The 144,179-nt window shown below is 45.2% G+C and overlaps 2 protein-coding genes and 1 pseudogene across 2 annotated transcripts; 1 reads left to right on the top strand and 2 right to left on the bottom strand.

Annotated features, from left to right (window-relative positions):
* Positions 1-27,016: 27,016 nt before the first annotated feature.
* LOC119939503 (C-type lectin domain family 2 member L-like) lies at positions 27,017-46,446 on the bottom strand. The gene is made up of 5 exons (XM_038759563.1): positions 46,301-46,446; positions 33,865-33,948; positions 31,512-31,678; positions 30,304-30,398; positions 27,017-27,413 (listed from the first exon to the last, which is right to left on the bottom strand). The coding sequence occupies exons 1-5, from the start codon at positions 46,398-46,400 to the stop codon at positions 27,299-27,301; spliced, it is 561 nt and encodes a 186-aa protein (XP_038615491.1). The 5' UTR covers positions 46,401-46,446; the 3' UTR covers positions 27,017-27,298.
* A 20,705-nt stretch (positions 46,447-67,151) lies between these two features.
* On the bottom strand, positions 67,152-97,694 carry LOC119939042 (C-type lectin domain family 2 member B-like). The gene is made up of 6 exons (XM_038758814.1): positions 97,449-97,694; positions 97,197-97,272; positions 80,037-80,117; positions 73,752-73,918; positions 71,582-71,676; positions 67,152-67,266 (listed from the first exon to the last, which is right to left on the bottom strand). The coding sequence occupies exons 1-6, from the start codon at positions 97,692-97,694 to the stop codon at positions 67,152-67,154; spliced, it is 780 nt and encodes a 259-aa protein (XP_038614742.1).
* Positions 97,695-106,571: 8,877 nt separating this feature from the next.
* Positions 106,572-128,225, top strand: LOC119939701 (annotated as a pseudogene).
* Positions 128,226-144,179: the final 15,954 nt, after the last annotated feature.

Raw genomic sequence — 144,179 nt, 5'->3', positions numbered from 1 at the left:
ATGCTCTTCAGCCCCATTCCCTCCCATCTTATAAAAACTCTTGCCCCTTCCCTCCTCCCCTCCTTAACTTCCATCTTCAATGGCTCAGTCTCCAACACCTTCTTCCCCTCTGCCTTAAACATGCCCACATCTCTCCCATCCTAAAAAAGCCCTCCCTTGACCCCATTGCTCCCTCCAGTTATCGCCCCATCTCCCTCCTACCCTTCCTTTTGAAACTCCTGGAATGAGTCATTTACATTCACTGCCTCAAATTCCTCTCCTCCAACTCTCTCCGGGACCCCTTCCAATCTGGCTTCCATCCTCTCCACTGCACTGAAACCGCCCTCTCAAAGGTCACCAGTGACCTTCTTCTTGCTAAATCCAAGGGCTCCTACTCTATTCTAATCCTCCTTGACCTCTCAGCTGCCTTTGACACTGTGGACCACCCCCTTCTCCTCAACACACTATCAAACCTTGGCTTCACAGACTCCATCCTCTCCTGGTTCTCCTCTTATCTCTCCGGCCATTCATTCACAGATTCCAGGTTCCTCTTCCCCCTCCCATACCTTGGCTGCAGGGGGTTCCTCAAGGGTCAGTTCTTGGTCCCCTTCTGTTCTTCATCTATACTCACTCCCTTAGTGAACTCATTCACTCCCACGGCTTCAACTATCATCACTGCGCGGATGATACCCAAATCTACATCTCCTCCCCATTCTCTCTCCCTCCTTCCAGGCTCACATCTCCTCCTGCCTTCAGGACGTCTCTATTTGGGTGTCCTCCCACCACTTAAAACTCAACATGTCCAAGATGTCCAAGACTGATCTCCTTGTCTTTCCTACCAAACCCTGTCCTCTCCCGGACTTTACCATTACTGTGGACGGCATTACCATCCTTCCCGTCTCACAAGCCTGTAACCTTGGATTCATCCTTGACTCCGATCTCTCATTCACCCCACATATCCAATCTGTCATCAAAACCTGCCAGTTTCACCTTCAAAACACCGCCAAGATCCACCCTTTCCTCTCCATCCAAACCGCTACCACATTAGTACAAGCACTCAGCATATCCCGACTGGATAACTGCATCAGCATCCTTTCTGAACTCCCAACCTCCTGTCTCTCCCAACTTCAGTCTATACTGTCTATACTTCACTCAGCTGTCCGGATTATCTTTCTACAGAAATGTTCTGGGCATGTCACACCCCTCCTCAAAAATATCCAGTGGTTGCCTATCAATCTCCATATCAAGCAAAAACTCCTCTCCATCACCTTCCCCCTTCTTACCTCACCTCTCTTCTCTCCTACATCTCAACCCACCCACTCTGCTCCTCTGGCGCTGACCTTCTCACTGTGCCTCATTCTTGCCAGTCCTGCTGTTGACACCTGGCCCACATCCTACCTCTAGCCTGTAATGCCCTCCCTCCTCAAATCCACCAAACTAGCACACTCCCCCCCTTCAAAGCCCTGCTGAAAGCTCACCTCCTCCAGGTGGCCTTCCCAGACTACACCCCTCTTTTCCTCCACTCTCCCTCCCCTCACCATCATCCTGACTCACTCTCTTTGCTTTACTCCCCTCCCTGCCCCACAGCACTTGTGTATATATGTGCATATTTATAATTATAATTCTATTAATTTTTATTAATGATGCGTATATATCTATAATTCTTTTTATTTGTAATGATGCTACTGATGCCTGTTTACTTGTTTTAAAGTATGTCTCCCCCCTTCTAGACTGTGAGCCCATTGTGGGCAGAGATTGCCTATTTGTTGCTGAATTGTACTTTCCAAGTGCTTAGTACGGTGCTCTGTATACAGTAAGCACTTAGTAAATACGATTGAATGGATGAATGAATTAGCTTTACCATCCAGCCTCCCTTCCTGCTGGTTTCCAGAAATGGCCTCTCTGCAGGCATCCTGAAGTGATCCAGCACTTAGAACAGCATTTGACAAATAGTAAATGCTTAAAAAATACCATTGTTATTATTATTCTGGCTCAGAGAACCATTCAGCACCCAGCCAGTGCTGAGGGTTTGACAGCTGTGGGAGGATAGATATTTCCCAGGCCAGTGGAAATTGCAAGGATTGCATGATTGGAATTCCCTTTCTCTCCTTAACACTACCCTAGACTGTAAACTTGTTATGGGTAGGGGATATGTCTGTTATATTGCTACATTATGCTCCCTAGTCTCCAACCCCTGAATCCACCATTGCTTGGCATACCACCATCAAAATGATGCCTCCTAAAACCTAGCTGCTCTAAGAGATACCCAGTGAAGCTGAGAAGAATCAAGAAAAGTCCCAGAGGGTCACAGGCCTGAATACAGCCCGTGTGCATCACAAAGCATGGGAAGCAGCATGGCATAATAATTAGAGCAAGGGCCTGGGAACCAGAAGGCTATGGGTTCTAATCCTGGCTTCACGATTTGTTTGCTGTGTGGCCTTGGGCAAGTCACTTCATTTCTCTGTGCCTCAGTTACCACATCTGTAAAATGGGGATTAAGACTGTGAACCCTCTGCAGGACAGGAACTGTGTTCAACCCAATTTGCTTGTGTGGGGAGATGCCCCCCAAGTCAGCTGGGGTCGCTGACTAGAGGGCGGCTCTGGGTTCTTTAGGTTGGGTGACGATGAGCCAAAGACCAGACACCGAGCCAGAGGGATCAGTTCTGCCTCTTTGTTGGGCGTGCTCACATAGCTGTAGCACAGCAAGCAAGCGAAAGAGTGGGTCTGAGCCCTATTCAGCAGGGCAGGTTCTGCAGGGCTTGGTCTAAATTCCTACAGTTCCTGATGATTGCAGCAATGCCTCTTATATATCCTACTTATCATGCGTTTGTGTACGAAACCCCCTCCTACCGGTTAGCCCTCCCCGTGCTCCCGGGATGTCTATCTGATTGGGACAGTTCCCATTCCGCAACCTTGTAGCGTAGCAGTTCCGTGTCCTTGCTGTATGTTGTTCAAACGGAGGGAGGGGGTGAATTCACTGATAGAGCACTCTTCCCACAGCTTGCATCCACCCCAGTGTTTCATTCATTTATTCATTCAATCATATTTACTGAGCACTGACTGTGTGAAGAGCACTGTACTAAGCACTTGGGAAGTACAAGTCGGCAACATATAGAGATGGTCCCTACCCAACAACGGGCTCATTATTATAGTGCTTGGCACTTAACAGATACCACAGTTATTATCATAATTACCACAGGAAATGCAGTCTTTGTCAGGAAGTGTCAAAAGTGTGGAGGGGCAGAAGATTTTACCTTGTCACTTGGCTTTTCATGTACTTGGATCCTATGCCATGTCATAGAAAATTAGGGCTGTGGGTGGTGTCAAAATCAAAATAAAAGTCACCAACATAGGGATGGCTCTTCTTTTCCCTTTTTCTCTTTCTTTCTTTGGCACCTCTCTCTGGCACCCCTAGAGTAGGGAATATTGAAGCCATGAATCAAAGTCTGAAGTTTGGTAGGGTTGTGCTTTGCAAAAAGCATGCAGTAGTCTTTCCCATGAGGGTCTCTGAGTCTAGTAATAATAATAATAATAATGGTGTTTGTTAAGTGCCTATTATGTGCCAAGCACTCTTCTAAGCACTGTGGTAGATACAAGGTAATCAAGTTGTCCCACGTGGGGCTCACAGTCTTAATCCTTATTTTCCAGATGAGGTAACTGAGGCACAGAGAAGTAGTTTGCCCAAGGTCACCTAGCGGACAAGTGGTGGATCCGGAATTAGAACCCACGTCCTCTAGCTCCCAAACCCAGGCTCTGTCCACTAAGCCACACTGCTCTCTGTGTGGTGGATCCGGGATCCCCAAACATAAGGCTTTTTTGTTCTCTGGCTTCTTTCTCTCTGGAAATTTCCCAAAACATGATGACACTTTTGTTATTAAAGTCAGAAAATTAAATACAGAAAATACCACTCAAGTTAAAAAGTCTAAGTCAGAATCAAGGGTCAGGAACTCATTGGCTCTGTGATGAGAATGAATTTTGTTTTCAGTGTACACCAAGAGGGTAGTGTGGAATGTGCTACTGACCAAAGCTAAGGCATTAATTGGGCAAAAATCTCTCATGGTCACCAATCCATTAACTTTCATGTGGTAAAAGAGCAGTAGATACACTGTGCCAAGGGTGCACTGAAGATTGAGTGGCCAAAATCAGCAAAGGAGTGCAGCAGTGTGGCCTAGTGGAAAGGGCACAGCCTAAGAGGCAGAGAAGCTGAGTTCTCATCCCCGCTCAGTCACTTTTCTATTACGGAGAAGCTGAGTTCTCATCCCCACTCAGTCACTTTTCTGCTATATGATCTTGGGCAAGTCACTTAACTTCTCTGGGCCTCAATTACTTCATCTGTAAAATAGGGATTAAGACTGTGGACCCCATGTGGGGCATGGACTGAGTCCAACCTGATTAGCTTGTATCTACCCTAGTGTTTAGTACAGTGCCTGGCATATAGTAAGTGCTCAACAAATACCATTAAAAAAAAAAGAGGGAAGTTAGGGCTGGTTCTCTCTACAGCTTTCATCCCTGAAAGACTCCAAACTCCAGGACCTACTTTTTCCCCCATCTATTTCTTTTACAAATACTGCCAGAGGTTTCCCACAGTGACTCATCTATTTGCATCTGATAATCACTGGGAAAAACAGTTTGGTGTGTACTATGTCAACTCACAGTTTCTCACAGATTGTTTAAGCAGGTGTTGGCTCCAGGCCAGTATTCTCCAGGTTTCGGCATTTGTTGTTAATGAAATGACTCTTTTAAATGCATCAGGCTCAGAAAAGTTCTAGCCAGTTTTTTTTTTCAACTCAGGGCCCAACTCTGTCAAAAATCACCCTCCTCGCTGCCCCCTTCTTAGGTCCAGCACCCTCCCCCCTACCCCACACTGAAAAAGAGTTTCTCTATTTAGGAGTTAAAGAGCAAACAGGATTTAAATTAGCCGTTAAAAGACAGATGGTAAAAACAGATGGTAATGATGTTGAGGCAGCCGTTAAATGGTAGGTTTTTATTTCATCATAGCAACCGAATTTACTGCAATTGTAAAGTATCATTATTATGCATTTATTATCTTCCTTTCATGTTTCAGTACCAGTTCATCCCGTGATTTTACACGTGATGAACATATTTCATATACATCTAGAACCATCTTCTGAAACTTTCAGGATATTCTAGAATGCCTGAGAAATTCATGACAAAGGAGCCTATCCTTTTCACTTTTTTATGGCATTTATTAAGTGCTTACTATGTGCAAAGCACTGTTCTAAGCACTGGGGAGGTTCCAAGGTGATCAGGTTGTCCCACGGGGGGCTCACAGTCTTAATCCCCATTTTACAGATGAGGTAACTGAGGCACAGAGAAGTTAAGTGACTGGCCCAAAGTTACACAGCTGACAATTGGTGGAGCTGGGATTTGAACCCATGACCTCTGACTCCAAAGCCCATGCTCTTTCCACTGATCAGATGGATCAGATAATAATAATAATAATTGTGGTATTTGTTAATTACTACATGCCAGGCACTGTACTAAGCACTGGGGTGGATATGAGTAAATCAGGTTGGACACAATTCCTGTTCCACATAGGGCTCACAATTTCAATCTACATTACAGATGAGATAACTGAGTCACAGAGGAGTGAAGTGACTTGCCCAAGGTCACACAGCAGACAAGTGTCAGAGCTGAGATTAGAATCCATGACCTTTTGAATCCCAGGCCCATGCTCAATCCACTATGCCATGCTGCCTGCTTTTTCTGAATTAGAATAACACACTCTTTTTATAATTCACTTTCATTATTCGTTCTCCTCTCCTTACAAAGATTACAAACAAGTGATTAGTACCCTGCTTTGCACACCATAAGTGCTCAATAAATACGATTGAATGTATTTGTTTTCTTTCATTCAGTCGTATTTATTGAGCACTTACTGTTGATATTTTCCACAGGGGTTTATAGATGTCACTATGAATGATCCAAGTGGTAAGTGAGCAGGACGCTTAGCGTAGTAACAGTATTTATTAAGCATGTGCTATTTGCAGAGCTCTGTAGTAAGTTTTGGGAAAGAGTACCCAGGGAGAAATGGACATGTTCACAATCTGAAAAATGAGAGGAATAGGGGATTTGTTATAGATATCACTCCTCAGAGGAGCATAGTGCAGACAACAGCGAGCGACTCATTCCGAGTGATTTTGTTCTTTCTCCTTCTGGGCAGGTCTGAACACATAATAGAGAAGCATTCATTCATTCAATCATATTTATTGAGTGCTTACTGTGTGCAGAGCACTGTACTAAGTGCTTGGGAAGTACAAATTGGCAACATATAGAGACAATGGGCTTAGAGTCTAGAAGGGGGAGACAGACAACAAAACAAAACACGGACAGGTGTCATCAAAATAAATAGAAATAAAGCATGGCTTAGTAGATAGAGTGCATGCCTTGGAATCAGAAGAACCTGGGTTCTAATCCTGGCTCTGCCACATGTTTGCTGGGTGACCTTGGGCAAGTCATTTCACCTCTCTGGACTTCGGTTACCTCATTGTAAAATGGGGATTAAGGGTGTAAGATCCATGTGGAGCAAGAACTGTGCCCAACCCACTTAATTTGTATCTATCCCAGGGCTTAGAACAGTGTTTGTCACATAGTAAGTGCTTAACAAGTATCATATCCGCAGGTTCAGGTGTTGAGCATGTGTTACCTACAAATCTGGCCTTTTATAGTTTCAATCCCTTCTTCGGGCAGTCATGCCAGCACAAGTCCTGTGTGGCCTTCCACTGGTCACTGGGCCATCAATCCATTCCTGCAGCCAATCAATGGTTGCCTCCATCAGAGTTTGCTCCTCTTGGTGGGGCATATGGGACCTGCCATCTTGGGTTTCCTTCTACCACGTGGCCAGGGTCCAGGGCTTGAGTTCTGGGTTACGACAAGAAGTGTGTGAGCTGGGGTGAAGTGGGAGAAGAGCGAGGATAAGTGGCAGGGAGGGAGCTGATTGAGTGCTTTGAAGCTGATGAGCCTGAGGTGAAGAAAAGCAAACATCCCTTTTGGAGGGTTTTGAGCAATGGGGATATGTGTACATATCTAAAACTATATTTTAGATAAATGATGTGGGTGGCCTAGGGAAGTGTGGACTGGAGAGACTAGAGGCAGGGGAATCTGTGAGGAGGCTGATGCACCAGTTCACTTTGGAATTTGCTTCATTTTTTCTCATTACAGAGACAATTTTTCTTCTGGGGGTTTAAAAATATCCCAGGCCAGATAATAAGTAGGTTCCACTGTCATGGTACTATGGGAAGCAGTGTCTAGTGGATACAGCACAGGCCTGGGAGTCAGCAGGACCTGCGTTCTAATCCCGGCTCCTCCATTTGTCTTCTGTGTGACCGTGGGCAAGTCACTCAACTTCTCAGTTCCCTCATCTGTAAAATGGGTATTAAGACTGTGAGCCCCATTTAGGACAGGGACTCTGTCCAACCTGATTAGACTTCATCTACCCCCAATGCTTAGAACAGTGTTTCACATATATTAAACCTTAACAAATACCATCATTATTCATTCATTCATTCAATTGTATTTATTGAGCGCTTACTGTGTGCAGAGCACTGTACTTGGCGCTTGGGAAGTACAAGTCGGCAACATATAGAGATGGTCCCTACCTAACAACAGGCTCACAGTCTAGAAGGGGGAGACAGACACCAAAACAAAACATGTCAAAATTGTCAGAACAAACAGAATTATAGCTATATACACATCAACAAAATAAATGGAATAGTAAATATATAGAAGTAAAATAAATAGAGTAATAAATCTGTACAACTATATACAAGTGCTGTGGGGAGGGGAAGAAGGTGGGGCGGGGGGGAATGGGGAAGAGGAGAGGGAAAAGGGGGCTCAGTCTGGGAAGGCCTGGAGGAGGTGAGCTCTCAGTAGGGCTTTGAAGGGATGAAGAGAGCTAGCTTGGCGGATGTTGGGAGGGAGGGCATTCCAGGCCAGGGGGATGACGTGCGCTGGGGGTCGATGGCGGGACAGGTGAGAAAGAGGCATGATGAGGAAATTAACGGCAGAGGAGTGGAGGGTGCGGGCTGGGCTGTAGAAGGAGAGAAGGGAGGTGAGGTAGGAGGGGAAGAGGTGATGGGAGAGCCTTGAAGCCGAGAGTGAGGAGTTTTTGCTTAATCATTATGACACCTGGTCTGCTTTTTATCAACTGCTAATAACTGTTGGGTAGGGAATGGGTTCTCACCTGTTTTGTTTAACTGATATGCATTGATCCTGGGCAGAGTCCAGGTTGTGGGAGCAATAACAAAGGGAACTTTGAGATGGTAACAATAATAATAGCAGTATTTGTTAGGCACATATTATGTGCCAAACACTGTTCTAGGTGCTGGGAAAGTTACAAGGTAATCAGGTCGGACACAGTCTCTGACCCACACAGGGCTCACAATCTAAGTAGGAGGGGGAACTGGTATTGAATCCCCATTTCACAGATGAGGTAATTTAGGCACAGAGAAAGGAAGTGACTAGCCCAAGGTCACACAGCAGATGCAATGCAGAGAGAGGATTAGAATCCAGGTCCTCTGACTCCCAGGCCCGTGCTCTTTCCACAAGGCCAGGCTGCTTCTTGGCAATTGAGGGTAGTTACAAGTTAATCAGGTTGGACACAGTGTCTACCTCACCTCCCTTCTCTCCTTCTACAGCCCAGCCCGCACCCTTCGCTCCTCTGCCGCTAATCTCCTCACTGTGCCTCATTCTCGCCTGTCCGGCCATCGGCCCCCGGCCCACGTCCTCCCCCTGGCCTGGAATGCCCTCCCTCCGCACATCCACCAAGCAAGCTCTCTTCCTCCCTTCAAAGCCCTACTGAGAGTTCACCTCCTCCAGGAGGCCTTCCCAGACTGAGCCCTTCCCAGACTCCTCCCTTTCCCCCTCATCCCCCTCCCCACCCCCCTGCCTTACCTCCTTCCCCTCCCCACAGCACCTCTATATATGTATATATGTTTGTACATATTTATTACTCTATTTTACTTGTACATATTTATTCTATATATTTTATTTGGTTTATATGTTTTGTTTTGTTGTCTGTCTCCCGCTTCTAGACTGTGAGCCCGCTGATGGGTAGGGACCGTTTCTATATGTTGCAAACTTGTACTTCCCAAGCGCTTAGTACAGTGCTCTGCACACAGTAAGTGCTCAATAAGTGCGATTGAATGAATGAATGAGGGACAAAGAGTGTGGTCAGAACTGGCCCACTAAGAGACAATTACTCTCCCCCCATTCAAAGCCTTATTGAAGGCACATCTCCTCCAAGAGGCTTTCCCTGACTAAGCCCCCCTTTCCTCTTCTCCCACTCCCAGCCCCACAGCACTTATGTACATATCTGTAACTTTATTTATATTAATGTATTTCTCTCCCACCCCTCTAGACTGTAAGCTCTTTGTGGGCATGGAATGTGTCTATTTATTGTTATATTGTACTCTCCCAAATGCTTAGTACAGGACTTAATACAGTAAGCACTCAATAAATCCTATTGAATGAATGAATGAATGTCCCTTTATAGAACTACAGTCTACACCCAAGCTGTGAGTCAAAGGCTATCTACTTGAAAAGGCAGGGAAGTCTGGCACCTCTGATAACATAAAGGCAGGAAGAGAGGGAGTGGAAAGCAGCACTGGGGTTGTGTTTCAATTCACAGTCATAGAAGGAGGAAAAAGCCCCTAAATTAAGGAAAAGACAGGAGGGGGATTTTTTAAGATTTGCCCTGCTACTGTTGCAGAAAAAAACTAGTCGAAAGTCCTCCCCCCCCCCCCCGCCCCCAGTAGATAAACAGTCTATGGGACCTGTACTATTGTAAAATGCTCCCTCCATCCATCCTTACCCCATCGCTTCTTAAGATTCACATGTATGGACTAAGCATTCCCAGGGGCCGGAGCACTGAGCAATTCAAAGAATAAACATGCTGTTCACAGAAAACTTGCTCTCTCAGAGGGGAGCTTTGTTCTGTGGCCACCTCTTTTTTAGCTCTGAGACAACTGAAAGCTGAGAAGCTGTTACAAGCCATAGGAGCAGGGGCAGGAGGTGTTCAGAGTTTGTTCCTTCTGCTCTGAAATAGGAGTCAGTTACCAAAGGTAGACCAGTATGGCATGCCATTATCAAGAAAGAAGTGCCTCTTGTAGAACAAACGCTTTGGAACTAGAAACAAGGAATCAAAAGACAAAAAATGGTGCCGAGTCCCGGAAATATTAAGCATGACATCACAACAAAGGACAGCCTGTTTGGGTGTACAATGTGGCTAGAACAATGGGTTTTGCATTGGACCTTTCAACCAGAAATTAATTCAGAGAAGCAGCGTGGCTCAAGGGAAAGAGCACGGGCTTGGGAGTCAGAGGTCATGGGTTCTAATCCCAGCTCTGCCACTTGTCAGCTGTGTGACTTTGGGCAAGTCACTTAACTTCTCTGTGCCTCAGTTTCCTCATCTGTAAAATGGGGATGAAGACTGTGAACCCCATGTGGGACAACCTGATTACCTTGTATCTTCCCCAGTGCCTGGAACAGTGCTTGGCACATAGTAAGAGCTTAACAAATACCATCATCATTATTATTATCATTGATTATTATTCATTCATAAGTGATCTTCACCTTCAGAGGTGTCTTCAAATATCAATCAGTCAACCAATGACACTTACTGAGTGACACTTATTGAGTGTACCGAGCACAGTATTAAGTGCTTAGGAAAGTACAATACAATACAATGGAGGTGGTAGTTATGATCCCTGTCCACAAGCACCTGACAGTCTACAAGGGGAGACAGATATTTAAACCATCAGGTAGGATCTCCTTAAAATATCCTCTTCACTTCCCATCCACTCTCTCATGCCTCCCAGCTATCTCTCAAGGCAATCTCCCCCTTCCTTCTGAAATCTTCCCCCTCCTTCTGCACCTATGAGCCCAACCCTCAGCACCTTGATAAAATCCTTGCCCCTTCAATTTTTCCCTCCCTTAACGCCATCTTCAACTGCTCACTCTCCACTGGCTCCTTCCCCACCACTTTCAAACATCTCTTAGCCTAAAAAAAAGAAAAAGGAAAAAAGGAAAAGCACTTCTTCAAACCCACTACACTCTCCACCTTTTGTCTCATCTCTCTCCTACCATTTCTCTCCAAATACCTTAAATGAATTGTTTATTCCTGCTTCCTAAACTTCTGCTCCCCCAACTCTCTCCTTGACCCCTTGCAATCCAGTTTCTGCACTTTCCATTCCACTGAAACCTATTTCTTTAACATCACTAATGACCTCCTTGACAAGTTCAAAAGATTCTATTAAGAGACCTCTCAACAGCTACTGACTCTGTCAGAAAGGCTGAGCCCTGTAAGATCCCCCTTGGTGAATTGAACTTCCCTTTCAGGAGGAATCCAATTATTTAGTTACTAGCACAGGGCGAAGCACTTAGTTCTCTCCCCATGAACTCTTCCCATGTGGGAGGAATACACTTATGCAGTCAGCATGGTCCCCAACTTCTAGAAGCTGGCAAACAGGGAAGGAGACATGGGTTGTGTGTGAAGGGGTTACCTTTCAAATCACCCAGCCATCAAGTCTCCAGGACTACTTTTCAAATCACTCCAGCATGGGCTACCTTTCAATTCACCGGCATGCTCCCTCCCCGAGGGAATACTCACTTCTCTTTGCTCCAGCAAGGAGATCCAACAGGTCACTGGGCACCACTCAGGGTCCAACAGAGTGGGCATCCCCAACTCCAAGTGTGACAGAGTTCCAATCTATTACAAAAAAGTCGTGGAGACTCCTCCCCAGGGATATCCTGATACTTCTCAATCCTCTTGGCTTCTGTGACCATTTTTGGGGGTAGTAGGGATCGTATAACAAGTCTAATTCAAATCTTCTTGCTGCCACCGCCCCTTCGGGGGTCAGTGACTTTGAGGGCCTTCAGAATTAAGGAATCCACTTCTTTCAGGTTGATGCCGGGAGGTATGTAGTGTGTTTATTCAGACCAAACACTTTCTGAGATAAAGACCATTCTGACCAGGGGCTGACTGAGGTCACACCCTCCTTCTGAATATACTATCTATCCTTGGTTTCTCTGACACTTTTTGCTCCAGGCTCATCTCTTCCCTCTCTGGCCATTCCTTCTCCATCCCTTTCTCCAACTCCTCCTTCCTACTCCCTAACTATTTTTTTGGGGGTTACCTCAAGGTTCAGTTCTGGGCCCACTTTGATTCTCCATTTACACCCACTCCCTTAGGGGGACTCATCCTCTCCTATGGTTTCAATTTCCATCTCTATGCAGATGACTCCCAAGTCTACTTCTTCTGCCTTGCCCTTTCTTTTTCTGCAATCGTGCATTTCCCCTTGACTTCAGGACATCTCCACTTGGATAAGCCTCTTCTGGGACAGGGATTATGTCTAATTTGATTACTGTGTATCTACCCCAGTGCTTAGGATAATGCTTGGCACATAATAAGGGCTTAAATATCACTATTATTGCTATTTCCAATTGACACCTCAAATTTAAAATATCTGAAACAGAACACCTCACATTCCCTCCCAAACCCTCTCCTTCCCTTGACTTTCCCCTCGTAGATAAGATCAATCAATCAATCAATCATATTTATTGAGTGCTTACTGTGTGCAGAGCACTGTACTAAGCCCTTGGGAAGTACAAGTTGGCAACATATAGAGACGGTCCCTACCCAACAGTGGGCTCACAGTCTAGAAGGGGGAGACAGAGAACAAAACAAAACACATTAACAAAATAAAATAAATAGAATAGATATGTACAAGTAAAATAAATAAATAAATAGAGTAATAAATACGTACAAACATATACATATATACAGGTGCTGTGGGGAAGGGAAGGAAGTAAGACGGGGGGATGGAGAGTGGGAGGAGGGGGAGAGGAAGGAGGGGGCTCAGTCTGGGAAGGCCTCCTGGAGGAGGATCACCATCTTGCCTGTCTCACAAGCCATCAACCTTGGCATTATCCTTGACTCATATCTCTCTTTCAGCCCTAATATTGAGTCAGTCCACAAATCCTGATTCTATTGTCATCAGTTCTATCTTCACAACATATCCAGAATCTAAATCCCAATACAATCCAGCACATACACTTTACTCTTTTAATACTGACCTATTCGAAGTGTCTCAGTAATGTCATGAATATTATATTTAATTACAGTGGTATACACTGATCACCCAGTGGGTGCAGTGCACTTACTAAGCACTTCAGAAAGAAGAGAAGTTTGAGAAGTTCCCATTCTCACAAGGAGTTGACACTAAAATAGAATAAGGGAAACAAATTAGAATATTTACAAATAAGCATATATTTATATATAGTTATGGGGGCCCCCACCATGCACCATGGAAAGGTTGCAGATATTGTTTGAATGTACATGGTCCTGTTGCCATATTTGGTGTGGGCCTTAGACCCTGCAGCCCACTGGCTGGGTCCAGGAACCAAACCAAATAAGGAGATAGACTTCACCCAGCTCTGTACCAAATCTGCACCAATCCAGTCCCCACTGTTTTCAAATCTACCAATCACTGTGATCAGCAATAGCAGTATATAAGCCCATTGTATCAGGCACTCGGGGCCTTTTCCCTTAAGGAAATGACCCCGTCGGGTGCGTTACCCCCTATTCGGTCTTCGGCCTTACCAATAAAACTTTATTAAAACTTTTGGCAGTCACATGCTGTCTGACTAATTCTTTAGTAACCCAGCGACTTGGTGGCCATCTGGAACAACCACCACCGTCACATGTATATTTAATTTTTACATGGACAGAGATGTGGCACACATAAATACTGGATGTTACATACAAATACTACATAGTAACTAGAACTGTCTTGGGAAATTAGGAGTTAGGGAGAGCATATGGGAGGAAGTGGTATTTTAGGAGGATTTTGAACATGGAGGGAACTGAGGCCTGTTAGATTTCAGAGTGGAGGGAATTCCAAGCTGGGGGAGCAGTTTGAGTGAGGAAATGGAGATAGAGTCAAGAGGGGTCCAGATAGATGATAAACTTGGGAGGAACGAAGGGAGGCAAGCTGAGGAATAGCTAGTGGAAAGCAGCTTGGTCTAGTGGAAAGAGGATGGGTCTGTGAGTCTGAGGACCTGAGTTCTTCATTCATTCATTCAATCATATTTATGAATGCTTTCTGTGTGCAGAGCACTGTACTAAGCACTTAGAAAGTACAATTCAGCAATAAAGAGAGACAATCCTTGTCCAAATGGGGCTTACAGTTTAGAAGTGCTGTGGGGTGGGGAGAAGTGGATAGAGCAAAGGGAGCAAGTCAGGGTGACGCAGAGAAGAGGGGGAGCTGAGGAAAAGGGGGACTTAGTCTGGAAAGGCCTTTTGGAGGAGGTGAGCCTTCAGTAGGGCTTTGAAGGGGGAAAGTGTGATTGGTGGTTTGAAGAGGGAGGGCGTTCCAGGTCAGAGGTAGGACGAAGGCCAGGGGACAGGCAAGAACGGGGTACAGTGAGAAGGTTACTGCCAGGGGAGTGGAGTGTGTGGGCTGGGCTGTAGAAGGCGAGAAGGGAGTTGAGGTAGGAGAGGAAAAGGTGATGGAGAGCTTTGAAGCCAATAGTGAGGAGTTTTTGCTTGATACGGAGGTTGATAGGCAACCATTGGAGATTTTTGAAGGGGGTGACATGCCCAGAACATTTCTGTAGAAAGAGAATCCGGGCAGCTGAGTGAAATGTGGACTGAAGTGGGGAGAGACAGGAGGTTGGAAGGTTAGAAAGGAGGCTGATGCAGTAATCCAGTCAGGACAGGATGAGTGATTGTTCTAATGTGGCAGTGGTTTGGATGGAGAAGAAAAGGCGCATCTTGGTGATATTGTGAAGGTGAGACCAGCAGGCTTGGTGATGGATTGGATATGTGGGGTGAATGAAAGAGTAGAGTCAAGGATGACATCAAGGTTGTGGGTTTGTGAGACGGGAAGGATGGTGGTGCCATCTACAGTGAAGGGAAAGTCCGGGAGAGGACAGGGTTTGGACATGTTGAGTTTGAGGTGGCAGGAGGACCTGCAGGTGGAGATGTCCTGAAGGCAGAAGGAGATGTGAGCCTGGAGGGAGAGAGAACAGGGGAGGAGATATAACTTTGGGTGCCATCTGCATAGAGATGATAGTTGAAGCAGGGGAAGCGAATGAGTTCACCAAGGGAGTAAGTGTAGATGGAGAATAGAAGGGCACCAAGAACTGACCCTTGAGGAACCCTTACAGTTAGGGGATGGGAGGGAAAGGAGGAGCCCGCAGAGGAGACTGAAAATGAACAGCCAGAGTGATAAGAGGAGAACCAGGAGATGACGGAGTCAGTGAAGCCAAGGTTGGATAATGTGTTGAGGAGAAGGGGATGATCCACAGTGTCAAAGGCAGCTGAGAGGTCGAGGAGGATTAGGATGGAGCAGGAGCCATTTGATTTGGTAAGAAGGAGGTCACTGGTGACCTTTGAGAGGGCGGATTCAGTGGAGTGGAGGAGGCAGAAGCCAGATTGGAAGGGGTCCAGGAGAAAGTTGGAGGAGAGGAATTCGAGGCAGTGAGTGAAGACAACTTGCTCCAGGAGTTTGGAAAGGACGGCTTCTAGTTCTGGCTCCACTAGAGCTCATAGTCTAGAGAGGGGGAGACAAACATATAAACTGACATCCATAGCAAACAAAAACTTCTCACCATTGGCTTTAAAGCACTCCATCACCTTGCCCTCTCCTACCTCACCCTCACCTCTCTCCTTCTACAACCCTGCCCACATACTTCACTACTCTGGTGCTAACCTTCTCACTGTGCCTCAGTCTCACCTGTCTCCCTGCCAACCCCTGGCCCATGTCCTACCTCTGGCCTGGAATGCCCTCCTTCCTCAAATCTGCCAGACAATTACTCTCCACCCCGCCTTCAAAACCTTACTGAAGGCACATCTTCTCCAAGAGTCCTTCCTAGACTACGCCCACTTTTCCTCATCTCCCACTCCCTTCTGCATCACCCTGACTAGCTCCCTTTGCTCTTTCCCCTCTCCCAGCCCCACAGACCTTATGTATATATCTGTAATTTTATTTATTTGTATTGATGTCTGTTTATATGTTTGTCTCCCCCTCTCTAGACTATGAGCTTGTTGTGGGCAGGGATCATCAATCTTTATTCTTGTATTGTACTTTCCCAAGCCCTAGTAAAGTGCTCTGCACACAGTAAGTGCTTTATAAATACAATTGAATGAATGAATGAATGAATGATCTTGTACAATGCTTGGAACATAATAAGCACTTAAATAGCATTATTATTATTGTTTTTAGGAAGAACCAGCAGGATTTGGCTGTAGAGAGAATATACCTGAGAGAATATGGGAATTTGAGAAAAGGTTGTATTAAGAAACACAACCAAAAGCACCAGTGAATGGAGGGACCATATGGAACAGGAACTGGAGATAAAAATAGAGGCAGGGGAGTCTTTCTTTTTCAAAGTTATTTGTTAAGTGCTTACTATGTGCCAGCCACTGTACTAAGTGTTGGAAGTGATATAACTTGACACAGTCCCTGTTCCACATAGAGCTCTCAGTCTTAATTCCCATTTTACAGATGAGGGAACTGAGGCACAGAGAAGTTAAGTGATTTGCCTAAGGGTCACCTAAGGCAAAGGTCACGCAGCAGACAAGTGGCAGAGCCAGAATTAGAACCCAGGTCCTCTGATTCTCAGGCCCGTCTTCTTTCCCCTTGGCCAAACTCTCTTTCTGGATCTTATGTGACTTTACATGGGCTCCCCAACCCCAGGGGCTTCTTATGCTGTCAATTCCAATTAATCAATCAATCAATGATATTTATTGTGTCCAACATGATAATCTTTTATCTACCTCAGTTTTTAGAACAGTGCTTGACACATAATAAGTGCTTAACAAATACTCTAAATACCATAATTAAGGCTCTTCACCAATCTTCCTCACCTTACATATAGACCCTCTTCATTTACTACTCTCCAACTTTCTCTTTTTGTTCCTCTCAGGTCAACCTTCTAGCGATACTTCACTTTTGATCAATGGTATTTATTGAGCAGTTTCTGGGTGCAGATCACTGTACTAAGAAGCACTTGGGAGAGTAAAATACAACAGAGTTGGTAGATACATTCCCTGCTCACAATGCGTTTGAAGTCTAGAGGAAAGGACAAAGGATAGAAAATAAAGCTGATTTCAAAGAAATCCTTCCTTCTCAAGAAGCATATTTCTCTTTTAGACTGGTGACCCTACATAGTTTTGTGTTTAGGCATAGATTACCATTCTTCAAATGCCTTCTACCAAATGATCAGACTAGCCACTTGGCCCACTGGAGCCATTGTAAAATCCCAGTGTGATTGCCCCTTTGAAAAGGAAGTACACACATTTTCAGAAATACTCTACTCAGGTAAATTGAAAAGATGCCACTAAATGAATAACTTCGGGAGCTCTGTCTGAGGAAATTCATTTGCATACTCTTAACTGACTTCACATCTGTGGATTCAGGTCTCAAACACATCCTGTCACTTTAACACTGTTTAAAACAGTTTCAAAATCTCTGTTCAGTACTGTTACTTTTGTATGATATTTGTTAAGCTCTTACCATATGCCAGGCACTGTACTAAGTGTTGGGGTAGATTGAGCTAATCAGGTCGTACACAGTCCAAGAACCACATGGGACTCACAGTCTTTAATCCCCATTTTACGGATAAGGTAATGGAGGCACTGAGAAGTTAAGTGACTTGCCCAGGGTCACACAAGAGACAAGCGGCAGACTCAGGATTAGAACCTAGGTCCGCTGACTCCCAGGCCCATGCTCTTTCCAATCACAATGATCTGCTACTGAAAAATAGAATGTCCTGATATGAACACTCACTCCCAGAATCACGGAATAGCTTCAGATCATAGTGTAGCAAGTGGACGTGATCTTTGCCTTCTGTCAGGTACAGAAGCCTGGCTTGGAGCCACACCAAAACCTCTCTGTGGTTTCCATAGTCCATTCGATAGCATCAGGAGGCAATGATTCTGGGAGCAGCTTAGCAAATTTGACTGTCTTGAAATATTTGTTAAGAGTCGGAGGTCATTTCAAGATGGCAAGGCCGGGTAGGGTGGAGCCAGGGATGCTCTTTCTGATCCACCTCATTTTCAATGGGGCAAAGCTGGGATGCAGAGTGGGCTAGATTGTAAGCTCATTGTGGACAAGGAACATACTCTCCAAAGTGCTTAGTACAGTGCTCTGTACACAGTAGGCACTCACTAAAAAACACTGATTGATTGATTATTCCACACAGCCTTGCTGGAAGATGCAGAGAGACCCTGTAGCAGTTGTTACAATATAATACTGCTCCTCAGGGCAGTTCTTCCAACTCACCAGCCCACTCCACTCCAAAGTCATAGAGGCAGTCACTGAAGAATGATTGTATTAAGATGACTGCAACCTAGAAGAAAACATAAGAAGACATGACGATTAACCTCTTTGATGAATCTGCCAGGCACCAGGTAAACTATTCACACATCTCAAAATTTGTTTTGGCAACACTAAATTGAATAACATCATTGTGTTCTGTTATCAAGACAGCCTGCTGATTGCTGATGTAACAATAGACACGGGTGTAGAAAATGGAATCACTAAAGTCAGTCATTTGGGAAGCTGTCAAATGGAATGTTGAAGGCAAAAAACATTAGGGTCTAGGCTGAATGAAATATCTACAGACCTGGGAGGGCTGTCCAACCTTCTTAATGGTGGTGAGACCTGGACTCTCACAATTCTATCACTGTCATCTAGGGGCTTCCCTCAACATCAATTTGCAAGGAGGGCTTGCAAACACTGATATCCTAGAGTGGAGTCAGTCTCTCCTAGTTCCACTCATTTCAACATAGCTCAGATTCTAGGTAGAATCTGAGAGAAGAGTGCAAGATAGGACCAGAGAGGAGAATGGGAGGAAGGATTCTAGAGAAGAAGAGACCATTTATTCATTCAATCGTATTTATTGAGCGCTTACTGTGTGCAGAGCACTGTCTAAGTGCTTGGGAAGTACAAATCGGTAGACCTAAACAACTGCCGTAGAGTGAGCTCTAGCTGGAAAACCACAGCAAGGGGGACAGAGGAAATGTTTTAAGGACAGAATAGTACAAAACCTCAGCCAATGCTTAAAACTGGGGGTCAACTGCTGCTGATAGATCAGCATGGCACACTATAATGAAGAAAGCAGCTGTTCTTTTCACAGTGTGTTCAGAACTGTGGATCGCACATTTGGTTTATCGGCCTCATCCACACCCCGTGGGTGAATTTCATCAATAGTGGTGTTTTCTTTGAATATGAAGGATATAAGCATAAAAAATGATCAAAGGAAATGCTTTTTAATTCTTCACTTGTCACTGAAAAACCTGTGATCACTTAATTTTGCTTTGTTATTGCTATTGTGCTATTGTTGTCTGATTTTACTCCTTTTATCTATTAAGAGCGATGTAGTGATCAGTGTCCTTGCTATCCCCTGGATTTGTTCTGTGACCACAGAAGGGGAGCACACTGGCAGCTGCAGAGACAGCTGTGATCCCCTCAGTGAAGATGGTTAAGGTCTAAGTTTGACACTCTTGTATGATTTTGGGAAGGTTGTGCACCACTTAGTCTCAGGATATTGGGGGCAGTGGCTAAGTCACCTCTAGATTTCTGAATCTGTGACTTCCTGTCCCCCCTTAGCTTGGTGAAGCCCCATTTGCTGACCTGATGGGCAGGAGAACCCATCTTTTTCAACTATTATTTCGCTGATGCTAAGATTCAGCTCTCCTTCCTGCTGCTGCAGGTTTTCAGTGTCTGATGTTTTTTCAGCTAGTCCCTGAGATGAGTTCACACCCAGGAAACATCTTATGCTCAGGCCCCATGCTGAAAGGGAGGCGGAAAACCAACATTTCATGGGCCAGGGGTGTTAAAAAGAGCGGAACTGGCTGCCGCTACTCTAGAGGCTGCTGCTGTATAGGCTGCTGTTGTAGAGACTGCTGCTGCAGCTTTGGCAGCAGCTCCTGGAGGCTAAAGAACAGAGACAGCCCCACCACAACTAGGGTGAATCCTAAGGACCGAGGATCCTCACCTCCACCGCCGTTGCTCTACAGTTCTAAGTAAGTTTCTGGACAGTGAAGCTCAGCTTTGTAGCTATTTAAAAATTTGACTTTAAAAGCTGAAGGGAGGCCTTACGCTTGGTTCCTGTGATTACAAAGTACAAGTTTCCTAGCTGGAGTGATGACCCTGAGGACAGTCTTTCCGGGGTTAAAGTGGAGCTGTTGGTCCCCCATCTGCTGGGGGAAGGGAGCAGCGGGTGGGAAGGATCCCTCCATCCCTCAGGGCCCCTGCACCCAGAACCGCATGGCTCTGGCCAATGCAGGCTGCCTGGGCTGACCCCAGCTGGGCCACCTCAGTCTGCAAATGGCCAGTGCTCTGGGGGTGTGCCCCTGGACTTGGCAGGAGACTAACAGAAGGAGCAGGGAGAGAGCCTGGGGAGTGGGTGGGCGCCAGGACCACTTGGCACCAAGACTTTTACCATGCCAGGCTGCTCTATTGGTCCTGGGCTGCTGCCAAGACTGATCTGATTGTGCCACGTCCTGCTCTCTGGGCCCCTCCCCTCCTCCATGTTCTCTCTAGCACCTCTTCATCCCCCAACCCTCTGCTTCATGTTCTCTTCCAATCAATCAATGTAGGATGCAGCGCTTACTGTGTGCAGAGCCCTGGGTAAGGGCTTGCGAGAGTACAGTGGGATCCCTGCCCTCACGGAGCTCTCCTCCCTCTCCCTTGCCTGCCGGGAAAGGCCAGAAAGTGGGACAGCAGGGCTCTTTGACAATGGACTCTTGCTAGGTAGTCTGGTGAGCAGAGGATACCAGGGGCAGGGAGTGAATACTTTTCTAGCTTGCCTCCTGCCTGGACCAGCTCCAGGTGTGGCTAGGTTGGTGAGGGGAAGGGCGTTAGGCAGGTCTGAACTGTAGGGATTGTAGAGTTTGGTGGAGGGGCAGGGTGGGTCTTGGGCTAGAGATGGCTGTTCCCTGTCCTCCCTCCCCACTGCCCTCCCCACCCAGCTGAGGTCTTCCCCAAGGACTTGGAGTAGTTGGGACCCCCATGCAGGGCTCCTTGCTAGGCCAGAGGTCATGCCTACCTAGCTTCTCTGATGCACACCTGCCCTCACCCAACAGTGTCAGCTGTCCATCCTGAGCCCTGGATGGTTTTGTTTAAATAGGAAAAACATCCACATTCAAACTCGACGTGAAATTATAAACCACCCCTTCAATGAGAAAAAGGCAAATAATAAAACAACACAAAAAAGGAAGTAGGAAATGAGTGCCATATGGTAGAAATCTCCAGAACCAGTGTCTTTGATAACATGATAATTTTTTATGGTTCAGCGTTTACTTTGTGTCAAGCATTTTTCTAAGCACTGGGGTGTATACAAGTTAATCAGGTCAAACACAGTCCTTGTTCTACATGGGACTCACAGTCTATGTAGGAAGGAGTAGGATTTATTCCTCATTTTACAGATTAGGAAACTGATGCACAGGGAAGTTGACTTGCCCATTGTCACGAAGCAGGGAAGTGGAGGAGCTGGGATTAGAACCTAGTCTTCTGACTCCCAGGCCCGTGCTCTTTCCACTAGGCCATACTGCTTCCCTCTCTCCCTCCAGGACTCCTAAATCATCACTCCCTCCCACTCGCTATTTCCTACCCACCCACCCATCTCTCTCCCTCCAAACCTCTCCACAACTGCTCGATCAACCAGTGGTATTTACTGAGAACTTACAGTGTGCAGAGCACTGTACATAGCACGTGGGAAAGTACAATTCAACAGAGATGGTAGATGCAACTCCTGCCCAAAAGGAGCTTACACTGCTCTCCTTCTTCCTACTCATTCTCTACTGAGATCTTTCCTTTTATTCCTACTTCTTGCTAAGTTGTTTCCTCTGGATTCTTTTCCTCTTTTCCTTTCAATTTTCCTTGTCCAATTATCTTGCTCCTTGTTCTGTTTTGCGGGTTTCCTCCTTTCTATTGCCTTTCTCTATGTATTGTTTCCTCCCGCAATGCACCATTTGCATTTTGCTCCTTTTCACTTTCCTGTCTTCTCTATCCTGTCTTTCTTTGTTTCCCTTGCTAATTCTTGAGGGTCCTTTCCCCTCTCTGTCCTGTTTTCTTCCTTCTCCTTCCTTGGTCACTAGAATCAGTCCTGCAGCCACCTGGCACTTCTACAGCAGGAGTAGGTCCTGAGGAGAGGGACAGAGGAAGGAAAAAGAGAAAGAGTACAGAAACACAGAAATGAGAAAGTTTCCCTGGACCTCTGGACCTCAGGCTCACATGGAACTTCCTTGTTGATTTCCTAGCCAGTGGTGCCAACTGACCCAAGAATATAGGTGATGTGGGGACGTGCTTGTGGAGCCTGGCTTGTGTTAGCGGGGCACAGCCCTGACTGCTGTGCTGCTTTATTGGGGTCTGGGAGGAGAGAGGACTGCCTAAGCAAAGTCAATTTGAGAATGGAAGAATTTGGAACTGGAAGTGGGGAGAACCATCATGATAACAACTTACTCTGCTTTTGGGTTATTTGCCTCCTGAAAAAAAACCCAACTCCTGTGGCCAATAGTTGGTCGGGCCTGTCCTGAGCTCCTGAGAAAACTGTAACTCCCAGCCCAAATTATTTCCGCTTCTGGCCTAACTCACAAATGGTATCTCATGAATGGCTAAATAGAGAGTGTCAAGCATGGCTAAACATAGATCCTTGGGGATCCTGGGAAAATCTGAACAGGCCACTTTGGGCCTTTCCGAAATGACTCTGAGGTCAGAGTCACTTGTGAGAGAGTGGTTGAAGAGACTCTTCCCAAGGCATGAGCTCAGTAAATCCTATTGAGTGTGTGTGTATGTATGTGTGTATGTATGTATGTGTGTATGTATGTCCTTCATCCCTGAGAAAAATTCCACTGGCAGTGAAATTCACCTATGGCCAGTGTGGGGCCCTCAGTCCTGCCAGCCTTGTGCACACCTCAAAATTGCCTCTATGGTGCTGACATGGTTATTGATAACAAGTCTGGCACTCTTTCCTCTTTTGCCTCCTCATCCCACACTCAATAAGAAGTGTCTGCTCAAACAGAGCCGTTTCTTCCTTAATAGCAGTGCGCCAAGCTGGGCAGACTGCAGCACTGTCTGTGGCCTTGTCTTATTCTATAATTGAAACCTTTCTTCGTCTTTCTTGGTTTTGATTTCTGGTTTTCCAATTATCTTACAGCAGCTGGTTGGGCATTCTTCTGGGGCCCTGTGGCTGACCTAGTGATTAGAGCTCTTGTTGGAAGACAGGCCTGCTTTCAATGCAGTGAGGGTGAGCTTCAAGTATAACAGAGAAGAATAACAGTAATCTTTGTTAAGAGCTTACTGTCTGCACAGCTCTGCACTAAGCATTGGGTAGATAAAATACAATCTGATCAGACAAAGTCCCTCTCCAACATAAAGCTCACAGTATAAGGGAAAGGGAGAACTGATGATGAAACTGAATCACATAAAAGTTAAATGACTTGCCCAAAATCACACAGCAGGCAAGTTGAGGAGTTAGGATTAGAACCCAGTCATCCTCTCATTCCCATAGGCCACACTGCTTCTCTCTGGATGATGGTCCAGCCAGAATTCTGCTCCACACATGGCCGCTATGATCTGTACATTTTTGAGAATGCTTTGCTTCATTATGGTAGAGTCAGTTAAATGCCACTTTAGATATTGGACATGCTTTCTTTTTGTTTGGCAGGCAGAAGAAGGTGCTTGGTGCATTATCTCAGGAGACCATCACTGATGAGCTGGCCAATCCCTTGTGGTCCCAATGGGTGGACTTTATCACCCAATGGGTGATAAAATTGTCCATCATAATTAGCTTATCCAATTTTGATACCCTTGTTACTGTACTCACTCATCTGTCTTACTGCCAAACCCTTGCCCCTGTCTTCCCTCTGGCTGGAACTCCCTCCCACTTCATATCCAACCCTCTCCACATTAATAATAATAATAATAATAAATAATAATTATGGCATTTGTTAAGCGCTTACTATGTGCCAAGCACCATTGTATGCACTGAGGTAAATACAAGCTAATCAGGTTGTCCAACGTGGGGTTCACAGTCTTAATTCTCATTTTATAGATGAGGGAACTGAGGCTTAGAGAAATTAAGTGGCTTGCCCAAGGTCACACAACAGACAAGTGGCGGAGGCGGGATTAGAACCCACGTCCTCTGACTCCCAAGCCCGTGCTCTTTCTACTAAGCCACACTGCTCCTCCACATCTTCAAAGCCCTACTAAAATCACATTTTCTCCAAGAGGCCTTCCCTGACAAACTCCATACTTCCTCACCTTATTCACCTTTCCTTCTATGTTGCCTACGCACTTGGGTCCTTTGATACGCACTCACTCCTAGCCTCACAGCACTGACATACCTAGCCTTATAGTCTACCATTTCCCCTATCTTTTTTTGTGGTATTTGTTAAGCGCTCACTATGTGTCAAATGTGAGAAGCAGCATGGCATAATGGACAGAAAGAACAAAGGCCTGGGAGTCAGAAGGTCATGGGTTCTAATCCTGCCCTCGTTTGTCTGCTACATGACCTTGGGTTAATTCACTTCACTACTCTGTGCCTCAGTTATCTCATCTGTAAAATGGGGATTAAGACTGAGAGCCCCACGTGGAACAGGGACTGTCTCCAAACTGAATTGCTTGTATCCACCCCAGAGATGAGTACAGTGCCTTGCAGCACTTAGCAAGTGCTTAACAAATGCCATTATTATTAAACCTTAAGTACTGGGGTAGGTACAAATTAATTTGGTCAGACACAGTCCCTGTCCTGCATGAGGCTACAATCTGCTGTACAGATACCATTTTACAGTTTACAGTTGAGAAAACTGAGTCATAGAGAAGTTTAGTGACTTGCCCAAAGTCACATAGCAAGGAATTGGCAGAACCAGGATTAAAACCCAGATCCTTCTGACTCCCAGGTGACAGCTGTTTCCACTAGGCCAAGCTGCTTCAAGGGCTTGGAAGTCAGAGGACTTGGGTTCTAATCCCAGCTCTGTGACCTATCTGCTGCAAGACCTTGGGCAAGTCACTTAGTTTCTCTGTGTCTCAGTTCCCTCATCTGCAAAATGGGGATTCAATACCTGTTTTCCCTCCTATTGAGACTGTGAGCCCTATGAGGGACTTGATTATTTTACATCTACCCCAGCACTTAGTAGAATGCTTGTCCCATAGTAAGTGTTTACCAAATATCACAATTATTAATAGAAGCATAGGCACCGAAATAAGAAAGTCTCCCTCCACGCAAGGGTCCCTGAGGATGTTCTTGGCATCTACCCTGTGAATGTGGCACTGAGCTGGGGTCAGGTGGCAAGCTGGTTTAGCTGCTGTTGGTGAGGTAACTGCCAGATGTTTGAGGAGTGGAGGAGGAAGTGGAGGAGGGGCTCCATTATGTGTGTGTAGCTCCCATCCTGTGACAACACCAGCACCCAGGCTTTACCACCACAGGATGGTCACAGCAGGCTCCTATCCCTTTGGACCATTCCCCAGTCCCTAGCCTCGGGGGACTTCCATGGTCAGCCCTTGCAGGCCATAAACCCGGCCATAGCAGGTGGTCAGTCACAGGAATTTGGTCTCCTTGTTAGTAAAGTTGTGTGTGCCACATAGAGCCTATGAGCAGAGTATAACCTGGGCGTGTTTGGATCCGGGGCCTTGTGGTCTGAGGCCTTTGTCAAGGGAGTCCATCCTGGTGTCCCTAGGACTATCCAGGTCTCCCCTGGCCAGAAGTCCCTGTCTTGCCCCCCTTCCCACGATCTAATTACTCTGGATCTTTCCCCTTGAGCTCACTGCATCAAGTGGACATCAGCTGTTGCCTGGCCAGCTCTACAAAGGCCTTCTCCCATCTATCTGAACATCCTCCAGTCCATCCCTGGGCTCTGATGGTCTTCGGGTACCAGAGTTCCCAGCAGGTGCTCCCTTCATCCACGAGGACCCCAGCTGTTTCCTCTTATAATCCCAGATGCTGTCTTCAGCTTCCATGAGACCCTCCCCTGACCTGGACTCCGTTTATCTCTCTTTTGCCAATCCGCTGACCTGTGACTGCTTCCCCAGGGTCTGATTCCTTGTACCCTTCCAGCACTGGATACAGACCAGAGCCCTTCTGGTGGCCTCTGGGGAGCTCAGAAGTAGCCTCATCTTTCTCATTCCTGTGACAGGCTGCACAGCCCAAACCATGGTGGTGCCGCCCTCACACACACATCAACCCCCCAGAAGGGCTGACCGAACCCCACTTTATCAATATTCCCATTTCTCCACCAGTCAACAGGGCCTTCCACATTTGATTTCGGTTCTGTTCTGAGTGTTCTGCCACCGTGGTTCCCCCTGGGACTGGCCACTGTGGAAACTCATCCCAGCTTGATGTGCACAGAGCCTCACTCCCTCCACCTGCCCCGGGCCCAGATCCCATTTCATTCTCCTCCTTCCACCTGCTTTCAGGCTCCTTGTGGTTGATGGCCCAGTTCATTCATTCATTCAATTACATTTACTGAGTACTTACCATGTGTAGAGCACTGTATTAAGTCCTGTTAGAGCCATCTTGGAATGGAGGGTCATTCCAATGTCCCTCCCCCAATGGAGGCTCCCCCGCTCCTTGTAAGAGCACACTAACCTCCAGGCTAGAAGAAAACACTGAGGTATGTCACCTCCTTTGTTTCACCTCCTCTCAGAGTTGGTGTCCCTTTCTCCATCTCCTCTGGTGCAGCCTTCAGTGCCATTTCCTGTTGGGGTAGCAGCTGCTCTGCTCGGTGCTTCTCCATTACCTCCTCCAGTCCCTCAGTGGCCTCCAAAGATGCTTCTCTCTTCACAGTTACTGCCTGTCATGGGTCACCAGGGCCATATCTTTGAGGCCCAATGGTTCTATAGCTGGATACCCACCAGCTTAGGCCCTGGGTGGTCATCACCCCACAGATCGCAGCTCCAAATCTGTCACCAAGCTTTGTGAGACAGCCCCTGAAGGGACAGGACCTGGTAACAGCAGATCAAAGCTCCCCTGCTAGCCAGCGCAGACACCTCACATAGCTGTACACAAACACAAGAGGCCTTTATTTACACTCCATACCATAACCACAACTCTGGACTCACTGCTACCAGTCAGTCAGTGGTATGTATTGAGCTGTTATCATGTACAGCGCACCACTCCAAGTGAGTGGGAGAGAAGAATAAAGTTGGAAGACACAATCTTTGCCCACAAGAAGCTTACACAGTCTAGTGAAGGAGCTAACAAACCCAGTCGCGCTGAGCAGAGAGCTCCTGACCTTCCTCCTCCTCGTTTATAGGCTTCCAGCTGGTCCCACCTCTACTCTCTTCCTCCCTCACGTCACAGTCAGGTTCATGCTGCAAAGAGACGGCTTAGTTATGTCACAGCCGTTTGTAGCAATCTTACTTGTAGAAATGTAAGCACAGTCTCCAGGATCGGTGACTTGAAACCTGAATTGAGAAAGAGGACATGAGCTATGTTAGAACTAAGCCAGTTTTCCCAGATCTCCCCATGGGCCTAGGCTGAGAATGGGGGTGTCTTGGGAGAGGAAGCCCCCATTAGGCTGTGACTCTATGGTCCAAGCTTAAGCCCATGGATGAGATAGGTGACACTACAGTGGAGATGAGATAATTTGTCTTTTGTAAAAGCTGGAAAGAATAGATGCACAGGTAGGAGATTGAAAAATCTTCATCTCATACCCATTTAACAAATATTGGAATGGTGAAGAGTCAGGAATGAAGGTGATCTAGGCTTAGTCTACTGCTTATCAACCAATCAATTGTACTTATTGAGCATTCACTGTGTGCAGAGCACTGTGTTAAGTGCTTGGAAGAATACAATATAACAGAGTTGGTAGACGTTCCCTGCCCACAGTGAGCTTACAGTCTAGACGGGGGAGACAAACATTAAAATAATTTGCAGATATGTAGAGAAGTGCTGTAGGGCTGAACGTGGGGTGAATGAAGGGAACAAATCCAAGTGCAAGGGTAGGCAGTGAAAGTTTAGTCGAGGAAGGACTCTTAATGGGAGATGTAATTTTAATAGAGAAGCAGCATGGCTTAGTGGCCTAGTGGATAAAGCATGTGCCTGGGAGTCAGAAGGACCTTGGTTCTAATCCTGGCTCTGCCATTTTCCTGTTGTGTGACCTTGGACAAATCGCTTCACTTCTCTGTGCTTCAGTTATTTCATCTGTAAAATGGGGATTAAGACTGAGCCGTATGTGGGACATGGACTGTGCCCAACCTGATTACTCTGTACCTACCCCAGCATTTAGACTGTGCCTGTCACATGGTAAACACTTAACAAATACTATTTGTTAAGAAGCAGCGTGGCTCAGTGGAAAGAGCCCGGGCTTTGGAGTCAGAGGTCATGGGTTCAAATCCCGGCTCTGCCAATTGTCAGCTGTGTGACTTTGGGCGAGTCACTTCACTTCTCTGTGCCTCAGTTACCTCATCTGGAAAATGGGGATGAAGACTGTGAGCCCCACGAGGGACAACCTGATCACCTTGTAACCTCCCCAGCGCTTAGAACAGTGCTTTGCACATAGTAAGTGCTTAATAAATACCATTATTATTATTATTATTATTTTAAAAATTAGGCTTTGTAATAATAATAATTATTATTATTATGGTATTTGATAAGTGCTTACTATGTGCCAAGTACCATTCTAAGTGCTAGGGTAGATACAAGGGGATCAAGTTGTCCTACGTGGGGCTCACAGTCTCAATTCCCATTTTGCAGATGAGGTAACTGAAGCCTAGAGAAATGAAATGATTTGCCCAAGGTCACACAGCAGACAAGTGGTGGAGCTGGAATCAGAACCCACAACCTCTGATTCCCAAGTCCCTCTCTTGCCACTAGGCCATGCTCCTTGCTGCTTTGTAGGTGGGGAGAGTGATTGTCAGATATGAATGGAGAGAGAGTTCCAGGTGGGAGGCAGGACATGGATGAGGAGTCAGAGCAAGATAGATGAGATCAAGGTACGGTGAATACGTTGGTATTGTAGAAGTGCAGTGAGCAGGTGGGGTTGTTAGGTAGAAAGGTTAAGATAGGAGGGGGCAAGGTGACTGAGTGTTTTAAAGCCGATGGTAAGGAGTTTCTGTTTAATCGATGGGCAACCACTGGAGGTTCTTGAGTAATGGGGAGACATGGACTGAACAAACTTTGGAAAAATGATCTGGGCAGCAGAATGAAGTATGGACTGGGAGAGGAGAGAAACAGGAGGCAGGGAGGTCAGTGAGGAGGTTGACGGAGTAATCCAGGTGGGATAGGATGAATGATTGGATTCATGTACTAGCAGTTCGGATGGAGAGGAGAGGGTAAATTTTATCAATGTTGTAAAGGTTGAACCAATACAATTTGATGTCCAAAACTTTCCATTCTCTAAAACCAATTTGACCATGTGGTGGAGGGAAACTTTGTACATTCGGGATATGAAGTTCAACCTTCACAGCACTATTAAAATCTGCCCTTACCTCTCCATCCAAACTACTATCACTTTAACCCAAGCACTTTTCCTACCCTGTCATGATTACTGTAACAGTCTCCTTGCTGACCTCCCTACCTCCTCTCTCTTCCCACTCCAGTACACACTAAACTCTGCTGCCCATATCATTTTCTACAAAAACATTCAGGTCATGTTTCCCCACTCCACAAGAACCTCCAGTGGTTGCCCAACCATCTTCACATCAAACAGAAACTCCTTACTATGGGTTTAAAGCACTCAATCACCTTGCCCCCTCCTACCTCACCTCCCTACTCTCCTACTATAACCCAGCCCGCACACTTTGCTCCTGTTATGCCAACCTACTCATTGTACCATGATCTCGTCTATCTTGCTGCTGACCCCTCACCCACTTTTTGACATCTGGCCTGGAAGGCCCTCCCTCTTCATATCCAACAGATGACTCTCCCTGCCTTCAAAGCCTTATTGAAGGCACATCTCCACATTTCTTCCCTGACTATGTCCTCCTTTCCTCTTCTTCCACTCCCTTCTGTGTCGCCCTGACTTGCTCCCTTCAATCACCCCCCTTCCCAGTCCCACAGCACTCATGTACATATCCATAATTCATGTATTCAAATTAATGCCTGTCTCTCCTTCTAGACTGTAAGCTCATTGGAGGCAGAGAATGTGTCTGTTATTATTGTTATATTGTACTCTCCCAAGTGTTTAGTACAGTGCTCTGCACACAGTATAAATGATCAATAAATATGATTGTTTGATTCAGAGCACACACAGTAAATGATCAATAAATATGATTGATTGATTCAGAGCACAATTTTATTTTAAATTTTCTGCTTCCCTTAGGCCATCAGATAGAAGAGTTAAAGGGAACTTACAGACTCTTATTCAGTTGGGCTCCATTCACCCAGCAGAGTTCTCCATTTACCCTGTAGAGACCAATCCAGTAACCCTGGAATTTCTGAACAAATGACTGCATCGGAAAGAAGGAGAAATCCTGCAATTAGACCTTTTTCCAGAGACTCGACTGTTCTCTCTGATGGGAATTCTTCCAGAAGAGTCCTAGGATGTTTGGGGCTCCTTTCTCCAAAGAGATGGGTGGAAAGATTAACACAGATGTGGAAGGCCTCTCAGCTACGGAGATGCACCCCTAATTATCGTCCTTGCCTCAGGTTAGTTTGTCGGGCTGGAATCATGGCATTGTGTCCCCTCAGCTAATGGCCCAGACAGAAAGAGATTCGGCCAAGTAGATCGTTGGGAAGCCCTCTGAATAGAGGCATGGGCCTGGGGGTCAGAGCAGTCAGGGAGTCCCTTAAACTAGCGAGGTTGTTCTCGAACAGATCAGGGTTGACAATCTCAGTGGAAGGATACACTATCAAGGAGTCAGCACATCTCCTCCAGGAAACTGCATTCTTCCACCCTTCCACCCTAACAGCCACCACTCACAGTTATATACATATCAATCTAGATGCCTGATATAGGCACTGAGAATTTAAGTGACATGCCAAGCTCACACAAAAGTCAAGTGGGAGAGTTGGGAATAGAACCACGGTCCTCTGATTCCCTGGCTTGTGCTCTAACCACTGAGTCTCAGTGGAACTATGTCCTGCAATTAAGCCTAGTAGGAAGATGATGGGCTGTAAGTCAGATGACCTGGGTTTAGTCTCCACTCTGCCACTGACTGCCTATGTGACAATGTGACCTTCACCTTTCTGGGCTTAGCTGTACAATGAGGAGTAACAATATTTACTTCAGTGCCAAGGATATAAAATTGATTAGGAATAATGATAAAAAAGTAATTATGGTATTTATTATGCACATATTATGTGCCAAGCACTGCACTAAATGCTGCATTAAGATACACAAAATAAGCAGATAGGAGATAGTCCCTGTCCCACATGGGGCTCAGAGTCTATGGGGGAGGGAGAACAGGTACTGAAGCCATTCCCTACTACGTGTTGTGCATTTGGGATTCATTTATCCAACTTTAGGGACATCTGCAAGGTGAGACGCACCAGATTTAGATCATGGAAGTTACTTCCAAGAAGGCAACTTTTTTTCACACTTTCCATCCTGGCACACTCACCAGCTCCTGATGGCTTTCAATCACAATTAGATGAGCATCTAGGGATTCACATAATTCCTTGCTCTTGGTCCAGTTACTTCTTCTATCATTATATAAGTAGCACTTCTCTCTGAGCTGCAGCCAACCATCTGGACAAGTTTCTCCACATTTAGGACAGGTCTTACTTGCTGTGGAATAAAAGAACAGGATAGTCAGTGCTCTCAGGTGGGTGTCCAAGTATGTGCTCGCTGGAACTAGTGGTTCCTTAACCAGAATCCCTCTCAATAATAAGAGTCCTAAAACCTTCAATATACAGAGCACTTCTATTTTCCATAATACTGTCACACAATTTTGACCTCTCAAGAACATGGTGAGGTATGGAAGGTGACAGAAAATCACCCTATTTTACAGATGGGGAGTCCAGAGAGGTTAAGTGGTTTTTCCAATATCTCAAAGCAGATGATTTTTCTTCTGCCCTCATTGTTTTCCAATTCCCAATTTCAGCTCTCCATCCAGTAGCTGATTGGGTCTCCTGCCATTGCTCATTCACCTCATTCACCTCACATTACCCACCCAGCATAGCTGTGCTGGGAATCAGAGGACCTGCATTTGAATCCCAGCTCTACCACCTGTCTCTGTGTCACCTTAGGCAAATCATTTAACTTCTCTGTGCCTCAGTTTCCTCAACCGTAAAATGGGAGTTAAGGCTGTGAGCCCCATGTGAAGCAGGGACTATGTTCAATCCAATTATCTTGTATCTATCCCAGCACTTAGGAGAATGCATGGCACAAAGTAAGTGCTTAACAAATACCACAGTTATCATTATTATTATCATCATCAATGGTATTTGTTAAACACTTACTGTATGCAGAGCACTATACTAAGCACTTGGGAGTATACAACAGAGTTGGTATAAACGTTTCCTGCCCACAATGAGCTTACAGTCTAGAGGGCGAGACAGACATTCATACAAATAATTTATAACATACTATTTATAGCTATGTACATGAGTGCTGTGGGGCTGAGGGTGGGACAAATGTCAAATGTTCAAAGGTCACAGATTCAACTGCACAGATGTCATAGAAGGGAAAGAGAGCTGGGGGAAAGGGGACTTAATTGGGGTAGACCTCTTGGAGTAGATGTGCGCTTTGAAGGTGGAGAGAGTGGAGGTTTGGTACATATGGAATGGGAGAGAGTTCTAGGCTAGAGAGAGGATGTGGGAAATGGGTCAGTGATGAGACAGATGAGACTGGGACACAGTGGGCAATTCGGCACTAGAAGAGTGGAGTGTGTGGGCTGGGCTGTAGTAGGAGATCAGAGAAGTAGATTAAGATTGTAAACCCCCCATGGGATTAAGACTGTGAGGCCCCATGAGGCAACCTGATCACCTTATAATCTCCCCAGCGCTTAAAACAGTGCTTTGCACATAGTAAATGCCATAAAAAAAAATAAGGTAGGAGGGGCAAGCCAGAAGGAGATTCTGATATCTGATGCAAATTTATCTTCCTTCTGTCTCTCATGGAAATGAATTTATCTGGGTGAAGAAGTCAAAGTAAATGAGCTCTTTTCCCACACACTAGGACATCAGATTTAGGAAGACTTTAACATAATATTTTTTTATCAAGTTTGAGAATCTTACCTTCCACAGTGCTGGATATGTATGGGAAAATGGTTTTAACAGCATCCTTTTAATTCCTGTTTTTCTATCAATCATTGTTTCAGGGTCAAAACCAGATTTATGATTACCCTTAATCAATGTCTCTCATACTTCCCAGAGAACTCTTAATTTCAGTTCCCTAGCTTTATAGCTTTATTCACCTGCTCCACAATAAAATAATTTGGACATGATCTGCCACTTGCACAACAGGAGCAGGATAGGAATTTCCCTTTTGAAGTGTAATCTCCAAAATGAAGGATGTGTGTGTGTGTGTGTGTGTGTGTAGGAAGATCCTGGGTGCTGTTGGCAATAACTCTTACAATCACCAAGGCCATGTCACACTCCAGTCTCAGTGTTGCATGAACAAAGTTTAATCCAGGACTAGATGTGACCATGGGATTAAAGGCGTGGAATAAAATGGATCCACATGCTTGAGGAGCTGTCAATCACTAGTCTTCCTGTTGACTTCTTCCCTCAAGCAGAGCTCAGCAGGATTGCGGATCCAGAACCAAACTGGAAAGAACTTGAAAATGTTGGAATAGCTGGAATCCAATAACCAGTCATCCCCAGAAGCTACTGTGGAAGCAGCCAGAAGACCACAGGTGTAAATCTAGTTTTATCCGTTACCCTCCCAGCCTATGCCTCATACTAAGGCATCTCCCGGCTTTGGTTAAAGCTTGGTCTGAAAACACAGTGAAAGTTCATCCAAACACTCACCTATAGCAATGAGCACCACTATTAGGATAATCCCTGTGGTGCTCAGAATGAGGATTGTGTACCATTTAAGTTCAATGGTCCCATCTGAAAAACAGAGAAGATCATTCTGAATTTATCTTGCAGAATAGGAAGCAAGAGCACTTTTCTGGCCAGTCAATAAACATTCAGGCTTTTTTGTGCACAGCACTGTACTAGACAGCATGCAGATGCCCAATTCTCATTTTGAGTGCACAGGTGAAAAGCAGGCAGGGATTTTACAGGCAAGAAAATGGAATGGGAATTTGGGAGGGATTGACCTTAAAGAGCTGAAAGGCCAAGAAGCCATTATTTGGGGACTTTCCGATCTTGTTCAGAGGCTCTCAAGTCTAATCAGAGATCAGGCATAAACAAGGCTATGAGTTCAGTTCAAAACCCTTTTGCAGGCATTGTGTTTCCATGACTCCATGGAGTTGACATTTAGGTTTAATACCCAGGGGACTTCTGAAAGACTATTATATTCATTCAATCATATTTACTGAGAGCTTATTGTGTGCAGAGCACCGTACTAAGCTCTTGGGAGAGTACAGTACAACAATTAACTGATACATTCCCTGCCCAAAATGAGTTTACAGTCCGGGGGTGGCAGAAAGATATTAATATAAATAAATTACAGTATATATACAAAAGTGCTGTGGAGCTGGGAGGGGAGATGAACAAAGGGAGCAAGTCAGGGGGATGCAAAAGGGAGTTGAAGAAGAAAGAGGAGGCTAAACAGATTTTCCTTCAATAAGACTTTGAAGAGGGGGATGGTAATTTGGATTTGAGGAGGGAGGGCATTCCAGGCAGGATGTGGGTGAGGGGTCGGCGGTGAAATAGATGAGACTGAGGTACAGCGAGAAGGTTAGCATTAGAGGAGTGAAGTGTACAGGCTGGGCTGCAATAGGAGGGTAGCAAGGTGAGATAGGAGCGGGCAAGGTAATTGAGTGCTTTAAAGCCAATGGTGAGGAGTTTATGTTTGATGTAGAGGTGGATGGACAACCACTGGAGTTTCTTGAGGAGAGAGGAGACATGTTCTGAACGTTTTTGTAGAAAAATTGTCTGGGCAGCAGAGTGAAGTATAGACTGGAGTGGGGAGAGATAGGAGACTGGGAGGTCAGCAAGGAGGCTGGAAGGTCAGCAAGGAGGCTGATGCAGTAATTCCAGCAGGACGGGATGAGTGATTTTATTAAAGTGGTAGCAGTTTAGGTGGAGAGAAAAGGACGGATTGTAGCAATTTTGTGAAAGTGGGACCAATAGTATTCAGTTATGGATTGAATATGTGGGTTGAATGAGAGGGAGGAGTCAAGGATAATGCCACCATTACAGGATTTTGAGACAGGAAGGGAAGGACAGGGTTTCAGTGGGAAGATAAGGAGTTCTGTTTTGGACATGGTAAGCTTGAGGTGATGGGAGGACAAGAGATGTTGTGAAGCCAGGAGGAAAAGCATGACTGCAGAGAGGGAGACAGATTAGGGCTGGAGATGTAGATTTGGGTTTCATCCACATAGAGGTGATAGTTGGAGCCATGGGAGCGAATGAGTTCGTGTCAACAAGAAGCTCATGATCTAATGATGGAAGACAGACAAATAAAGGACTAAATTCAACAAGTAAATGTTTACTCTGTGGGAGGAACATGAGAAGCAGCATGGCCCAGTGGAAAGAGCATGGTCCTGGGTTCTAATCCTGGATCTACCACTTGACTGCTGTGTGACTTCGGGCAGGTCACTTAAATTCTTTGTGCCTCAGTTACCTGATCTGTAAAATGGGGATTAAGACTGGAAACCCCATATGGGACATGGACTACATTCAAACTGATTGTCTTGTATCTACCCCAATGCTCAGTATGGTGCCTGGTACACAGTAAGCATTTAACAAATACCAGCAAAAAAAAAATAGCAGCGATCATGAGGCATAGTTATCTATATTATACATAAACTGTCCCTAGTGGTTTGCAAAATAGAATACTCCTCAAAAAGGATTTGACAATGGGAAAACAGGGCTCAATAGGAAGGTTATAAATAACATAAAATAGATGCAATAGCCAACTGATATAGATAGATGTGTGCATGCATATACACACACACATGCACACACACCTCTCTAGGAGGAGCCGATTCACCCCACTGCATCATGCAGAGACAGGTCAGGATAATTGTAGTCACAGATTTTCTGCTTACTGTTTTGGGAAATTTATGGTATGGTATTCTCAGTTGTCCTATCAGCATGCTGTGAAGCTCTGAGAGCTGGCTAAAGCTCACAGTCATTTGCACAAGGACCATGATGACACCACTTCAGCAGTGATCCAGCAGAATGAGGGTTGTAATCTTCTCAAATGCTGGCCAGAGGATAGCTGGTCTTTCTGACTTTCAGAAGGTTGGGAAGCCTGTGACTGACGGTGGCTACAACCTCCCCCAGCCCTGCAGGATGCCAGGCACTGGAAGCCCCAGTTGCTCTGCAATGGTGGGTGGGCAGGGATTGGGTCACGGGTGGCTCACAACCATCATAAAATGCCAATCCATGTCTGGATCAATCTTCCCTATTGCCTACAATCCTCAATCATGAGAAGCAGCATGGCTTAGTGGTTAGGGCATGGGCCTAGGAGTCAGAAGGACCTGGGTTTCAATCCTGGCTCCATCACATGTTTACTGTGTGACTGTGGGCAAGTCACTTCCACTTCTCTGGGCCACAGTTACCTCATCTGTAAAACGGGGATTAAGAGTGTGAGCCCAAAATGGGAGAGGGACTACGTCCAACCCGATTAATTTGTATCCACCCCAGTGCTTGGGACAGTGGTTGGCACAAAGTAAGTGCTTAACAAGCACCATAATAATAACAATAATATTATTATTATCAATCAATCAATATTTTTTGAGCACTTGCTCTGTGCAGAGCACTGTACTGAGTGTTTGGGAGAGTACATTAGAGTTGGATGTTTTACAGACTTTTAATTCCCTTCCCAAACCCCTGCCTCCCTCAGTCACCCCATTCCTCTTGCCCTTGATAACTCTGCCAAGTATTTCATCGATAAATTGTAACCATTGTGTGAACCCCCTAAAATCTCCCCAATATCTCCCCAGCTCCTCTCCAGTGCCACACTCCCCAAGTCCCTCTTCGACTATCAATCAGTTGATCAACTGTATTTATTGAGTGCTTACTGTGTCCAGAGCACTGTTATAAGCTCTTGGCAGAGTACAGCATTACAGAGTTGGTAGACGTTCCCTGTGACAAGGAGCTTACTGTCTAGATGGGGAGACAGATATTAAAATGAATTAGGAATATGTACAATGTCTGGCACACAATAAGCACTTAACAAATCTTGTCTTACGCTGTTGAGTCGTCTCCGACCCATAGCGATGTCATGGACACATCTCTCCCAGAGCCCCCCACCATATCTGTAATCATTCTGGTAGTGTATCCATAGTGTTTTCTTGGTAAAAATACAGAAGTGGTTTACCATTGCTTTCCGTGCTGTAAACTTTAGTCTCCACCCTCAACTCTCTAACATGCCGCTGCTGCCCAGCACGGGTGAGTTTTGACTTGTAGCGGACTGCCTTCCACTCACTAGCCACTGTCCAAGCTAGGAATGGAATGGATATAATAATAATAATAATAATAATAATAATAATAATAATATTGGTATTTGTTAAGTGCTCACTATGTGCCAAGCACTGTTCTAAGCGCTGGGGTAGATACAAGGTGATCAGGTTGTCCCACGTGCGGTTCACAGTCTTCAATCCCATTTTACAGATGAGGGAACTGAGGCCCAGAGAAGTGAGGTGACTTGCCCAAAGTCACACGGCTGACAAACAGCAGAGCTGGGATTAGAACCCATGACCTCTGACTCCCAAGCCCGGGCTCTTTGTATTGAGCCACGCTGCTTCTCATGCCTCTGCTTGACTCTCTTTCCAATAGTCGAGACTGGTAGAGAACTGGAAACTCTCCAGGTGAGACCCTAAGAGGGCTTAAAAAATTCCAGAATTATTATTATTATTATGAGTGATATGAAGCTAAGGGTGGGGTGAATAAAGTGAGTATTGCCCCGGGGCGGGGCTCCCAGAAGGGCCCAGAGGTCAGGGCACAGAGACTCAGCTTCGGCCCAGCTTCTGGCTTCAGCTCTCTAGATTTTGGGGTTCAATCCTTGCAGGATGGAGTCTTGGGGGAGCAGAAGCCACAGGGGCAATAGCATTAGAGTTTGGAGCTGGCCTTCTCAGCAGGCCTGGCCCGGGAACACTTCCTCCAGTTGCTGTTGCTGCTGCTTCTTCTGCTGACGTAGCATCATCCAAGGGGAAGCAGCATCCGTCTCTCTGTCTTCTCAGTGTTTCTCTGTAACTTGGCCTCTCCTAGGTCTTTCTGAATTGTTGCCTCTGCTGTGTCTCTCACTACCTAACAAGTTTATTAAACGCTTACTCTTTGCTGAGCACTGGGGTGGTAACAAGGTCGTCAGCTTGGACACATTCCCTGTCCCACACAGGGCTCACATGGCATAGTGCATACAGTATGGGCCCGGGAGTTAGAAGGCCATGGGTTCTCATCCTGGCTCTGCCATTTGTCTGCTGTGTGACCCTGGGCAAGTCACTTCACTTCTCTGGGACTCAGTTACCCCTTCCGTAAAATGGGGATTGAGACTGTGAGCCCGATGTGGGACAGGGACTATGTCCAACACAATTTGCTTGTATCTACCCCAGCGCTTAGTACAGTGCCAGGCACAGAGTAAGTGCTTAACAAACACCACAATTATTATTATTACTCATTAATAATATGGGGTACAACCTAAGACCCCTCACAGGTTTGCACCTGGAGATTTTCCTGTACTTTAACAGTCTCAACTATGGGAGGGAGAGTCAAGCAGAGGCATATCCATTCCAGTCCTAGCTTGGGCAGTGGCTAGCAAGTGGAAGGCAATTTGCTACAAGTCATAATAATAGTAATGATGGTATTTGATGCCAAGCACTGTTCTAAGCTCTGGGGTAGGTACAAGGTTATCAGGTTGTCCCACGTGGGGCTCTCACAGTCTTAATCCCCATTTTCAGTTGAGGTAACTGAGGCACAGAGAAGTGACTTGCCCAAAGTCACACAGCTGACAAGTGGCAGAGCCGGGATTAGAATCCATGACCTCTGACTGCCAAGCCCATGCTTTTTCCACTAAGCCATGCTGCTCTTAAGCAATCCTGATCTGCCCTAGACTTCTCACACAGACTGGAGGTACTCGGCTGCCTGCTTCATATACTTTTCAGGAGTTTCCTCACAGTAAGCCAGAAAAGTCCTTGGTGATAGTTTAAGAAAAACTTCAGACTCTTAAAGATTACTAATGTAGTAGTATTTACTAAACTCTTACTATGTGCCAGCACTAAGTTAAGCAGTAGGGTAGATACAAAATAAATCTGACACAGTCCCTGTTCCACACAGCAGTCATTCACTCATTCATTCATTCATTCAATCGTATTTATTCATTCATTCATTCATTTGTATTCATTGAGCGCTTACTGTGTGAAGAACACTGTACTAAGAGCTTGGGAAGTACAAGTCAGCAACATATAGAGACAGTCCCTACCCAACAACGGGCTCACAGTCTAGAAGGGGGAGACAGACAACAAAACAAAACATGGAGACAGGTGTCAAAATCATCACAACAAATAGAATTAAAGCTCTATGCACATTATTAACAAAATAAATAGAACAGTATGTACAAGTAGAATAAATAGAGTAATAAATCCGTACAAATATATACAAGTGCTGTGGGAAGGGGAAGGAGGTAGGGCAGGGGGGATGGGGAGGAGGAGACACACAATCACAATCTATCCCTATTTCACAGGAGACATTGAGGCCCAGCAAGTTTAAGTGATTTACCCAAGGTCACACAACGGGCCAGTGGCAGAGGGAACCTACAACCCCTCCCCCCACCATGTTTCTCATCTCCTAATCCCCAAATCTTTCTACTAGGCCATATTAGCTTGGAACATTCCCATTATCCTCATGGATCTCCTTTACTGTACTTCATCTCAAGCTTCACTTAACAAAAAATTTGCCTCCCATCTTTCATCCCAGAAAGAGAAACTCATGAGAATAGTGTTTGGCACATAGTATGTACCTAACAAGAACCATAACTCACCTGCGCTGGAAAGCAGAGGTACAGGAGAGGGTCGAGGGTGGAAACTCAAATTTACTGTGTGGAAGGTGGCAATTGTAAGCCACTTCCATATTTTTACCAAGAAAACTCTATGGATACACTACCAGAACGATTGCAGGTGGAGGTGGGGCATTCTGGGAGAGATGTGTCCATGGCATCACTATGGAAGACTCGACAGCATAAGACAAGAAAAGTCAGATCCAAGGGCAAGGGCGATGCAGAAGGGAGTGGGAGGAGAGGATGTGAGGATTTAGTTGGGGAAGGCCTCTTTGAGATGTGATTTTAACAAGGCTTTGAAGGTGAGGAGTGTGATTTTCTTTCTTATAAGAAGAGGAAAGGAGATCCAGGCCAGAGGAAAGAGGTAGGTGAAAGCTAGGTGGTGAGATAGATGAGATCAAGGAACAGTGAGTAGGTTGGCATTAGAAGAGTGAAGTGAGAGTGCTGGGTGGTAGTAAGAAATCAGTGAGATAATTAATCAATCAATTGTATTTGGTGACTGAGTGCTTTATAACCAATGAATGGTACGGAATTTCTGTTTGATGTGGAGGTGGATGGGCAACCACTGGAGGTTCTTGAGGAGTGGGGAAACATGGACTGAACAGTTTCTCAGGAAAATAATCTGGGCAGCAGAATGAACTATGGACTGGAGTTGGGAGAGACAGGAGGCAGAGAGGTCAGCAAAGAGGCTGGTGCAGCAGTCTGGGCAGGACAGGACCAGCAAGGTAGCAGTTAGGATGGAGTGGAAAGGGTGGATTTTAGCAATGTTGTGACAGAAAGGATATGATGGTTGAAGGAGAGAGATGAGTCAAGGACAATGCCAAGGCTCCAGGCTCATGGCACAGAGAGAGGATGGTGGTGCTGGCTACAGTGATGGGAAAGTCGAAAGAGGACAGGGTTTTAAGGGGAAGACGAGAGGTTCTGTTTTAGACATGTTTAGTTTGAGGTGTCATCAGGATACTCAAACTTAACATGTCCTTCTCCCATCCTTCCCAGCAGTATCTCAAGAGATCTCCTGCCTCCCATTATACAGTACCTCCCCAACCTGTGCTTTTGACCCCATCCCTTCTCACCATATCACCGTGCGGCCTTGCTGCTCCCGGAAAGATCCTCTCCTCAGAGCGTGCCGCCATAGACGCCCGAGACTCCGTTCCCGAGAGGCCCGCCCGCCATTACACCTAGCGGCCTTGCTGCTCCCAGAAGGACCCTCTCCTCAGAGCGCCATAGAGGCCCGCCATAGATGCCCGGGACTCCGTTCCCGAGAGGCCCGCCCGCCTGCCTGCCATCACACCGCGTTGCCCCCGCTGTTCCCGGAAGGCTCTTCTCCTCAGGGCACCCCCATAGACGCCCCCTGCTTCCACCCACCCCACCTCATTTAAGCGACCTTCCTTAAAGGGCCCCCCATCCCTCCCTTCCCGGTCCGGTCCTGACTGACTCTCTCCCCCCCCCCTCCCCCCCCGAAAAAGGCCCTTGTTATCACCAAGTTACATTAACGACAACCTCATTGGCACCTACTCAGCCCTCCCATGTTGGCTGTTCACTCCTCTCCCCAGGTATCTCTGCTCCCTGACCCCCTTAACAGGTCCACCCTACTCCAGCACATAATAGTTTGTATCTGCTCTTTGTGAAATCATTATCTGCCAATTTTATTATTGCCATAGCATGTTAATTGTTTACCCCCTGTGATGCCATTGCCTACTTATATCATTGCTACTGTTTTATCGCTTCTGCATCTCAACTGTTAACCCCCGCTGTACTGTCACTCGCCCTGCTGACCTCACCATGAACTTTCAATTCCCTTGCTCCCAACTGCCATTCCCATTCCTCACCTTCCCTTTCCCCTCTCCCACCCAGCTTTTTCCCTCCCTCTCCCCCACCAAGACCACTCCTCCTCACCCCCTACCAAGGATCCCTCTGTACCAGCGCCAGTCCTCCACTCCTCCCTCCCAGCCCCCTCCTACCCCACCTCCCTTCTCTCCTTCTCCAGCCGAGCCCGTACCCTCCGCTCCTCTGCCGCTAATCTCCTCACCGTGCCTTGTTCTCGCCTGTCCCGCCATCGACCCCCGGCCCACGTCATCCCCCGGGCCTGGAATGCCCTCCCTCTGCCCATCCGCCAAGCTAGCTCTCTTCCTCCCTTCAAGGCCCTACTGAGAGCTCACCTCCTCCAGGAGGGCTTCCCAGACTGAGCCCCTTCCTTCCTCTCCCCCTTGTCCCCCTCTCCATCCCCCTCATCTTACCTCCTTCCCTTCCCCACAGCACCTGTATATATGTATATATGTTTGTACATATTTATTACTCTATTTATTTATTTATTTTACTTGTACATATCTATTCTATTTATTTTATTTTGTTAGTATGTTCGGTTTTGTTCTCTGTCTCCCCGTTTTAGACTGTGAGCCCACTGTTGGGTAGGGACTGTCTCTATATGTTGCCAACTTGTACTTCCCAAGCGCTTAGTACAGTGCTCTGCACACAGTAAGCGCTCAATAAATACGACTGATTGATTGATTGATATCAAAACATTTGCCCCCTCCCTTCTTCCTTCCCTGACTGCCATCTTCAACTACTCATTTTCCAATGGCTCCTTCTCCACGGCTGTCAAACATGCCAAAGCACCTCCTATCCTAAAAAGACCCTCCCTTGACCCCATGGCTCCTTTCAGCTATCACCCCATTTCTCTCCTACCATTCCTCTCCAAACTTCTTAAGAAAATTGTTTACACCCGCTAACTCCAATTTCCTCCAACTATCACCTCAACCCCCAGTACTCTGCTTCATCCCCCCTTCACACAATGGATACGGCCCTTTCTAATGTCACCAATGACCTCCTGCTGGCCAAATTCATTGGCTGCTACCTCATCGTACTCTTCCTCGATGTTTCTGCTGCCTCAGACAGTGTGGATCATCTCCTTCTGAGAACATTATCTAATCTTGACTTCACTGGCACTGTCCTTTCCGTTTCTGTCTCTTTCCCATGCTCCTCCTCTGCTTCCCACCTCTAACTGTGGAAATCTTTCAAAGCTCAATTCTGGGTCTTCTTCTATTCTTTAACTGAACCTACTCCTTTGGAGAACTCATTCGCTCCCGTGGGTTCAACTACCATCTGTTCATGGATGACTCCCAGGTCTACATCTCCAGCGTTGATCTCTCATCTTCTCTGCAGTCATATCCTGCCTTAACTATGAATCAGCCTCTTTGCTGACCCCCTGCCTTCTGTCTCTCCCAAATGCAGTCCTTACTTCACCTTACTGCCCACATCATTTCTCCAAAAATCCATTCAGTCCATGTCTTTTCACTTTTCAAGAACCTCCAGTGGTTGCCCATCCCCTCCACAGAAAAAGAAACTTCCTACCATCTAGCACTGCCTTTAAAGCATGCAGTCAGATTAGCTCTCCTCCTTCTCCCTTACCTCACAGATCTCCAACTACAGCCCAGTCTGCACATTTCTCTCCCCTAGCACCATCTTACTTTGCCCTATCTCGTCTATCTCATCATCGACCACTTTCACACTTCCTCCTTCTGGCCTGGAATTCCCTCCCCCTCTGTATACATCAGACCATTATTCTCCCACTTTAAAAGCCTTATTAAGGTCACACCTCCTATTAGAGACCTTCCCTGATTTAAAGCCTCTTTTCCTTCTGTGTTTCTCTCCCTTCTATGTACTTGGATCTATATACCCTTTGGGCATGTGGTATTCATCCCCACCCCCTTCAGACCCACAAAGTTACATATCTGTAACTTTTATTTATAGTCATATCTGTCTCCTCCTCTAGAAGGTAAGCTCATTTGGGGCAGGGAAGGTGTTTACGATCTCTCCCAAGTGCTTAGTACAATGCTCTGCACTAAATAAATACCATCAATTGATGTGTATGAAAATATTTTTCCATAAGAAGAATAGTTAGGTTAAGTGGAATAAGGACATTTTGGAAGTGATTGGTTTGGTAGGTGGGTAGTTCTGCAGCTCTACCCCTTCTGGTATGCACAAGAGTCCCGGAGGCCTGTCTGGTTGAAGGACTCTTCCAGGCCTCTTCTCTAATCTCTCCTCTTCTCAGTGTGCTCACCCCATGAAGAAGAGAAACCTCCAGCTCTGGAGTCACTCTTTCTGCCAATTCATATTCCTTCATCCTATGAGTACAGTGATCTGCACATAAGAGGTGCTCAATAAATATAATTGATCCATTTAATGGTATTTGTTAAGAGCTTACTATGTGCCAGGAACTGTAGTAAGTGATGGGAGAGATACAAGATAATCAGGTTGGAAACAGTCTATGTCCCATATGAGGCTAACAGTCTTAATCTCCATTTTGCACACAGTAACTGAGATACAGAGAAGTGACATGCCTAAGATCTGCCCATAGTAGATAAGTGGCGGAAACAGATTAGAATGAAGTTCTCTTAATAAATATGTCTACCAACGCTATTATACTGTATTCTCCCAAGCACTTAATATAGTGTGCTGCACAGAGTAAGCATTCAATAAATACCATGGATTGATTAATTGTTGGCCTCTGTACTTTTTTTTAAACTTTCGATATACAAATCTATAAAATAGTGTTTGTCCTTGTGCATAACTTGAGAATTCTTGCTATACTCAGACATCATTATTGCTTTCACTACTACTATCACTATTACTACTTCTTTTACCACTAAAACACTCACTTCGAAGTATAAAAATAGTACGTATGTATGGCATATATTTTGGATAAATAATCAGAGTGGCAGCATGATCTAGTGGAATGACCACAGGCCTGGGAATCAGGAGAGCAAGGTTTTAATTTAAGCTCCACCATCTGTCTGCTGTGAGACCTTGGGCAAGCCACTTAATTTCTCTGTGCCTCAGTTTCCTCACTGACAAATTTTGGAGGCAACATCTGCTCTGTTTCCTGCTTACACTGTAAAAGGGTCAGGGACTGTGTCTTAACTTATCTTGTAATGACCCCAGAGGCTTAGCACAGTGTTTGGCACATAGTAAGCACCTAACAAATGCTACAATTATTATAATTCCACTTGTGTGAACCAGGCAAGGTTTGTTTGACCAGACCATTACTCCAACAATTTCTGACTGTGGGAAGATTTTGTTTATAGGAACCACTGGATATAAGCTGTGTGATCCTTTAACTACAGGACATTCTGAATATTGCCTTTTTGTCATCTGGAAGGTTAGTACCACGGCTTTAATACCTGTGATAATATGTCTATGCATCCATTATTATTATTATTTTTGTTTTCCACTGCTCTATATCCCTTGTAACGATTGACATTTTCACTTACATCACAGGTATAGCCACATGGGAAATAACACATTTCTTTCCTTGTAGGTATAATACGTGGGTTTATATTTTTATTCACTTATTATTCCCGTTGCCCACTGCTATCATATCCATCCATATCCATATCATATCCACATAGTTACTGACATTAAAGTGGTCATCACTAGGCCTACCACCTGCTGGATTTGGTGCTTTCCTTCAGCACCCAAAGATCGGTACAGGAACAGCTGCTAACTGTCAGCCAGTTAAAGGTATTTAGTGAGTGCTCATTGTATTCAGAGCACTGTACTAAGCGCTTGGGAGAGGACGATAGAACTGACACATTTCCTGCCCATAACCAGTTTACAGTCTAGGGGGGCAGACAGACATGAATATAATAAAGGCGGGGCTCAGGCACTGGTCAGTTTCTGTTCCCACTGCAGGGCCTCTCTGGGTTGGATCTGATCCGTTTCTCCTACTCCCAGGCCATAAGGGCAGTGGCCGTGGGGGTGGGTCATCATGGCCGGGCAGGATTTCTGGGCTTGCCCGATTTAATTCCCCGGGGAATGGCATTCCGGCCAGGAAAGCCCAGCCTCGGGCCCGGTCTCCGGGGAGCAGAAGATCCGGACACCCGGGACGGGACCGCGGCCTTCACATCGCCCAGCATCGGACCCTGCCGGACATAATAACCTGTGTGATCCTTTAACTGGATTCTGAATATTGCCTTATTGTCATCCGAAAGGTCAGGATCACAGCTATAATATCAGTGAGACTATCTCTATGCATTCACTGTTATTGTTTCCGTTGTCTACTGCCCACCGGACCCTGTGGGCTGACCAGTACCGGACGCTGCAGACCGACCAGCCCCCTCGTATATGTCCGTCTCCCCCTCTAGACTGTTGTGAGCGCCTGTTGCATTGTTGTAATGTACTCTCCCAAGCGCTTAGTCTAGTGCTGTGCACAGAGTAAGCGCTCAATAAATAGGCCGTGAGGGGTGTGGGAGGAGCGCGGAGCGGGCGTCGGGCCCGGGCCCCCGAGTCTCTTACCCCTCCAGCAGCGCTTTCCTCCCGGACTCCGCTCCGGCCCTGGACGTTGGCTGGACAGCGCGCTGCCCTCGTCCCCCTGGTCCCCGCCCTGGTCCACCATACCCCCCGTGCCCAGCGGCCCCCCTGCCTTCTCCGCTCCTGCCAAATCCGAGGGGGGCGGGACCGGGGTGGGGAGGAATTTTCTGGGAAGAGAGGGGATTGGGGTTGGAACAAACCCAGCGGAACTCGGAAGTGTGGGCTCTCCGCCTGTTCCTCCGCCCCTTCCCTCCACGAAATGAAAAATAAAGCCCTCGGGCCACGTCTCCCTTTCCCGCAGGTTTCCCTGGAAAAAAAAAAAGATTTAATTTGTTAAGCGCTATATGTAAAGCACTGTTCTAAGCTCTGCGGCGGATACAAGGTGATCAGGTTGTCCCACGTGGGGCTCGCAGTCTTAATCCCCATTTTACAGATGAGGTAACTGAGGTCCAGAGAAGTTAAGTGACTTGCCCAAGGTCACACAGCAGACATGTGGCGGAGTCGGGATTAGAACCCATGACCTCTGGCTCCCAAGTCCGGGCTCTTGCCACTGAGCCACGCTGATCCCACCGCCACTCCATCTATGGCCCCTCTTCCCGCCCCCATTCCTGTCCGCGCTTGTTGGGACCAGGTGTTAGCCTTAGGAGGCTCTCACCCCTCACCCTATTTTCCCTCCCTGCTGCATCACATAATAATAATAATAATAATAATAATAATAATAATAATAATAATAATAATAATATTTGTTAAGCACTTACTATGTGCCAAGCACTGTTCTAAGCGCTTGGGTAGATGCAAGGCGATCAGGTTGTCCCACGTGGGGCTCTCACAGTCTTAATCCCCATTTCACGGATGAGGTAACTGAGGCACAGAGAAGCTGATTCGCCCAAAGTCACACAGCAGATAAGTGGCGGAGCAGGGATTAGATCCCATGACCTCTGACTCCCAAGCCCACACTCTTTCCACTAAACCATGCTGCTTCTCCAGCTGCTTAATCCCACTTCCAAAGAACTCCATCCCGACTCCTACAGGAGTTATGTACATCTCTTTATACTTGAAAATTCCCCTGCCTGGAATTTAATCATCATCATCATCATAATAATAATAGCTTCTGTTAAATGCTTACTATATGCTGAGCACTGTACTAAGCACTGGAGTGAAAACAAGCAAACTGGGTTAGACATAGTCCCTTGTCCTACGTGGGGCTCACAGTCTCAATCCCCATTTTACAGATGAGGTAACAGGCACAGAGAAGTGATGTGATTTGCCCAAGGTCACACAGCAGACCAGGCAATTACATATCCTACCCCTCCTTGATTACTATCACAACCTCCTTGCTGGCCTCCAGCCTCCTGTTTCTCCGCACTCTAGTTCCTACTTCACTCTGCTGCCCAGATCATTTTTATACAAAAACATTCAGGCCATGTTTCTCCACTCCTCCAGAACCTCCAGTGGTTGCCCATTCCCCTTTGCATGACACAGAAACCCCTTACCATCAGCTTTAAAGCATTCAATCACCTTGCCCTCACCTACCTCACCTCATCACTCTCCTAGCCTGCATGCTTTGCTCCTCTAATGGTAACTGTTTCACTGTACCTCGATCTCATCTATTTCACTGCTTATCTCTCACCTACATCCTGGAATGCCCTCCTTCACATTCAACAGACGATTACTATCCCCACCTTCAATGCCTTATTGAAAGCACATCTCCTCCAAGAGGCCTTCTCTACCTAAGCCCTCTTTTCCTTTTCTTCCACTCCCTTCTATGTTGTCCTGACTTGCTCACTTTATTCATCCCCCCTCCCAGCCCCTCAGCACTTATGTATATACCTGTAATTTTATTTATATTAATGTCTGTCTGCCCCTCTAGACTGTAAGCTCTGTGTGGGTAGGGAATGTGTCTGCTGTACTGTTATATTGTATTCTTCCAAATGCTTATCACAGTGCTCTGCACACAGTAAGCACTCACTAAATATGATTAACTGACTGACTCACCCCAAACACTTTCTCTCAGAAAATTCATCCACTTATACTGTTTCAGGTACCATTTCTGTGATAATGAATCCCCAAGCTACCTCGTCAGCCCCAACCTCTCATCTGCCTTAAAATTTCATATTCTTCCTGTCTCCAGCACATCACTACTTGGATAATGACATCACTATTTGGATAACCCTCTGCCTCAAACTCATTAGGTCTGAAATTGAACTCATCTTCCCTCCTAAATCTTTTATTCCCCCCATTCAAGATTTCTCATCACTTGTGACACCATCCCTATCCTCCTTGTTCCAGAAGCTTGCAATCTTGATGCCATATTGATTTGTCCCTGTCTTCCAACTTAGATTTTCAAAAATTCCAATTTTTCCCATCTCTTCCATTGGAAGCAAATTAATCCTACACTGCTGCCTGTCCCTTTGGTAGGGCTAGCACAACTGCACAAGATTTAAGCAACTAGGGTACAAGAAAGGTCAGTGGTCCCATGTGGGCATCTAAACGTGTGCTTTCATTGACCTCAAACTAGCATTGAAGGTCAGAGAGGGGAAGGAATCATTCTGCTTGTGATTGTTAAATAACGAGGTCTATGCGGGGATGAAGGGGTTTAAATGGAATAACCATGAATGTTGGGCATTTAAATTTAAGATTCACCCTTAAATCCTGCCTACAGCCAGTTGCAAATTTTCCTCTGCCCACTCCCTCCTTTTAGCTTGATTGATACTGGTGGTAAAGCCTTCAGATTCATTTGAATCTGGGTCATAACTCAATCCTACAAACCTGTCATTATTCTTGCCTTCTTCCTTGCTTTCCACTCCTATATTCTATCTGTCACCAAATCCCATCAGCATTTCCTCCACAATATTTTCAAGGCCAATCCCTTCTTCTTCATCATCAAAGCTGCCACCATGCTGGTCTGAGCACTTATATTGCAACTTGACTACTGCATCAGCTTCTTCACTGACTTGTTTGCCTCCAGATTTTCTCCCCTCCGTCCATATTTCTCTTTTTTGTTCAGAAATTCTTTTTAAAACATTATCTTTGCTTCTATTTCTATGCCTCAAAAATCTCAAAAATCTCTACTGCACTGTTTCAAATACAGTGAAAACTGGAAATAGTACCCCAGAAGTATAACACATAGAGACCCTTACATTAATTAGTGTAAAAGCATAGCCTAACGGAAAGAACACAGGCCTGGAAGTCAGGAGACCTGGGTTCTAATTCTGGCTCTGCTCCTTGCCTGCTGAATGGCCTTGGACAAGTGACTTCATTTCTCAATGCCATAGTTTCCTCAACTATAAAATAGCAGCTCCCCCACCCACTTTGACTTTGAGCTCTTTGTAGGATGACTGTGTCCAATCTGCTTATATTGTATCTACCCTAGCTAGAATTTGCCAGCAATTAATAGAGATTCCCTTGACAGTTTCTATACTCTATTCTCCCCTTGTCATCTTGAAGATGGTATAATAGTAGCCTCCTAGAAATCCTGGGTTACTTCTGTACTGTTCCTGAAGTTATTTAGGGCTGTGAAGTCTGTCGGCAGTGACTCATGGCCTGTAGAGTGGCAAGATCAGAAATAGAGACCTCCGAAGGAGGAGTTTGGGCTGGGGTCCACCCCACCATGTGGCACAGGAACAGTGAGTTCAGGCTGACATTCTGCCCTGGCTCCACTGCAGGAAGGACGCAGCCACCCAGCTGTCCCCCAAACCCACTCCAATGGGCTTGTCAGATCTGAAGAGGGGGTTTCCTGCCTCAGCCCAGAGAGGGGACAAGGATGAGACCAGTGGCTGGCTGCTAGGAAAGTTATCTCACTTTCCAAGATGGCCAACCCCAAAGCCTGTTTCCTCGTTCTCCTCAGGAGTCAAAGACCAGAAAATCGCTGACCTCTGCAAACTGCAAACTTCTTGAGGAATAGGAGGGTTGATGAGCTAAGATTTAGGCAAGTGAATACCAGAAGAATAGAAACTCCTGACCCAAGGGATTTATACTCCATGATAAAGGAGTTAGGCAAGGAGAATGTGAGAACAGCAGATGCTTCTAAGCAAAGTATGGCAAAAAAAGAACAAAGAATAAAACAAGCAGCTAACAGAGCTTTGATTTAAGACACAAAATAACTATTGGTCAACAATAGACCTCCCCTGCTATTTCATAGCTTAACAAGTAATTTAAGTGAGTTCTTCATAGACAATGCTGGGTATTTTTCTAGTGTGTAAATCATTGATAGCTCCCTGTTTTCCTCATTAAGTAGTGAGCTCTTTTAGGGTGGGGTTCTTGTCTTTTTCTTCTGGTGCCCCATACAATGCTCTGCTCATCGTCCATAAAATAAATACCATTGGAATATTGATTTACTGATAAATCTCCTGGGGGAGAGTAATGATCTCATTCCTATTAATTGAAGACAGAGCTGTTGGGTCCATTCTTTTTGGGGTGAAATTTTGACTTCAAAGCCCATGTGAGCTCTTATTTTATTACTGGATGGAATGTGTGCTAGTTTAGCTAAAGGCCTTTAGCTCAGAGTATGTCTGCACAGTGCCACTCTGCCATATGAAAGACTTTTATATTATTTTTTGTCACTTTAACACCTGTAACAACTGCTTTCATTACTACTACTTTTGCACATGGAAATAATCTCTTTTGGTTATTGAAAGTTTTGTGTAGTGATCACTGTGCTTATCTCCTGGACTAAATAGTAATAATAATAATGATGGTATTTGTTAAGGGCATACTATGTTCCAAGTACTGTTTTAAGCACTGGGGTAGATACAAGGTTATCAGGTTGTCCCACATGGGGCTCACAGTCTTAATCCCCATTTTACAGATGAATTAGAGTCCAGTCAGTTCTCCTTTAGCAAGGTGGTTGCCTTCTTAATGGACACCATGTTAAAGAAAACTTGGGTTTTAGTTACTACCCCATGTCCAATACCGTGCATGCACACAACCATTGATTCTGACCATGTTTTACCCTAGTATTGAGAAGCAGCACGGCCTGGCAGAACGAGCACAGACCTGAGAGTCAGGGGATCCGGGTTCTAATTCCAGCTCTGTCTCTTATCTGCTTTATGACTGTGGTCCAGTCACTTAACTTCTCTGTTCCTCAGTTCCCTCATTGGCAAAATCAGTCAATTAATCGATCAATCAATTGTATTTATTGAGCACTTACTGAGTGCGGAGCACTGTACTAAGCACTTGGGAGATTAAAATGCGACAAGCTCACAGTCTAGAGTGGGAGACAAACATTAATATAAATAAATAAATTAGATATATGTACATAAGTGCTATGGGCCTGAGGGCAGGGTGAATAAAGGGAACAAATCAGGGTGATGCAGAGGCAGGTGAGAAAAGAGGAAATGAAAGCTTAGTCACAGAAGAACCCCTGGAGGAAAGGTGCCTTAATAAGACTTTGAGGTGGGGAGAGTAAGTTTTTGTTAGACATGAAGAGGGGGGGCATTTTAGGCCAGAGGTAGGATGTGAGCAAGAAGTCGGCGGCAAGATAGACGAGGTCAAGTTACAGTGAGTATGTTGGCATTAGAAGAATGAAATGTACAGGCTGGGTTTGTAGTTGGACAGCAAAGAGGTGTGATAGGAGGCTGCAAGGTGATTAAGTGCTTTAAAGGCTATGGTAAGGAGTTTTGTTTCATGCAGAGGTAGATGGGCAACCATTGGAGGTTCTTGAGGAGTGGGGAAACCTGGACTGAAAATTTTTCTAGAAAAATGATCAGGGCAGCAGAGTGATATATAGACTGGAGTGGGGAGAGACAGAGTTTAAAATAGTGATTCAGTATCTGTTCTCCCACCTACTCAGACTGTGAGCTCAATTTAGGACCTGATTATCTTATATCTACCCAAGTGCTTAAATAAGGTGCTTGGCATATAGTAAGCCCTTAACAAATATGATAATTATTATTATTATTGTTATGAACATTCACCTCCAGGCTGGTCTAGAATCCAGTCTTTCCCCACTTCAAATGACACTACCAGCCGCTGCACAGATCATCTTCCTGAACCATCACTTGCTCCACCTCTCTCCTCTCCTTGAAACCAAAAACTCTCTCCCCTTGTAATAATAATAGTGGTATTTGTTAAATGCTTACTATGTACCAAGCACTGTACTAAGCACTGTGAAAGATACAAAATAATGAGGTCAGACACAGTCCCTGTGACCCAAGGGGGTCTAAGCGGGTGAGAGAACAGTAATTGAATCTCCACACTACAAATGAGGCACAAATAGGTTAAATGACTTGGCCAAGTTCATACAGCAAATGAGTGGTAGAGCCAGGAGTAGAAACCGGGGCCAAGGATTCCCAGGACCGTACTCTTTCCATTAGGTCACACTGCTTTCCAGGTTCAAACCAACACCCTCCACCATCAATTCCAAGGCTATCTATCTGCTATCTTCACCTGCTATTTCCCATCTCTCTGTCTTCAGATCTCCCAGGCCAACCTTCTAACTCTACTTCACTGTCAACTCTCCTGCCCCCAATCTTATTCATGTTGTTCCCTGGATATATCAGATAGACCATAGCTCTACCCACGGTAAGAGCCCCTCCCACCTCCTCCAACAAACTCTCCCCAATTAATTTCCCAGCCCCCTGACCATTTTATCCCTTCAGCCACCTCTAGCATTTATGGACCTACTTTTGCCCTCCTTTAGCACTCATGGGTACATAAAAACAATTTTGGTATACTTTAAGTATTTACTCTGTGCCAAGCACTGCACTAAGCCCTGAGGTAGATACATGACAAACAGGTCCCACATGAGGCTCAAGGTCTCAGTAGGAGGGAGAATAGGTATTGTAACCCCATTTTGCAGATGAGGGAACAGAGGCACAGAGAAGCGAAGTGATTTGCCCAACATTCCACAGCAGGTAAGTGGCAGAACTGGGTTTAGATCCCAGGGCCTATGATTACCAGACCCATTCTCTTTCCAGTAGACCACATTGCTTCACTAGTCTATGCTACTGAATTTATTTATTTTGTCCAGTCGAGTTGTAAATTTATGTTTTTCTCCCCCATGAGAGCTCCTTATAGGCAGGAACCGTATCACTTTATTATTCTGTACTTTCCCGGCACCTAGGACAAGGCACTACGTCAAGGGGGGCTCTCAGTAAATGTTTTTTACCACCACCACCACCACAAAAACAACTACAACAGCAGCAACAACTACTACTACTACTAACAAGAACAACATGCATTCTCGGAAGAATTCAACCATTCAACCTTTGTGTTCTCTCCTAAATGTGTCAGATATTCCAAAAGAACTTTCAGAATTTCTTTCTGTGGGTGTTGAGAGGTGACTTATCCACAGAAAAAATGCTTACATTCAGGCCTGGTGTTGAATGTTAGGTTTAGGGATGTCTCATGGATTCGGGGGTGAGGGCGAGTTATAAAACATAAACCCCCTATCACTACAGGTCCCCTCTTTATTAGTGCTTCCTTTTTCTCTAAAACAACCGCAGGGGCCCCTTCCTCTCCACCACAGTCTGAGAAGGAAACAGTTGGATTAGCAGTTATTTTCTATTTCTGCTTTTTCACTACCCTCTTTCCCCTCCCCCATCCTCCAACCCTGGACCCTGAAAATCCCCAACCACCCCAAGCAGGTCCCAGAGACAGAGATGGGGGACACAGGTGAAAGGGAGAGAGGGACCAGATCAGGAGAGTGTACCAATCGAAGAGGAACATTTGCTTCCAGGTCCAGAATTCAGCCTGATTCCCATTCCTCATGTAACAAACTGATGGGAGCTGAGCAGCCCCTTCTGCCAAGATAGAAATGTGATCAAATAGCAGAAGGCATCAAAGGTCCCAGCCCTGTCAGAATGACCCACCCAACACCACTCTGCCCACCTTCCCTCCCCTATCTCTCCCCATTTAGCTCCTCCATCAGTCTATTCATATTGCCTGCCATTTCTCTATCTGTCATATATTTCAATGTCTCTGTTCTAATAACTCTTTTACAAATGATCACCTTTTACTAGGATTATCTATGCCCAACACCTTTTTTTTCAAAATCAACAGTTACTTTTAAAAAGCAACAAAGTTACTTTTGACACATAATGAGCACGTAACCAATACCATAAAAACCCTTCATATGCTGCTATAAAGGAGTATTTGCTTTAGGAAACCTTGTACATTTGAGTTTTCTAAACATGCCCTTGGAGTATTAAATGGAGTATTAAATGAAAGAATTTTTACACAGATAGAATTATCAGTTCTTTTTACTTAGTTTATATGGGAATAATGAGTTATTTGTGTCTTTCAAATAAACTAAGGCTTTCACTGGATGAAAGCATGGAACAACTATGTTCAGTTTTGTTGAGAAAACAGTGGGTTTTAATGAATCCTCCAGACTGTGAGCTCATTTTGGACAGGGAATATGTCTACCAACTCTGAGGTATTATACTCTCCCAAGTACTCTGCACATAGAGTACTTGCACACAGTAAATCTTCAGTCAAAACCACTGATTGATTGATGTTGTGCCTGTTAATCATCCTATTAGTAGTATTAATTGAGGACCTACTGTGTGTGACACACTGAACTTAGCCCTTGAGAGAAAACAAAAGAAGCAAGACACACATTCCCTGTCTTCTAGGAGCTCACAGTCTAATGGAGGAGAAAGAGAGACCAGAATGATTCATACATATTGTGAAACAACAGAAAGAGGGATAAGGAAGAACCCAAATATAAATTATTACTCAGAACATTTCTGCATGGGTGAACCCTGTCTGATACTGGGGGCAGTGAGGGCCATATATCTGAGATGTGCTGGTTCCTCCCCCTCCCATCCCCTTACTGTAGGGGTTCCTCAAGGGTCAGTTCTCAGTCCCCTTCTGTTCTCTATCTACACTCACTCCCTTGGTAAACTCATTCACTCCCACGGCTTCAACTATCATCTCTATGCTGATGACACCCAAATCTACGTCTCTGCCCCTGCTCTCTCTCCAGGCTTGTATCTCCACCTGCCTTCAGGACATCTCCATCTGGATGTCTGTCCGCCATCTAAAACTCAACATGTCCAAGACTGAACTCCTTATCTTCCCTCCCAAACCCTGCCCTCACCCTGACTTTTCCATCACTGTTGATGGCACTACCATCCTTCCCGTCTCACAAGCCTGCAACCTTGGTGTCATCCTCGACTCTGCTCTCTCGTTCACCCTTCACATCCAATCCATCACCAAATCCTGCTGGTCTCACCTCCGCAACATCACCAAGATCCACCCTTTCCTCTCCATCCAAACCACTACCATACTCGTTCAATCTCTCATCCTATCCCGACTGGATTACTGCATCAGCCTCCTCTCCGATCTTCTATCCTCCTGTCTCTCCCCGCTTCAATCCATACTTCACGCCGCTGCCCGGATTGTCTTTGTCCAGAAATGCTCTGGGCATGTTACTCCCCTCCTCAAAACTCTCCAGTGACTACCAGTCAACCTATGCATCAGGCAAAAACTCCTCACCCTTGGCTTCAAGGCTCTCCATCACCTCGCCCCCTCCTACCTCACCTCCCTTCTCTCCTTCTACAGCCCAGCCTGCACCCTCCGCTCCTCTGCCACTAACCTCCTCACTGTGCCTCGTTCTCACCTGTCCCACTGTCGACCCCCGGCCCACGTCCTCCCCCTGGCCTGGAATGCCCTCCCTCCATACATCCTCCAAGCTAGCTCTCTTCTTCCCTTCAAAGCCCTACTGAGAACTCACCTCCTCCAGGAGGCCTTCCCAGACTGAGCCCCCTCCTTCCTCTCCCCCTACTCCCCCTTCCCATCCCCCCACCTTACCTCCTTCCCCTCCCCACAACACCTGTATATATGTATAAATGGTTGTACATATTTATTACTCTATTTATTTATTGATTTTACTTGTACATATTTATTCTATTTATTTTATTTGGTTTATATGTTTTGCTTTGTTGTCTGTCTCCCCCTTATAGACTGTGAGCCTGCTGTTGGGTGGGGACCATCTCTATATGTTGCAAACGTGTACTTCCCAAGTGCTTAGTACAATGCTCTGCACACAGTAAGCGCTCAATAAATACGATTGAATGAATGAATGAATAAATGATTGTGCTGCCAGGTAGATCCCAGAATCCTGGCTGGAAGTGTATCCGCGGTGGCTGGGGGAGGGGGAGAGGGGGACGAGTGGGGAGTTTTATCTTCCCTGAGATGTGGATGAGTGGGAAGCAGCATGACCTAATGGATAGAGCATGCGCCTGGGAGCCAGAAGGACCTGGGTTTTAATCCCGTTTCCACCACTAGTCTGCTGTGGGAACCTGGGCAAATCACCAGGAGAAGCAGCATGGCTCAAAGGAAAAAGCACAGGCTTGGGAGTCCTGGCTCTGCCAATTGTCAGCTGTGTGACCTTGGGCAAGTCACTTAACTTCCCTGTGCCTCAGTTACCTCATCTGTAAAATGGGAATTAAGACTGTGAGCCCCATGTGGGACAACCTGATCACCTTGTATCCTCCCCAGCACTTAGAACAGTGCTTTGCACATAGTAAGCACTTAACAAATGCCATCATTACTACTTGCTTCTCTGTGTCTCAGTTATCTTATCTGTAAAATGAGGATTAAGACTGTGAGCCCCATGTGGGACAAGGAATGTGTCCAACCTGATGATGCAAGTGACTCCTTTCTCTCATTCAACCCACATATTCCATCCATCACTAAATCCTGGTGGTTCAACCTTCACAACATTGCTAAAATTTGCCTTTTCCTCTCCATCCAACTGCTATAATGTTAATCCAAGCATTTATCCTATCCCTCCTTGATTACTGTATCAGCCTCCTTGCTGATCTCCCTGCCTCCTGTCTCTCCCCTCTCCTGTACATAGTTCACTCTGCTGCCTGGATCATTTTTCTACAGAAACATTCAGGCCATGTCTCCCCATTCCTCAAGGACCTCCAATGGTAGCCAATCCACTTCTGCATTAAAGAGAAACTACTTACCATTGGCTTATCTATGGTATTAAAGCACTCAATCACATCACACCCTCCTACCCCACACATTTTGTTTTTCTAATGCTAACCTTCTCACTGTACCTCAAAATCCTCTATCTCACCACTGACCTCTCACCCACATCCTGCTTCTGGCCTGGCATATCCTTCCTCTTCATATCCAACAGATAATTTCTCTCCCAACCTTCAGAGCCTTATCAAAGGCACCTCTCTTCTAAGAGAGGTGATTAAGTCCCTGATTAAATCTTCCTTTCCTCTTCTCCCACTCCATTCTGTATCACTCAGTATTAAAGAGAAATATGCTTCTTCAGTAGGAAGGTTTTCTTTGAAATCAGCTTTATCTTCTGTCCTTTGTCCTTTCCTCTAGACTGTAAGTTCATTGTGGGCAGGGATTGTGTTTACCAACTCTATTGTACTATACTCTCGGTCAGTCAATCAATCATATTTCTTGAGCAGTGTGCAGAGCACTGTACTAAGCACTTGGGAAAGTACAATATAACAATAAACAGAAACATTCCCTGCCGACAAAGAGATTACATTCTAAAGTGGGAGACAAACATTAATATAAATAAATAAATTACAGATATGTACATAAGCGCTGTGATCCTGGGAGGGCGGATGAATAAAGGGAGCAAATTAGGGTGACAGAAGGGAGTGGAAGGATAGGAAAGGAGGGCTTAGTCAGAGAAGGCCTCTTGGAGATGTGCTTTCAATAAGGCTTTGAAGAGGGGGAGAGTCTGTAGGATATGAGGAGAGAGGACATTTTAGGCCAGAGGCAGGACATGGGTGATAGATCGATGGTGAAGAAGATGAGATTGAAGTACAGGGAGAAGGTTAACATCAGAGTAGCGACGTTTTAGGGCTGGGATGTAGAAGGAGAGTATTCATGGAGTGCTTACTGGGTGCAGAGCATTGTACTAACCACTTGGGAGAGTAATAATAAAATAATAATAATAATAATAATAATAATAATAATAATGATATTTGTTAAGTGCTTACTATTTGCCAAGCACTGTTGTAAGCACTGGGTAGATACAAGGTAATCAGGTTGTCCTATGTGGGGATCACAGTCTCAATCCCCATTTTACAGATGAGGTAACTGAGGCACAGAGAAGTTAAGTGATTTGCCCAAAGTCACACATGTGATAAGTAGCAGAGCCAGGAATAGAGCCCATGACCTCTGACTCCCGAGCCCTTTCCATTAAGCCCTGCTGCTTCTCTACAATACAATAGAACAGAGTTGGTAGAAACATTCCCTGTCCAAACAGTCTAGAGGAAAGGACAAAGCAAAGAAGACAAAGCTGATTTCAAAGATAATCTTCTTCCTCAAGAAGCATATTTCTCCTTTAGATTCATTCATTCATTCAATCATATTTATTGAGCGCTTACTGTGTGCAGAGCACTGTACTAAGTGCTTGGGAAGTACAAGTTGGCAACATATAGAGATGGTCCCTACCCAACAGCGGGCTCACAGTCTAGAATGGGGGACCCTAAATAGTTTTGTGTCTAGGGATAGATTATCATCTTCAAATTCTTTCCCCCCCAAAAGCAGACTGGCCACTTGGTCCACTGGAGCCATTGTTAAATCTCAGTGTGATTGATCCTCTGAAAAGGAAGTGCACACACCTTTGAAAATGCTCCACTCAGATTAATTGAAAAGAAGCCACAATTACAGTTTATCTTTATAGTCCAGTAGGATAAATGAAAATGAATGACTCTGGGAGCTCTGTCTGAGGAATTTCATTTGCACATTGTAAACTGACTTCACATCTGTGGATCAAGGAGGTCTCAAAGGTATTCTCTCATTTAACCACTGCTTAAAATGGTTTCAAAATCTCTGTTCTTATTGTTACTTTTAATCATATTTGTAAAGAACTTGCTAAGTGACAGGCACTGTACTAACAATTGGGGTAGATCGAGCTCATCAGGTTGTACACAGTCCATGTCCCACGTGGGGCTCACAGTTTTAATCCCCATTATACAGATGAGGCAACTGAGGCACTTGAGAAGTTAAGTGACTTGGCTAAAGTCACACCGCAGGCAAGTGGTGGATCAGCATTAGAACCCAGGTCCTCTGATTCCTAGGCCCATGCTCTTTCCACTAGGTCATGCTGTTTCTCAATCAATGGTATTAATTGAATGCTTACTCCATCCAGAATCCTGCACTTAGCACTTGGCAGAGTATAATACAACAGATTTGGTAAACATATTAAAAGCTGGCAAGAAGCTTACAGCCGACAAGGGAGTTCATTCATTCAGTCGTATTTATTGTGTGCTTACTGTGTGAAGAGCACTCTACTAAGCACTTGGAAAGTACACTTCAGCAACAGATAGAGCCAAACCCTACCCAACAATGTGCTCACAGTCTAGATGGGGAGACAGACATTAAACTACATTCCTCTAGACCATAAACTCATTGTGGGCAAGGAATGGATCTGCCAACTCTTATTGTACTGTTCTCTCCCAAGTTGTTAGTAATAACAATAATAATAATAATGGCATTTATTAAGTGCTTACTTTGTGCAAAGCACTGTTCTAAACGCTGGGGAGGTTACAAGGTGATCAGGTTGTCCCACAGGGGGCTCACAATCTTAATCCCCATTTTACAGATGAGGTAACTGAGGCACAGAGAAGTTAAATGACTTGCCCAAAGTCACACAGCTGACAACTGGCAGAGCTAGGATTCAAACCCATGAACTCTGACTCCAAAGCCCATGCTCTTTCCACTGAGCCACACTGCTTCCCCTGTACAGTATACATAGTATACATAGTACAGAGAAGCAGTGTGGTCTAGTGGATAGAGCACAGCCCTGTGAGAAGGACTTGAGCTCTAATCCCAGCTCTGCCACTTGTCAGCTGTGTGACCTTGGGCAAGTCACTTCAATTCTCTGGGCCTCAGTTCCCTCATCTGTAAAATAGAGATTAAGACTAAGCCCCATGTGGGACATGGACTGTGTCCAACCCAATTTGCTTGTATCCACCCCAGTGCTTAGTGCAGTGCCTGGCACATAGTAAATGCTTAACAAACAAATACTACTGTTCATTCAACTGTATTTATTGAGTGCTTACTGTGTGCAGAGCACTATACTAAACACTTGGAAAGTACAATTTGGCAACAGATAGAGACAATCCCTACCCAACAATGGGCTCATGTTACTATCTCACAGTAAGCATTTGATGAATACCAGAGATGTCATAAGTGCTGTGGTGCTGAGTGTCACAAAGAATGCTCAGTTACTAATCATCATCCCTAACAATCAATAGAATGAATTGAACACTTACATTTTGAGGAGCACTGTACTACACATAAGTAAGAGTACAACAGAGCTAGTAGATGCAATCTCTGTCCTCAAGGAGCTCACAGTTTTGTCAGGGAGACAGACAGTGATATAACAGTTGCTGAGATATGCGCTGTAAAAGCTACAGGGGTGGGACAGGGGATAAGCACTCAAGTGCTTAAGTGAGGCAGAAGTGCTGATGAGGCAGGTGTTGGGAAACTAGGGTGAGAGATTCATCAAAGAAGGCCTCCTGGAAGAGATTTGATTCTAGCAGGGCTTTGAAGATGGGGGATGTGAAGGGGTGGGGGAGAGTCCCAGGTAGGTGGGAGGGTGTGAGCAAGGGAACGAAGGTGAGAGACAGGAATGAGACACACTAAGTCAGCTTGAAAAGAACAGAGTATACAAGGGGGGCAGTAGTGGGAGAGGAGCGAGGATAAGCAGAGAAAGAGCCGATTCAATGCCTAAAAGCCAAGCATCATGAGTCTCTGCTTGATGAAGAAAGGAATGGGCAACCACTGAAGGATTTTGAAGAGTGGAGAGAAATGCACAAAACAATATTTTAGAAAAATGATTTGGGTAGCAGAGTAAAGTACGGACTGGACTGGTTGCAGAGAAGTTCTTCATGGGGGCTGATGCAGTAATCGAGTCAGGATATTCATTCATTCCATTGTATGTATTGAGCTCTTACTGTGTGCAGAGCACTGTACTAAACACTTGGGAAAATACAACAATAAACAGACTCATTCCCTGCCCACAACAAGCTTACAGTCTAGACTGAGGGAGATAGACATTAATATGAATAAATAAATTACAGATATGTACATAAATGCTGTGGGGCTAGGAGGGGGGGGGGATGATAAAAGGGAGCAAGTCAGTGCCACATAGAAAGGAGTGAGAGAAGAGGAAAAGGGGTACTTAGGGAAGGCGTCTTGGAGGAGATGAGTCTTCATTAAGGCTTTGAAAGTGGGGAGAGTCATTGTCTGTTGGATTTGAGGAAGGAGGGCATTCCAGGTCAGAGTAAGTCATGGGCAAGGGGTCAGCGGTGAGGTAGACAAGATTGAGGCATAGTGAGAAGGTTAGCATTAGAGGACCGAAGTGTGTGGGGAGGATTGTAGTAGGAGAGTAGTGAGTTGAGAAAGGAGGGGGCAAGGTAATTTAGTGCTTTAAAGCCAATGGTGAGGAGTTTTTGTTTGATATAGAGGTGGATAGGCAACCACCGGAGTTTTTTGCGGAGTGGGGAAATATGTCCTGAACGTTTTTTCAGAAAAATGATCCGGGCAGCACAGTGAAGTATGGAATCGAGTGGAGCCTAGGAGGTCAGCAAGGAGACTGATGCAGTAATCCGGGGGGATAGGATGAGTGATGAGGAAACTTGATTTATAGAGATGTGAAGTGACTCACCCAAGATCACACAGCCGGCAGGTGGAGCACCTGGAATTAGAACCCAGCGATTCTGACTCTCAGTCCTGTGTTCTGAGTGCGGTCTGTGGTTGTGGACCAGCATATCTATGTGCACATCCTGTAGCATGAGGCCTGAATGGTCTCCTCACTGAGGCTGAGGGAGTAACTCACATCCACTCTAACAATCTCTGAGGTCTTCATGGGAGGACCAGGTATCATCTGTGGTTCTGAAGCTTCATATTTCTGTCCCCCTCATCCTGCGCTCTGATTGCTGACATTGAGAGAAGCACTCCCATCTGCTGTACCAATCAGTGGGGGCTTCACTGGGAAGTCAGGTGTGGCCCATGGTGGTGGAACAGAATATTTCTGTCTGCCTTTAAGCACTTTGATAGTCACCCTACCCCACCCCCACAGCATTTATGTACATCTCCTTGTACTCTGATGCTTCCCCTAGCTGTAATTTGTTTTAATATCTGTCTTCCCCACATTGAGGGCAGGAATCATGTACACCACCTCTGGTGCATTGTCCTCTCTCAAGCATTTAGTACAGTGCTCTGCACATAGTAACTGCTCAATAAATATGATTGATTGATTGATTACCCTCTCGGTAGCAGACAATGCTGTCATAGCAAGGACTTGTAGTTAAAATCCATCTATAGCGCCAAAGACCTCAGAGGTAAAGAGTTCTGGTACAGTGCCAACAATTAATTAATACTTGTGTAACTGCTATCTGGAATCTCAGTGATGGAGGAAGGATGGATAGATGGATGGATGCTGGAAAGATGATTGAGACTCCTGCAGGAATGGGTACTGTGGGCTATTACCACCCAATGTTCAATAAGTGGGGATGAAATTTTACTGATTTCATCAAATTCCTAATGGTCTCACTCATCTCACTGCCAAGAGCTACCAGCAGCTTGTCTCCATGAATTCCCAGAATGCCTCTCTCCCACGTCCCCCGGACAACCCCACTCCACCATACCTCACTTTCTCTAAACTCACCCTCTGTGATGCACTGGTCACTGTCAGCTCTAAATCAGTCAGTTCCCGGTGGGAGAACAGAGAGGCCTGCTAGGGTCCTAAAGCCTTTTGATTCTTTCCTTCCAAGATGAACAGGATTAGGGCCCACTGCTTATAATACTAATACTAATAATACTAATAATAATACTAATAATAATTATGGTATTTGCTAAGCATTTATGCTAGAGACTGTACTAAGCACTGGGGTGGATACAAGGTAATCAGGTTGGACACATGTCCCAGTTCCACGTGGGGCTCAGAGTCTCTATCCCCACTTTACAGATGAGGTAACTGAGGAACAGAGCAGTTAAGTGACTTTCCCAAGGTCACACAGCAGATAAGCGGTGGAGCCGGGATTAGAACCCATGACCTCCAGACTCCCAGGTCCGTGCTCTATCCCCTATACCATGCTGCTTCTATACACTTTCTATACTCTTCTGTACACTTTAAGCACTTAGTACTTACCCCACCCTCAGCCCCACAGCATTAATGTATTTTATTTCACTGTAATTTATTTTCATGTTATGGGCAGGTTATGGGTCTACCATCTTTGTCATCGTGTACCATCCAAGGCTCTTACAATACGCACTCAATAAATACCATTGATTGACCTTAGGGAGGGCAACTACTATGGAGTGAAAGGTAGCAGAGGCCAGATTGGAGGAGGCTAACGAAAAACTTGAAGGACAGAAAGTGGAGGCAGCAGGTGTAGACAGCAGGTGAGTTTGGAAAGGAATGGTAGGAGGGAGTGGGATGATAACTAGAGGGACCTGTGAGGATGGAGGGTTTTTTTAGCGTAGGGGATGCAGAAGTATATTTGAAAGTAGTGGGGAAGAAACCACTAGAGAGTGAACCATTAGAGAAGGTGGCCAGGGAGGGAAGAAGGTTCAAAGGGATAAGGTCTGAGGCATAGATGGAAGAGGAGTGGGGAGTAACTGCATAGCCTAGTGGATACAGCATAGGCCTGGGAATCAGAAGGACCTGGGTTCTAATCTCAGCTCTGCCACTTGTCTGCTGTGGGAACTTGGGCAGGTGGCTTAGTTTTTCTACCCACTAAGCCATGCTGCTTCTCACTTCTGTGTTGCCTATGCACTTGGGTACTTTGATATGCACCCAACCCCAGCCCCACAGCACATATAAACATATTCTACCGTTTCCGCTATCTTTTAGTGGTATTTGTTCAGCACTTACTATGTCTCAAACCCTAAGCACTGAGGCAGGAACAAATTAATTAGGTCATATACAGTCCATGTCCCACCTGGGGCTACAGTCTAATTAGGAGGGATAATAGGCATTCCCATTTTACAGTTGAGGAAACTGAGCCACAGAGAAGTTTAGTGACTTACCCAAGCTCACACAGCAAGCAATTGGCAGAGCCAAGATTAGAACCCAGGTCCCATTGACTCCAGACCTGTGCTCCTTCCACTAGGCCACACTGCTTCAAGGGCCTAGAAGTCAGAGGACCTGGGTTCTAATCCCAGCTCTGTGGTATGTCTGCTGTGTGACACTGGACAAGTCACAACTTCTCTGGGACTCAGTTCTCTCATCTGCAAAATGGGGATTCGTTACCGTTTATCCCTTTTACTTCGACTGTAAGCCCCGTGTGGGTCCTGATGATCTTATGCCTACCCCAGCACTTAGTAGAGTGCTTGACACATCGTAAGTGCTTAACAAATACCACAACTATTATAGTAGTAGAGGCACAGAAATAAGGAAGTCTCCCTCCCTGGATCCCTGAGGACCATCCTGGCATCTACCCTGTGAATGTGGCACTGAGCTGGGGTTTGATGGCAAGCTGGTTTGGCAGCTGTTGGTGAGGCAGCCATCAGAAGTTTGAGGAGTGGAGAAGGAGGAGGAGCTCCACCACACCACTGTAGTGTCCAGTCTAGTGCTCCCACCCTGTGACAACACTGGCAGCCAGGCTTGACCACTGCAGGATGGGCATGGACCTTTTGGACCGTTCCCCTGTCTTGAGCCATGGGGCACTTCCCTGGTCGGCCCTCACAGGCCATAAACCCAGCCATAGCAGGCGATCGGTCACAGAAACTTGGTCTTCTTGTCAGAAAGTTGTGTGTGGCACATAGAGCCTGCAGGCACAGTATGGCCCAGTTGTGTCTGGATCTGGGGCCCTATGGTCTGAGGTCTTTGTCACAGGGAGCTCATCTTGGTGTCCCCATGGCTGTCCAGGCCTTCCTTGGCCAGACGTCCCTGTCCTGCCCCCCTGCCCACGATCTGATTGCTCTAGATCCCTCCCCTTGAGCTCACTGCACCGAGTGGCCATCAGCTGTTGCCTGGCCAGCTCTACAAAGGCCCCTTCCCCTCTGTTCCTGAACACCCTCCAACCCATCTCTAGCTAATGGTATTGAGACACCAGAGTTCCTAACATGTGCTCCTCTCATCCATGAGGACCCCAGCTGTTTCCTCTTGTATTCCCAGCTGCTGTCTTCAGCTTCCAGGAGACCTTCCCCTGACCTGGACACCATTTATCTATCTCCCTCCAATCCTCTGGCCCCGGTGTCTACTTCCTCAGTGTCTGGTTTCTCACACCCCTCCAGCCCTGGACACAGGCCTGAGCCCTCCCGGTGGCCACCTGGGGAGCTCAGGGGAAAGTAGCCTCATCTCTCTAATTCCTGTGACAGGCTGAACTGCCCAAACCATGTTGGTGTATGTGCCCCCCCCATCCCCCCACCCCCTAACCCCCAAAAGGGGCTGGTCAAACCCCACTCTGTCAATATCCTTATTTATCCACCAGTCAACAGGATCTTCCACATTTGATTTTAGTTCTGCTCTGAGTGGCTATTGTGGTTCCCCTGGGGACTGGCCATTCTGGAAACTCATCCAAGCTCTATGTGTGCACAGTGTCTCTCCCAGTGGGGGTTAGTGATGTGATCATTGAATCCACACATTCCTTGTGACTCTCAGTCCACCTGCCCTGGGCTGAGACCCCTCTCCATTCTCCTTCCACCCCTCTCCGTGCCCCCATGGCTAATGGTCCTGTTAGGGCCATCGTGGAATGGAGGGCCATCCCCTGTCCTTCCCCCAATGTCAGCTCCATTCTCCTTGTCATTCAGCACTAGCCTCCTCACTGAGGGTATAGCTTTTTCTCAGTTTCTGGGAGAAACTCACCCCCTCCTACCTCACCTCCCTTCTCTCCTTCTACAGCCCAGCCCGCACCCTCCGCTCCTCTGCTGCTAACCTCCTCATTGTTCCTCGTTCTTGCCTGTTCTGCCGTCGACCCCCAGCCCATGTCCTCCTCCTGGCCTGGAATGCCCTCCCTCTGCACATCCACCTAGATAGCTCCCTTCCTCCCTTCCAAGCCCTACTAAGAGCTCACCTCCCCCAGGAGGCCTTCTCAGATTGAGCCCCTTTTTTCCTCTCCTCCTTCCCATCCCCCCCACCCTACCTCCTTCCCCTCCCCACAGCACCTGTATATATGTTTGCACAGATTTATTACTCTATTTAACTTGTACATATTTACTATTCTGTTAATGATGTGCATCTATCTTTATTTCTATTTATTCTGATGACTTGACACCTGTCCACATGTTTTGTTTTGTTGTCTGTCTCCCCCTTCTAAACTGTGAGCCCATTGTTGGGTAGGGACCATCTCTATATGTTGCCAACTTATACTTCTCAAGAACTTAGTACAATGCTCTGCACACAGTAAGCGCTCAATAAATATGATTCAGTGAATGAATGAACGAATGAGAGAGGGATGGGTAGGGTAGAACCACCCTCCCATGCTCTCTGTGTTCTGTTTTCCACCCCATATTTTTCCACTGAGGTGAGTCACCTCATCTCAGAGATGGTGTCCCTTTCTTCAGCCCCCTCGGTGCAACTTTCAGCGCCATTTCCTGGGGTGGTTCACCTTCATCCCTGGCTGTTTGGGCAGGGACAGGACCAGGTAAGGGCAGATCAGAGTGCTCCTGCTGGCCAGTGCAGACACCACACATGGCATACACAAACACACAAGGCCTTTATTCCCCCTCCACACCATATGCATGCATCTGGTCTCACTGCACCATTCTAAGTGATTGGGAGAAAAGAATACAGTTGGTAAACACAGTCTCTGCCCATAAGAAGCTTACAGTCTAGTGAGGAGAGAGAGAGCTAACAACCCCAGCCTCCCTGAACACCGAGGACTCATGACTTTCCTCCTCCTCCTTGCTTATAATTTTCCTGCACATCCCATCTCCACTCCCTCCCTCATGTCACATTCAGATGCATGCTGCAAACAGATGATTTGTTTGTGGAACAGCCATTTGTAGCAATTTTATCTGCAGAAATGTAAGCACAGTCTCCAGGATCACTGACTTGAAACCTGAGTTGAGAAAGGAGAAATGAGCCATATTAGGAATAAGCCAGTTTTCCCAGATCTTCCCGCGGGCCTAGGCTGAGAACAGGGGGTTTCTTGGGAGAAGAAGCTCCCATTGTGCAGTGACTCCGTGGCCAAACCTTAGGTCCATGGAGAAGATAGGAGACAATTTTCTAGGCACCAAGTTGCCAGGCAGGATAGTTCACCCTTTCTAAAAGCTGGAGAGAGGCACGGGAAAGAGAATGAGAAATCAACATCTCATGCCCATTTAACAAATATTGGAATGGTGAAGGGCAGGAAATGAAGGTGCTCTAGGCTTAATCTGCTGCTTCTCAATCAATCAATCAATCAATCTTACTTATTGAGTAATAATAATAATGTTGGTATTTGTTAAGCGCTTATGATGTGCCAAGCACTGTTGTAGATGCAAGGTTATCAGGTTGTCCCATGTGGGGTTCACAGTCTTAATCCCCATTTTACAGATGAGGTAACTGAGGCACAGAGAAGTTGAGTGACTTGCCCAAAGTCACACAGCTGTCAATGGCGGAGCCGGGACTAGAACCCGTGACCTCTGACTCCCAAGCCTGTGCTCTTTCCACTAAGCCACGCTGTACTCAGTGTGTACACAGCACTGTGTTGGAAGAGTACAATGTAATAGAGTTGGTAGACATGTTCCCTTCCCACAGTGACCCTAAAGTCTAGAGGGGATGACAGACATTCAAACAAATTGCAGATATGTAAATAGATGTTGTAGGGCTGAGGGTGGGGTGAATGAAAGGTACAAATCCAAGTGCAAGGCTGACACAGAAGGGAGAGGGAGTAGGGGAAATGAAGGATTACTCAGGGGAGGACTCTTGGAGGAGATGAAATTTTAAGAGAGAAGCAGCATGACCTAGTGGTCTAGTGGATAGAGCACGGTCCCGGGAGTCAGAAGGATTCACTTCTCTGTGCCTCAGTTACCTCATCTATAAAGTGGGGATTTAAGACTCTGAGCTCTTGTGGGACTTGGACTTCTGCCCAACTTGATTACTTTGTATCTACCTCAGCACTTAGTACAGTTTCTGACACTTAACAAATACCATTTAAAAATAATTAGGCTTTGAAGGTAGGGAGAGTCATGGTCTGTTGGATAGGAAGGGAGGGTTGTAGGAGAAAAGGTAAGATAGGAAGGGGCTAGGTGATTGAGTGCTTTAAAGTCGATGACAAGGAGTTTCTTTTTGATGCAGAGCTAGATGGGCAACCACTGGAGGTTCTTGAGAACTGGGGCGTCATGGATGGAACTTTTTTTAAAAAAATGATCTGGGCAGCACAGTGAAGAATGGACTAGAGAGGGGAGAGATAGGAGGCAAAGAGGTCAGTGAGGAGGCTGATGCAGTAATCAAGGTGGGATAGATACGTGCTTGGATCAATGTGGTAACAGTTTGGATGGAGAGTAAAGGGCAGATTTTAGCAGTGATGTTAAGGTTGAACCAATAAATAATTATGATACTTGTTAAGCACTTACTGTATGCCAAGCACTGTTCTAAGCACTGGAGAGATATAAGTTAATCAGGTTGGACACAGTCCCTGTCCCACATTCTTAATCCCCATTTTATAGATGAGGTAACTAAGGCCCAATGAAGTTAAGTGATTTGCCCAAGGTCACACAGCAGACATGTGGCAGAGCAAGGATTAGAACCCAGTTCCTGCTGACTCCCAAGCCCATGCTCTATCCACTAAGTCATGCTGCTGACTTGGGATTCCATTCTCTGAAACCTATATGACAGGTGTGGAGAGAAACTTCAAACATTCAGAGTGAATGGCACTTTCATCCTTCCCCTCTCACAAGCCCACAATCTTGGTGTCACCCTTAACCCCGCTCTCTCATTCACCCCACATATCCAATCCGTCACCAAAACCTGTCAGTCTCACCTTCACAACATTGCCAAGATCTGCCCTTTCCTCTCCATCCAAACTGCTGCCATGTTAGTACAATCACTCATCATATCCCGTCTGGATTACTGCATCAGCATCCTTTCTGATTTCCCAACCTCCTGTCTCACTTCACTGTATACTTCGCTCTGCTTCCCAGATTATCTTTCTACAGAAACGTTCTGGGCACGTCACCCCCCTCCTCAAAAATCTCCAGTGGTTGCCTATCAACCTCCACATCAAGCAAAAACTCCTCAATATTGGCTTCAAAGCTCTCCATCACTTTGTCCTGTCTTACTTCACCTTCCTTCTCTCCTTCTACAGCCCAGCCCGCACACTCCGCTTCTCTGGTGCTAACCTTCTCACTGTGCCTCGTTCTCGCCTGTCCCGCCGTCGACCCCTGGCCCACATCCTACCTCTGGCCTGGAATGCTCTCCCTCCTCAAATCCGCCAAACTAGCACACTTCCCCCCTTCAAAGCCCTACTGAAAGCTCACCTCTTCCAGGAGGCCTTCCCAGACTAAATCTCCCTTTTCTTCTGCTTCCTCTCCCATCCCCATCACCCCGACTTGCTCCCTTTGCTCTACCACCCTCCCTGCCCCACAGCACTTGTACATATGTAAATACTTATAATTCTGTTTATTTTTATTAATGAGGTATATATATCTATAATACTGTTTATATTAATGCTATTGATGCCTGTTTACTTGTTTTGATGTCTATCACATCCCTTCTAGACTGTGAGCCTGTTGTGGGCAGGGATTGTCTCTATTTATTGCTGAATTGTGTTTTCCAAGTGCTTAGTACAGTGCTCTGCACAGAGTAAGTGCTCAATAAATACAATTGAATGAATGAATAATAATAATAATAATGGCATTTATTAAGTGCTTACTATCTGCAAAGCACTGTTCTAAGCACTGGGGAGGCTACAGGGTGATCAGGTTGTCCCACGGGGGGCTCACAGTCTTAATCTCCATTTTACAGATGAATGACACACAAATTCGTGATGCGTTCCATAGTTTTCCTCCGCACATCCGCCAAGCTAGCTCTCTTCCTCCCTTCAAAGCCCTACTGAGAGCTCACCTCCTCTAGGAGGCCTTCCCAAACTGAGCCCCCTCCTTCCTCTCCCCTTCCTCCCCCTCCCCATCCCCCCCCACCTTACCTCCTTCCCCTTCCCACAGCACCTGTATATATGTTTGTACATATTTATTACTCTACTTTACTTGTACATATTTACTATTCTATTTATTTTATTTTGTTAATATGTTTTGTTTTGTTGTCTGTCTACCCTTTCCAGACTGTGAGCCCGCTGTTGGGTAGGGACCGTCTCTATACGTTGCCAACTTGTACTTCCCAAGCGCTTAGTACAGTGCTCTGCACACAGTAAGCGCTCAATAAATACAATTGAATGAATGAATGAAAGTAACTGAGGCACAGGGAAGGTAAGTGACTTGCCCAAAGTCACACAGCTGACAAGTGGTTGAGCTGGGATTTGAACCCATGACCTCTGACTCCAAAGCCCATGCTCTTTCCACTGAGCCATGCTGCTTCTCAACCTTCACAACACTGCTAAAATCTGCCCTTTTTGCTCCATCCAACTACTACCAAGTTTATTTCAAACAATTGTCCTATCCCATCTTGATTACTGTATCACCCTCCTTGCTGATCTCCCCGCCTCCCATCTCTCTCCACTCCAGTCATTCTAAAATCTGCAGCCTGATCATTTTTCTACAGAAATGTTTGTCATATTTCTCCACTCCTCTAGAACCTCCAGCGGTTGCCCATCTACCTCTGCATAAAACAGAAAATCCTTACCATCAGTTTTAAAGCATTCAATAACCTTGCCCCTTCCCACCTCACTTGGCTACTCTCCTACTACAACCCACCCTTCACACTTTGCTCCTCTAATGCCAGTCTACTCACTGTACCTCAATCTCACCTATCTCGCCTCTGACCTCTTGCCCTCACCCTGACCCTGGCCTGGAATGCCCTCCCTCCTAATATCTGACAGACGATTACTCTCTCCTCCTTAAAAGTCTCACTGAAGGCACATCTCTTCTGAGGCCTTCCCTTATGAAGCCTTCTTTTCCTTTTCTTCCACTCCCTTCTGTATCTCCCTCACTTGCTCCTCTTTCCAGCCCCACAGAACCTATGTGCATATCTGTGATTTATTTATTCATATTAGTATCTGTCCTCCCCTCTAGACTGTAAGCTAACTGTGGGAAGAGAATGTGTCTGTTATGTTGTTATATTGTACGCTGCCAAGTGCTTAGAAAAGTAGGTGCTCAATATATATGATTGGTTGATTGTCAGTCAATCATACTGATTGATTGATTGATTCAGAGTATATTATTATTTTAAAACCTCTTGCTTCTTTAGGCTATCAGACAGAAGACTTAAAGGGAACTTACAGAGTTTCATTAAATAGTGCTCCATTCACCCAGAAGAGTTTTGCATTTATCCTATGGAGACCAATCCAGGAACCCTGGAATTTCTGAACCAATGCCTAAACCAAGAAGAAGGAGAAATACTGCAATTAGACCCTTTCCAGAGATATGGCTGTTCTCTCATAGGAATTCTTCCAGAATGGTCCCAGGATGCTCTGATTTCCTTTCTCCAGAGACCAGCAGGAAGTCTAGCACAGACACAGATGGCCTTTCTGCTATGGAGATCCACCTTTCATTGTTGTCCACTCCTAATGTCAGTTTGTCAGGCACTGTATCCCAACAGTTAATGTCCCAGACAGACATAACACTGGCCAAGCAGATTGTCTGGAAGCCCTCCGCATAGAGGCATGTGCCTGAGTGTCAGTGCAATCAGTGCATTCCTTCAAGCTATGATGGTTGAAGAGAGACCGTGGTTGACAATCTCAGCAGAAAGGCACACTATCAGGAATCAGTACACCTCCTCCTGGAAACTTTCCCTGACTGCATTCCTCCACCATAACAACCACCATTCACCTTTACATTTGTATCAGTCTAGCTGTACCATTTACTTAGGTGTTTAATCATTTTCACTGCTTTTGCTACTATTGGGACTACATATGGTTTCTCTCCCTGCTTCTTTTATTTGTCTATATGTTGGGTCTCCTTGTCTCCACCATTAGATTGTCAGCATCTTGAGCTCAAGAACTGTCTTTTTTTTCTGTTGTAGGTTTCCAAGAACCCAGTGCAGTGTTCCCAAGCAGTAGACATTTAGGAAGAACTACTGATCATTAGCACTGTCAGGGAAATTGTCCTCTGCATCTCGATTATGGGCTTGGGCCCAAAGGGGTCTGGGAGGGCCACCAAACAAATGTCTTGGTGTCCAAGAGATATCCTCCTCCAGAGACTGCCAGCAAGCTGTTTAACTCCTCAACATATGCTGTTGTCCAGGCCTGGGATTAGGAAGCCCTTGAGATCAGGGCAGTATCAGCTATTAGGGAACACAGCTTCTTATTCACAGGGAAGAAGGGCTCCTACCCTGTCCCTTGTGCATCCCTAAAACTCTAGGTGAAAAAGCAAATTAGACCAAAGACAGTCATAGCCTGGGGTGGAAACATGGACAGAGTAATAACAATGATAGTAATAATAATAATAATAATAATAATAATAATAATAATAATAATAATAATGATAATTGTGTTATTTGTTAGGCTCTTACTGCATGTACTAAGCTCTGTGGTAGACAAATTATGAGAAGATCAGACATAGTCCATGTCCCACACAGAATTCACAACATAAAAGGGAGAGAGAACAGGTATTTTATTCCCACTATACAGATGAACTAACTGAAGTTTAGAGGCTTTAAATGACTTACCAAGCAAGTACAAGCCAAGAATAGGCAAGCGTCAGAGTTGGGATTGGAATCCAGGTCCTCTGAATTCCAGGCCTGTGGTCTATCCACCAGGCTTGGTTGGAACTACAATCCACAATGAAGTCTAGTAGGAAGATGATGAGCAGGGAGTCAGGTGACCTGGTTTTAGTCCCCACTCTGCCATTGACTGCTTGTGTGACCTTGTGACTTTCACCTTTCAGGGCTCAGCTGTACAATGGGGAGTAACAATATTTACTTCTCTCTAGCTCAAAGGATTATTGTGAAGCAAAAATAATAATAACTGACATAAAAATGCTTTGGAAAAATAATAATAATAGTAATTATGGCATTTATTAAGCACTTATTATGTGCCAAGCACTGTACTAAATGCTGGGATAAGATACTCAAGTTAAAAAGGCCAGATACGGTCCCCATCCCACATGGGGCTCACAGTCTATGGGGGAAGGAGAACAGGTATTGAATACTCATTTAATAGATAGGGGAAAAGCATCTTCCCCAAGGTCACACAGCAGACAATTGGCAGAGCCACTCAGGACCATCGTTCTTTCCACTAGACCAGGCTGCTTCACATTTGCACGGATGCAAAGTGTTATAAAGTGTATTATTATTGTAAGCTCACATCAGGCCATTCCCACTGTTGTGCACTTGGTATTCATTTTTCCAACTCAAGGGTCATCTGCAGGTCCAAGCACACCAGATTTAAAACATGAGAGTTAGTTCCAAGAAGGAAAATTAGACCCAAACATCCCATTTTGACACACTCACCAGTTCCTGATGGTTTTCAATCACAACTAGATTAGCATTTTGCTTTTTGCAGAATTCCTGGCTCTTGTTCCAATTTTTTTCCTCAGTATCATAAAAGTAGCACTTATTTCTGAGCTGCAACCAGTCACTTCGACAAGTTTCTCTACACTCAGGACAAGTCCTCTTTGCTGTGGGATATAAGAACAGAACAGTCAGTGCTCTGAGGTGGGCATCCTAGTAAGTGCTTATTTAGGGGAGTAGTTCCTTATCCAGAATCCCTCTCAATAATACGAGTCATAATAGCTTTAATTTACAGAACACTTATGTTTTCCATAAAACTTACACACAATTTTGACCTCTCAAGAGCATCATGAGGCAGGGAAGGTCAGAGAAGATCATTCCATTTTACAGATGGGGAATCCAGAGAGGTTAAGTGATTTTACCAATATCTCAAAGCAGATGATCGACAGAGAATTGGAGGACTTAATTCCCAGAGTTGTAGGTTCTCCACTTGTCCTTGTGCCCCAACAACATGAGAAACAGTTTCTTTAGAAGCTCTAAGAGGGCAGGGATGGTGTCACTACCCATTCTGCAGTGTGGTACTCCTGCAACTAGCAGATGACCAGTAAACACTTGTGAGCAAGCTTGTGCATTTTATAGGTCTGGTTCTAAATGTCAATCACCTGCGAGCTCACCAAAATTTCCTCAAGGTTAATAATAATAATAAGGAATTTTTAAGCACTTACTATGTGCCAGGCACTGTATTAAGTGCTGGGATAGATACAAGCAAATCAGGTTGAACAAAGTCCCTGCCTCATGTGGGGCTCACTGTCTCAATCCCCATTTTACAGGTGAGGTAACTGAGGCCCAGAGAAGTGTAGTGGCTTGCCCAAGGTCACACAGTAGGCAAGTGGTGGAGCTGGGATTAGGTTAGTTAGTGTTTCCAAGAGAAGGGAGTGGTCCACAGTGTTAAAGGCTTCCAGGACAATGAGCAGGATTAGGATGGAGTGTAATCTGTTAGATTTGGTAAGAAGGCCGTTCTAGACTTCAGAAAAAGTGTTCTTTGTGGAGTGAAGAGGGTGAAAACTAGATGGTACAGGGTGAAGAAGAGAGTTACAGGATAGGAAATGGGGGAAGAAAGTGGACAGAACTCATTTGAGAGGTTTGGAAAGGAATGGAAGGAGGGAGATGCAGTGATAGAGGGTGCAGTGATCCAGGCTTCATAGCCACAAAGAAATAATGTAGCCTATTGGATACAGCACAGGTCTGGGAATAAGAAGGACCTAGATTCTAATTCTGGCTCTTCCACTTGTCTGCTATGTGAATTTGGGCAAGTCACTTCACTTGCTACCTTTCTTCTTCCCCATTCCCAGTGCCACAGCACTTACATATATACCCCCCTTCCCCCAACCCATCTAGACTGCAAGCTCATTCTGGGCAGGGAATGTGTCCGTTTATTGTTGTACTGTACTCTCCCAAGTGCTTAGTTCAGTTCTCTGCACATAGTAACTGCTCAATAAATACAGTTGAATGAATAAATGAATGAATGAATAAAATGGGGATTGAGACTTTAAGTACTATGTGGGATAAGGACTATGTTCAACCTGAGTAACTTGTATCTACCCCAGCGCTTAGTACAGTGTCTGGGACATGGTAAACATTTAACAAACGCCATTGAAAAGGCATATAAATGTCCCATCTCCCTGCAGCCTGGCCTGATCTTGATACTATTTGGAAACCACCCTGTCAGTCTCCCAAAGGACACACGCTGTTCTACCATGATGTTTGACTCTCAGTTTTCAGCAGGAATGTAATGATGACTGAGACTTGCAGATACCTTAAAATTTTTCTCTGCCCTTTTTTTCCTATTCCCAATTTCCATTCTCCAACCAAGAGCTCCTTTGGTCTCCTGCTGTTGCTCATTCTCCTTATATTACCCACCCAGCAAAACTGGATTAAGGGGGTCATAGCTCTGATGCTAGGTGACTGACTGCATTCCAGAACATCATTGTTTATGACTTTTTCTTACCATTTGTTATTGAGTATGTCCTTTAAATGATGCTGATGGAACTGCTCCAAGAGCCAGATTTGGAGCCTGGGTGGGGCCCATGTCTCACAGCCATACACAAGGTTGTTCAACACTAGCTTTGTTGTCCATGAGGTTGGACTGGAGGCTGATATCACCCTATGACCATACTCTGACAATCTCCCAAAAGATGTGCTGATCATCTTCATTTGTTTTTTACTTCCTAGTCTATTGTGCTGCCTATGTAACAAAATTATGTGAGAAGTTTTAGCCCTGTGTTCATTCATTTAATTGTATGTATTGAGTTCATGCATTCAATCGTATTTATTGAGCATTTACTGTGTGCAGAGCACTGTACTAAGTGCTTACTGTGTGCAAAGCACTGTACTAAGAACTTGGTTGATCAATAGATCAATCAATCAATGGTATTTATAGAATGCTTACTGTGTGCAGAGCAATTTTTTAAATGGTATTTATTAAGCACTTACTATGTGCCAGGCGCTGTACTAAGCACTGGGGAAGATACAAGCAAATCGGATTGGACACGGTCTACAGTCTCAATCCCCATTTTACAGATGAGGGAACTGAGGCACAGATAAGTGAAATGACTTGCCCAAGGTCACACAGCAGACAAGTGGTGAAGCTGGGATAAGAACCCATGTCCTCATGATTCCCAAGCCCAGACTCTAGCCACTACACCATGCTGCCTCTCAATTTTTGGTTGTGTGCATGTCTTCCTTGGTGCCAACTGATGTATCACTTCAGCTGTCTTTGGACTTCTCATAAACCTACAATACCACAACAAAATCCTCTCTCAGGGTCACACTTGAAGAGTTTCCAGTACTCTACCAGTTTCAACTACAGGAGGGAGAGTCAAGCAGAGGATACCCATTCCATTCCTAGCTTGGGCAGTGGCTAGTGAGTGGAAAGCAATCAGCTACGAGTCAGAACTCACCTGTGCTGGGCAGGAGCAGCATGGGAGAGAATTGAGGGTGGAGACTTAAGCTTACCGTGTGGAAGGAGGCAATGGTAAACCCCTTCTGTATTTTTACCAAGAAAACTCTGTGGATACACTACCAGAACGATTGCAGATGCAGGTGGGGGGTTCTGGGAGAGATGTGTCCACAGTGTTGCTATGGGTAGGAGACAACTCCATGGCATAAGATAAGACAAGACCACAATGAAATGGTTTACAAATTTGCATGTCTTCTTAGGTGCGGGCCTCTAGGGGCCAGGCATCTGCATGTAGTAATTCTTAAATGACTGTGAACCTTGCATTATGCATTGCTCTCAAAGACTTCAAGCATCATTCAAAGTCATTCAAAGGAATGACAATCATTCAAGATGCTTTGATGTTGCCTGCATCCTCATTAGGTGAAAGCTTTTCAGGTGGCTGGAACTGTGTATTGTCACCAGTTTCCAGATTCCCTGTGAAGTCTTTGGACGTATTATGTATTTACATTAATGTCTGTCTTCCCCTCTAGACTGAATGCTTGCTGTGGGCCAGGATTGTATCTACCAACACTGTTGTATTGTTCTTTCCCAAGTACGTAGTACAGTGCTCTACACACAATAAGCACTACTATTGATGGAGATGATGATGAGGAGGAGGATAGCTGCCAGGTATTCATCCTCTATTTACTTCAACATTGGTGAGAAAGGCTCTGACAAGACCTCTCCAATTGTAACAGACAGCAATATCATCATGGAGTAGTTTTAAGTCTTTATACATGTCTCAGGAGCAGTCTACCATTTTAGGAGTTAGCAGTCAGGCCTACTAATGGAGTCAAATGGTTACATGAAGTCCATGTTTTCCATGTGGAGGTCTCAATGTAGTTGCCTGACTTTTCCTGAGTCTGACAGAGAACACAAATCTATCACTTTATGTGTGTGGTCTGACACTCAAGGTGATTCTGTGAACACAGGGATAGGAATGTTCTTTATTAGTCAGTCTAGAAGGACTCCAGCTAGGATTTTTACCACTTGAGATGAATGGAGAGAAGCAGCATGTCCTACTGAAAAGAGCTCAGAGCTCAGAAACAGGAGACCTGGGCTCTAATCCCACCTCTGCCACTTGCCTGCTGTGTGACCTTGGGGAAGTCACTTAAGTTATTTGTACCTCAGTTTCCTCACTTGTAAAATGGGGCTAAGAAATCTGCTTTCCCTACACTGGGAGCACTATGTGGGACAAGGACTGGATCTGGCCTGATTATTTTGTATCAGCCACAGCACCTAGTACAGTACTTGTCATACAATAAGTTCTTAACACAATTATTATCTTTAATGGGATCACTAAGATCTCAAGCCAGTTTTCGTGGTCAGCCCTTTCATTTTTCTTCTTAAAGATGGTGATGAGACAACTTTGATATCTGGTGATATTACTTCAGTGTTTCCTGTGTTAAGATGAGGCATTTTCTGTCCAGTTCCTCCTACACTTCCTACAAATAGACCTTCACCTCTCGGCAGTAGTGAGATGAAACACCACTGGGGCTGCCTAATATTTTTATCAGCTTCAAAAAACTGTAAAACTCTTGTAGGCAGGGATCATGCCTATCACCTCCATTGTATTGTACTTTCCTAAATGCTTAATACCATGTTTTTCACACAACAAATGCTCAATGAATACATTGATTGCTTGATTAATGTTACCGAAGTCTACTACCTAGACAGCACACTATCTAATGATTAATGGCTTGACAAAAAAGCTGAAAATAGAATGAAAAGTTGGCATTGTTTTTGTCATATTGATTGTGTGTGACTTCGAGACTTCGAGATCTATATGAACCTGAAGCAAAGAATGCTGTTTTGATTTTTGATTTTTTGTCTAAGCCATATAGTTGTGAGAGCCAGACTTAATACTTGAGACACATCCAGTTCCTGAAGCAGTTTTACCAGCATTATCTAAGACCCATATTCAACTTTAAATGACAGGGCAATGGGTTTGGAAATGCAGTTAGCAGCATTGAAGTAGTGCTCACAGAAGCACAGTTTTCCTGGAGTGATCAGCAGAATGTGTGATGAAAGGAAAGTGATCATGGCTTAGCCTGGGAGGGAACAATGCATTATTTGAAAAGACACAGTGAAACACAGTTTCAAAAAATGTGATGTACTGGGTGACTTCCTCAGGAAATTGTTCAGTTTGGCAAACATCAACCAAGACAGTAAAGCCTTCATAAAAATCAGGATACCAAGAGACATACTTAAAAACAGTGACAGGGCCTAGGATGTGCCGGGCATATTTTGGTCTTTTTAGCCAAACTTCTGTTTTTTTGCTTCTTTTGTACTCTCCTAGATCCTTAGTACAATGATCTTTACTTAGGAGGTACTCAATACATATCACTGATTGATTCATGTGACTTGTTAGGATGCCCTCAAGTCCTCTTCCAGCTGAGAGAACAAGATCCACCGATTGGAGGGTACTTGGATGCCTGGGTTCCCCTCTGGCAAATCTTTCTTACATAACTTCAAGAAGTCCTGGGTTTAGTCAGATCAACTGTCAACCATCAACCGTAAATTACGGCTTCTCGGGGCAGCCATTCTTTGATTTCTTCTCTCAGAAGAACCAAAAGAGGTGAGACCCACTATATAAAATCTAAAGATTCTATTATTCTCACTTTTTTGTAGATTTTTTGCCCTCTTTCTTAGCTATACAAAATCTAAAGATTCTATTATTCTCATTTTTTGTAGATTTTTTGCCTTTCTTAGCTTGTCTAGCACACTCCCCTTTCCTTTCTCTCTAATCATCCAGAAGGAGATATCTGATACCTAATGCTAATTCTTCTTCCTGTTAACTATCTCTCTCATAGGAATGGCATTTCCTGAGCAGAGCAGTCAAGGTAAGTGAGCTCTTATCCCACACACCAGGAAGAAGAGACACAGGAAGACTAAAATAATGTCTTTTAGCAAGGTTGAGAGTTGGCAATAACTGTGTCTCTTTGTCTCAGTGTTACTTGAACAAAGTTTAATACAGGACCAGATGTGGCCATGAGATTCGAGGTCCAGTACAAAATTGACCCTCATGTTTGAGGAACTGTCAATCAATAGTCTTCCTGTTGTCTTCTTCCCTCAAGCAGAGCCCAGCAGGCCAGGACCAAACCTGTAAGAACTTGAAAATGCTGGCCTGAGTGAAATCCAATATCCAGTGTCCCCCAGCAGATTTTGTGGGAGTAGCCAGAAGATCACAGAAGTAAGCCTAGTTTTCTTCCCTACCCTCCCAGCCATGCCTTCGCTAAGGATACCCGATCATTTCATGGCTGTGTAAGATTCATCCAGACACTCACCTAGAGGAATACTGAGCCCCAGTAAAGCAGCAAGCACTACGATGCTCGGAATGAAGAGTTGTTTATATGTAATGGTCCCACCTGAAAAACAGGGAGAATCGTCCTGAATTCATTTCACAGCACAAGAAGGAAGAACACTTTTCCAGCCAATCAATAAACAACATTCATGCTTTTTTTGTGCAGAGCACTGTACTAGACAGCACAGGGGTGCCCAATTTTCATTTTGAATGCAGATTTGAAAAGAGAGAAAGGACTTTATAGGCAAGCAAGTGCAATGGAAAATTGGAGGGGACTGGCCTTAAAGAGCTGAAAGGCCAGGAAGCCATCATATGGGGACTTTCAGTCTTGCTCAGAGGCTCTGGAGTCTAGTCAGAGAAAGGTCATAAGTAAGTTCAGCTCAAAACCCTGATGCAGGCATCATGTCTCCACAGAGTTGGCAATTAGGCTTAGCACCCAGAGGACTTTCAGAAGACTGAACAGAGAAGCAGCATTCTGTAGTGGATAGAGCACAAGCCTGGGAGTAAGAAGGTCATGGGTTCTAAAACCAGTTCTGCCACTTGTTGGCTGTGTGACCTTAGGCAAGTCACTTCGATTCTCCATGCCTCAGTTACCTCATCTGTAAAATGGGGATTGAGACTGCGAGCCCCACATGGGACAGGGACTGGGTCCAACCTGATCATCTTGTATCTATGCTAGACTTTAGGGATGGCACATAATAAGCACTTAACAAATACTATCATTAGTGTTATTGTGATTATATGATTCCTGTCATCAAGAAGCTCATTATCTAATGATGGAAGAGAGACAAATAAAAGACCGAAATTCTAACGGTATTATGCTTACTCTATGGAAAGAACATGAGCAGCAGAATGGCCTAGTGGAAAGAGCATGGGCCTGGGAGTCAGAGGACCTGGTTTCTAATCCTAGCTCTACCACTAGTCTGCTATGTGACCTCAGGCAAGTCACTTAACTTGTGCCTCAGTTGCCAGATCTGTAAAATGGGAGTTAAGACTGGGAGCTCCATATGAAACATGGACTGCATCCAAACTTGGTCTAGGATTGGGTCATGGGTGGCTCACAGCTCCCATGAGATGCTGGCCAATGCCCTGAACAATCTTGCCCACTGCCTTCAAACGTCAATCAATCAATCGTTTGTTGAGCACTTGCTCTGTGCTGAACACTTTACTGAATGCTTGGGAGAGCACACCAGAGTTAGACGTTTTACAGATTTTTAATTCCCTCCCCAAACTCCTGCCTCCTCTCTCACCCCATTCCCCTTGACCCTGATAATTTTGCTAAGTATTTCATTGATTAATTAATAATAATAATGTTGGTGTTTGCTAAGCACCTTGTACAGTGCACTGTACTAAACACTGGGGTAGATACAAGCAAATCAACATGGACACAGTCCCTGTCCTATGTGGGGATCACAGTTTCAATCCCCATTTTACAGATGAGGTAACAGGCACAGAGAGGTGAAGTGACTTGCCCATGGTCACACAGCAGACAAGTGGCAGAGCAGGGACTTGAACCCATGACCTTCTGACTCCCTACCCCATGCTCTATCTACTACGCCATGCTGCATAATGTGATCTCCCTAAAATCTCCCCAACATCTCCCCAGCTACATTCCAGTGCCACACTCCTCAAACAATGTTGTGAAGGTAGAACCAATTGGATTTGGTGACAGATTGGATATGTGCGTTGAATGAGAGAGACGAGTAGAGGACAGTGAAAAAATTACAAGCTTATGACACAGGGAGGATGGTGGTGCTGGCTACAGTGATGGGAAAGTTGAAAGAGGATGGGGTTTATAATAATAATAATAATGATGGCATTTGTTAAGTGACTTGGCCAAGGTCACACAGCTGACAATTGGTGGAGCCGGGATTTGAACCCATGACCTCTGACTCCCAAGCCCATGCTCTTTCCACTGAGCCACGCTGCTTCCTTTAAAGTAGAAAGATGAGTAGTTCTGTTCCAGACATGTTTAGCTTGATGTGTTGGTGGGACACCTCAAACTTAACTTGTTCCCCTCCCACCCTTCAAGAGAAAATCTGCTTCCTCATAAATACTACCTCCTTTACCTGTGCTTTTGACCCCATCCCTTCTCACCTTATTAAAAAACTTGCCCCCCTCTCTTCTTCCTTCCCTAACTGCCATTTTCAACTACTCACTTTCCAGTACTTCCTTCTCCACTGCTGTCAAACATGCCTACGCATCTCCTATCCTAAAAGACCCTCCCTTAACCCCATGGATCCTTCCAGCTATCGCCCCAACTCTCTCTTACCATTCCTCCTCCAGACATCTTGAGGAAATTGTCTACACCTGCTACTTCACTTTCCTCCAATTCTCACCTCAGCCCCCAGCACTTTGACTTCCTATGCCTGCACTGCATGGATCTGGCCCTTTCTAAGGTCGCCAATGATCTCCTTCTGGCTAAATTCATTGGCCACTACTTCACTGTATTCTTCCTCAATGTTACTGCTGCCTTAGACATTGTGGATTACCTCTTTCTCTTGAAAACATTATCTAACCTTTACTTCACTGGCACTGTCCTGCCCCCTCCTCCTCAGTCTCTTTCACATGCTTTTCCTCTGCCTCTAACTGTGGGAGTCCCTCAAGGCTCAGTTCTTTGTCCCCATATAGTCTTCATCTACACCTACATCCTCATTTGCTCTCATGACTTTAACCACCATCTGTTCATGGATAATTCCCAGATCTACATCTCCAGCCCTGATCTCTTGCCTTCTCTGCAGTCTCACATTTCCTCTTGCCTCCAGGCCTCTCTACTTGGATGTCCCATCAGCACTTCAAATTTAACATGTTCAAATCTGAATTTCTCATCTGCTCACCCAAAACTTTGTCCTCCCCAATCTTTCCCATCACTGGAAACACCGGCACTATCCTTCCTGAATCACAAGCCATGGGAATTATCTTCTATTTACCTCTCATTCAACTCATATGTCCAATTTGTCACCAAATCCTGTTGGTTCTACTTTCATAAAACTGCTAAAATCTGCCACTGGGCTGATCCAAGCACCTATCATATCCTTCCTTGACTATGAATCAGTATCCTTGCTGACCTCCCTGCCTTCAGTCACTCCCAATTCCAATCCTTACTACACTCTTCTACCGATATTGTTTTTCCAAAAATCCATTCAGTCCATGTCTTCCCACTTCTCAAGAACCTCCAGTGGTTGCCCATCACCTCTGCAGAGAACAGAAACTCCCTACCATCTACCAATGCCTTTAAAACACTCAATCAAATTAGCTCTCCCCCTCCTTCCTTACCTCACAGTCTTCTTACTACACCCCAGACTGCACATTTCTCTCCTCTAGCGTCATTTTGTTCACTGTGCCCTGCTCTCATCTATCTCACCATTCCCCCTTCACATATCTTTCTTCTTGCCTGGACCTCCCTCCCCCTCCATATACATCAGACCATCAGACCATCATTCACCCCACTTTCAAAACTTAAAAAGGTCACACCTCCTCCTAGAGACCGTCCCTGATTAAGTCCTCTTTTCCTTCTATCTCTCACTTCTATGTCAACTATGTATTACCTCCTTCCCCCATCTTACCTCCTTTCCCCCATCTTACCTCCTTCCCTTTCCCACAGCACCTGTATATATGTATATATGTTTGTACATATTTATTACTCTATTTATTTATTTATTTATTTATTTTACTTGTACGTATCTATTCTATTTATTTTATTTTGTTAGTATGTTTGGTTTTGTTCTCTGTCTCCCCCTTTTAGACTGTGAGCCCACTGTTGGATAGGGACTGTCTCTATATGTTGCCAACTTGTACTTCCCAAGCGCTTAGTACAGTGCCCTGCACACAGTAAGCGCTCAATAAATACAATTGATTGATTGATTGATTGATTGATCTGTACCCTTTGGGGCACATGGTATTCACCCCATCTTCAGTCCCACAGCCCTTGTGTACATATTCGTAACATTTGTTTATAGTCATGTCTGGTAATGGTAAGCCACTTCTGTATTTTTCCCAAGGAAACTCTGTGGATACACTACCAAAATGTTTTCAGATGGAGGTGGAGTGCTCTGGGAGAGATGTATCCATGGAGTCGCTATGGGTTGGAGATGACTCAGTGGCATAAAGACAAGCCAAGACATGGTGTTTACTGTCTCTCCCAAGTGCTTAGTACTATGATCTGCACACAGTAAGCACTCACTAAATACCACTGATTGATGTGTGTGAAAAAATTTTCCCATAATGAGCACAGTTAAGTGGAATAAGGATGTTTTGGTAGTTATTGTATCGGTAGGTGAGTGGTTTTGCAGCTCTGTTCTTGCTGATGTGCATGAGAGTCATGGAGGCCTGTGTGGTTGAAAGACTCTTCCCGTCCTCTTCACTGTTCTGTTTTCTTCTCAATGTGCTCACCCCGTGAAGAACAGAAACATCTAGCTCTCTGCCAATTCTTATTCCTTCCTCCTATGAGTACAACGATCTGCACACAGAAAGTGCTCAATAAATATGATTGATTGATTGATTGATTTAATAGCAATTGTTAAACAATTACTATGGACCAGAAACTGTACTAAGTGCTGGGGGAGATGCAAGATTATCATGTTGGACATAGTCTGTGTCCCATATGTGGCTCACAGTCTTAATCTCCATTTTACAATTGAGGTAATTGAGCCACAGAGAAGCTAAGTGACTTGCCCAATGTCTGCCCATAGCAAATAAATGGCAGAACTAGGATCATAATTCAGATCCTATTACTACCAGACCCATGCTCTTTCCACTAGACTGTACTGCTTTATGCAGATGTTTATGTATTTGCCGTTAGTTTTCCTTGATTGTGGATTTGGAAAAGCTCCTTGTGGGCAGGGGATATGTCTACTCTGTACTCTTCCCAGCACTTAGTGGCTTAGTGGAAACAGCAAGGGCTTGGGAGGACTTGGGTTCTAATCCCACCTCCACCATTTGTCTGCTGTGTGACCTTGGGCAAGCCACTTAATTTCTCTGTGCCTCAGTTACCTCATCTGTAAAATGGGGATTAAAAGTTTGAGCCCCACGTTGGACAACCTGGTTACCCTGCTCTAAGCAGCACCTAGGACAGTGCTTGGAACATAGTAAGCACTTAACAAATACCATAATTATTATTATTGTTATTATTATTACGGTGTGCTGTACAAAGTAAGCACTCAATAAATACCATTGATTGATTGATTATATTGTTGACCTCTTTCCTTTATTTCAAAAGATCGATAAGATCAAGCTGTTAATTGTCAATCAATAGTATTTATTGAGTATTTACTGTGTGCAGAGCACTGTACTAAGCACTTAGAGTATAATACAGCAACATAACTATAAAGTGTGTTTGTCCTTGTTCATGAATTGAAAATTCCTGTTACACTTAAACAACATTATTGCTATTACTACTACTATCATTATTATATCTTTCACAACTAAAACACTCCCTTCAAGGTATAAAAATAGTACATATCTATGGCATATAATTTGGATAAATTAACCAAGAGGCAGCATGGTCTAATGAAAAGAGTTAAGGCATGTTAATCAGAACAGCAAAGTTCTAATTTTGGCTCTGTCTGTCTGCTGTGAGGCCTTGGGCAAGGCAGTTAACTTCTCTGTGCCTCAGTTTCCTCATTGGTAAATTGGGGATTTAATATCTGCTCTGTTTCCTGTGTAGACTGTAAGATCCATAAGGATCAGGTCCTGTGTCTTAACGTATTGTCTTGTATAAACCCCAGAGCTTAGTACAGTGCTTGGCATATAATAATAATAATAATAATAATAATAATAATAATAATAATAATAATAATGACATTTATTAAGTGCTTACTATGTGCAAAGCACTGTTCTAAGCGCTGGGGAGGTTAGAAGGTAATCAGGTTGTCCCACGTGGGGCTCACAGTCTTCATCCCCATTTTACAGATGAGGTAACTGAGGCACAGAGAAGTTAAGTGACTTGCCCAAAGTCACACAGCTGACAATTGGCAGAACCGGGATTTGAACCCATGACCTCTGACTCCAAAGCCCGTGCTCTTTTCCATTGAGCCACGCTGCTTCTCTCCACGCTGACAAATGCCACAATTATTATAATTCCTTTTGTATGAACCAGGTGAGGTTTGTTTGGCCAGACCATTACTCCAACAAGTTCTTACTGTGGGAAGACTTTGCCTATAGGAACTGCTGGATATAATCTGTGTGATCCTTTAACTAAAGGATTTATTCTGAATATTGCCTTACTGTCATCTGAAAGGTTAGTATCACGGCTATAATACTTGTGATAATATCTATATGCATTCATTATTATTGTTGTAGTCTGCTCTTCATTTATTCATTTGTTCATTCATTCAGTTGTATTTATTGAGCACTTACTCTGTGCAAAGCATTGTAGTAAGCACTTGGGAGAGTACAATATAACAATAAACAGACACATTCCCTCCCCAATTGAGCTTATATCCCTTGTAGTGATTGACATTTTCACTTATATCACAGGTATTTATGTTAGCTACAAGGAAAAGAACATATTTCTTTCCTTGTAGGTATAGTACCTGTGTTAATATTTTTATGCAGCTATCACTTTTGCCCACTGCTATCATGTCCCTTGTAGTTACTGACATTAACGTAGTGATCAGTAGACTTACCGTTGTACTAGATTTGGAAAGATTTTCTTCAGCACAAAAAGATCAGTACAGGAAGAGCTGCTAATTGTCAGTCAATAGTATTTATTGAGAATTTACTGTGTGCAGAGCACTGTACTAAGCACTTGGGAGAGTATAATATAGCAACATAACAGACACATTACCTGCCCACAGTGAGCTTAAAGTCTAGAGGGGTAGACAGGCATTAACATTATAAAGGTGGAGCCCAGACTCTGGTCAGTTTCTGTTCCCATCGCAGGGCCTCTCTGGCTTGAAGCTGACCCATTTCACCTTCTCAACCCCCTCCAGAAGGGCTGTGGCTGGGGGTCGGGGGAGGGCCAGCATGGCTGGGGACAGATCAGGCTCTCTGCCCCGGTTCATGACCCCAAGGTCCCTGCTGCCGTCCCATTCCTGGCCCGGGCAGGACCCCAGCCCAGTGGACCCACGGAGATTGGGAGGGCAGGTTGGGGGGCGGCAGCTGTGAGCAGGGAGAAAGGGAGGGACCGTCTGTCTGCGCTGCTCCGGCCCCAAAGTTAGGGTGCAGCCTCCCTTCCTGCAGGGCAGGGTTTCCCTGCTTGACCTTGTCTATTCCCCAAGGACTGCTGACCTGGCCAGGAAACCCCTCAGTCTCAGGCCCAGGCCCCTCACTCTGACAAGGACCAGACCCTGTGGATTGACCAGAACCAGATCCAACATGTTTCCCCACTCCTCAAGAAAGTCCAGTGATGCCCATCCACCTCGGCATCAAACCAAAACTCCTCACCATTGGCTTTAGAGTACTCAGACACCTTGTCCTGTCCTACCTCACCTCGCTACTCTCCTACCACAACCCAGCCAGCACACCACTCCTCTCATACTAACCTTCCTCACTGTGCCTTGATCTCATCTATCTGGCTGCTGACCCCTCACCCAAGTCCTGCCTCTGGCCTGGAATGTCCTTCCTCCTCAAATCTGACAGACAACTACTCTCCCCACTCTTCAAAGCCTTATTTTAAGCACATCTCCTCCAAGAGGACTTCCCTGACTAAGCCCTTCTTTCCTCTTCCTCCACTCCCTTCTGCATCACACTGACTTGCTCTCTTTAGTCGTCCATCCTCTCGGCCCCAAGGCACTTATGTACATATCTGTAATTTATTTATTTATATGAAGTCTATATCCGCCTCTAGACTGTAAGCTCATTGTAGGCAGAAGATGTGTCTGTATATTATTTTGTACTTTCTCAAGCACTTAGAACAGTGTTCTGCACACAGTAAGTGCTCAGTAAATATGACTGAATGACTGAATGAATGAGTGGCCATTACTGGAAGTTGCAGACTGACCCGCCCAACCACACTTACATACATATATTAATGTCTGTCTCCCCCTCTAGACTTTAAGCTCACTGTGAGCAGGGAATGTGTCTGTTATATTGTTATATTGTACTCTCCCAAGAGCTTAGTACAGTGCTCTTCTAGACTTTTGTAGACACAGTCTTCTAGACTGTGAGCCCATCTTCTAGACTGTGAGCCCGTTATTGGGTAGGGACCGTCTCTACATGTTGCCAACTTGTACTTCCCAAGTGCATAGTACAGTGCTGTGCACACAGTAAGCGCTCAATAAATATGATTGAATGAATGAATGAATGTTCTGCACACAGTAAGTGCTCAATAAATACAATTGACTGACTGACTATTACTAGCCCTGTGGAAAGACCAATACCAGACCATGCTGATCAACCTGTACTGGCCCTGCGGATGGACCAGCACAAGCCCCGAGGACTGACCAGCACCATCCTGTGTGCAGCAGGGCTGGGGTGGCAGGAAGGGAGAGGGGGGCCTGGATTGCAACGCCAAGGTTCTTACCCATCCATTGGCTCATTCTTTCCATTATCCTCTGCAGCCATGAATGTTGGTCAGACATCACACTGTCCTCGTCCTCACCCCTGCCCTGTTTTGCTTTGTCTCCTGTGCCTTCCTCCTTCCCAGTCTGCTCCCGTCGCCTCAATCTTCTCCTGCTGCTCCGCACCCAGAAATGAACGTTGAGGGACCCTCACAGTTAGGAGGAGCCCTCGAAGGAGACTGAGAATGAACAGCCAGAGAGATAAGAGGCCAAGACTCCCCAACATCAGTTTGAAGTCTTTTTACCATCTGACCCCACCCTACCTATCTGCTCTCTTCACCTGCTATTTCCCAACGCTCTATCTCCGGTCCTTCCAGGCCAACCTTCTAACTCAATTTCACTGTCAACTCTCCTGCCCCCAACCTTGCTCATGTTGTTCCCTGGCTTGGAACACTTTTTCTTTATCAGACAGACCACAGCTCTCCCCACCGTAAGGGCCCGCCTAAAGTCCCACTTCCTCCAACCAGCTCTCAATTAATTCCCCAGACTCCTGACCATTTTATCCCTTCAGCCACCTCTAGTACTTACGGACCTATTTATAGCCTCCCTTAACACTCAGCGATGCATAATAATAATTGTGGTGCATGATAAGCATTTAGTCTGTACCAACCACTGTAGTAACCACTGGACCTGAGAGTTTATTTAACCTGGGTGGCCTCATCAGTTTAAAACTACTTCGTTTAGGGGAAGGGAGGAGGGCTGTTGATGCATTTCTGTGTGAGTTGGGGGGGAGGGAGGAGGCTTGTCACCCCGCCCCCTGCAAAAGTATCCAGTAGTTGCCTATCAACCTTCGCATGAAGCAAAAACTCCTCACTATTGATTTCAAAGCTCCCCATCACCTTGCCCCTTCCTACCTCAACTCCCTTCTTTCCTACAGCCCAGCCCGCACACTCCACTCCTCTGCTGCTAATCTACTCACTGTGCCTTGTTCTCACCTGTCCCGCTGTCAAACCCTGGCCCACGTCCTACCTCTGACCTGAAATGCCCTACTTCCTCACATCCGCCGAACTAGCTCTCTTCCCCTCTTCAAAGCCCTACCTAGAGCTCACCTCCCCCAGGATGCCTTCCCAGACTAAGCTCCCCTTTTCCTCTGCTCCTCCTACCTTCCCCATTACCCCTACACCCTCCCTCTGTTCTACCCCTTCCCTGCCCCACAGCACTTGTGTATATTTGTACATATTTATTACTCTATTAATGATGTGTATATATCTATAATTCTGTTTATTTTGATGCTATTAATACCTGCCTTATTTCGTTGTTTGTCCCCACCTTCTAGACTGTGAGCCCATTGTTGGGTAGGAATTGTCTCTGTTGCCGAATTGTACTTCCCAAGCACTTAATACAGTGCTCTGCACACAGTAAGCACTCAATAAATACAACTGAATGAATTGAATGAATGAAAGGTAACTACATGATAATCAGGTCTCACATGGGGTTCACAGTGTCAGTAGGATGGAGAATAGGTATCGGATCCCCATTTTGAAGATGAGGCAACTGAGTCACAAAGAAGTGCCTTGAGACCCACTGTCTCAAATTCTTCTCTTCCAGTTCTCTCCTTGACCCCCTCCAATCTGGTTTCCGTCCCCTTCACTAAACAGAAACAGCCCTCTCGAAGGTCACCAATGGTCTCCTTGCCAAATCCAAAAGCCTCTACTCCATCCTAATCTTCCTCAGCCTCTCAGCTGCCTTCGACACTGTCAACCACCCCCTTCTCCTGGAAAAGTTATCCAACCTTGGCTTCACTGAAGCTGTCCTCTCCTGGTTCTCCCCCTATCTCTCTGGCCACTCATTCTCAGTCTCTTTCATGGGCTTCTCCTTTGCCTCCCACCCTCTAACTGTGAGGACCCCTCAAGATTCGGTTCTGGGTCCCCTTCTATTCTCCATCTACACTGGCTCCCTTGGAGAAATCATTTGCTCCCATGGCTTCACCTACCACACAGATGATTAAATCTACATCTCCAGCCTTGAGCTCTCTCCCTCTCTGCAGTTTCACATTTCCTCCTATCTTCAGGACATTTCTTCTTGGATGTCCTCCCAGCACCTCAAGCTTAACATGTCCAAAATAGAACTCATCTTCCCACCCAAACCCCATCCTCCTCTTCTCACCCAAACCCTGTTCTCCCCATGACTTTCCATTACTGTGAGCCCGTTTCTTGACCTTGAGCCCGTTGTTGGGTTGGGACCGTCTCTATATGTTGCTGACTTGTACTTCCCAAGCACTTAGTACAGTGCTCTTCACACAGTAACCACTCAATAAAAATGATTGAATGAATGAATGAACCACCATTCTTCCTCTCTCAAAAGCCCCTAAGATTAGCATTATCCTTGACTCCTCTTTCTCGTTCAACTCACATATTCAATCCATCGCTAACTGGTGTTGGATCCACCTTCACAATATCACTAAAATTCACGTTTACTATCCATCCAAACTGCTACCATGTCAATACAGTCACTGCGCAGCTCAGGGGAAAGAGCACGGGCTTTTGGAGCCAGAGGTCACGGGCTCAAATCGCAACTCTGCCGCTTGTCAGCTGTGTGACTTTGGGCAAGTCACTTAACTTCTCTGAGCCTCAGTTACCTCATCTGTAAAATGGGGATGAAGACTGTGAGCCCCCCGTGGGACAATCTGACCACCTTGTATCCCCCCAGTGCTTAGAACAGTGCTTTGCACATAGTAAGCGCTTAACAAATATCATTAGTATTATTATTGTTATCCTATCCCACCTTGATTACTATATCAGCCTCCTTGCTGATCTCCCAGCCTCCTGTCTTTCCCCACTCCAGTCCCCACTTCATTCTGCCGCCCGGATCATTTTTCTACACAAACGTTCAGGACAAGTTTCCCCAATCAAGAACCTTCAGTGGTTGCCCATTCACCTCCACATCAGACAAAAACTCCTCACCATTGGCTTTAAAGCACTCAATCGCCTTGTCCCCTCCTATCTCCCCTCGCTACTCTCCTACTACAACTCAGCACAATTTGCTCCTCTGAGTGAGCGGGAACTCGTGGGTTGTTGAAATGAGCTCTTAGCTCCCTGGGTGGTGGGACTCCTCATCATGTCTGGCATCAAAAGCCTGGGCTCTGCCCGGCTGGAAATTTGGACCTCTACTGGTTGCTGGACAGATGACGTGGTCAGAGAAAAAGGGTTTTGGTGAGGATAGGGCTGGGGGCCGGAGCTGGGGAGCAGATAGCTGTAAGTTTAGTCCTGAATTTTGGGACTTGTTAGAGGGGTGACAATGACTCCCCCACACCCTTCAAAGCCTTATTTAAGGCACATCTCTTCCAAGAGGCCTTCCCTAAGTCCTCCATTCCTTTTCTCCAACTCCCTTCTTCATCACCCTGACTTGATCCCTTTATTCATTCCCACTCCCAGCCCCACAACACTTATGTACATATCTGTAATTTATTTATGTTTATATCTGCCTCCCCGTCTAGACTGCCAGCTCATTGTGGGTGGGGAATGTGTCTACTTATTGTTATATTGTACTCTCCCAAGCGCTTAGTGCGGTGTAAGTGCTCAATAAATATGATTGACTGACTGACTAATTCTAATCTTCTCATTGTACCTCAGTCTCTTCTATCTTGTTGTCTACCCCTTGCTCATATCCTGCATCTGTCCTGTGAACATCCTCCCTCCACAAATTTGAAAGACAATTACTCTCCCCTCCTTCAAAGCCTTATTGAAGGCACTTCTCCTCCAAGAGGCCTTCCCTGACTAAGCCCCCCTTTCTCTTCTCCACTCCCTTCTGCATCCCCCGACTTGCTCCCTTTAATGATAATAATAATAATAATAATAATAATGATAGCATTTGTTAAGTGCTTATTATGTGCTAAGCACTGTTCTAAGCACTGGGGAGGTTAACAAGGTGATCAGGTTGTCCCACAGTCTTCATCCCCACTTTACAGATGAGGTAACTGAGGCCCAGAGAAGTTAAGTGACTTGCCCAAAGTCACATAGCTGATAAGTGGTGGAGCTGGAATTTGAACCCATGACCTCTGACTCCAAAGCCTGGGCTCTTTCCACTAAGCCATGCTGCTTCTCCTTTGTTCATCCCCTCTCCTAGCCCCAGAGCACTTTTGTACATATCTAATTTATTTATGTATATTAGTGTCTGTCTCTCACTCTAAACTGTAAACTCACTGTAGGCAGGGAATGTGTCCGTTTATTGTTATATTGTACTCTCTCAAGTACTCTCCCAATGCAGTGCTTGCTCCCTCAATAAATACAATTGAATAAATGAATGAATTTGACCAATGTCACACAGCAGGTCAAGTGACAGAGCTGGGATTCGATCCTAGGTCCTCTGACTCCCAAGCCCATGCTCTTTCCTCAAGTCCATAGTGCTTTGCTTTGCTCTGCTACTCAATTAATTTATTTTGACCAGTCCAGTTCTATATTTATGTTTGTCTTCCCCAATAGAGTGTAAGCTCCTTGTGGGCAGTAAACATGTCATTTTATGATTCTGTACTTCCTAAACACCTAATACAATGCACTGCATCAAGTGGGATCTTAATAAATGTTACTACCACAACTACAACAGCAACTACAACAACAGCTACTACTACTAAAAACAACAACACGTGTTTTTGGAATAACATTCCTTAATTCAATCCATCATGTTCTCATGTAGGATAGAAATTCCTGTTCTGGAAGAACTCTCAGAGTTACTCAGAAGCTCACGGTGGTTCTCACAGAAGTGCAGACTGATGGTGGTTGTTGGGAAGCTGCTGTTTGTCTGTGGTTGTTTACAAGAAGAGGTTTATACTATCATTGGAGCAGGCGTCCATCTGCTGCCATCTCCCCACTGCCACTCAGTCAGGAGGGCTGAGGGCAAAGACGTCTTCCCAACCATGAAGTCACCCAAGACTGTTTCAGTACCTGTCATCCTTACCATGGTTGCCCTGGAAAAATTCTTACACTCAGGCCCGGTGTTGAGGGTTTGGTTGAAGGGCATTTCATGGTGGGGGAGTGGGGGGATAATAAAACATAAATCCCCTAAAACTGCAGGTCCCCTTTTTACGCTGCCTCCTTCCTCTAAAAGCCACTCACAGAGTCCCATTCCTCTCCATCTCATTCTAAGGAAGAAGCTATTTAGAGGTGAACTGTTTAGAGCAGCAGCTATTTGCTATTTTTGCTTTGGAAATTCAACTACCCTTCCTTTCCCCTCCCTCATTCTCCATCCCAGGATCCTGAAAATCCCAACTGTTCCAGCAGGTCCCAGCAACAGAGATGGGAGACACAGGTGAAAGGGAGAGAGGGACTAGATTGGAAAGGGTCCATCAAAGAGGAACATTTGCTGCCAGGCCCAGAACTCAGTCTGTTTCCCATTCCTCCTGTAACAGCCCCTCCTGTCCAGACAGAATTGTAATCGAGTAGCAGCAGGCATCTCAACCAGCCCAGCCCTGCCCAGCCTTCCCCACCCCACCCAACTCTACCCCTCCCTCTCTCCTTCCCTCCCTCATCCTGCCCCATTTAACTCTTCCATCACCCTGTTGGTGTTGATATTGCTTGCCATTTCCTTATCTGTCATATATTTTAATACATCTCCATCTGGATGTCTGCCCGCCACCTAAAACTCAACATGTCCAAGACTGAACTCCTTGTCTTCCCTCCCAAACCCTGCCCTCTCCCTGACTTTCCCATCACTGTTGGCGGCACTACCATCCTTCCCGTCTCACAAGCCCGCAACCTTGGTGCCATCCTCAACTCCACTCTCTCATTCACCCCTCACATCCAAGCCGTCACCAAAACCTGCCGGTCTCAGCTCCACAACATTGCCAAGATCCGCCCTTTCCTCTCCATCCAAACCGCTACCCTGCTCGTTCAAGCTCTCATCCTATCCCATCTGGACTACTGTATCAGCCTCCTCTCTGATCTCCCATCCTCTTGTCTCTCCCCACTTCAATCCATACTTCACGCCGCTGCCCGGATTGTCTTTGTCCAGAAACGCTCTGGGCATGTTACTCCCCTCCTCAAAAATCTCCAGTGGCTACCAACCAACCTACACATCAGGCAGAAACTCCTCACCCTCAGCTTCAAGGCTCTCCATCACCTTGCCCCCTCCTACCTCACCTCCCTTCTCTCCCTCTACAGCCCAGCCCACACCCTCTGCTCCTCTGCCGCTAATCTTCTCACTGTGCCTCATTCTCGCCTGTCCCGCCATCGACCCCCAGCCCACATCATCCCCCTGGCCTGGAATGGCCTACCTCTTCCCACCCGCCAAGCTAGCTCTCTTCCTCCCTTCAAGGCCCTACTGAGAGCTCACCTCCTCCAGGAGGCCTTCCCAGACTGAGCCTCCTCCTTCCTCTCCCCCTCGTCTCCCTTCCATCCCCCCGTCTTACCTCCTTCCCTTCCCCACAGCACCTGTATATATGTTTGTATGTATTTATTACTCTATTTATTTATTTTACTTGTACAGATCTATTCTATTTACTTTATTTTGTTAATATGTTTTGTTTTGTTCTCTGTCTCCCCCTTCTAGACTGTGAGCCCACTGTTGGGTAAGGACCATCTCTATGTGTTGCCAACTTGTACTTCCCAAGCGCTTAGTACAGTGCTCTGCACACAGTAAGCACTCAATAAATACAATTGATTGATTGATTGATTAATGTCTCTGTTTTAATAACTTCCATTACACGTGATCACCTTTTAATGAGATTATCTCTGCCCAACCCCTATTTTACAAAGTCAAAAGTTACTTTTCGAAAGCAACAAAGTTACTTTTGACACATAATAAGCACTTAAGAAACACCATTTAAATAACAACCTTCATATGCTGCTATAAAAGAATAAAAGCTTTCCCAAAATGCTTAGTACAGTGCTCTGTACAGAGTAAGTGCTCAGCATGGCATAGTGGATACTGCAAAGGCCTGCAAGTCAGAAGGGCATGAGTTCTAATCCTGGCCTGCCACTTGGCTGCTGTGTGACTTTGGGCAAGTCACTTCACTTCTCTGTGCCTCAGTTACCTTATCTGTAAAATGGGGATTGAGACTGTGAGCCCCAAATGGGACAAGGGAATGTGCCCAACACAATTGGCTTGCATACACCCCAGAGCTTAGTACAGTGCCTGGCACATAATAACAACAATGTATGGTATTTGTTAAGTGCTTAATATGTGCCAAGCACTGTTCTAAGTGCTGGGGGAGATAGAAAAAAATCAGGCTGTCCCACATGGGGCTCATAGTCTTTATCCCCATTTTACAGATGAGGTAACTGAGGCACAGAGAAGTTAAGTGACTTGCCCAAAGTCACACAGCTGACAAGTGGTGGAGCTGGGATTAAAACCCATGACCTCTGACTCCCAAACCCGTGCTCTTTCCACTAAACCAAGCTGCTTCTTAGCAAATGCCATAATTATTACTATTATTTAAAAATACTATTGACTGATGGCTAAACAGGACCCTGCTTAGATTTAAATACTGTATTTGCAAATCAATCAATGGTATTTACTGGTGCTTATGGTGTGCAGAATGCTGACCTAAGTAAGTGCCTAAGAAAGTACAATGTGAAGTAATTGGCAGATATGACCCCTGTGCACAGGGGTTTTACAGTCTAGAGGGGGGAGACAAACATTCATTCATTCAATTCAATCGTATTTATTGAGCACTTACCGTGTACAGAGCACTGTACTAAGCGCTTGGAAAGTACAAATCAGCAACAAAGAGAGACAATCCCCTCCCACAACGACCTCGCTGTCTGGATTGAGGGATAGGGGTAATAGGGGAAACAGGGAGTCTCGAGTTTCAGCATTTGAGACTTTTCCAGTGAACTCACCTCACTCTCCCACCCCTAGCCCAGCCCAAGCTAAAGTCAGGGTGACAGAAGAGGAGGCGGAGGAGGAATGGGCAGGGCAGACCACCTGAAGCTCTCCCTTGCTCCTCCTCTTCCTACTCCTCCTCCTGGTTTTCCTTCTCATCCTAATGCTCTCCCTTGCTCCTCCTCCTTCTCCTCCTCCTCCTCCTTCTTCTTCTTAGCGGCTTCTCCCACTGGCCCTGGCACCAGCTCTCCCCCCTCCCACGCCAGTCCAGCCCGGCCCCCTGCCTGGGCAGTCCTGGGAGGAGAGAACGGGCCGGCTGCAGAGGCGGCCAGGGTGGTCATCATCATCATCAATCGTATTTATTGAGCGCTTACTATGTGCAGAGCACTGTACTAAGCGCTTGGGAAGTACAAATTGGCAACATATAGAGACAGTCCCTACCCAACAGTGGGCTCACAGTCTAAAAGGGGGAGACAGAGAACAAAACCAAACATACTAACAAAATAAAATAAAACAACATAAAATAAAAATAAAATAAAATAAAAATAAAATAAAATGGTGGTGGTGGTGGTGGTGGTGGGGAAGGGACTGGAGGCAGCGGGAGCAGAGAGGTGCCAGGCTGGGCTGCACAGAGTGAGGTCTGCAGAAGAAATATAGGGGGAGGGCCAAAGAGCACAGAGGGGAGCAAGGAAGGCGAGGAGAAAGATGGAGAGTTTGCGATGAGAGGAGGTGGCCCCCAGAAGCCACAGGAGGGAGGAGGCAGGGCTGGGCTGGGCTGGGCTGGGCTGCTCGGAGAGGGAGCGGTCATCTCGAATGGAAAGGGGACACGTGTCTGACAGCTGCGGTCCGGACAACCGTCATCCTCCCGGTGGGCGCCCACTGACCGGTAACTGGCGGGAACCCGGGGCTTGGCGGGGGCGCTCTGCTGCCGCCTGGTGGCTCAACCGAGACGACACTTGGCTAGCGGACCGCACCAGGCCTCTTCAACGAATCTGCAAAGCGGTTTCGGGGCCGAGGGACCCCCGCCAACCAGTGCAGAGTTGTTGTATATGTGGCACTGAACCCACACCACCTGGAGCGGAGTCCCTGCATCCGTAAACCAAAGTCACCCCAAGGGCTGACACAGCTGCTGAGACCTGGAGCCTGCCGGCCACTCCGGCGAGACCAGGACCTGGGCCCGGGGCACAAGGATCCCTCCTGCTGCCAGGTCCGCCGGCAGGGGAAGCCAGGCCAGCCGAGACGTCGCTGGCCCTATAAACTGGCCAGACATTGGAGGCTTGCTGGGGTTGGGCGGTCACTCTGAGGAGCTGCCTGCCACCCTGGGTGCGTGTCTTAGTGGTCCTTCTAACATCCAGGAAACCATCACCTCTCCATCCTGGCATTTCTCACCGTGAACCGTGGGACACTTGTTGGGGAGGCAGAAGATGCTAAAACCCAGTGCAAATTTCCAGTTGTCCCGGGCAGGAACAGGCATCTGAATATAGAAGGCCCACTGCCTGGGCATTCCCCTCTCTGTTCAGGCATAGACTGCCCCAGATAAAAGGCTGGGAATCGATCTTGGCCAATTGACTCACCTTAGATTTGTACTGGGGGACGGGTGAGGCAGAGGGGAGCCCAAGGTGGGCAATGGGTGAAGATGCTCGGGGGCAGTAATAGGGAGCAGAGGCAGGGACACAGGGAAGCAGGAGAGGCAGGGGGTGGAGGAAACTGGCTGCCACACTTTTCTGCGCCTGCCTTGTTTGTGTGCCAAGCCCTGGGTGAGTCATGGGGCTCTGGGTGGTCTCCGAGCACAGAGCAGATCCACTTGGTGGTGGATGTCCACCTCCTTCACTCTTATGCTTGAGCTGCTGAACGCTGCTGGCGAAAGTCTAAACACCATGCCAACCTCGTTCACCTCAAGTTTATCCTTTCCTGCCTTAACTCAGCCCTCTCTTCTGCCAGACAAAACTATTTCTCCTCCCTTATTGACATCCATGCCCATCAAACCCATCAGCTCTTCCGTACATTCAACTCCCTTCTCAGGCCCCCGGTTCCTCCCCCTCCTTCTTCCCTCACCCCCAACGATCTGACCTCCTACTTCATTAATAAAATTAAATCCATCAGGTCTGACCTCCCCAAAGTCACTCCCCCCCCCCTCCAACCCCCCTGCTCTCAACGCTCTCCGATACTCTCCCATCCTTCCCAGCAGTATCCTCAGACGAGATCTCCTCCCTCCTCTCAAGTGCTACTCTGGCCACCTGTACTTCTGACCCCATTCCCTCTCATCTTATGAAATCTCTCGCACCGTCCCTTCTCCCCTCCTTAACTTCCATCTTCAACCGCTCACTCTCCACTGGTTCCTTCCCCTCTGACTTCAAACATGCCCACGTCTCTCCCATCCTAAAAAAACCCTCTCTTGACCCCATCTCACCTTCTAGTTATCACCCTATCTCTCTCCTACCATTCCTTTCCAAACTCCTTGAATGAGTCATCTACACTCGCTGCCTCGAATTCCTCAACGCCAACTCTCTCCTTGACCCCCTCCAATCTGGTTTCCATCCCCTACATTCCACGGAAATTGCCCTCTCAAAGGTCACCAATGACCTCCTGATTGCCAAATCCAACGGCTCATACTCTATCCTAATCCTCCTCGACCTCTCAGCTGCCTTCGACACTGTGGACCACCCCCTGCTCCTCAACACGCTATCCAACCTTGGCTTCACAGACTCCATCCTCTCCTGGTTCTCCTCTTATCTCTCCGGCCGTTCATTCTCAGTCTCTTTTGCAGACTCCTCCTCCCCCTCCCATCCCCTTACTGTAGGGGTTCCTCAAGGTTCAGTTCTTGGTCCCCTTCTGTTCTCGATCTACACTCACTCTCTTGGTGACCTCATTCGCTCCCACGGCTTCAACTATCATCTCTATGCTGATGACACCCAAATCTACATCTTTGCCCCTGCTCTCTCTCCCTCCCTCCAGGCTCGCATCTCCTCCTGCCTTCAGAATATCTCCATCTGGATGTCTGCCCGCCACCTAAAACTCAACATGTCCAAGACTGAACTCCTTGTCTTCCCTCCCAAACCCTGCCCTCTCCCTGACTTTCCCATCACTGTTGACGGTACTACCATCCTTCCCGTCTCACAAGCCCACAACCTTGGTGTCATCCTCGACTCCGCTCTCTCGTTCACCCCTCACATCCAAGCCGTCACCCAAACCTGCCGGTCACACCTCCGCAACATTGCCAAGATCCGTCCTTTCCTCTCCATCCAAACCGCTACCCTGCTCGTTCAAGCTCTCATCCTATCCCATCTGGATTACTGTATCAGCCTCCTCTCCAATCTCCCATCCTCCTGTCTCTCCCCACTTCAATCCATACTTCACGCCGCTGCCCGGATTATCTTTGCCCAGAAATGCTCTGGGCATGTTACTCCCCTCCTCAAAAATCTCCAGTGGCTACCAATCAACCTATGCATCAGACAAAAACTCCTCACCCTTCAAGGTGAGGAGCTTCAAGTCTCTCCATCACCTTGCCCTCTCCTACCTCACCTTCTCTCCTTCTACAGCCCAGCCCGCACTCTCCGCTCCTCTGCCGCTAACCTCCTCACTGTGCCTTGTTCTCTACTGCCCCGCCATTGACCCCTAGCCCATATCCTTCCCCTCCCTCCACACATCCACCAAACTAGCTCTCTTCCTCCCTTCAAGGCCCTACTGAGAGCTCACCTCCTCCAGGAGGCCTTCCCAGACTGAGCCCACCTTTTTCCTCTCCTCCTCCTCCCCTCCCCATCGCCCCCCCCAGGCCTATCCCCTTCCCCTCCCCACAGCATTTGTATATATTTGTACATATTTATTACTCTATTGATTTTATTTATACATATTTATTACTCTATTTTATTAATGATGTGTATATAGCTATAATTCTCTTTATTCTGATGTTATTGACACCTGTCTACTTGTTTTGTTTTGTTGTCTGTCTCCCCCTTCTAGACTGTAAGCCCATTGTTGAGTAGTGACCATCTCTATATGTTGCCAATTTGTACTTCCCAAGTGCTTAGTACAGTGCTCTGCATACAGTTAGTGCTCAATAAATATGATTGAATGAATGAATGAATATATACACAAGTGCTGTGGGGCTGGGGTATCATGTGCTTAAGAAGCACATAGCCAAGTGCATAGGAGAGTGGGGAAGATGGTTTGGAGAAGATGATTTTTTAGGAAGGATTTGACCAGGCAAATATTTGAGAATCAATGTGGCATAGTGAATGGAGTCAGAACTTTCATTCATTCATTCAATCATATTTATTGAGTACTTACTGTGTGCAGAGCACTGTACCAAGCACTTGAGAAGTACAAGTTGGCAACATATAGAGACGGTCCCTACCCAACATTGGGCTCACAGTCTAGAAGGGGGAGACAGAGAACAAAACAAAACATATTAACAAAATAAAATAAATAGAATAAATATGAACAAATAAAATAAATACATAGAGTAATAAATACATACAAACATATATACATATATACAGGGGCTGTGGGGAGGGGAAGGAGGTAAGGCAGGGGGATGGGGAGGGGGAGAAGGGGGAGAAGAAGGAGGGGGCTCAGTCTGGGAAGGCCTCCTGGGGGAGGTGAGCTCTCAGTAGGGCCTTGAAGGGAGGAAGAGAGCTAGCTCGGCGGATGTGTGGAGAGAGGCCTGGGGGATGATGTGGGCCGGGGGTTGAAGGCAGGACAGGCGAGAATGAGGTACAGTGAGGAGATTAGTGGCAGAGGAGTGGAGGGTGCCGGCTGGGCTGTAGAAGAAGAGAAGGGAGGTGAAGTAGGAGGGGGAGAGGTGATGGAGAGCCTTGAAGCTGAGGCTGAGGAGTTTTTGCCTGATGCGTAGGTTGATTGGTAGCCACTGGAGATTTTTTGAGGAGGGGAGTAACATGCTCAGAGCGTTTCTGGACAAAGACAATCTGGGCAGCATCGTGAAGTATGGATTGAAGTGGGGAGAGACAGGAGGATGGGAGATTGGAGAGGAGGCTGATACAGTAATCCAGATGGGATAGGATGAGAGCTTGAATGAGCATGGGTTGTATGTCATGGGTTGTACTTTCCAAGCACTTAGTACAGTGTTATGCATACAGTAAGCACTCAATAAATACGAGTGAACGAATGATTTGAAGGTGGACAGTTGGTTATGAAAGGGGATCCCTCCCCTTCCAGGCCACAGGAAGGACATGGGCAAGACGTCAGTAGCAAGAAAGATGAGAGATCAAGGTACAGAGAGAGTTTGGTGCTAGAGGAGTAAAGTGTAAAGGTTGATTGTAGTAGGAGTTCAGCAAGGCAAGGTAGGAGGGAGAGAGGTGATGGAGTGCCTTAAAGCCACTGGTAAGGAGATTCTGCTTTAGGCCGAGGTAGATGGGCAACCATTGGAATTTTGAGGACTGGGGAGATATGGAGTGAACAGTATTGCAGAAAAGTGATCCGATCAGCAGAGTGAAGTATGGACTCGAGAGAGGTATTAAACATATTTAGGATATTAAGGCAGATATTTTTCTAGAACACTTGAGAAATTAACACTACCAGAGCCTTTAATTTTCACTTAAAATTATTAATCAGCTTCCAGTTATTTCTTAAAGAAAATAATCAGAACCTCTTTTTTTTTGTTTTTTTTTATTAGCTTAATTATTCAATCTCCTCTCTTCATAGCAATAAATTATCTTATGATAATTTATGAGCCACCCCGTGGGACAACCTGATCACCTTGTAACCTCCCCAGTGCTTAGAACAGTGCTTTGCGCATAGTAAGCATTTAATAAATGACATTATTATTATTATTATTATTATTATTATATTTTTTGTGGGGTTTACAAGACTTCCCATGAATTGCTTCATTTTTTTTATTGAAGTGGACCCTTAGGAAATAGATTTTATTTTAAATTTCATTCTTTCAATTTTATTTGTCATCATTTTTGTTTGTAATCATATAATTATTCCTTCTCTCATTATGGCAATTACTCTTCTGATGTTGCTTTTTTACATGGAGTTGATAAATGCCCTGGATAATAAACCCCTAAATTTCTCAGTTAAATTAAAACTAAGATCTATTTGACAACCTGTAGCTTTTAACTAGCATTAAACCAGCCCCTGCCACTATTACAGTTTTTCAGAATTTTTCCACACCCCTCTCTTTTTAGTGTATTTGATTACTCTGAACAAGAGAAAACCCTTAAGGTGATAATCACTTTGATAAAATTACTGGGAGTTGTTTAAACCGTCAAAATTAGTCTTTCAAGCACTTAGTCCCCATCTTCACTCCCTCCCACTCATAATTCCCCCATTCCAGTCTCTCTTGTCATCTCTTACCCATCCTCCTTTGCTCCCCTTCCTCCCACTCATTCTCTACCAAAACCTTTCCCTTCACCTCTGCATCTTACTACTTTGTTGCCTTTGGATGCATTTCTACTTTTCTCTTCCTTTCAATTTTCTTTTGTCCTTTCATCCTGACTTTTATTAATAGTAATTATCAATCAGTGATGTTTTACTAAGTGCTTACTGCACATAATTACTGCAAAGTGGGGAGAATACAATAGAAAGGGTAGATACAATCCCTGCCTTCAAGGAGTTTACAATCTAGTGGGACAGCCACCAAAATAAATTGTAGGTAGGGGGGATTAACAGAATATAAGGATATTACCAAATTAAATGCTCCCCACTGGGCTAAGTGCCGATAGGTACAAGATAATCAAATTGGACACTCCCCTTGTCCCAAACACCCCTCATATTTTATCCCCATTTTTCAGATGAATCTGGGACCAGAAATGCTAAGTGGCTTGCCCAAAGTCACACGACAGGTCAGTGGCAGAGATAATATTAGCATATTAGTAATTAATCAATCAATCAATCAATGGTAATTATTGAGTGCTTACACTGTACAAAGCACTTGGGAGAGAACAATACGAGAGAGCAATCCTTGTTCTCAAGTGCTCACGGCCTACAGGGGGAGACAGACATTTAAATAAACTACAAATGAGGGAAGTTGCCGAGTTTGGGGATAGGTACTTAAGAACTGGGGGCTGGCGATAGGGTGAATCATATAGTGCTTAAGGGAAACAGAGCCAAGAGCTTAAATGAAGTAGCACCCAGGTCTCCTGACTCCCAGTTCCAGCCTCTCCACTCAACACAAGGTTTCCTTTCTTCGTGTTTCTTCCTCCCTTTGGTACTGCTTCCTCCCTTGAGTTCTCCTATTTGATTTGTTCCCCACCTCCCAGATGTTTCACTCTCACTTTCCCTCACACCCGCCCCTCACGCTCCTCACAGCTATTGTTTCTCTTCCTCCTCCTCCTCTTTCTCTTTCTCCCAAGAACTCTATTTCCCAAGCTCCCTGCTGTCAAGCTGTGAGTCTGGCCTAGTCTGGCCTACAAAGTGCATAATGTGACACTGGTGAGAGATTTGAGGAGTCCTGCTCTCTGAAACATCTCTGGGCCGGCCGTGGAGGAAATCTCATGCTACCCAGGGCTGGCAAGGAACTGTGGGGAGCAGGGAAGGATTGTGCCAGGCAGAAAAGTCAGCCCTGCTCAGATCCTTGGCTGTGCTGTGCTCAGAAAGTATCTTGATAGGGCTGGGGCTGGGCTACTTTGGGGCTGGGCTATTTTGGGGCTGGGCTGCGTCTGGGCCATGTCAGGCCTTCTCAGAATAAGCCCCACTTTTGCTCATCTCCCACTCCCTTCTGTGTTGCCCTGGCATGCTCCCTTTGCTCTCCCCCCCCCCCCCCACCATACAACACTTATGTATGTATCTGTAATTCTATCTATCTGTATTGTTGTCTGTTTATTTGTATTGATGTCTGTCTCCCCCCTTTTAGACTGTGAGGTCATTGTGGGCAGGGATTATCTCTCTTTATTGTTGTATTGTACTTTCCCAAGTACTCAATAAGGTGCACTGCACTCAGTAAGTCCTCAATAAATAGGATTGAATGAAAGACTGTTGAGGTGGGGTTGTGCTGCCCCAGGGTTGTACTGTACTAGGGCTGTGTTTGGGGTTGCGCTGAGGTGGGGTTGTGCTGTGCTATGGTTGTGCTGTACTGTGGCTGGGCTGGGCTGGGACTGTGCTGTGCTGTGGCTGTACTGAGGTAGGGCTGTTCTGTGTTGGGGTTTTGCTGTGCTAGGGCTGTGCTGTGTTGAGGTGGGGTCGTGTTGTACTGGGACTGTTTAGGGGCTGTGCTGTGCTGTGACTGGGGCTGAACAGAGGAAGGAGCGATGCTAATTTAGAATAACAAGCAGCATGGGTCTAATGGATAGAATACGTGTCTGGGAGACAGAAGTATCTGGGTTCTAATCCTGACTTCACCACTTGTCTGTTGTGTGACCTTGGGCAAGTCACTTAACTCCTCTGTGCCTGAGTGATCTCATCTGTGCAAAATGGGGATTAAGTGAGCCCCATGTAGGACGGGGACTGTGTCCAACCTGATTAGCTTGTATCTATCCCAGTGCGTAGGACAGTGCCTGGCACATAGTAAACACTTAACAAATGCCATTTCAAAGTAAATAAATAAGATACATTGGAATGTAGATAATTTCCAAGCCTCACGAGGTAATGCAGGGAGGGGATCGAGGAAATATTAAGAGAAACTTCACAGAGGACCAGATGGGAAGGATACTTGTTATCTTGGAACCCTGTATCTTTCTAGGGAAAGAGCTTTAGGGAACTTTAACCACCCTTAGGTTTTCCTGAATGATCTGGATCACAGTCATGTGGCTCGTCTTCCCTTGCCTGGCACAGCATGTTCCAGATCCACCCCTTCCTCTCTACAAAAACTGCTACCACCGTTACCAGTTGTGCTATTGTCATAGCTAGTCTAATAAATCAGCCGGCTGGTCTCCCAGTCTCCAGCCTCTCCCCGCTCTGGTCTAGACGACCGGCTGCTGCACAGATCATCTTCCTGAGGCGTCGTTTGGCCCACATCTCTCCTGTCCTCAAACCCTCCACTGACTTCCTGTGCTTCTCCACATCAAGCAGAAAATCCTCACAGTTGGATTTAAGGCTCTCCACTATCTGGCCCCACCTGACCTATCTGCCTCCTTCACTTCCAACTCACCTTATTCATTCCTCTCAAGCCAACTGTCTATCTGTACCTCGCTCTCTCCTCTCTGGCCTCCATCCCCTAACTCACGCTGTTCCCATGGCTTAGAACGCCCCTTTCCTCCCCACATCAGAAAGCCCACAGCTCTCTCCACATTCAAATTCCTCCCAAAATCCTACCTCCCTTAGCCACCCTTCCCCAATTAATATCCCAGCACCCTGAGTCATAGCATCCCTTCAATCAACAATAGCACTCATGGACTTATTTAACCCCTCCTCAGTACTCATATATGCTTACACACACAATTGTTTATTTTGACTACACTAGTTCACAATATTTTTGTATTCTTTTCCTCCATTAGAATGTAAGCACCTGGTGGGTAAGGGATATGTCATTTCTTAAATTCTATATTTCCCAAACACCTTGCACAGTGCACAGCACCAAGTGGGCGCTCAATTCATGCTACTGCTAGTACTACTACTACTACTACTACTACTACTACTACTACTACTACTACTATTATTTCTATTAGTACTATTACTACTGATATTACTGCTACCACTACTGCTGCTACTACTGATTTTGCTGCTGCTACTATTACTACTGCTATTACTGTTACTACTATTATTCTACTGCTGCTGCTACTACTACTACTACTACTACTACTACTACTACTACTACTACTGCTACTACTGCTACTGCTACTACTATCATCAGATCAGTGTCGGTGGTTCTGACCCTGCCTTGCTCCTTTTGCAGTGAGCAGATCCATCTAAGTGAACTGCTAGTGAGCTAGAAATGGATGCTACTGATGGAAACCACATGGAGGGGGCAATTCAAGCTTTGCATTATTTCTAAGCCACAAAACCCTCCTGTGGGGGAGGTAGGAAACTCCAACAGAGCACAACTTTAAGTGTAAGTTTTTGCTCAGGCCTTGACCAAAACTGATAAAAGCAATTAAACCCCGACTATCTTAGCAAACACTCCAGAGCATGGAGTTGAAATGTGTGTTCCAGAGCTTCTCTCACAGTAGAGAAGCTTCTAGAAGAGGCTGAAAGGTGAACCTCAAAGGAAACACGGAAGCCAGCAGATGTCCTGAAGTTCATTTCAGCCTGATAAGGGTCCCATGATTGGAGTAGATTAAGCAGGTGTTAGAGGAGTGGAGTCCAAGTGCTAGGGTTGAGAGGTAAGGAGATGTTGAATGTGGACTGAAAGACCATCAGCCATGGAGGGTGAGGTCACTTACATGGAGGTAAAGCATGTATCCAAGGGAAAACACCATCGACCTTCTCCAGGTAAAATCACGTTGCATTTTACATAGTTTATTTTCTTCTAAATGGGACAAAATTTAAAATGACGCTATGGAAATGGCTAGAAAGACTACCAAAAGTTTTGTACCTGAATTGTTTGATACATCCATTTAATGTCCAAATTTAATGTTGTGCTAATTAGTTTCATGTTAAGGTTTGTTTTATCTTAAAATAAAATCTTATTTGGTACGGAGTTAAGTGTGATGCACTTTGTAATGTCTTTGAAGCATAATCTGAACGTTTTATGAATTTAATAATTCCTGGTGAACTCCAGGATTGAAGCAGGATTATAGAGATCCCCGAGATCTAGGAAAATGTAGATCAGTAGGAAAGTTTACTGGTAAAATGTTAATTATGGCTGTTTTGCTCAGCAAGTTTTTCCATCACCATCTTTCTTACACTATTTTTCCCCAGAGTAAGTGATGATCTGAAACTTTCAGTGAATTAAGATGCATTGCAGATTCAGTTACCAGACATGAGTTTTGACTAACAACCATGGGTTGTCTCGATCATTGTGAAAGGTGGTTTATTTTCTGCCATTATTCCCGAGAGTCTAATGCTGTAAGCAAAATTGCAATGGTAATAATAATAATAATAATAATAATAATTGTTTCATTTGTTAATCAATCAATCAATCATATTTATTGAGCACTTACTGTGTGCAGAACACTGTACTAAGCACTTGGGAAGTACAAGTTGGCAACATATAGAGACGATCCCTACCCAACAGTGGGCTCACAGTCTAGAAGGGGGAGACAGAGACCAAAACAAAACATATTAACAAAATAAAATAAATAGAATAGATATGTATAAGTAACATAAATAAATAAATAGAGTAATAAATACGTACAAACATATATACATATATACAGGTGCTGTGGGGAAGGGAAGGAGGTAAAGCGGGGGGATGGAGGGGGGAGGAAGGGGAGAGGAAAAAGGGGGCTCAGTCTGAGAAAGCCTCCTGGAGGAGGTGAGCTCTCAGTTGGGCCTTGAAGGGAAGTGCTTACTATGTGCCAAGCACTGGGGTGGATACAAGAAAATTTGGTTGGACAGTCTCTGTCCCACAGGGGGATCACAGTCTCAATCCCCATTTTACAGATGAGGGAACTGAGGCACAGAGAAGTGAAGTGACTTGTCCAAGGTCACACAACAGACATGTGTTGGAGGAGGGATTAGAATCCACGACCTTCTGACTTCCAGGACTGTGCTTTATCCACTAAGCCATCCTGCTTTGATAGCAACCTGTAAGCTATTAAAGCATGTGGAAACATATAGTGAGATTATGTAGATAATATTATGTAGACACATTTTACATCCACTTAAAGACTTAATTCTAGATCTGAAATAGTTAAGCGTTTTGGATTAGTAATTTGTAGTCATGATGAAATAAGTTTATTATGGTGTAAGACTAAGGACAGTTATGTTTTCTAGAAAATGGATTCACTAATTCAGGAGCTGTTTGTCAACCTAGTCCTCGGCTGCAATCTTTAATCATCTTCCACCATTTCAGCTTTGTCCCTTCAGCTTTGTCCCTGGGCTGAGCTAGATGGGGAGATATTGGTAGACAGAATGGAGACAGACTTGGACAGGTCATGGATTAGAACAAAAGAACCGAATTCTAATGTAAGATCCTTGTGGTCAGAGAATAGATTTTGTACTCATGTTGCACTTGTCACAGATTTAGCCCAGTGCACTGCTGTCAGTAGGGTCTCAGAGGCCAGGGGAACATAACACTGTGAGTGACAAACACCATTACATAGTCAGAGCCCCGAGACTACAGGTTGCTTGGAGGAGCCTTATGCTGCTTGTCCTCTTCGATTCATCTCTGTCTGGAAGCCAATGTTGTTTTCTTGCTTTTTTCGTTTATGGAGAGAAGTGTTATTGCATTTCACCTGATTGCTGTGGAGTAAACTCTTAGCCTTAATTAAAATTAGTCAGTTTACAGAACTGGTCAAGTCCCACATTCCGTTTCTCCCAGTCCTTTAAAGCAGACTCTGCCTGCTGACAACAGTGCTTCAGATCTGTATCGAGTGCATTTTGACAGGGATTTCTTCTACTTTTTTATATTCTATTCCACTTTCCTGTTTTCTCCTTTCAGAACAGCGTACACAGTGTGCCACTGTAAGAATCCCTCAGAAATCAGGCAGCAGGATCCCACCTTCAACATCTCCTCCTGGTACTGTACTGTATTCCTGAGGATTTTCAACTTTCTGTTTACTTAGTTAATGTTTTTTGAATAGGGCAGGCTTAAGGGCAGGGATTGTGTCTAGGACAGCGAGCTTTCAGTAAATTCTGTTAAGTAACATGAAAGATGCATTACAGAATAGCAAGTGGAAATGTTCTTGTAATATTTCCTTGTCTCTTTGTCACAGATAGGAATTTAGGGGAGTTTTGAATAAGAAATAATTGCACCATGTAAAAAAGACTGCTCCGGACATGGCCTGAAGGTTTTTGGTTTGTTTCATGATTCCAAATTCATGTTTCGGTTTACTTTAACTATTCATAAGGGAGAAATACAGATAAACTCATTATACAGTTCCTTGAAATTGTGAGAGCCTATAATTGTACGATCACTTTTCCCTTAGATGTACGTTGTAAGTTCTAGAATACTTAGAAAAATAACACAAAATTCCTATGTACTATAATCGTAAACATCACTGATAAATTTATTCACCTTTGTAAATATAATTCAAAGCATAACATCACATTATTGAGGCCCAGAAGGAATCCTGATAAATAGCTTGTAAACGTGGGCAGAGAAAATAAATAATGGCATTTTTAAGTGCTTACTATGTGCTAAGCGCTGAAGACCAAGATGACTAATAAGGAAGCCTCCTGCCACTTCATGATGCTACAGCACAGCATCAGAATCTGTTATTGTCACTTTGACTGTAAAAGGGTTTTGTTCAAAAAAACCTTTTCAAGTTTAAAGAAAACTGTGGGGTTTTTTTGAAAATGAGAAACGACCCAGGGAGATGTTTACAGAAATGTCCCATGTCTATGACTAAATGCCCCAGGCAGTTGAAAAACCCTGAGGATATTCTTCTTCCTATTACCAGCTCTCTCAGTGACTCTTGCAGAGTCCTTGGGGAACATGTGCTTGGGAATGGTTTTGTGATCTCGCCAACTCCTCACCCACCATGTGAGATGCACTCCGTGCCCTAGTGGGAACATTGATGATAGGAAAGGGGGGACAGTGCAAATGGTGCAGAGCAAACCACCATCACTGCAATCAGTTCCTTCTCATAGCTTCTCCATCTTGAAGATCCAGGACTGAGGTCTGTCCATCATTTCAGATGAGCAACCCAATCATCAGCAACTAAAGGACGGGTTGGGATATGAATATGAATCTTTGCTGGTGGCTGCAAAAACAGAAACTTGTTCTCGCTGTGGTAGCATTTCAACGGCTAGTGAGGAGTTTTTCCAGCTTAGGTTGAACAATTGCCTTCTTCATTAAGTACCTTGTATGTAGCAAGGTAACTCCTTCTGAACACCTCTGGTCACCTAGGATCACCCTTTTCCATCAACACATTTTATAAAGCTATCCACTTTCTTGAAAATTGAGCAAGATTTCTCAATCCCCAAATTTTACCTGGTGATGGAGACCATACCTGATTCTCTATCTGTTTTGTCACCTTGTAATGATACAGTGAATTTCCAAACTTTGTTGAGGTCCTAGTAGGGTGATCCTGTACATGAGAAGCAACAAACTCATTAACACCTGCATCATCCATTTCTAAATTGTTTCCTTCCCAGTTTAACAATTTCTCTGGTTATCTACTTTGAGGCCTCTTCTACCCCTTGAAAATCTAGCACACACTGTGGGCACAGCTTCCTCCCAAACCTATTCGTTGTTGAATGCTTAATCTCAGCCCAGGAAAGGAGGAGGCAGGGAAGGATTTACTTACTTGAATCTCTCAGTAGGAATTTCAAGTGAGCTAAAGGGCTTATTAACCTGGGACGTTCTTACAAACTTAAATATATGGGGCACCAGAAAAAGTTGTTGTCATCACTCAATTGAAAACCATGAGCGGAGGTGCTCTGTGTGAGTGAGTGAGTGTGTGTGTGTGTGTGTGTGTGTGTGTGTGTGAGTGTGTGTGAAGATGGAGAAACCCCTTCCATTTCTGAAATCTTCCAAACCAGGTGCTGCCCCAATCAGGAGTTGGGGAGTGGTTGGGGAAAAGAAGCCACTCTTACCTCGCTTATCCTACACATTTCCTGGAAGAAGCTATTGGAAGAGACAGATCAGTATCAATCCTAAAGCCTCTCCTGCTGATCGGGGATCATATGATCCCAAATCTGCCTCCACACAGGGGCAAAATGGCCATTTGGGCCCATTTCTAAGGCCACACTGAATTACGATGAGCATTCTTTCATTCTGAGTAACAGCAGAATTGGTTATCTTGGATTGGTTGGTAGTCCTCCGTGCTCTGGAGTTTTGTGAAGCCGATATTGGCTTCTGCTGGTGAAGACATGACCAATGAATCCACTACTCCCTTGCTCAACATCAGGAGGGTGCATCCTAGCACACACCCGTGAGCCATCAAATGCAGAGAAAATAGTGGAGAACAAGAGACAGCCTGGAGGGGCCCAACCATTCGATCAATAATAGTTACCGAACACTTATTTGCTTACTCTCTCTTACTTTAGCACTGTACTAAACAGCTGGAAGAGTACACTGAGTTAGTATACCAATTTAAAAACTGTGTGAAATGTCAACTAAGCAGATGAACGGCGAGAAGCTCACAAATGGCACCCACTAGTCTCAAGAAGCCACCCCTCACGCACTCACACATCTCTGAGCTGTTAATTCTCAGGTGCGAAAACCAAAAACAGAGGCCAAGAGGGAAGGAGCTGTCATATTTCCTAAGTTGGTAATGTCTCACCCCAAATAAAAGGAGTCAAAATGTTTCTGTTGCTTCATGGAAGTTGTGCTTCATGGTATCTTTAAACCATTTATTCTGTCCTCTGGGTCTTCTCTCCCTTTTTCTGCTCTTTCTTCCCACCATTTCAGGCTTCAGTGGGCCATACACCTAACAGGTGCATAAATCCAGATCAATATTAATGGGTCATTTCTTAGATATACAAAATCAGGTTGTGTTTCAGATTCCTCAGTGTAGAGCATGAAGCTGGGAGACCCTGTTACAGCTTTGAACTTTCTCCATTGCAGGTCCTGGGTCTCAGCATCCCTGTTGGTGCGTGACCACAGTTTCTTTGGGGATTGCTTCACTTTCGCTCCTAGTCATCATTGTTTATCTGAGCGGTGAGTATTCTGCCTGGGACACACCATCGCAGATCTGGTTTTATCTGGTTTCCTCTTCAACCCTAGCTATTTCATCTTCTGGTCTTAATGCTGAATAACCTCAAGCCTCTGTAGGGGGGCAGGGAACAGGGCACAGGGAGAGGAAAGCAAGGCAGGCTAGTAAGCCCTGCTCCACCAGAGCCCTGACTCTCTGGATCACTGCAATGGAGGCTACTGGTCCCCCGCTCCTAGCAGTGCTGGAAGCAGTAGTCTTAGTGCTGGGTGGTCCCCAGTGCTGCCCTTCTCTGCTCTCTGCAGAATCCTGTTCTCTAGCTACCAGCCACTGTTCTTCCAAGCATTGTGAAGGCCAGGAGACCAGCACCCGGGGTTACTAGGTGTGGAAAGAGGGTAGGGGCTGCCAGGGAGCTGGAAAGGGGAAAAGAAGAAAAAAAGAGGATAGAAAATACAAGGCAGGAGACAGAATGAGAGAGAAAGAGGAGGGAGAAAGAAAGAGAATATGTGCGAGAGAGAAAGAATATAGTAAGAAAGATAAAGAAATACAAGAGGGAAGCAAAAGGAGAGAGACAACGGGACAAAAATAAAATATGAGATGATGAGGGTGAAGAACAACAGGAAGGAGAATAGACAACTGAACATTTAATAGAGAAAAGGGTGCAAGCAAAGAAATTATTATCATCAAGGGAATTTGTTGAGGTTTTATTGCATGCAGAGAGAATAGGACCCTAAGAAGGATGGCAAGAGAAAGAGACAGAGCAAGATGCCAGAAGAAAGTTTGAGGGAAGGACACATTTGAGGTGTAATATAAGTAAAATGAAAGTTTGTGGTTAAATGGTGTGGGCTGATTAAGGATGTGTGGGAGACAGGGAAGTAGTTGGGGCTTTGAAAAAAGGGAGAAATTTGATAGGGAGCCAGTGTGGAAGATGCCGTCCTGGAAATCTGTAAATATTTTTGGAGTGCTTAGTCCGTGTAGAGTACTGTATTAAGTACTTGGGAGAATACAATTGATTTGGTAGATGTGATTCCTATCCTCAAGGAAATTACAATCTAGTGGCCTAACAGACTAGGCCTGAAAGAGGTTGGAAACAGGCAGTGGAACAAGGTTTGGCTGTTGTTTTTCACCTGGTCGGGCAAAAGGATCTGTTCTTCCCAAACACACTGGGTTCACATTGGAATCAGATCTAGTGCCCTCGTGGTTTGGGGGCCCCAGGAGGACTGGAGTTCCAAGATCCAGATCATGGTTTCATTGCACAGGGTAGCCTGTGGGATCTACCTGCACACCCGGAACTGCAAACATGATTCAGATCCTACTGGAGGCTTACATGGGGTCCTTCTGCTTGGATGTATCCACGATCCTCTGCCACAGTGACTCTGGGCCCATCTGAGAGTTCAGGGGGAGCCACACTGGACCCCAAATAGCAGGGAGGAATTCTGGGAACCCACAATCTTCATTTCAATGCAGCCATGGACTGGAGCAGTTGGATAAGGGAAGAAGAATGATATATTCTTCTTATTATATATTATATATTATATTATATATATATATATATATATATATATATGTTGCCAATTTGTACTTCCCAAGTGCTTAGTACAGTGCTCTGCATGCAGTAAGCACTCAATAAATACAATTGATGATGATGATGATGATGAAGAATTGTTTTAAATTTTAGAATCATGGCTTTGTTCTCAGGGTGTATCTGTAGGTCAATACCACATTTTGTGACTCTTTCATTGACCTGTCTCAGAAATCCTATCCATCCCTGGGCCTCACATTCCCAGAAGCCCAACCCAGAGTCCTGGCTGTGAAAATGTGCCTGGTGGTAGCAAGAGTTCTCTCCTCCTTGGAGCAGGGCTCTCTCTCATCTGGGATCTAAGAAATGCCCCATCCCCAAACCAGCTGTGCTATCTTCTCCTACACCCATATTCCATTCTGTGACATCACAGAACAAGAGCTTCAGGTGATAGAGACAACACATTGTCCCATTTCATTATTTAGTTACCTTTCTTATTGTTTTGTTTACAGCCCATAAGAACTGTGAAAATTCTCAGGGATCACAGAAAGCAAACCTAAGTTTTTCCAACGTTTCCTGTGGAGGTGGTCCTGGGAACAAGAGCTCAGCATGGATTGCAGCCCTGAAGAAGGAGCTGTGTCCTGGCCAGTTGGGTGAGGAGAGACTGTTGAATGCTGTGAGAAGCTGCCTTCAAATCAAAGTTGATTCCTCTGACCATTTGGGAGTTGGTAGCTTCATAAAGAAATTACACAAATCAGAGGAAATATTTTCCTCCTGATGTTTCTTTAGAAAGACTTTTTTATTGAGGAAATCTCAGCTCCGCCCTGGCCAGAACTCCAGGAGAGACCAGGGGCCAGAGAAGGAGGCTGGAGCAGGGAGGGGTGAGAAGAGGAAGGGTGAACTGGGTGACTGGAGAAGGGCACACACAAGGACAGGCAGAGGAAGAGGCCCAGGGCAGAAAGGAGAAGTTCAGGAACCAATCATTCACACATTCAGTGGTATTTATTGAGCATCCAGTAACACCCTTTTACAGGGCTTTGTTAACATAATTATTCATTCATTCAATCATATTTATTGAGCGCTTACTGTGTGCGGATCACTGTACTAAGCACTTGGGAAGTACAAGTTGGCAACATATAGAGGTGGTCCCTACCCAACAGCGGGCTCACAGTCTAGAAATGAAATAAGTAGTCAGTCAATCAATCATATTTGTCAGTCAATCATATTTATTGAATGTTTACTGTGTGCAGAGCACAACATACCACCATACTACCACCACCAGCAGCAATAAATAGGAGTAGAAGATTGATGAATATTTTGCATCCACCTAGATCAGGTCTTCAGGTGGCCCTCTTCCTGAAGCCCAAACCTGTCATTCAGGAAGATTTTCCAATTTCTGATACACAAAATCTTCAAATTGTCAATGTCAGTCAATCATCTTTATCGAGCTCTTACCGTGTGCAGAGCACTGTACTAAGCACTTGGGAGAGTACAATACAACAACATAAGAGAGACGTTCCCTGCTATAATAAGCTTACAGTCTGGGCAGGATGGTGGGGGGAAGACATTAATATAAATAAATGAAATTACAAATAAATAATAAAATAAAAAACTGCTATTTATTACAGTGAGAAAAGAGAATGCATTTAGCATGTGACCCCTGCCTGTGACACTCAGCTTATGGCAGGTAGTTCCACCCTTCTTATGGCTTGCATTCAGTCAGTAGTGTGGCCTTGGGGGAAAGAGCATTGTCCTGCTCACACTTAATATAGTGGCTGGCTCATAGTAAGTGCTTAACAAGTACTGTTAAGTAAAGTGATGGACTAGAACTAAAATTATATGACTGTAATTGGTAGCAGACTGACACTAGACCCATGTTCAGGCTCAGTATCAAATTCATTTTTTGTCCTATGTTCATATTTATTTTTAATCTTGGCCATATAACACTTAATGGAAAAATAATATTTATTTTTCTGTATTCATTTCAGTTATTTTATGGTATATATCCCCATTTGTAACATAGCATTTTTTGATAGATTAAAATAAACTAAAATTAATTAGTGATATAGAAAAAATGGAATTGCACAGAGCTCAACTGTGCTTATTACAGTGCGGTATTCATTAAGCACTATGTGCCAAGCACTGTACTAAGTGCTGTGGTAGCTGCAAGATAATGAAGTCATGCATAATTCTTGTTCTGCATAGAGCTCACAGTCTTAGGGGTGCTATGTTCCCATTTTGCATATGAGGAAACTGAGGCTTAGAGCAGATAAGTGCACAAAACAGACAAGTGGTGGAGCCTGGATTAGAACCCAGGTTCTCTGACTCTCAGACCCATGCTCTTACTGAAGGCATATCTCTTCCAAAAGCCCTACTTTCCTCTTCTCCCACTCCTTTCTGCTTCACCCTGACTTGCTCCCATTATTCATCCCCCCTCCCAGCCCCATAGCACTTATGTAAATATCTGTAATTTTAAAATTTATATTAATGTTTGTCTCCCCCTCTAGAATGTAAGCTCATTGTGGACAGGGGATGTGTCTGTTTATTATTATATTGTACTCCCCCAAGCACTTAGTACAGTGCTCTGCACACAGTAAGAGCTCAATAAAAACGGTCAAATAAATGAATGAATGAACTTTCCACTAGGCCACACTGGAACAAAGTAATGTACTTTAAATAATAAAACAAATATGTAAGTTTTAAAAATAAATCAAATCTTCTCCCCAGAATTTATCCTGCAACTACCACTTCAGCACTTCTGCACAAACTATGCATTTGTGAACTTACCAACCCTCATACTGCATCTGTATATATTGACTTTCATCCTCTCGTACTTAAACATGTACGTATCTGTTTCTCCTTCTTCCTCCCATCTGCAAATTATTTTAGTGCCTGTCTCCTGCCCTAGATTGAAACCTATGAGAGGGCAGGGATTACTTCTGCTAATTCTAATGTACTCCCTGAAGAGTTCAGTATAGTGCTGTGCACAAAGTAGACTCTTAGTAAATACCATCAGTTGACTGAATGAAATGCCTTATTCCGCTTCTTATTGAACTTGGAGAGCTGCATGGCCTAGTGGATAAGGCATGGGCCTGGGAATCAGAAGACTTTCATTCATTCATTCAGTCATATTTTATTGAGTGCTTACTGTGTGCAGAGCACTGTACAAAGTGCTTGGGAAAAAGTACAATACAGCAATAAATGACTATCCCTGCGCACAACGAGCTCACAGCCTAGAGGGGGTTCTAATGTCAGCTCTGTCACTTGTGTGCTGTGTGACCTTGGGCAAGTAACTTAACTTCTCTCTGCTTCGTTATGTCATCTATAAAATGGGAATAAGGCTTTGGTCCCATGTGGGACGAGGACTGTGCCCACCCTGATTAGCAGTTAGAAAAATGCCTAGTACGTAGTCAGCACTTAATAAATGCCATAAAATAACTCAGTACCTTTATTCTCCTTATAATCTCCATATTTGCAGATTTGACTGTCACTGTACATTCAAGACAAATTACAAGCCACCCAAGTGAGAAAATGCAAATAAAAAACACCAAGCCTTTCACACATTCTCTTTCTTATACACTCTCTATCATTATTTCAAATGCTCCCTCACATGCACTCTGTCACATGTCCTTTCTCACATCCTCTCTCAAGCTGTATCACTTTTTCTCTCTCTCTCTCTCTCTCTCTCTCTCACACACACACACACACACACACACACACACACACACATTCACTTACACCAGAGAAAGTCTTCCTTTCCCACAGCTTATCATGTGCAGCGGCAGGAAAGGCAGTCAGTTAACACAGGGACCGTAGTTTGTTTAAGATGAGACGGTGCTGAGATTGGCTGTGTCTGAGGGAGCAGAGAAAAGTTTTGAAAGAAGAGAGTAAGCAGGATAGGAGATTAGAGTCATAAAGATATTATACAGAGTGGAAAGTGGAGCAACAGTTTGTGATGTCACAAGAGGTTGCAAGAGCTTGTGATGTCACAGGAGGCTGCAGGAGTTTGTGATGTCACAGGAAGTGCAGGATCTGGTAATTATGAGATCCAGGGTGGGTTCCATGTTAACTTGTGGCCAAGGCAAGTTATTATTACTATTATTCTTACTAATAATAATCCTATTCATTGAGTGATTACTGTATTCAAAGCACTGTAGTAAGCACTTGGAAGAGTACAAGATAATAATAATAATGATGGCATTTGTAAGTGCTTTGCACTTACTATGTGCAAAGCACTGTTCTAAGCGCTGGGAGGGATACAAGGTGATCACGTTGCCCCACATAGGACTCACAGTCTTTATCCCCATTTTACAGATGAGGTAACTGCGGCTCAGAGAAGTTAAGTGACTTGCCCAAGGTCACACAGCAGACATGTGGGGGATCCGGGATTAGAACCCATGACCTCTGACTCCCAAGCCCATGCTCTTTCCAATGAGGTCACAGTCTAGAGGGGGAGACAGACTTTAATATGCATAAATAAATAAATTACAGATATATACGTATGTGTTGCGGGGATGGGAGGGAGGATGCACGAAGGGAATAAGTCAGGGCGAGTGGGAGACGAGGAGAGGAGGGGGTTAGTCAGGGAAGGCTTCTTGGAGGAGATGTGCCTTCAATAAGGCTTTGAAGTGGGAGAGAGCAATTATCTGTCTGATACGAGGAAGGAAGGCATTCCAGGCCAGACATAGGATGTGAGCGAGAGATCGGCAGTGAGATAGATGAGATCGAGGTACAATGAGAAGGTAGTATTATTCATTCATTCAATCGTATTTATTGAGCACTTACTGTGTGCAGAGCACAGTACTAAGTGCTTAATATTAGAGAAGAAGCTGTGTGGCCTAGTGGAAAGAGCATGGGCTTGGGAGTCAGAGTTCGTGGGTTCTAATCCCGACTCCACCATTGTCTAGTGTGTGATCTTGGGCAAGAAACTGAACTTTTCTGTGCCTCATTTACCTCATCTTTAAAATGGGGATTAAGACTGTGAGCCCCCCCACCCACCCATGGGACAATGCGATTACCTTTATCTATCCCAGCACTTAGAACAGTGCTTGGCATATAGTCGGCCATCCAGTCCCAGGCGCCCAGCTGTGGAGAGCGGCAGCAGGGGGCCAGTGCAGGTAAGAGCCTCTGATGGGGCGGCCTAGCTGCGGGCTTTGCACTGGTGTATATTTGTGCATATTTATTACTCTATTTTATTAATTATGTGTATATAGCTACAATTATATGTATCTATTCTGATGGTATTGACACCTGTCTACTTGTTTTGTTGTCTGTCTCCCCCTTCTAGACTGTGAGCCCATTGTTGGGTAGGGACCGTCTCTATATGTTGCCAATTTATACTTTCCAAGCACTTAGTACAGTGCTCTGCACACAGGAAGTGCTCAATCAATACGATTGAATGAATGAATCTATAATTCTATTATTTATAGTGATGCTATTGATGCCTGTCTACTTTTGTTTTGTTTTGTTGTCTGTCTCTCCTTTCTAGACTGTGAGCCCATTGGTAGGTAGGGACCGTCTCTATCTGTTGCCGACTTGTACTTCCCAAGAGCTTAGTACAATGCTCTGCACACAGTAAGTGCTCAATAAATACGATTGAACGAATGAATGCATACAGTAAGCCCTCAATAAATACGATTGAATGAATGAATATAGTAAGCACAATAAATCCCATAATTGTTGTTATCATTAGGAACGAAGTGTGCAGGCTGGATTTTAGTAGGAGAGTAGTGAGGTGAGGTAGGAGGGGACAAAGTGATTAAATGCTTTAAAGCCAATGGTGAGTAGTTTTTGTTTGATGCAGAGGAGAAGCGGGGTTGGGGCAGGAGGTCAGCAGGGTAGAGACTGGGGTGGGGACAAGAAGCCAGGAGGTCAGCAGGGTACAGTAGGGAGTGGGGATGAGAGAAAGAAGGTGAGAGAAGGCACAATACTCATCTAGAAACCCAGAGATGGACCCTCCAGTTTGGGGGACCATGGTGACTAGTAGCGGCAGACAGACAAGACATGTAGTATGGAGAGAGGTGATCTCAGTAGACAGTGACAGTTAACATGACTGTGGACAAATTTTTGTCCATCTCCATAATGCAAGAACTGAAATAATTTAAAGCATCACAAATCTAGTTTTATTTCTTCTCCTATCCCTCAGGTGCCATGTGTGAGCTCTGCCCCCAGGGGTGGCAGCTGAACAGAAGCAGGTGTTACTACTTCTCAGAAGAGCTGCAGAGCTGGGAGGCGGGTGCTAGAGACTGTGCCAACAAGAAATCCTGGCTCCTGGTCCTAGAGGATGAGGCTGAAGCAGTGAGAATGTGGAGGAGACCCCAGGGCCCCAAACACAGCCAAAAACCCCTATTCCATTCCCAAATTTTTCTAGAATTGGTTGAGTCTGTAGCTGAGTCATTCTTGCCTTGTGCCTAAGGAAAGGACTTTATCCTCCTGGGGGCAAAGGGGGATGAGGGAGGTTGGGGGTGTCTGGGGAGAAGTCTAATGCTGCATCCTTCCCAGAGTGCTTAGAGCTGGTTGGTTCCCAATGCAGGCTGGAGGATTGTGCTGGCTGACTGAGGGACTGTCAGGACTCATCCTGTTTCCATTGACTCTACAGGACAGGGTCCGTGAGATGAGGCTGAGAGATGAGAATTTCTGGATTGGTTACAAGTATAACACAACTCGAGGTCAGTGGATGTGGCTGAACGACTCTGGATTCTCTGGATACAGGTGGGCCCTGCCTCAGGTCTGGGACTTTGAGGCAAACAGTACAGGAGTACAGCACAGAGGGCATACTCACAACTGAAACTTCACTGTCCATTTTCCTTTAAATACCCAAGTCCATCCCCTTCTGCTCTTACTTCACGTTGCCTCTAGGAGACTGAGTTGAAAGGAAGAGAGTGAGGGATGGAAAGAGGCTTCCAAGCTCTAGCAAGAGATTGATGGGAAGAGGACCCACCATTAGGCCTCAGCCCCATCCCTTCCTCATGATCTTTCTGGAGGACTTTTTCATGAGCACTCCAGAAATGATCTGGAACACATTTTAAATACCTGAGATTAGAAATGGGTCTGGGAGTTGGAGGACCTAAATTCTAATCCTGGCTCTACCATGTGCCTTCTGTGTGACCTTGGGAAAGTCACTGTGTCTCAGTTACCTCATCTGTAAACTGGGGATTGAATTCTACTCCCTCCTTCTTAGACAGTGAGCATCTTGTGGGACAGGAACTGTATCCAACATGATTAACTTGTATCTGTCCTAGTGCTAAGAACAGTAGAACAGTGCTTGTCATATAGTAGTTTCTTAAGAAGTACCAAGTATCATATATATATGATACATATACATACACACACATATGCACACAGACCAAGAGATAGATTGGAAGATGATGCCATTACCCACTGGCATTAGGGACTGAAGACTGATGCAGGATCAGAACAAGGAGGGAGAGGAAATGCTGAAGGCCAGTGGTTGGAGATCTTCTGACCCACTGCAATTTTCTCAAGTCATGATAGCCCATTTTGCCTCCATACTCAAACTACCTTACCCGGATGACCAAATTGTCACCGTCAATACCACCCTCTTTACTGAACTAAAATTATTCCTCACAGCCCTGTATCACCTCCACGGTCTGCTCTTTTCTCTGAGAGACCCAAGGTTGAGACAGAGCCAGAAAGCCAGTAGACAGAGATCAGAGAAGTCAGGTCAGAGAAGTCAGAAAACCTATGGAAGTTTTCACAGTCAGGCATCAGATGAAACCCAGGATAGCCAACATACAGATATTGAGACTGACATTGGGAAAGCAGGAATTGTAAAAGTCTACCCATTTCATTTGCCTACATACTTTGAATTTACCTATTTTCTATGAGCTACAGGACATATCACCAAATGATGATTTATTTCTGTGAAAGAAGTTTGATGTGGAAGCAAGTTTAGATGGTGGAAGTGGAAAACAAGAGGATCTTCTTGGGGTGTGGTGGGGGGAATGGGATTTAGGGTCAATGTGTATTTCAAAGATTCAGCATTGGCTCCCTTTCCAGTCCCGGGGAATAGGAACTGGATTGAGACATTTTTATGCCTGGGGTATGTGGAGACAGGAACAGAGTAAGAACTGAATGAATATAATTAATTGATTGATTGACTGACTGACATGAGGGCTGATGTGAATGCTGTCTCACACTGTTCTGCCTAAGCAGGTGCTCTCTGTATATCTGTAGTGAAGGGCAGAGATGTACTCAGCAGGGGATTGGCACTGCAACATGTGGAGATGTTGATTCAAGAGGGCCCTTACCTCCTCACCAGTCACAAAGAGAAAGGTTTCTCCCACCTGAACCACAGAAACTGCTTTCTATCTAGGGCAAGACTAGGCAGCACCTTTCCACCTCCCACATCCATTTCTTTCCCTTCCAATCAAGCCCATATCATCCACCTCTACCACCCACTCAAGATACTAGTCACAGTCATCTACTGCCCATCAGGCCCTACCTCCAACTTTTAGAATCATTTTGATCCCTTTCTAACATATCTTCTCTCTTTCTCCATCCTTACATTGATCCTTGGGGACTTCAATACCCACAAAGATGTATCTGATGACCCTTTTGCTTACTGCTTTCTACCCTTCCTCAACTGCACTGACTGCCTTCTCCATACCAGCTTGTCCACTAACCAACTTGGACACACACTTGATCTCATCATTTCTAGACACTGTACAATTTCTACCCTCACCAACTCTGGAATCCCTCTATCTGACCACAATTTCCTTTCCTACATTCTGCCTGACAAACCTCCTCCCCACAAATCTGTCCTGTTTCCTCACAGAGGGAAATGTCTCCAATTTTCTCAAGCTATCATAGCCCATTTAGCCTCCATACCCAAACTACCTTCCCTAGATGACCAAATTGATACCCTCAACACCACCCTCTCTACTGAACTTAAATCATTCGCTCCCCTCGCGCTTTGTCGATCCCATACCACTAACCCCACAGCCCTGGTTCGTCTCCACAATCTGCTTCTTTCACTCATGTGTCTGAGCTGCAGAGTGCTCCTAGCAGACATATAGATATCAGACCGATCTCATCCACCTCAAGTTCATCCTTGTGTGCTTTAACTCTGTTCTCTTTCCTGCCAAGCAAAATGATTTCTCTAGCCTTACTGATACCCATGCCTATAGCCGTTGTCAGTTATTCCAGTCATTTAACTCCCTCCTCAAACCCCCCGTGCTTCTGAATCTCCCATCTCTGTCCTTTAATGATGTGGCCACCTACCTTATTGAGAAAATTGAAACCATCAGGCGTGAACACCCTAAAATCTCCCCTGCTTCTCTCCAGTTCCTCCCTCCTCTTGCCCCTTCTTAAACTCTCCCATCTTTCCCAACAGTTTCTCAAGATCTCCTAAAGGCATCTCCTGCCTCCTCTCAAAATCCACCCCTCCATTTGCAATACCATCAGCATCATCATATCCAATCCCATCCCTTTGCATCTTATCAAAACACTTGCCCTCTCCCTTCTTCCCTACCTGACTGCCATCTTCAACTGTTTGCTCTCCAATGGCTTTTTCCCTACTGCTTTCAAACATGTTCATAATAATAATAACAGTGATAATAATTAGGGTACTTGTTAAGTGCTTACTATTGGCCAAGCACTGTGCTAAGTCCTGGGGTAGATACAAGTTAGGCAGGTTGGACACAGTCCCCATCCCACACTGGGCTCACACTCTTAATCCCCATTTTACAGATGAGGTAACTGAAGCCCAGAGAAGGGAAGTGAATTGCCTAAGGTCACACAATAGACATCCTATCCTAAGAAAACCCTCCCTTGACCCTACAGCTCCCTACAGATATTGCCCCATCTGCTTCCTACCATTCCTCTCCAAACTCCTTGAGCGAGTTGTCTATACCAGTTGTCTACACCAGCGGCCTCGAGTTACTCTCCTCCATTTCTTTCTTTGACCCACTCCAATCTGACTTCCATCCCCTTCACTCCACAGAAATCTTCCTCCCAATGGTTACCAATGATCTCCAAATCCAATGGCCTCTATTCCATCTTAATCCTCCTTGACCTCTCAGCTCTTCAACAATTTGGGCCACTTCCTTCTTCTGGAAACATTACCCAACCTTGGCTTCACTGACACAGTCTTCTCCTAGTTCTCTTCCTATCTCTCTGGCCACTCATTCCCAGGATTTTTCACAGTCTCCTCCTCTGCTTCCCACCCGCTAGCTGTAGGAGTCCCTCAAAGTTTCAGTTCTTGTTCCCCTTCTACTTTTCATCTACACCTACTCCCTTGGAGAACACATTCACTCCCATGGCTTCAACTACCATCTCTATGTGGATGATTCCCAAATCTGCATCCCCAATCCCAATCTCTCTCCCTCTCTGCAGTCTCTCAATTCCTTTTGCCTTCCAGAAATATCTACTTGGATGTCCTGCCTCAAACTTTTCATGTCCAAAACTCAACTCCTTATTTTCCCATCCAAACCCTGTCCTCCCTATAATTTTCTCATCACTGTAGACAGCAGCACCATCCTTCCTGTCTCACAAGTCTGTAACCTTGAGATTATCCTTGACTCATCTCTTTAATTCAACCCACATATGCAATCTATCACTAAAATCCTGTCAGTTCAACGTTCACAAAATCACTAAAATCTGCACTTTCATTTGGAGACTTCCAAACTGTTACTACATTAATCCAAGCACTATCCAATCTTGTCTTGATTACTGTATCAGCCTCCTTGCTGACCTCCCTGCCTCCTATCTCTCCCCAACCCAGTACATACTTCACTCTGCTGCTCAGATCATTTTTCTACAAGATCATTCAGTCCATGTTTTACAAGTCCTCAAGAACCTTTAGTGGTTGCCCATCCACCTCCACATCAAACAGAAACTCCTCACCATCGGTTTAAAAACACTCAATCACCTTGCACCTTCCTGCCTCACCTCACTGCTTTCCTACTACAACCCATCCCAAACACTTCTCTCTTCCAATGCTAACCTATTCACTGTACCTCGACTTTATCTAGCTCATCATCAACCTCTTGCCCACCTCCTCCCTCTTCCTATCTAAAAGACAATTACTCACCCCACCTTCAAAGTCTTATTGAAGGCACATCTCCTCCAAAGAGCCTTCCCTCACTACACCCTCATTTCCTCTTTTCTCACTCACCTCTGAATCACCCTGACTTGCTTCATTTATTAACCCCTCTCTCATCCCCACAGCACTTACATACATATCTGTAATTTTATTATCAATATTAATGTCTGTCCCCCCCCCCCCCACTCTAGACTGTGAGCTCATTCTGGGCAGAGAATGTTTCTACCAACTCTCTCATATTGTTATATTGTAGTCTCCCAAGCAGTAAGTACAGTGCTCTGTGTAAGTGCGCAATAAATACGATTGATTGATTGATGAAACAGGTAACCAAGACCCTTCCTCACTCTCATCAGTTTCCCCCACACTATTTCCCTATTTTTTCTTTCCTCACTATGGGTATACCATTTTTTTGTGACTCTCAGTCTTGTGAATGGTCTTTGAAAAATGATCTCCCATCAGCTACCAGGAATAGAGAGATCTACCTGCCTGGGGATCTGGCTGCTAATAAACTGAAACTTCTTACCCTTGTATTGTGACTCCTTGAAGGCCAGGAACAGTTTTGAATCCCACTTCTGTATTCTTTCCCAGTGCTTAATACAGTGCTTTGTAATACACACAGTAAGCACTTAACCAGTACTACTACTATTGCTACTAAGGGGTGGGCTTAGGAAAGAACTTCAGTCACCCAACCCAGAAGCAGGAATTGAGAGCTCTTCACAGAGCTCATCTGAAATTTTTCTTTATTTTGTTTTAACAAAAATCACCTGATCAAACAAAATTCCATTAAACTGTCTTAAAATGCAAACACTATTTTGCCTTTTATCAGGTTATTTTCCTGCCACCGCATTGCCCTTTTCTTAACTCCATACCCATGCCTTTTCTCCCCCAAATGGTAACTCAGTCCTTTCTCTCCAGCAGCTTCCTTCTTGATCCACTATAATTAAATTTTCATTCTTTCACTGAGATAGCACCCTAAAAACTCACCAATGACTGCCTCATAACCTCTCATACTTCATCCCTACTGTCATCCATTCTATGTGTACTTTTCACCCAGCAAGGTTATGTGAGTTAATAATAATAATGTGTGGTATTTTTAAATGCTTACTATGATTAATCAATAGCATTTATGTTCCAGGCACCATACTAAGTGTTGGGGTTGATAAGAGGATCAGGTATAATCCCTGCCCTATATGGGGCCTCAACGGTCTAATGGGGAGGGAGAACAGGTATTCCCATTTTACATACGAGGTAACTGAGGCACAGAGAGTTAAGTGACTTGCCCAAGGTCATACCACAGGCAAATGGTGGAGCCACAGTTAGAATCTAGATCCCCTGTCTCCCAGGCCTGTACTTGTTTCACTATTCATTCAATTCATTCAATCATATTTATTGAGCACTCACTGTGTGCAGAGCACTGTACTAAGTGCTTGGGAAGTACAAGTTGGCATCCTATAGAGATGGTCCCTACCCAACAACAGGCTCACAGTCTAGAAGAGGGAGACAGACAACAAAACAAAGCATGTGGACAGGTGTCAAGTCATCAGAATAAATAGAATTAAAGCTAGATGCACATCATTAACAAAATAAATAGAATAGTAAATATATACAAGTAAAATAAATAGAGTAATAATGCCATCCCACTTTTCTATCTCATTAGCTCAATTATGTAGACCCCCTTTCCTTCTTCCTCCTATTTGTCATTTGTTTTAGTGTATATCTTCCCCTTGTAAGATACATGTGGTCATGTTTACTGATTAACCAATCAATAGATAATATTTATTGAGTACCAACTTTGTGCAGAGAATTGTAGTAAGCATTTGGTTATTGAGTGTTTCATACAAGATAGTAAGGAATTTCCATATGATGAAGAGGTGTATAGGCAATCACTGGAGGTTTTTGACGTGTAGGGTGTTATGAACTGATGTTTTTTCAGAAAAATGATTCAGGGAGTGGAGTGAAGTATGGACTGGAGTGGGGAGTTTTAGTTTTTGAGTTGACTGTTTTCTGTTTTTGAGTTGACTCGGTTCAAAGATCACATTAGCAATCTTTTCATGATGCTAATGTTAGTAGTAATAATAATTATGATCATTTTAAATCATGATTGTATTTGCCAAGCACTTTGCTACAAGCTTGAGTAGATGTAAGATGTTGAGAACAAACACCAACCCCATATAAGATGGGGTTCACAAGCTAGGAGGGAGAGAGAGCAGGTATTTAAGCCCTAATTTACAGATGAAGAAACTGAGGCACTGAAAGTTTCCCCAAGGACATACACAGTTCAGTGGCAGAACATGGACTAGAACTCATGTCTCCTGACTCCCAGCCCTGTCCTTTTTCCCCTAGACCAAACTATTAAATATATATGTGTATATGTACATATTCATACTTATAATTCTATTTATTTTTATAAATGATGTATACATGTCTGTAATTCTATTTATTTATAACGATGCAACTGACACCTGTTTACTTGTTTTGATGTCTGCCTCCCCTCTTCTAGACTGTGAGCCTGTTGTGGCCAGGGATTATTTCTATTTGTTGCTGAATTGTACTTTTCAAGTGCTTAGTACAGAGCTCTGCACATAGTAAGTGCTCAATAAATATGATAGAATGAATTAATTCATTAATTAAGAAAGGCTCATTAACTGAAAATACTAAAGAAAATGCTTGTAGTTTCTGTACTAGATTGGGTTTCACAGAGAAAGTTGGCTGCCATCCTAGATTTATAGACCTTCAATTTCATATAGCCCTACAAAGATATATGGCCTCACAGTCTTCTAATAGTTTCTGTCAATCTTCTTAGAGCCATGATGGCTTTCTTGATTTGATGTTTTACTTCACAGCTTATTAGTGCATCTTTAGACAGTATACTGTTGAGGCAGCACAATTTTGTAAGACTCTTTAGCTCTTTGTTCCTGGGTGTAGATTGGTAAATAACTAGACCTCAGAACAATGAATGTGTCAGGGTCCAAGAGAGGATGGGACAAAATCAGGAATTAAATACCTTCATTCATAATGCCCCTAATTCTGGAACTGGATATTTTGGGTGTGAGATATAGTGAGACAGCCCACTTCTCTCTCTAGACTTAATTAAGAGTCATCTGAGAGTCTCTATACTGGAAAGGGAAGCCTGGAGTTTTCTCTTCTAGGTAACATCTCTTCGCTTCCCTACCTGAAATTTAATTTAATGTCCACCTCCTCCACTAGATTGTAAGCTCCTTATGGGCAGGGATCATGTCTACCCATTATACTTTACTCTCCCAAGTGTCCAGTACAGTGCTGTGCACAGTCAATGCTCAATGAATTTCACTGATTGTTTGATTGGTCTTCCAAACAATCTAGTGCTTCAACCCCAGGATTCAGCATGCCTGTTTCATGTATTTGTGATTCTAGATGAGATAATATAGATTATTTGTATTCTTTCCTTTCCAGGATAGTAATTACCAATCACACTGGAAAAGACTGTATTTCTTTCAAAGGAAGGTCTAGCATCACCCCTGAAGATTGTAAGACCCATCGTGGCTGGATCTGTAAGCGAAATGTGACTGTGCTGGAACCCTGAATGTCTACAGGGAAGCTCCCAGCATCCTCTGTGATGACCCTTTCTCACTGACTTAGCGTGCTTTGATAGGACTTGAAGTGAAGTGAAGTGAAGAGTCAGGACAGTACAGAAAGTGAACCGGAAGCAGGAATTGGAATAAGAAAAACTCCTGGAATGTGAATCTCAAAGTAGCAGGGATGGGGGAGATGAAGGGGAAGCTGAGGGGTGGTGGGGAAATGGGACAGACTGGGGAGGGCATGCTATAGTTTGGCTCCAACTGGGGCCCCAGCTCTCTGCTGATTCTTTAGTTTTCAGTAGCTCTGGCCCCATATCTTCCATTTCACTCTGCCCCAAGGCCTTGGGCCATATCCCTGGTGTCTGCTTCTGTGTATGACTGGCCATCCTTTCTCCCAAGCCCACTTACTTACCATCAGGGCCATCACAGTGGCCACCTTGCCCTTCTAACCCCTGACATTTCCCCATGGGTACATGGTGCAGAGGGGTAGGGGCAACTGCTGGTATTCTGCTTGGAATTGTTTTTAATTTCAGAACAGGTTTAGATTGGGGACAAGTCTTATCAGAATATTGGGCAGCCTGAAGATTGTGGTTCCAGGATGCTTGGGATATTGTGTCTGGTTTTTAGCTGTGTTAAAAAGAATAAACTTGATTATAAAAGTAAATTGCTCTGACTTGATTGAAACCTGTGGGATGAAGGGGCTTGAAAGAGCTGGCTCTGGCTTTGGAGAGGTCTGGGAAATAGCAAAGGTAAAGGAAGGAGCAGAGTTGGTGGGGACTTGGGGGCTCAGGCTGATAGCATTGGTAGGGACACTGCAGGGAGTCACTGGGCACATCATCGGGCAAAGGACTAGAGGGGTGAGCAGGGGTGCTGGAGGGAGCTGGGTTACCTGGGTTCAGGGCTGTATTCTGATGGGAGGAGCAGAGATGTTGGAGAATGCCAAGGTACACTCAGGAAGGTTGTTCAGGCTCATAAGAGCCACCCTCCTAGAAATCTCCATTCTTGTTCTATGTCTTTGTTTTTCATATATGTAACTTATTTTAATGTCTATCTCCTTGTTTAGACTATAAGCTCCTTGTGGGCAGGGAATGTGACTGTGAATGAGACTGCCCCAGACTGAGCCCCCCTTTTCTTCTCCTCCTCATCCCCCCACCCTACCTCCTTCCCCTCCCCACAGCACCTGTATATATGTTTGTACAGATCTATTAATCTGTTTATTTTACTTGTACATATATACTATTCTATTTATTTTGTTAATGATGTGCATTTAGCTTTAATTCTATTTGTTCTGACGACTTGACACCTGCCGACATGTTTTGTTTTGTTGTCTGTCTCCCCCTTCTAGACTGTAAGCCCGTTGTTGGGTAGGGACCGGCTCTATATGTTGCCAACTTGTACTTCCCAAGCACTTAGTACAGTGCTCTGCACACAGTAAACGCTCAATGAATATGATTGAATGAATGAATGAATGAGTGTGTCTACCAAATCTATTTTATTGTACACTTCCAAGCTCTGCACACTATAAATACAAGTGATCGATTCCTCTCAAGCTACCCTATTCACCAGATCTTGTTTTCACCTCTCCCACCTCCAACCCATTGCTTGTCCTATTCTTCCTGTCTGGAACTGCCACTCCCTTCAAATCCTGCAGAACACAGCTCTCCTCATCATCAAAGCTCTTTTGAATTCAGCTCCTCCAGGAGTTCTTCCCTGATTAATATTTATGCTGCATAGGTTATATCCCCTTAACTACCACTTCAGCACTTTTGCACCAAGTAAAAGAATTAAGCACTCACACTGTACATACATTTTTCTTTCCTTTTCTTCTATCTGAAAACAATTTTATTATTATTATTAATACTACTAATAATTGTCATATTTGTTGAGCACTTACTGTGTGCCAGACACTGAAGCAGCATGGCCTAGTGGCAAGAGCACAGGGTTGGGAGTCAGAGGACATGGGTTCTAATCCTGGCTCCACCACTTGTCTGCTGTGTGACCTTGGGCAAGTTACTTTACTGCTCTGTGCCTCAGTTACCTTATCTGTAAAATGGAGATTAAGACTGCGAGTCCTTTGTGGGGCATGGACTGTATCCAACCTGATGAGCTTGTATCTATCCTGGTGCTTCGTACAGTACCTGGCACAAAATAAGCCCTTAACAAGTACCATAAGCAAACATAACAGTATGGAACAATGACAGGAACTGTGCTGGAAAAAGTGTCCTTCTGGTACACCAAACAGCTGGTCTAAGCCCAGGTCCTCCAGATGAAAGAGATGTGATGAATGGTGAAATTCAAGGAAATTTAGTCAGCAAGATGGTTTTCAAATTGTTTCTTTCCAAACTGAGCCCCCTTTTCCCTCTTCTCCTTCCCCTCCCCACATCACCTGTATATATGTTTGTACAGATTTATTACTCTATTTATTTTACTTGTACATATTTACAATTCTATTAATTTTGTTAATGATGTGCATTTAGCTTTAATTCTATTTATTCTGATGACTTGACACCTGTCCACATGTTTTGTTGTCTGTCTCCCCCTTCTAGACTGTGAGCCCGTTGTTGGGTAGGGACCATCTCTATATGTCGCCAACTTGTACTTCCCAAGCACTTACTACAGTGCTCTGCAAACAGTAAGTGCTCAATAAATACGACTGAATGAATGAAAGAAGGAAGGAATTGGCTCAGTCAGAGGCAGTTGTGATCACAACTATGGCCTGCTTGTCTTCCCTGGGGAAATAATTAAGGAGTGAAGAATGGAAAGACTTGAAACCAGGGCAAGATTTGGCAAAGCTTTCACCTAATGTCTATAAGGAAGTGAGTGGAAACCACAATTTGACAACCCCAGATGTCAGGGTTGGAAGATTGGCCCTATGGACAGAAAAATACTGGTAGAAATTTGAAGTCATCTAAGAGTATGTCTTTTTTTATGGCATTTATTAAGTGCTTACTATGTGCAAAGCACTGTCCTAAGCGCTGGAGAGGTTACAAGGTGATCAGGTTGTCCCACGAGGGGCTCACAGTTTTAATCTCCATTTTAACAGATGAGGTAACTGAGGCACAGAGAAGTTAAGTGACTTGCCCAAAATCACACAGCTGTCAAGTGGCAGAGCCAGGATTTGAACTCATGACCTCTGACTCCAAAGCCCGGCCTCTTTCCACTGAGCCATGCTGTCTTCTGACTGCTTGTCTTATGCTGTCGAGTCATCTCTGACCCATAGCAATGCCACGGACACATCTCTTCCAGAATGCCTCATCTCCATCTGCAATCCTTCTGGTAGTGTATCCATAGTGTTTTCTTGGTAAAAATACAGAAGTGGTTTACCATTGCCTCTTTCCTTGCAGAAAATTTTAGTCTCCACCTCTTCTCTCTCCCATGATGCTGCTGCCCAGCACAGGTGAGTTTTGATTTGTAGCAGATTGCCTTCCACTAGCTAGCTCTGTCTGCTAATCATAAATAAATCTACACATTCTAGTCTAGTCCATGCTGGGCTCTGCGGAGAAGTTTGGGGGAGGTTAAAGGTCAATGATGCTTTGAATCCTGGGAGGTTGCAGAAGTGAATCTTGTGGGGGAGGTGCCAGTGTGGTGGGTTGAAAATTGATAAGTATCAAAATGACTTTGATGATGTGAGTTTGGATCTGCACCAGAGGGGTAATGTGATGGTTTGACACCTGTCTACATGTTTTGTTTTGTTGTCTGTCTCCCCCTTCTAGACTGTGAGCCTGTTGTTGGGTAGGCACCGTCTCTATATGTTGCCGACTTGTACTTCCCAAGTGCTTAGTACAGTGCTCTGCACACAGTAAGCGCTCAATAAATACGATTGAATGAATGAATGAATGAATGTAGGATCAGGTAAGAGACAAAGAACCCTGCATTGGAAGAGAGATGTTAATTTCAGAAGAATTTGAGGGGAATCAATTAATCAATAGTATTAATTGAGTGCTTATTATGCTCAGAGCACTGTACTAAGTCCTTGAGAGAAGGAGCATGGCCAAGTGGAAAGAGCAAAGGCCTGAGAGTCAGCAGATCTGGGTTCTGGGTTCTAAACCCCTATTCTGCCACTTCTCTGTTGTGTGACCTTTGGTAAGTCACTAAACTTCTCTCTGACTCAGTTACCTGATCAGCAAAATGGAGATTCAATACCTGTTCTCCCTCCTTCTTAAACTTTGAGTCCCATTTGGGACATACATTGTGTCTATCTCCATCACTTAGTATAGTGCTTGAAATATACCACAGTTATTATGATACAATAGAGTTGGTAGACATGACCGCTGCCCATAAGGAGCTTACGGTCTAGAGAAGGGGGAAGAGATTAAAATAAATCTATACAAAAGTGCTGTCAGGCTGAGAGTGGCACAAATATCAAGTGTTTAATGGGTACAGAGAATAATAATAAAAATTTTTATTATTTATTATATGTTAAGCGCTTAAGATGTGCCAAACACTGTTTTAAGTGTTGGGGTAGATGCAGGGTAATCAGGTTGTCCCACGTGAGGCTCACGCTTTTAATCCCCATTTTACAGATGAGGTAACTGAGGCACAGAGAAGTTAAGTGACATGCCCAAGGTCACACAACAGACAAGTGATGGAACCAGGATTAAAACCCACATCAGGAAAGGCCTCTTGGAGGAGATGTGATTTTAGTAGGGCTTTGAAAGTGTTCCCCACTTTCAAAGTGGTGGGCTGTTGTATATGAATGGGGAGGGAGTTTCAGACCAGAGAGAGGAAGTGGGCAAAGAGTCAGTGACAAGCTAAATGAGAATGAGGGGCAGTGAGTAGGTTGGCATTAGTGGAGAAAAGTGGTCGAGTGGGTTGTAGTAAGGGATCAATAAGGTAAGGTAGAAGAGGGAGAGCTGTTGAGTGCTTTAAAGTCTATGGTAAGCAGTTTCTGTTTGATGTGGAGGTGAATGGGTAACCACTGGAGGTCCTTGAAGAGTGTGTAGATGTGAACAGAATTTTTTTTAGAAAAATGATCCTGTCAGAACAGTGAAGTAAGAACTGGAATGAGAACATTGCAGTATTCAAGGTAGGAAGTACATGGGAGAAAGTAATAGAGACAGAAAATACTATGCCTTCCCTCAAGGAGTTTATAACCTTGTGTGGAGACAGTTGCAAAATCTGAGAAGTAGCTTGGCCTAGTGCATAGTTCATGGGCCTGGGAGACGGAGGGACCTGTGTTCTAATCCCAGTTCTGCCAGGTGTCTGCTGTGTGGCCTTGTACAAGTCACTTAACTTCTCTGTGTCTCAGTTACCTCAGCTGTAAAATGGGGATTTAGATAATAATAATAGTGATGGTATTTGTTAAGCGCTTACTATGTGCAAAGCACTGTTCTAAGTGCTTGGGGGATACAAGGTGATCAGGTTGTCCCACGTGGGGCTCACAGTCTTAATCCCCATTTTACAGATGAGGTAACTGAGGCACAGAGAAGTGAAGTGGCTTGCCCAAGGTCACACAGATGACAAGTGGCAGAGTCAGGATTCGAACCCATGACCTCTGACTCCCAAGCCCAGGCTCTTTCCATTGAGCCATGCAGCTTCTCTGTAAGTGAGTTCCATGTGGATTAGGGATTGTGTCCAAACTGGTTTGCTTGTATTCACTCCAGCGCTTATAATAATAATAATAATGATGATGATGATAAAGACATTTGTTAAGCACTTACTATGCACCAAGCACTGTTCTAAGCACTGGGGTAGATACCAGGTAATCAAGTTGTCCCATGTGAGGCCCACAATCTTAATCCCCATTTGACAGATGAGGTAACTGAGGCACAGATAAGTGAAGTGACTTGCCCAAGCTTACACAGCAGACAAGTGGTGGAGCTGGGATTAGAACCCATGTTCTCTGACTCCCAGGCTGTGCTCTACCCAACAAGCCACACTGCTTCCCCATGCTTGACAGTAACTACACAAGGCCTCCAGCAGCTGCTTTACCTCACTCTCCTTTTCAATTAAGCAATTTGGGTTGCATATGGCATTCAAGAATATAAGATCCATGCTATCTGAATATAAGTGTAGTAAGATATAGCCATTTACAATACACGTGCATTTTTAAGGAACCTTTTCCAAAACATGGAATCTGCCTGTCTGATTTGGATTTCAGGATCCTGGAAGGGGTATGGAAAGGGGAGGGGAGAGTTGTTATCATACCCCTTACACACTTTAGAGGGTAATAATTCCTGAAGGGACCATACACACATTATAATAATAATAATAATAATAATGGCATTTATAAAGCACATACTATGTGCAAAGCACTGTTCTAAGTGCTGGGGAGGTTACGAGGTGATCAGGTTGTCCCACAGGGGGCTCACAGTCTTAATCCCTATTTTACAGATGAGGTAACTGAGGCCCAGAGAAGTTAAGTGACTTCCCCAAAGTCACACAGCTGACAATCTGTGGAGCCGAATTAGAACCCCTGACCACTGACTCCAAAGCCCAGGCTGCTTCCACTGAGCCACACTGCCACACACACGCACACACGCGCGCGCACACACACACACACACACACACACACACACACACACACCCCTTATGCACCCCCTACACATGCACATATGAATGTTTACACATGTGCACAGGCAAGCACACCACCCTCCCCCCGCCCCACCATACACACCCTGGGTTCACAACTGGATTCACCTGTCACAGCATTATCCACAAGGCAGAATACTGATACAGCAAAGAATACATACCCCTTTAGAAAACACAACCCCTTTGCCACCAAGTAAACTGCTCTCAAGTCCCCCACAAATTAACACAACTCCCTTCCCTTCACGTATATGCCTTTTTCCCCACCGACCCTATTCTGGTTTGTCTGTGCTTGACCCATTTACCTAAACCTTCTATTCCTTACTAGGGTATAATAATAATAGTTAATAATCATGATGCTTGTTAAGCTCTTAATATGCAGAAAGCACTGTTTTTAGGGCTGGGGTAGATACAAGCAAATCAGGTTGGACACAGTCCCTGTCCCACCTGGGACTCACATTCTTCATTTCCATTTGACAGATGACATAACTGAGGCCCAAAGAAGTTAAGTGACTTGCACAAGGTCACACAGCAGACGTGATGTAGCTGGAATTAGAACCCAGGTCTTTCTGACTCCCAGACTTGTGCTCTATCCACTCAGCCACACGTCTTCTCCCTGTAGCCCCTGAGGTTAATTAGAGTTAAATAAAATGATTCCTGTACTTTGCTCTGAGCTGGATAACACTTTGTCTTTCTTTTTGGTCCCCTTCCAATCAGAAGCTGGGGAAAAACTGGCCTTCCGGGCCCAAAGCGAAACTGTTGCCAAGTGCCCCCAGCCCCCCAGCAGGGCTGGGGGTGGCCCAGGGGTGCGGCAGGTAGGGGCTGAGAGGGGGGCCTGGGTTACTTGTTCCTGCAAGGTTTTCCGGGTACCCGTCTGCCAGAATGGTGGGGGGTTAGGGTGATGTATGCTAAGTATTTAGTTCTTTGCACATTGTAGTAGGCACTTAGCAAATGCCATTATTATTATTACTAAGTGCAGGGGAAGATAGGATGCAATCAGAGCAGACCCAGCCCCTGCCCCATATTGGGCTCATAGTGGAAGGGAGGGAGAGCAGGTACTGAGTCTCCATTTAGTGGTTGGGAAAACTGAGGTACAGAGAAGTGGAATGATTTGCCCAAGCTCATCCAGTAGGTAAGTGGTAGAATCAGGATTAGAACCCAGGTCTCTTGACTCCAGGCCTTTATTCTTTCCACTAGGCCACACTGGATCAATCCATTAATGGTATTTATGGAGCGCTTTCTAGGTCCAGAACACTCTCCTAAGCTCTCAACCAACTGTAAATCTCTGCTCCCTTCTTGCTGGATTCACCAGTTTTGTTCTCTCAAGCCAGTCTTCTAACTGTACTCTGTGGTCCCTTCACCTCCATCCCCTCACCTGGATCCCTGCTTGATGTCAGCTTGCTTTCCATTAGCACCAGTTTTTAAACCAGTCCCTCTTATTTGGCTTTAATTGATGACTGGGTCTAAAGAATTCCTATGTATTGTCTGCACTGGGAGACAGCCTCATCACTTCCAATCAATCAATCAATCAATCACATTTATTGAGCACTTACTGTGTGCAGAGCACAGTACTAAGATCTTGGGGGAGTATAGTATAACAGAATCAGTAGACTCATTCCATATCCTGAATGAGTTTACAGTCTGGAGGGGGATATGACATTAATATAAATATATAACTTGCGGGTTTGTACATCAGTGCTTCGGGCTGAGAGCTGAGGAGTAAATAAGGCACGGAAATCCAAGTGCAAGAGGGACACAAAAGGGAATGGGAGAAGATGAATGAAGTCTTAGTTGGTGAAGGAGGAGAACTACTTTTAATAAGGTTTTGAAGTTGGGTGAGGTGCGTGTATCAGATATGAAGCAGGTGGGTGTTCCAGAACAAAGGCAGGACTTGGGTGAGAGGTCAGCAGTGAGGTAGACAATATTAAGTTTCAGTGATTAAGTTGGCATTAGAGAAGAAAAGTGAGTTGGCTGGATTGTAGTAGGGAATCAGGGAGGCAAGGTAGGGGGGGCAAGGGGATGGAGTGCTTTAAAGCTGATGGTAAGGAGTTTCTATTTGATATGGTGGTGGATGAGCAACCACTGGAGATTCTTGAGGAGTGGAGAAACATGGACTGAATGGTTTTGTAGAAAATGACCCGATCACCAGAGTGAAGTATGGACTAAAGTGGAGAGAGAAAGGAGGCAGGAAGGACAACAAGGAGGCTAATGCAGTAATCAAGGTGGGATAGGATAAGTGCTTGGATTAACAAGGTAGTGGTATAAATGGTGAAGAAGGGGAAGAGTTTAGTGATGTTGTGAAGGTTGAACCAACAGGCCTTAGTGACAGATTGAATATGTTGATTAAATGAGAGGGATGAGTCCAGGATAATGCCAAAGTTGCAGGTTTGTGGGATATGGAGCATGGTGGTGCTGTCTAGAGGGATGGGCAAGTCAGGGGGAGGACAGGGTTAGGGTGGGAAGATAAGGAGTTTTGTTTTGGACCTGGAAGGTTTGAGGGAATGGCAGAACATCCAAGTAGAGATACCCTGAAGGTAGGAGAAAATGTGAAAAAGCAGAAAAAGAGGGAGATCAGGGCTGGAGATATGGATTTGGGAATTAACTGCATAGAGATATCTGCATAGAGATGGCAGTTGTAGCCATGGGAGCAAATGTGTTTTGTAAGGGAGTGGGTGTACTTGGAAAATAGAAGAGGATCCAGAACTGAGAATTGAGGGATACCAGCAGTTAGGAGGTGGCAAAGGAAGAAGTCATGAAAGAGACTAAAAGTGAGTGGTCAGAGAGATAGGAGGAGAACCAGTAGTGGACAGTGTCAGTGAAGCCGAGGTTGGATAATGTTTCCAGGAAAAGGGATTGAATGACAGTGTCAAAGGCAGCTGAGAGGTCGAGGAGGATCATTATTATTATTGTTTATCATATTTATTGAGAGCTTACTATATGCAAGGCACTGTACTAAACATTTGAATTAGATTAGAAAGGACTTGGCAAGAAGGAGATCACTGGAGACCTTTGAGAGAGTAGTTTCTTTGGAGTGAAAGGGGCAGAAGCCGGATTTGCAGTGGGGGTGTGGTCAAGGAGAGAAATGGAGGAAGGAAGTGGAGACAACAGGTGTAGACAAGTCACTCAAGGGGAATGAAAAAGAATGGTAGGAGGAATGCGGTAGTAACTGGAGTGAACTATGGGGTCAAGGGAAAGTTTTTTTCTAAGATGGGAAAGACATGAGCATGTTTGAAAGCAGTGCGAAAAAGCCATTGGAGACTGAACAGTTGAAGATGGCAGTCAGGGAGGTAAAAAGAGGGGGCAAGCACTTTGATAAGGTATGAAGGGTTAGGGTCACAGGTGCAAGTGGAGGGGGTGAATTTTGAGAGGAGGTAGGAGATCTCTTGAGCTACTACAGGATAGATGGGAGAGTTGAAGAAGGGGAAGGAGGAGGGAGGGACTGGAGAGGCTTGGGAGAGATTTTAGGAATATCACAACCGATGGCTTCAATTTTCTCAGTGAAATATGGGTCAGGCTATTGTGGCAAGAGATGGGGGCTTTGGGGAGATAGGGGATTTGAGGAAAGAGTTAAACATCTGGAACAACTGATGAGGTCAAAGGGTATGGGAGTCAGTAAGGATGGAGAAATAAGGTGGCCAGGCAGAGGAGATGGCAGAGTTAAAGCAAGGAAGGATGAATCCTCTCCGCTACTCTCCCATCCTTCCCAACAGTATCCTCAGATGAGACTCCTCCCTCCTCTCAAGTGCTACTCCGGCCACCTGTGCTTCTGACCCCATTCCGTCTCATCTTATGAAATCTCTCACTCCGTCCCTTCTCCCCTCAACTTCCATCTTCAACTGCTCACTCTCCACTGGTTCCTTCCCCTCTGCCTTCAAACATTCCCACGTCTCTCCCATCCTAAAAAACCCTCTCCTGACCTCACCTCACCTTCTAGTTATCGCCCTATCTCTCTCCTACCATTCCTTTCCAAACTCCTTGAATGAGTCGTCTACATGCGCTGCCTCGAATTCCTCAATGCCAACTCCCTCCTCGACCCCCTCCAATCTGGCTTCCGTCCCCTACATTCCACGGAAACGGTTACCAATGACCTCTTGCTTGCCAAATCCAAAGGCTCATACTCTATTCTAATCCTCCTCGACCTCTCAGCTGCCTTCAACACTGTGGACCACCCCCTTCTCCTCAACACGCTATCCAACCTTAGCTTCACAGACTCTGTCCTCTCCTGGTTCTCCTCATATCTCCGGCCATTCATTCTCAGTCTCTTTTGCAGGCTCCTCCTCCCCCTCTCATCCCCTTACTGTAGGGGTTCCTCTAGGGTCAGTTCTTGGTCCCCTTCTGTTCTCTATCTGCACTCACTCCCTTGGTGACCTCATTCGCTCCCATGGCTTCAACTATCATCTCTATGCTGATGACACCCAAATCTACATCTCTGCCCCTGCTCTCTCTCCCTCCCTCCAGGCTCATATCTCCTCCTGCCTTCAGGACATCTCCATCTGGATGTCTGCCCGCCATCTAAAACTCAACATGTCCAAGACTGAACTCCTTACCTTCTCTCTCAAACCCTGCCATCTCCCTGACTTTCAATCACTGTTGACCACACTACCAACCTTCCCGTTTCACAAACCCGCAACCTTGGTGTCATCCTCGACTCCGTTCTCTCATTCACCCCTCACATCACCAAAACCTGCCAGTCTCACCTCTGCAACATTGCCAAGATATGCCCTTTCCTCTCCATCCAAACCGCTATTCTGCTCGTTCAATCTCTCCTCCTATCCCGACTAGATTACTGCATCAGCCTCCTCTCCGATCTCCCATCCTCCTGTCTCTTCCCACTTCAATCCATACTTCACGCTGCTGCCTGGATCGTCTTTGTGCAGAAACACTCTGGGCATGTTACTCCCCTCCTCAAAAATCTCCAGTGGCTACCAATCAACCTACACATTAGGCAGAAACTCCTCACTCTCGGCTTCAAGGCTCCCCATCACCTTGCCCCCTCCTACCTCACCTCCCTTCTCTCCTACAGTCCAGCCCACATCCTCCACTCCTCTGCTGCTTATCTCCTCACTGTGCCTCGTTCTCGCCTGTCCTGCCATCGACCCCCGGCCCACATCCTCACCCTGGCCTGGAATGCCCTCCCTCCGCACATCCGCCAAACTAGCTCTCTTCCTCCCTTCAAAGCCCTACTGAGAACTCACCTCCTCCAGGAGGCCTCCCAGACTGAGCCCCGTCCTTCCTCTCCCCCCCCTCCCCATCCCCATCCCCCACCTTACCTCCTTCCCCTCCCCACAGCACCTGTATATATGTATATATTTATATATGTTTGTTTATATTTATTACTCTATATATTTTACGTGTACATATTTACTATTCTATTTATTTTATTTTGTTAATATGTTTTGTTTTGTTGTCTGTCTCCCTCTTCTAGACTGTGAGCCCACTGTTGGGTAGGGACTGTCTCTATATGTTGCCAACTTGTACTTCCCAAATGCTTAGTACAGTGCTCTGCCCACAGTAAGTGCTCAATAAACACGATTGAATGAATAAATGAATGAACTTGGGTGGGGACAAGGTCGGCCTGATATTTGTTTCTCTGCCAGCAGTGCTCTGTGACTCATGCAAAGGAGTGAAGGAAGCTGACTCTGGAGGTGATCCAGGGCTGTGGATTAGTGGTACAAGATCAGTGAAGGGTTAGGGGAGGGGTTGAATTGAATTCAGTGAGAGGGTGGTCTTCCACCAGGACTTAAATTTGTCTCTAAGCATGAAGTTTCATCTTTGCCATTTTGCTTTTCTCATTCTTGGTAAACTCCCTTAAATTGAACCAGTTTATCTTAAAAATCTTCCTGCAAGTTGGTCTCATATTTAATAATAATGGCATTTATTAAGCGCTTACTATGTGCAAAGCACTGTTCTAAGCGCTGAAAACACTGTTCTAAGAGCTGGGGGAGATACAAGATAATCAGGTTGTCCCACATGGGGCTCACAGTTTTAATCCCTATTTTACAGATGAGGCAACTGAGGCACCAAGAAGTGATATGACTTGCCCAAAGTCACATAGCTGACAAGTGGCGGAGCCAGGATTCAAACCTACAACCTCTGACTCCCAAGCCCGTGCTCTTTCCACTGAGCCACGCTTCTTCTCATACTTGTAGTTCTGATGAGAAAGGAGGTGATGATTGTTCATAAATCCAAACCTAACCACATGGTTTTTTGCAATCTTCATACCCACAGTGCACTCGTGCAATAAATTAGTCGACAACAATGTCAAAAGCCTCCACAGCCAAGCTTCTCTTGGCTTGACACCTTTCTGTCTGGCTCCATGAACTCTCCCTGCTGTTTTTGACACTCCTGCTCATGGTGCTTTTCTGATTTGTACTGTTGTGAAGTTGAAGGTGTAATTTGTTGAGCTGTAGTTTCAAAGCTGCCAAAGTGAACTCAAAGACCAGTCACAAAATCCTGCCCAGAGTCCACCCACTTTATGGTCAGAAAATCCATATAAGGTAGTTGAAATCTCTTTGCTCTTGAAGTTGAAAAGAAGAGCAGTTTCCAGCGTGTTCATTTTAATGGTACATGTTCAGGTCATTCCTGTGTCATTTCTATGTGCATCATTGTCTAGTATTTTATTTCAGGCCCTTGCCCAGGTATGAGATCCAATGTAAAAGATTAAAAATCACAATGTAAATCTCTCTCTTCCCCTCTAACTCTCCACCTTTATTCTCCTCCCCTGCCCTGTTCCTAGGGGCATTCCTGCCCCTCAGGTCCACACATTTGCTTTCTTCCTACCCAGCTTCCCTACTGGCCATGGCCCAGCACAGTTCCTTAAGCTTCTAGACTGTGAGCCCACTTCTAGACTGTGAGCCCACTGTTGGGCAGGGACCGTCTCTATATGTTGCCAACTTGTACTTCCCAAGCGCTTAGTACAGTGCTCTTCACACAGTAAGCAATCAATAAATATGATTGATAGATTGATTGATTAAGCTTAATTTCATTCTGGGGCAGACTGTGGTGCCATGCAGAAAAATACCCTTGATGATGATGAGAGGACTCTAACACTGGCAGGCAGAGTACCTGGCTGGTGCAGGGTTGGAGAAAGCCTGCTAGATCTGGCTGTGCTTACAGTGGCTTTCAGTGGGGCAAGGGTGGGGATGGCACAGCTCAACGCACATCAATCAATCAGTGAATCAATGTGCAGAGTACTGTACTAAGCACTTGGGAGAGTACAACAGAGTTGGTAGGCATGTTCCCTGACCACAGTGAGCTTACAGTCCAGAGGGGGAGACAGACAGTAATATAACGTATCTGTAGATTATTTCTAAATAATCTATTTATATAGATGATTTGAATCACATGGTGCACATCACTGCGCTGTGTGTAGAATGCCCTGCCCATGAGGATAGGGTGGGTGGGTGGTGGTGATGCCATGTATGTTGGTTGTTGAAGTTGTCTTTCCTGCAGTGATTGGCGGGTATTATGAATCCTGATCTTCAGGTTCATTTTAGGGGGCCCAAAGCCCCAGGCTACAGCCCTTCCACCCCCTCCATTAAACTGGGCCAGATTCAGATATGAGCTGGGAGCCCTGACTACAGATCTACAATCTGGACTATTCCTTATTATTTTATAGCTAAGAAATGCAATCACTGCATCAACAACAATAATAATAGTGGTATTTAAGTGTTTACTATGTGCCAAACACTGTATTAAGTCCTGGGATAGATATAAGGTAATCAGGTCAGAGAGAGTGCACATGGGGCTCACAATCTAAGTAGGAGGGAGAACAGGTATTGAATCCCCATTTTGCAGTTGAGGAAACTGAGGCACATAGAAGGTCACACAGAAGGCAAGTGGAGGAGCAGGGATTAGAACCCAGGTCCCCTGACTTCCAGACCTGTGCTCTGTTTTCCAGGTCACAGTGCATCATCAACGTAATCATCATCATAAGGACGGATTGAAACTCTATGTCTAGTTAAATCATCATCATCATCATCAATCGTATTTATTGAGCACTTACTGGGTGCAGAGCACTGTACTAAGCCCTTGGGAAGTACAAGTTGGCAACATATAGAGACAGTCCCTACCCAACAGTGGGCTCACAGTCTAAAAGGGAGAGACAGAGAACAAAACCAAACATACTAACAAAATAAAATAGAGTAGATATGTACAAGTAAAATAAATAAATAAATAAATAGATAGAGTAACAAATATGTACAAACATATATACATATAAACAGGTGCTGTGGGGAAGGGAAGGAGGTAAGATGGGCAGGGATGGAGAGGGGGACGAGGGGGAGAGGAAGGAAGGGGCTCAGTCTGGGAAGGCCTCCTGGAATAGGTGAGCTCTCAGTAGGGCCTTGAAATCACAATCCACAGCTCTGGGCAGAGCACCAAAGGTGGCAGAGACATGTTCCTGGGCCCTCAGGAAGGTCACAGTTGAAGGGCAAATGGGCGAGGGAGGCTGAAACCCACATCATTTCAACAGTCCAAAATTAATTGTACTTAACTTCCACTCGTGTTTCAGAATCAGTGCATTCTGAGGCAGAGAGGGGGCACTGGGACACTCTCAGAGGCAGGACAGGGCAAAACCTCCTGACTCACTCTGGGCCTGTTTTGGGACCATACTAGAGGTGCCATGCCTGAGGTAACGAATGCCCACTCTGCCTGCCCCTAAAACTCTCTGTGCTGCTGCTGCTGCAGCTGCTGCTATGGAAATCAGAGCACTGATGGGAGCAGGGATGGAGAAGGGAGCAAGAGCAGCATGGGGCAAGGGCAGGAGCAGGAACACTCAGGGGCAAACACCCAGGCTGTTTGTGCTGTTTTTCTGTAGACCCATATCCAGCCACACAGAGAGAAAACCTTCTCTCCTGCCTGCCAAATCTAACGGCTCATACTCGATCCTAATCCTCCTCGACCTCTCAGCTGCCTTCGACCCTGTGGACCACCCCCTTCTCCTCAACACGCTATTCAACCTTGTCTTCACTGACTCCGTCCTCTCCTGGTTCTCCTCTTATCTCTCCGGTCGTTCATTCTCAGTCTCTTTTGCAGGCTCCTCCTCCCCCTCCCATCCTCTTACTGTGGGGGTTCCCCAAGGTTCAGTGCTTGGTCCCCTTCTGTTCTCGATCTCCAATCACTCCCTTGGTGACCTCATTCACTCCCACGGCTTCAACTATCATCTCTACGTTGATGACACCCAAATCTACATATTTGCCCCTGCTCTCTCCCCCTCCCTCCAGGCTCACATCTCCTCCTACCTTCAGGATATTTCCATCTGGATGTCTGCCCACCACCTAAAACTCAACATGTCCAAGACTGAACTCCTTGTCTTCCCTCCCAAACCCTGCCCTCTCCCTTACTTTCCCATCTCTGTTGATGGCACTACCATCCTTCCCTTCTCACAAGCCCACAACCTTGGTGTCATCCTCGACTCCGCTCTCTCATTCACCCCTCACATCCAAGCCGTCACCAAAACCTGCCGGTCTCAGCTCCACAACATTGCCAAGATCCGCCTTTTCCTCTCCACCCAAACCGCTACCCTGCTCTTTCAAGCTCTCATCCTATCCCATCTGGACAACTGCATCAGCCTCCTCTCCGATCTCCCATCCTCGTGT

Source organism: Tachyglossus aculeatus, chromosome 17, assembly GCF_015852505.1.
Source record: "Tachyglossus aculeatus isolate mTacAcu1 chromosome 17, mTacAcu1.pri, whole genome shotgun sequence".
In the NCBI taxonomy this organism is placed as follows: Eukaryota; Metazoa; Chordata; class Mammalia; order Monotremata; family Tachyglossidae; genus Tachyglossus; species Tachyglossus aculeatus.
Note: the sequence above shows the minus strand (reverse complement) of the source record. Positions and strands in the feature narration are given on the sequence as shown.

Bases quoted from the DNA above. Each gene is read 5' to 3' on its own strand.
- LOC119939503 (XM_038759563.1), bottom strand. From the start codon at position 46,400: ATGGTGGACCAGGGCGGGGACCAGGGGGACGAGGGCAGCGCGCTGTCC. The intron at 30,399-31,511 runs GTGAGTGTGCCA...TTTCCGATGCAG, and splicing joins TTGAAAGCCATCAGGAGCTG to TCATTTGTTCAGAAATTCCA. The intron at 27,414-30,303 runs GTAAGTTCCCTT...TTCTCAATTCAG, and splicing joins GCCCAACTGAATAAGAGTCT to GTTTCAAGTCACCGATCCTG.
- LOC119939042 (XM_038758814.1), bottom strand. From the start codon at position 97,694: ATGCCAGGATGGAGAGGTGATGGTTTCCTGGATGTTAGAAGGACCACT. The intron at 80,118-97,196 runs GTCAGTGGGCGC...CCTGTTTTTCAG, and splicing joins CGGGTTCCCGCCAGTTACCG to GTGGGACCATTACATATAAA. The intron at 73,919-80,036 runs GTGAGTGTCTGG...TATATCCCACAG, and splicing joins GGGGCTCAGTATTCCTCTAG to CAAAGAGGACTTGTCCTGAG.